Source organism: Lactuca sativa, chromosome 5 (assembly GCF_002870075.4).
Source record: "Lactuca sativa cultivar Salinas chromosome 5, Lsat_Salinas_v11, whole genome shotgun sequence".
NCBI classification, from domain to species: domain Eukaryota; kingdom Viridiplantae; phylum Streptophyta; class Magnoliopsida; order Asterales; family Asteraceae; genus Lactuca; species Lactuca sativa.
This window is the reverse complement of record NC_056627.2, coordinates 362,737,290-362,881,468: the sequence shown is the minus strand read 5'-3', so window position 1 is coordinate 362,881,468 and position 144,179 is coordinate 362,737,290. Positions and strand designations below refer to the sequence as shown.

Below are 144,179 nucleotides of genomic sequence, written 5' to 3'. Positions count from 1 at the left end.
TAAACTCCTAAATGGAGGGTGTTTGACATGTTTAAGGTCCCCAAACTATTTTTAGATGATTCTAGGATTTATTCCAAGGCTATTGGTGGAGTTCTATGGCTTTTAAGCATGTAAAAATGAGTTTACACCCCATGTTTGAGGGGTTTACGGCCCAAGCACATTCCTTGGCCTTAAACTCCTATTTTCTCCTCAAAATTCATGACTAGGGTGTTCTAAGTCCGGATTTGCAAGCCATAAGGTCGTATCTAAGTCCCAATGTTGGTTTGGAGGGGTTAAATTGCTTAAAAAACCACTTATTAAGTGTTTACGGCCCAAGCATGCTCCTTGGCCGTAAACACATGTTCCAAGTCCAATTATATGATATAAACACGAATCATAATGTTTAGAGTAAGCTAGGGTAAGCGGACTTACAATTTGGAAGCGTTTGGTTGCGGATTTGGGGCGAAAACGGGTCTAGAGAGAGAGTATAGAGAGAGAGGGTGGAAAGAGTTCAAATGGAGTTTACTCCCCCTTATATATGGGTGGGAGTTGGAGCTCAGTGGAATTTTACCCGATACTGCCGTTAAACGGGGCTTTTGGTCGCACCCGATTTAGAGGTCGTAATAATAAAACTTAACACTTTCCAAATAAATGGAAATGTGTAATGTGTGTTTTTATTCCCTTTTATCACGACTTAACGGCCTATTAAATAATAAACAACTGAAATGTTTATTTAATTGACGATCTCTAATTAACGGAACCTTTATAAACTGGAATATTCCGTTAACGGTAATGGGGAAAAGGTAACGGGACAACTTGGGTTGTCACATCATCCCCCCGTTAGAGGGAATTTCGTCCCGAAATTCAGGTCTAGGCAAGGAAGTAGGTATGAATGGCCAAGTAGGGGTAAGGGAGTACTTCCTATACGGTTGTCCTCGCATTCCCAAGTGACCTTTAGTCTGTGTTTGTCATTCCGACAGACCTTCACGTACGGGATGCGGATTCCGTCTAGTGTAGCTAGTGGGTTCCGACTGGTTTATCTATGAAGTCAAGGTTCTCAATGGATTCTATCAAGATGAGTGAAGTACGAAGAGTGATGTCGGGAATTCACATATCAAGTCTAAGAAGTGGATCGATCGGGTGTGAATCTTGTGGTATATCTGAAGGTAGTAGCGGCCTGAATAGGGTTGGACCAAATCTCCATGGGGATTCTCATATGGTCCTAAGCTCTCGGAATGGTAGAGATTTTCAGTACTCAGAACATAGTGTACTTCTATGGCAAGATCATTACTGGCGTGATTGCCATTCCGAAGTTCCTAATGTTCTCACTCGTACTGTGTGTGTAGTCCTTCGGGTTGGTTCTTAGGAATCTCGAGTGGTCTTTGGTTTCGTGTTTTCTGTCAACTGGCTGATAGAGACTTTCTAGGTCATCGGATGGGTTGCGTATCCGTGGATATCTGTCTGCTGTAGAGTGTCTATCTCAAGCTTGTGCAAAATGGACCTGCACTAACGAAGCTTGAGACGCGGAAACCCTGGAGGTCGGGAAGATAGGGTTTCACCAGACGAGTGTCGAACTATCTCTGGTGGTGGTTCTACTATCTCTGTGTAAGATAGTATTCGTGGAACACCTAATAGTCCAATTAACCTCTAAGACTTTGGTTTGATCTAGTGCGGAAAGCGCAGGCTCCTACATAATCCCTCGACTAACACTAAGGCTAGTGTCAAGTCTATAATCTCTTCGGGATTCGGGACTTAAGGCTGCACGCAACTACTTTCGCACTTTGATCGAGTATTCTTGGCTGCGGAGGTTATCCTGTGGTTCTCGGTATCCTAGTGTTCACTTCAGAGAATGAATTCTATCGTCTACGGGGCGACGACGATTTCCTCCATACGAGAGGGTGGAGGGTGATAGGCACTGCTCGTCTATAACTGGGCGGACGAAGTGCCTGAGTAGTGCGAGCATATACTGCAACTACTCTTCCAAAGGTTCTGAGTTTCCTCGGTCTAGGTCAATTCTAGTGAGTATAGGGTCTCATTGCTCGGAGCTTTAATAGCTCAACCTGCAGCGATTTTCTTGACTCCGGTTCCTATGTCATTGAATAGGGTGAAAGTGTTTTGCGAAGAGGTTCGTAGTAGAGCTCATGCTTGGCTTAACCACCAGTACTTGGTGTATGCAAGTAGTATAAAATTGAGGTCGGCAGGATGTTCAGCTGTGCGACTCCACCCCAAACCCACAACCCAACGAGGAACAGGGAGTAGGGAGGAAACACACACCTTAAATCTTTTTTATCTCAATTATATGCCACCTTTATGCATATACCTGGTTATAGTGGTCAGTCTCATGAGTTCTGTTCTCTGGATTCACGAACCTGATGTGTGAGGTGCGAAGGGTCTTTCTAGGGATTCTTCTGAGTATGATGGTTGTCGTCTTCTGGAGTATCTGCAGTGTCGTTCACTTCGGTGTTCATCTGACTACAAGGGGTCGGTCAACAGCGCGGGGTACCCTCTCTTGGGTACTTCGGAAGGTTTGAGATAAGAGGGACGATTGACGGATCGCATTAGGTTTGATTATTTGTGTTAGGTTTAGGTTCGGGAGAACCTTTATTTTGCCGACATGGCTATGGAGAAAGTTCTTTTTACATAGCACTAAGAATGTACACATGGTTGCACGAAGTCAAACCATGATCAATAGAGTCGTCGAAGTTGGCACACTTCGACATGATATATAATGAAGATCGATAGAGTCATGTGCCGAACAGGCACACAAGTTCTAGGCGTCTCGGGTTTCGTCCTATGTATCACTACCGCGAATACTTGGACCGATAGAGTCGACGCGGAACTATAGAGAGTTCTAAGTGTTTCCGAATAGAGTACCTTTTCATGAGTGGATTCTCACGAGGCATTTCTATAATCGCCTCACATATACTAGTCATGTATATTTAAGGTGGGGAGGACTGTTGACTGAGCGACCCCGCCCTAAATCCACAACCAAACGAGGAACAGGAAATGAGGCGGCATTCGCTCACTCTAGGTCTGTCCATCTTAAATATACATGGCCGTAACGTATATGTTTAGCCATTATAGTTTTACCTGATGAATTTTTAAATCTTATAACAGTGCTGCGACTTTCGCCTTACTGGGAAGAATTTACATTTTGAATTAATCTTTTAATGTATTTAGTTTAGTTATCTGAGATCGAGAGACGTACCAAAATCTACCGAGTTCCTTGATGCTTCTCCCTAAGCATTAGAGTTAGACTCCTCCTGTGCCTTTGTCTTTCCCTTCGGTTGGGCAGTCCTTCTTAAAGTGTCCCATTTCACCACATATACGACAAACTGGATTTGTCGTCACATTGGTGATTGATGCAATACGCTCCACTGGAGTTCTGCATACACGAGCCGTATGCCCCTTCATGTTGCACCTAGCACATAAGAGTTCCCGGCAGGCACCATGATGATGGTAGCTGCACTTGCTGCAGTGGGGAAGGTCTCCTAGGTACGGTCTTCTTGGAGTCGGGAGGGAAGGATTGACAGGGGTATAGAATGCCTCAGCTCGTTGCCCTTCGGAAGGTCCTTGAGCTGAGGTACTTCCCTCCTCAATCTTGAGTTTTCTCTTTAGTGGGTTTGAGTGAGGTTCTTGGGTGGCTGAGTATGGAAGTGTTGGTTGTTGTTGTCCATTGCCAGGATTGGAAATCCCGACAGGGCCCTTGCTAACATTGGCGGTGTTAGCATTCAGGTGAGCCATGACAGCTGTTACGGCTGCTGAGACTACAGCTTGGAACGTAGCTTCATCGAATAAGAGAGTAGGTTTCTTGCTTGTGGATTGGCTACGCTTCTTCGGTGGCATGATTTTCCTATACGGAAAGGAATACAAGGTAATGAGAGACGATGGTTAACCCTGGACATTTCTGTCCTGCACGTATTAGGCATAAATTTTCCCGTGCCTCAGGTACTGGTCGTCTGAGTGTCGACCTACATCCCTATGATGTAGTCCTGGTAATCGAAGTGGGTGTATGAGTATCGGAAAAAGGCCATAAAATGCGAGTCGTTCCTACTAAGTTGCCTTTTATACTGGGAAATGTTTCACTCTCCGGCCTGGAGAGATTTAAGAACGGTTCGGAACGAAACTGCGGAAAGAGAGGCTCATGAAAGCTCATGGCTAAGCACTCTCAATAAAGGTGCGGGGATCCGCCCTAATCGTGTATCTGGCAACGGGAATCGACGATTTACCTAACACATAGCGTGAGTAGTGTAACCACTAACTCACTAATTTGCATTATTTTAAGGGTTTATTAGAGTGACGAACACGAGGAAAAGACAATTCCCGGGTTCCATGTACTAGCTCCCTCGGTCTGCCTCGTATCTTTGACTGGAATCGGCGTTGGTTTCCTTCGGGTAGTTACCTAAGGTTCTTTTCTGGTGAAGACATATTGAATTTCTACTCCGCCTTCCTTCTGATTCCAACTCTGGGTGTCACCACTTCATGATGGATGACTGGGAATCTCCGAAGTTTAGGCGAATCTCTCACCGATGTCCCTAAAAGAATATAGGCACCTGGTGAATTCAATAGTCTCGACCCAGTTCATTTATTTCCGAACAGGAAATCTTCTCAATGAACCTTCTCTGGGTCTGTATCAACTCATCTGCCGAGCACTGAAGTGGATAGGGTTGTCTGCAGGGTTCGTGCGAGAATGGAAATGTCTAAAGAATCCTAAGAGATTATTAACATTTCACTGTATGATCCATATCGAGTCCTGCTACGATTACACAGGGTATACAAATCATATATAACTTAGATCCGACAGGCCTTCGAATATGTGATACTACTCTAGAACCACATCCCAACGAGGAAAAGGAAATAGAGCGAAACCACACATTCTTAGCCTATGGGATCCTTATTATATATAACCTTGGGAGTACACCCTCTGTAGTTGTAGGTATATCAATAAGGGTCTTTTTAGTTATGCACGCAAGGTTGTTTATGGATTCTAAAATACCCCTATGGTATTTTAATTCTTGTTTAATTCTTATCTTCTGAGTTTCATTTTGGGATTAGTGTGGATCTTTTAGTGTTCTAAAATACTCCTATAGTATTTTAACTTTATGTTTGGCTCTAGCAATCCTAGTTGGTAAGTTTTAGACCTGTTGCAACACCACTATCACTCCCAAGCACACGTTCATCGCATCTCGAATAAATGTAGTTGATCAGGTTACATTTATTCCAGCTTACGATTACATAACTGCCCAGGTTTGACTGTGGTGCTCACATCCGAAGACTTTTATTATTGTTCTTCTTGTGATACTTGTGTTCGAGTGTTTAGATTCTGGATGTTGTTATACTTTGGTAAAATATGGTTATATTTTAAAGTATAATTCTTGGTCAGAGTGTTTTATCCCTTTGTGTTTATAGGTTGTATATCTTTTATGAATTGATATACTTAGCTCACTATAAACAATGCTCTGATACCAATCTGTCACACCCCAAAACCGGAACGGCGGAAACGTTCTGGGGTGGATGACGTCATGTCAAGTATCACAACACATGCATTATAGTAATCAAAGTACAACAAAACATTGCATTAATAGTAATAGTTTTACATGGTTACATTAATACATCACACTAATACAAGTAATAGAATAAATACAGCGCGGTACTAAGCTATCTTCATCAACAGCTCCGGGGATGTACCTGTCTAATGCTAACCTGAGAATACAAGTTATTTGAAAAGCGAGTATTAGCATTTTTACAAATGCTGGTGAGTTCATAAGTATTTAGTGACATTTATCCAGATAACTTTATAAAGTAGTAGTTTAAGTGTTTACTATGTATTAGAGTTCTTTCTAGAAAATCCTATATTTTCTTTTATCAAAGCAGTCTTCTACCAAGACAGGTCAGTGTTATGTGATAAAAAGTAGTTTTCCCTAAATTGCTATCATTATCAAATACTGAATTTGATTATTAGAGAAAGCAAGAGACGTCAGGGAAACAACATATGCCTCAGCAGTGAGGACTGCTGTCTAAGGCAAGGAATCATAGACTCCAGGAGAGTATCGAACAAACGACACGCCTGGTTCAGTCTAACAAATAGAGACTCAGACCCCAGAAGGTACCAAATGAAAGGTACAGCTGGTAAGGTCTAAAACAGTGAATAACAGACCCCAAACAGTATCAAATGAAAGATACGTCTTGCAAGGTCTAAAACAGTGAATACAGTGAATACAGTGAGTACAGTGAATACAGACCCCAGACAGTATCAAGTGAAAGATACGTCTCGTAAGGTCAAAAACAGAGAAAGCAGACCCCAGACAGTATCAAATGAAAGATACGTCTTGTAAGGTCAAAACAGTGTGACTCCGAAATGAATTTCCAGCATACAGTGTAAATTGCTGGTGAAATACCGTTACCTTAAGGCCATGAATTATAAGGCAGCCTGGGATACTCGTAACCATACTGACTAGAGTTCCAGACGCCCTACAAGCGTCTATAAGATGTGACATTTGTCACCCGTTGGCTTGGTAGGCCGGGACTGTAGCTAGCAGTCTGGGTACGGGGTTGTCAATCCCGTATAGATCTATACACAAGAAGTCCGCTCTCCCTACAGGAGACTCTGGTTACCAACTAGACTACGGAGAAGGTCGTGTCCTGAAGATGCATCCCAAATAGTGGGTAGAGACTTCCAACTAGTGGGTTTCTAATGTAAGTGCTGAACTAGAGGTAGAGACTCTTAACTGAATTGACTGAAGTAAACCCGTATGTCTATGCTTGTGTACATAATATATAAGTAATGAATCAAACGACCTTCGGATGGACATCCGATCCCACCAGACCACATCTCAACGAAGAAAAGGAAATAGGGCGGACAAGCGTTCCTAAGTCCTTTGATCATTATTTATATGCATCTATACAAGCACAGACATACATCTAAGTACGACTGAGTGCGTATCAAGTAGAAGTGGTTCTTGTGAAGTAGGAGTGTCTAATATGTGAAGTAGGAGCGGTCGCAAGTGAAGTAGGAGTGTCGAACAAGTGAAGTAGAAGCGGTCGCAAGTGAAGTAGGAGTGTCGAACAAGTGAAGTAAAAGCGGTCGCAAGTGAAGTAGGAGTGTCGAACAAGTATAAGCGTATCATGAAGTAGAGACGACTATAAGTGAAGTAAGAGAGTCTATCGGTATAAGCGACTACAAGTATAAGTGAAAACGTTACTAAGTAGGAGTATAAAATAAGTATGAAGCAACAGTATCTAATAAGTAAAAGTATACGTCGTGAAAGAGAAACTTTGATGAAAAACCTTTATATTCGGAGAAAATCACAATTTGTATCCTTTTGTAAAAACATGTTTGAAAACCTTTGGAAATCTTTCATAAATCAATTTAGAATGAATTTATACAAAACAGTATAAGTAAGGGTTTTGAAACAAATGAAAACCTTTTAGAAAACCATTATAGTGTCCTACTTAGTAAAACAGTGTACAGTGTCGTAAAATCTTGTGCATGCGGGTTATCAATCACATGTGATTGATATGATAACTGGCATGTTTAACTTGTATTCCCCCCTATAAAACATGTAAAAACATTTAAAAGGTTCATTCAGGGGTATGAACTCACCTGGTGTAAGTAGGTCCGACGAAGGCGCCGGTTGGGTGCTCGGTGTCACGCAAGGACTCGAACACACACAATGACCTATTTAACATATGATAACATATGTTCACATACAATTAGTATATTAAATATCAATTAAACAAATATACGCACTCAAAGGAGCGGAAAACACTTTAGATAAGTGTTTGGGTGTCCCGGGTAGCGTCTAAGGGTGTATATGGTTAGGGAATGGAGTTTACTCTCCAAGAGTAAACCCCTAACACCATGTTTACGGCCCAGGGACTACTCACCATGATTTTACGGCCGTAAACTCATGGTGATGGGTTCTAGGGTGTTTTAAGGCTTCTAGCTTGTTCATGGGATTTTTCTAAGTACTTTTCCAAAAAGGCATGAGTGGGTTTAGGGTCTTTAAGGGCACTATAATGGAGTTTACAGCCTAGGGACAACTCCTAAGGGAGTTTACGGCCGTAAACTCTCATCCCTTGAGTTTTGTGAAGTTTCAAGCCCTTATATCACTTCTAGTAATTTATAATGAAGTGTTATGCCATTTTGGGGGATTAAAACCATCATATTGGCACATTTAGAGGTGTTTACGGCCTTGGTACATACCTGGGCCGTAAAATCCTTTTTCCCCTTCATTTTGATGTGTTTAATTGATCCAAACCCAAAGGACAAGCCCCTAATTTATGTCTTAAGCCTTGGTATGAATTTAGGGCACCCTTTAACATGTTTTTATGAGTTTACGGCCCTGGAACTATTTCTTGGGAAGCTTTGGCCGTAAACTCCTAAATGGAGGGTGTTTGACATGTTTAAGGTCCCCAAACTATTTTTAGATGATTCTAGGATTTATTCCAAGGCTATTGGTGGAGTTCTATGGCTTTTAAGCATGTAAAAATGAGTTTACACCCCATGTTTGAGGGGTTTACGGCCCAAGCACATTCCTTGGCCTTAAACTCCTATTTTCTCCTCAAAATTCATGACTAGGGTGTTCTAAGTCCGGATTTGCAAGCCATAAGGTCGTATCTAAGTCCCAATGTTGGTTTGGAGGGGTTAAATTGCTTAAAAAACCACTTATTAAGTGTTTACGGCCCAAGCATGCTCCTTGGCCGTAAACACATGTTCCAAGTCCAATTATATGATATAAACACGAATCATAATGTTTAGAGTAAGCTAGGGTAAGCGGACTTACAATTTGGAAGCGTTTGGTTGCGGATTTGGGGCGAAAACGGGTCTAGAGAGAGAGTATAGAGAGAGAGGGTGGAAAGAGTTCAAATGGAGTTTACTCCCCCTTATATATGGGTGGGAGTTGGAGCTCAGTGGAATTTTACCTGATACTGCCGTTAAACGGGGCTTTTGGTCGCACCCGATTTAGGGGTCGTAATAATAAAACTTAACACTTTCCAAATAAATGGAAATGTGTAATGTGTGTTTTTATTCCCTTTTATCACGACTTAACGGCCTATTAAATAATAAACAACTGAAATGTTTATTTAATTGACGATCTCTAATTAACGGAACCTTTATAAACTGGAATATTCCGTTAACGGTAATGGGGAAAAGGTAACGGGACAACTTGGGTTGTCACATCATCCCCCCGTTAGAGGGAATTTCGTCCCGAAATTCAGGTCTAGGCAAGGAAGTAGGTATGAATGGCCAAGTAGGGGTAAGGGAGTACTTCCTATACGGTTGTCCTCGCATTCCCAAGTGACCTTTAGTCTGTGTTTGTCATTCCGACAGACCTTCACGTACGGGATGCGGATTCCGTCTAGTGTAGCTAGTGGGTTCCGACTGGTTTATCTATGAAGTCAAGGTTCTCAATGGATTCTATCAAGATGAGTGAAGTACGAAGAGTGATGTCAGGAATTCACATATCAAGTCTAAGAAGTGGATCGATCGGGTGTGAATCTTGTGGTATATCCGAAGGTAGTAGCGGCCTGAATAGGGTTGGACCAAATCTCCATGGGGATTCTCATATGGTCCTAAGCTCTCGGAATGGTAGAGATTTTCAGTACTCAGAACATAGTGTACTTCTATGGCAAGATCATTACTGGCGTGATTGCCATTCCGAAGTTCCTAATGTTCTCACTCGTACTGTGTGTGTAGTCCTTCGGGTTGGTTCTTAGGAATCTCGAGTGGTCTTTGGTTTCGTGTTTTCTGTCAACTGGCTGATAGAGACTTTCTAGGTCATCGGATGGGTTGCGTATCCGTGGATATCTGTCTGCTGTAGAGTGTCTATCTCAAGCTTGTGCAAAATGGACCTGCACTAACGAAGCTTGAGACGCGGAAACCCTGGAGGTCGGGAAGATAGGGTTTCACCAGACGAGTGTCGAACTATCTCTGGTGGTGGTTCTACTATCTCTGTGTAAGATAGTATTCGTGGAACACCTAATAGTCCAATTAACCTCTAAGACTTTGGTTTGATCTAGTGCGGAAAGCGCAGGCTCCTGCATAATCCCTCGACTAACACTAAGGCTAGTGTCAAGTCTATAATCTCTTCGGGATTCGGGACTTAAGGCTGCACGCAACTACTTTCGCACTTTGATCGAGTATTCATGGCTGCGGAGGTTATCCTGTGGTTCTCGGTATCCTAGTGTTCACTTCAGAGAATGAATTCTATCGTCTACGGGGCGACGACAATTTCCTCCATATGAGAGGGTGGAGGGTGATAGGCACTGCTCGTCTATAACTGGGCGGACGAAGTGCCTGAGTAGTGCGAGCATATACTGCAACTACTCTTCCAAAGGTTCTGAGTTTCCTCGGTCTAGGTCAATTCTAGTGAGTATAGGGTCTCATTGCTCGGAGCTTTAATAGCTCAACCTGCAGCGATTTTCGTGGCTCCGGTTCCTATGTCATTGAATAGGGTGAAAGTGTTTTGCGAAGAGGTTCGTAGTAGAGCTCATGCTTGGCTTAACCACCAGTACTTGGTGTATGCAAGTAGTATAAAATTGAGGTCGGCAGGATGTTCAGCTGTGCGACTCCACCCCAAACCCACAACCCAACGAGGAACAGGGAGTAGGGAGGAAACACACACCTTAAATCTTTTTTATCTCAATTATATGCCACCTTTATGCATATACCTGGTTATAGTGGTCAGTCTCATGAGTTCTGTTCTCTGGATTCACGAACCTGATGTGTGAGGTGCGAAGGGTCTTTCTAGGGATTCTTCTGAGTATGATGGTTGTCGTCTTCTGGAGTATCTGCAGTGTCGTTCACTTCGGTGTTCATCTGACTACAAGGGGTCGGTCAAACAGCGCGGGGTACCCTCTCTTGGGTACTTCGGAAGGTTTGAGATAAGAGGGACGATTGACGGATCGCATTAGGTTTGATTATTTGTGTTAGGTTTAGGTTCGGGAGAACCTTTATTTTGCCGACATGGCTATGGAGAAAGTTCTTTTTACACAGCACTAAGAATGTACACATGGTTGCACGAAGTCAAACCATGATCAATAGAGTCGTCGAAGTTGGCACACTTCGACATGATATATAATGAAGATCGATAGAGTCATGTGCCGAACAGGCACACAAGTTCTAGGCGTCTCGGGTTTCGTCCTATGTATCACTACCGCGAATACTTGGACCGATAGAGTCGACGCGGAACTATAGAGAGTTCTAAGTGTTTCCGAATAGAGTACCTTTTCATGAGTGGATTCTCACGAGGCATTTCTATAATCGCCTCACATATACTAGTCATGTATATTTAAGGTGGGGAGGACTGTTGACTGAGCGACCCCGCCCTAAATCCACAACCAAACGAGGAACAGGAAATGAGGCGGCATTCGCTCACTCTAGGTCTGTCCATCTTAAATATACATGGCCGTAACGTATATGTTTAGCCATTATAGTTTTACCTGATGAATTTTTAAATCTTATAACAGTGCTGCGACTTTCGCCTTACTGGGAAGAATTTACATTTTGAATTAATCTTTTAATGTATTTAGTTTAGTTATCTGAGATCGAGAGACGTACCAAAATCTACCGAGTTCCTTGATGCTTCTCCCTAAGCATTAGAGTTAGACTCCTCCTGTGCCTTTGTCTTTCCCTTCGGTTGGGCAGTCCTTCTTAAAGTGTCCCATTTCACCACATATACGACAAACTGGATTTGTCGTCACATTGGTGATTGATGCAATACGCTCCACTGGAGTTCTGCATACACGAGCCGTATGCCCCTTCATGTTGCACCTAGCACATAAGAGTTCCCGGCAGGCACCATGATGATGGTAGCTGCACTTGCTGCAGTGGGGAAGGTCTCCTAGGTACGGTCTTCTTGGAGTCGGGAGGGAAGGATTGACAGGGGTATAGAATGCCTCAACTCGTTGCCCTTCGGAAGGTCCTTGAGCTGAGGTACTTCCCTCCTCAATCTTGAGTTTTCTCTTTAGTGGGTTTGAGTGAGGTTCTTGGGTGGCTGAGTATGGAAGTGTTGGTTGTTGTTGTCCATTGCCAGGATTGGAAATCCCGACAGGGCCCTTGCTAACATTGGCGGTGTTAGCATTCAGGTGAGCCATGACAGCTGTTACGGCTGCTGAGACTGCAGCTTGGAACGTAGCTTCATCGAATAAGAGAGTAGGTTTCTTGCTTGTGGATTGGTTACGCTTCTTCGGTGGCATGATTTTCCTATACGGAAAGGAATACAAGGTAATGAGAGACGATGGTTAACCCTGGACATTTCTGTCCCGCACGTATTAGGCATAAATTTTCCCGTGCCTCAGGTACTGGTCGTCTGAGTGTCGACGTACATCCCTATGATGTAGTCCTGGTAATCGAAGTGGGTGTATGAGTATCGGAAAAAGGCCATAAAATGCGAGTCGTTCCTACTAAGTTGCCTTTTATACTGGGAAATGTTTCACTCTCCGGCCTGGAGAGATTTGAGAACGGTTTGGAACGAAACTGCGGAAAGAGAGGCTCATGAAAGCTCATGGCTAAGCACTCTCAATAAAGGTGCGGGGATCCGCCCTAATCGTGTATCTGGCAACGGGAATCGACGATTAACCTAACACATAGCGTGAGTAGTGTAACCACTAACTCACTAATTTGCATTATTTTAAGGGTTTATTAGAGTGACGAACACGAGGAAAAGACAATTCCCGGGTTCCATGTACTAGCTCCCTCGGTCTGCCTCGTATCTTTGACTGGAATCGGCGTTGGTTTCCTTCGGGTAGTTACCTAAGGTTCTTTTCTGGTGAAGACATATTGAATTTCTACTCCGCCTTCCTTCTGATTCCAACTCTGGGTGTCACCACTTCATGATGGATGACTGGGAATCTCCGAAGTTTAGGCGAATCTCTCACCGATGTCCCTAAAAGAATATAGGCACCTGGTGAATTCAATAGTCTCGACCCAGTTCATTTATTTCCGAACAGGAAATCTTCTCAATGAACCTTCTCTGGGTCTGTATCAACTCATCTGCCGAGCACTGAAGTGGATAGGGTTGTCTGCAGGGTTCGTGCGAGAATGGAAATGTCTAAAGAATCCTAAGAGATTATTAACATTTCACTGTATGATCCATATCGAGTCCTGCTACGATTACACAGGGTATACAAATCATATATAACTTAGATCCGACAGGCCTTCGAATATGTGATACTACTCTAGAACCACATCCCAACGAGGAAAAGGAAATAGAGCGAAACCACACATTCTTAGCCTATGGGATCCTTATTATATATAACCTTGGGAGTACACCCTCTGTAGTTGTAGGTATATCAATAAGGGTCTTTTTAGTTATGCACGCAAGGTTGTTTATGGATTCTAAAATACCCCTATGGTATTTTAATTCTTGTTTAATTCTTATCTTCTGAGTTTCATTTTGGGATTAGTGTGGATCTTTTAGTGTTCTAAAATACTCCTATAGTATTTTAACTTTATGTTTGGCTCTAGCAATCCTAGTTGGTAAGTTTTAGACCTGTTGCAACACCACTATCACTCCCAAGCACACGTTCATCGCATCTCGAATAAATGTAGTTGATCAGGTTACATTTATTCCAGCTTACGATTACATAACTGCCCAGGTTTGACTGTAGTGCTCACATCCGAAGACTTTTATTATTGTTCTTCTTGTGATACTTGTGTTCGAGTGTTTAGATTCTGGATGTTGTTATACTTTGGTAAAATATGGTTATATTTTAAAGTATAATTCTTGGTCAGAGTGTTTTATCCCTTTGTGTTTATAGGTTGTATATCTTTTATGAATTGATATACTTAGCTCACTATAAACAATGCTCTGATACCAATCTGTCACACCCCAAAACCGGAACGGCGGAAACGTTCTGGGGTGGATGACGTCATGTCAAGTATCACAACACATGCATTATAGTAATCAAAGTACAACAAAACATTGCATTAATAGTAATATTTTTACATGGTTACATTAATACATCAAAGTAATACAAGTAATAGAATAAATACAGCGCGGTACTAAGCTATCTTCATCAACAGCTCCGGGGATGTACCTGTCTAATGCTAACCTGAGAATACAAGTTATTTGAAAAGCGAGTATTAGCATTTTTACAAATGCTGGTGAGTTCATAAGTATTTAGTGACATTTATCCAGATAACTTTATAAAGTAGTAGTTTAAGTGTTTACTATGTATTAGAGTTCTTTCTAGAAAATCCTATATTTTCTTTTATCAAAGCAGTCTTCTACCAAGACAGGTCAGTGTTATGTGATAAAAAGTAGTTTTCCCTAAATTGCTATCATTATCAAATACTGAATTTGATTATTAGAGAAAGCAAGAGACGTCAGGGAAACAACATATGCCTCAGCAGTGAGGACTGCTGTCTAAGGCAAGGAATCATAGACTCCAGGAGAGTATCGAACAAACAACACGCCTGGTTCAGTCTAACAAATAGAGACTCAGACCCCAGAAGGTACCAAATGAAAGGTACAGCTGGTAAGGTCTAAAACAGTGAATAACAGACCCCAAATAGTATCAAATGAAAGATACGTCTTGCAAGGTCTAAAACAGTGAATACAGTGAATACAGACCCCAGACAGTATCAAGTGAAAGATACGTCTCGTAAGGTCAAAAACAGAGAAAGCAGACCCCAGACAGTATCAAATGAAAGATACGTCTTGTAAGGTCAAAACAGTGTGACTCCGAAATGAATTTCCAGCATACAGTGTAAATTTCTGGTGAAATACCGTTACCTTAAGGCCATGAATTATAAGGCAGCCTGGGATACTCGTAACCATACTGACTAGAGTTCCAGACGCCCTACAAGCGTCTATAAGATGTGACATTTTCACCCGTTGGCTTGGTAGGCCGGGACTGTAGCTAGCAGTCTGGGTACGGGGTTGTCAATCCCGTATAGATCTATACACAAGAAGTCCGCTCTCCCTACAGGAGACTCTGGTTACCAACTAGACTACGGAGAAGGCCGTGTCCGGAAGATGCATCCCAAATAGTGGGTAGAGACTTCCAACTAGTGGGTTTCTAATGTAAGTGCTGAACTAGAGGTAGAGACTCTTAACTGAATTGACTGAAGTAAACCCGTATGTCTATGCTTGTGTACATAATATATAAGTAATGAATCAAACGACCTTCGGATGGACATCCGATCCCACCAGACCACATCTCAACGAAGAAAAGGAAATAGGGCGGACAAGCGTTCCTAAGTCCTTTGATCATTATTTATATGCATCTATACAAGCACAGACATACATCTAACTACGACTGAGTGCGTATCAAGTAGAAGTGGTTCTTGTGAAGTAGGAGTGTCTAATATGTGAAGTAGGAGCGGTCGCAAGTGAAGTAGGAGTGTCGAACAAGTGAAGTAGAAGCGGTCGCAAGTGAAGTAGGAGTGTCGAACAAGTGAAGTAAAAGCGGTCGCAAGTGAAGTAGGAGTGTCGAACAAGTATAAGCGTATCATGAAGTAGAGACGACTATAAGTGAAGTAAGAGAGTCTATCGGTATAAGCGACTACAAGTATAAGTGAAAACGTTACTAAGTAGGAGTATAAAATAAGTATGAAGCAACAGTATCTAATAAGTAAAAGTATACGTCGTGAAAGAGAAACTTTGATGAAAAACCTTTATATTCGGAGAAAATCACAATTTGTATCCTTTTGTAAAAACATGTTTGAAAACCTTTGGAAATCTTTCATAAATCAATTTAGAATGAATTTATACAAAACAGTATAAGTAAGGGTTTTGAAACAAATGAAAACCTTTTAGAAAACCATTATAGTGTCCTACTTAGTAAAACAGTGTACAGTGTCGTAAAATCTTGTGCATGCGGGTTATCAATCACATGTGATTGATATGATAACTGGCATGTTTAACTTGTATTCCCCCCTATAAAACATGTAAAAACATTTAAAAGGTTCATTCAGGGGTATGAACTCACCTGGTGTAAGTAGGTCCGACGAAGGCGCCGGTTGGGTGCTCGGTGTCACGCAAGGACTCGAACACACACAATGACCTATTTAACATATGATAACATATGTTCACATACAATTAGTATATTAAATACCAATTAAACAAATATACGCACTCAAAGGAGCGGAAAACACTTTAGATAAGTGTTTGGGTGTCCCGGGTAGCGTCTAAGGGTGTATATGGTTAGGGAATGGAGTTTACTCTCCAAGAGTAAACCCCTAACACCATGTTTACGGCCCAGGGACTACTCACCATGAGTTTATGGCCGTAAACTCATCGTGATGGGTTCTAGGGTGTTTTAAGGCTTCTAGCTTGTTCATGGGATTTTTCTAAGTACTTTTCCAAAAAGGCATGAGTGGGTTTAGGGTCTTTAAGGGCACTATAATGGAGTTTACAGCCTAGGGACAACTCCTAAGGGAGTTTACGGCCGTAAACTCTCATCCCTTGAGTTTTGTGAAGTTTCAAGCCCTTATATCACTTCTAGTAATTTATAATGAAGTGTTATGCCATTTTGGGGGATTAAAACCATCATATTGGCACATTTAGAGGTGTTTACGGCGTTGGTACATACCTGGGCCGTAAACTCCTTTTTCCCCTTCATTTTGATGTGTTTAATTGATCCAAACCCAAAGGACAAGCCCCTAATTTATGTCTTAAGCCTTGGTATGAATTTAGGGCACCCTTTAACATGTTTTTATGAGTTTACGGCCCTGGAACTATTTCTTGGGAAGCTTTGGCCGTAAACTCCTAAATGGAGGGTGTTTGACATGTTTAAGGTCCCCAAACTATTTTTAGATGACTCTAGGATTTATTCCAAGGCTATTGGTGGAGTTCTATGGCTTTTAAGCATGTAAAAATGAGTTTACACCCCATGTTTGAGGGGTTTACGGCCCAAGCACATTCCTTGGCCGTAAACTCCTATTTGCTCCTCAAAATTCATGACTAGGGTGTTCTAAGTCCGGATTTGCAAGCCATAAGGTCGTATCTAAGTCCCAATGTTGGTTTGGAGGGGTTAAATTGCTTAAAAAACCACTTATTAAGTGTTTACGGCCCAAGCATGCTCCTTGGCCGTAAACACATGTTCCAAGTCCAATTCTATGCTATAAACACAAATCATAATGTTTAGAGTAAGTTAGGGTAAGCGGACTTACAATTTGGAAGCGTTTGGTTGCGGATTTGGGGCGAAAACGGGTCTAGAGAGAGAGTATAGAGAGAGAGAGGGTGGAAAGAGCTCAAATGGAGTTTACTCCCCCTTATATATGGGTGGGTTGGAGCTCAATGGAATTTTACCCGATACTGCCGTTAAACGGGGCTTTTGGTCGCACCCGATTTAAGGGTCGTAATAATAAAACTTAACACTTTCCAAATAAATGGAAATGTGTAATGTGTGTTTTTATTCCCTTTTATCACGACTTAACGGCCTATTAAATAATAAACAACTAAAATATTTATTTAATTGACGACCTCTAATTAACGGAACCTTTATAAACTGGAATATTTCGTTAACGGTAACGGGGAAAAGGTAACGGGACAACTTTGGTTGTCACATGAGGGGATACGGTTGGTGTTTTTCGCTCTACCCCGCTTGACGTATTTCCATTACTGGAGGGTTAACAATCATAAGGTCATTAGGAACCTCCTAATCACCATGGTCTGGTAGGGGTTAGATGGCCTCCTCGTACGTTCTTCGATGCGTTTCAATTTTATAAGCATCTATAGCCATATGCCCACAGTTAATTATGATGTTTAAATAGGTATATAGATTTTGTGTATTAGAATGGTGTGTAGAAAAAAAAACGTCAAAGGGTTACTGCACTATTTTCCTCAAAACTCTATAAAATTTGGCCTTTAGATATAAATGGTTGTTATATTAAATTTTATACTTTATAGACCATTAAAGTTTGTTGATGAAGGGAAAATTAACATAAAGAACTGGTTAAAAGATAAACCCGTCATTATTACTTATTTCATATGCATAAATTTGACCACCTAAAGAAACACGGATGACTAGATGACCTCCACAAAAGGGCTTCTAGCCTAACAGTATCAGATGTTGCTCTCCCTCATTGAGGTTGAGCGTTCAAGTCTCATCGTGGACATAGGTTAAATAAAGGATTAGTTTAGGAGTATAGTAGATTTGTCTTTAAAAAAACTAGATAACATCCTCTAATATTAGACTTCCCTATCTATTTTTTTGTTCATTTCCACAGACAACTACCATCCACCCCCCCCCCCCCCCCCCCATGAAATATCTAGGTGACATCCCACTACCACTGCAACTATCTCTTTTTAGTCCGACACTCACATCAATCATTTTAGGTACAATCCACAAATGATAGATATGAAATGTGGACAGTGAGATCTTGTTCGTGGTCAGGGTCGGACCAAAGGGGTTCAAAGTGTGGCCAAGAACAGGGCCCACTAAAATATAGGGCCTATTTTTTCCAGATTTTATATTAGGCTATGTTAAATTTTTTGGCCCCGTTAAGTTAAGGATGTATGAGGTATCAGAAGAGAACATATATGACACAATCGGTAGTGGGAATCAGAAATCAAATGAGCGGGAATTAGATTTTTTTGGGAAAAGGAAACGACGCTTTCATTCTTGTTAATAGTGATTTGGAAAACGAGAACCAATCAACAATGGCTAGCAACAACGATCTTAAATCACTCGATAATAAGATCTCAATTCATACTTCTTTCTTCTTAATTCTTTCTTCATATATCTTAAAAGAATCAGAGAATCTGAATGAGAGCGAGGCTTCGAAAATTTGAAGCAAAGTGAAATTGGGAGTGAGGTTTCAAAAATCATAATTCGGGACAGGGTCTAGGGACAAAAATCAAAAGGTATTGATCATTTTTTTATGTTCTTTAGAAGTAAATCAATTTTTTTTCATTATTTAGTATTCCTATTTTCTAGAATTTAGAAGATTGAAATAATAATATGTCTGCTTTCAATCTAGCTTTGGAGGTTTAGATGTTTCTGATTTTAAATTGTCTTAAAGTGTCAAAATCATGACCTATTATGCATTTTTTTTTATCTATTTGTACATTTCTAATATTGTTTAGAATAAAATGAGTTTTTTCATTCTTTGTGATTCCTATTTTCCAGAATTCATAAGCATTGAAGCAACAATCTATTAACTTTCAATCCATGTTTGAAGTATAGAGGTTTCACATTTCAGATTTTTTTTTGAAGTGTCAAAATTTAGTAGGTAACTTCTTGATTTCTGATTCTTTTTATTAGAGTCAAATCAAAGTTTTTCTTTTCTGATAATGTAATATAACTTTTTTATTTGATTTATGCTTTTTACATTTATTTTTACAGGACAAAGGTGTTATACTTTGATACTTGAGTTTCAAGATTGTGACAACCCAAGCTGTTCCGTTACATTTCCCCGTTACCTTTAACGGAATATTCCAGTTTATAAAAGTTTCGTTAATTAGAAGTCGTCAAGTAAATAAATGTGTTATTTATTTATTTTATATGCCGTTAAAGTCGTGATAAAAGAAATAAAAACACTTATTTTATATTCCATTTATTTGGAAAATGTTAGTTTTTATTATTACGACCACTAAATCGGGTGCGACCAAAAGCCCCGTATAACGGCAGTATCGGGTAGAATTCCACTGAGCTCCAACTCCTACCCATATATAAGGGGGAGTAAACTCCATTTGAGCCTTTTCCACCCTCTCTCTCTATACTCTCTCTCTAGACTCGTTTTCGACCCGAATCCGCAACCAAACGCTTCCAAATCGTAAGTCCACTTATCCTAACTTGTTCTAAACATTATGATTCGTGTTTATAGCTTAAAATTCGACCATTTAAGCTGTTGAAAAGGAGTTCACGGCCTAAGATCCTCCTTAGGCCGTAAACACCTTAATTGAGGCCAAAAGGACCCAAACTTGTCCCTAAAAGCTTGGAAATAAATTGAGGATTTAGCCTAGGAGTGTTTGCTCATTTAAAACAATCAATTTAGGGCATAAAAGAGAGTTTACGGCCCAAGCATATGCTTAGGCCGTAAACACCTCTAAACCTTGTCAAAATGCCCCAAACACACTCCCAAACCACCCTTAGGCTTAATACATAATTTAGGGACTTGCTATTTCGGGTTTAGATCATCCAAACACAAGGATTTGAGGGATTAAAAGGAGTTTACAGCCCAGGCATGTACCAAGGCCGTAAACACCCCCAAACATACTAAAATGATAGTTTTAATTCCCCCAAATGGCCTCACACTTCATTATAAATTACTAGGAGGGTATTAAGGGCTTGAAACTTCAATAAACTCAAGGAATAAGAGTTCACGACCGTGAACTCCCTTAGGGGTGGTTCATGGGTCGTAAACTCCATAATGGTGCCCTTAAAGACCCTAAACTCATTCATACCATTTAGATTTGGACCTAGAAACATCCCACGAACAAGATTGAGCCCTTAAAACACACTAGAACCCCTCACCATGAGTTTACGGCCGTAAACTCATGGGGATTTGTCCCTGGGCCGTAAACTAAGTGTAGAGAGTTTACTCTCGGAGAGTAAACTTCGTTCCTAAGCCATACACACCCTTAGATGTTACCTGGGACACCCCAAACGCTTAACCAAAATGTTTTCCGCTCCTTAGAGAGCATATACTTGTTTAATTAGTATTAAATATACTAATTGTATGTGAACATATGTTATCATATGTTAAATAGGTCATTGAGTGTGTTCGAGTCTTTACTTGACAACCGAACACCCAACCGGCACCTTCGTCGGATCTACTTACGCCAGGTGAGTTCATACCCCTGAATGAACCTTTTAAATGTTTTTATACGTTTTATAGGGGGGGGGGAATACAAGTTAAACATGCCAGTTATCATATCAATCACATGTGATTGATAACCCGCATGCACAAGGTTTTACCACATTGTATACTGTTTTACCAAATAGGATACTATAAAGGGTTTTCAAAAAGGTTTTCACTTGTTCAAAGCTCTTACTTATACTGTTTTATCTAAATTCATTTTAAACTGGTTTTATAAAGGTTCCAAAGATTTCTAAAGGTTGTCACACTTATTTTTCCAAAGAATACCAAAATGTGATTTTCCTAAGTATAAAAGTTTTTCCAAGGTTTTCATCAAAGTTCCCTTCACGTCTTACACTTTTACTTGTTAGTTACCACTGCTTCGCTTTCACTTATTTTAAACTCCTACTTGATAACGCTTTCATTTCTTGATACGCTTATACCTGTTATCGCCTCTATTTCGCTTATACTTGTAGTCGCTTATACCTGTTGTTGTCTCTATTTTGCTTATACTGGTAGTCACTTATACCTGATAGACGCTTTCACTTCACCAGTTGTCGCTTCCACTTCGTGATACACTTATACTTGGTACACTTATACTTCACGATTCGGTTATTCCACACTGTACGATTACACACCACGATGATACGTTTCCACTTGTTACACACTCAGTCGTAGTTAGATGTATGTCTGTGCTTGTATGGATATATATAAATAATGATTGAAGGACTTAGGAAGGTTCGTCCGCCCTATTTCCTTTTCTTCGTTGAGATGTGGTCTAGTGGGATCGGATGGTCGTCCGAAGGTCGTTTGGTTCATTAGTTATATATTATGTATACGAGTATAGATGTATAGGTATGCTCTAGTCAGTTCAGTCATGAGTCTCTACCTCTAGTTCAGCACTTACATTAGAAACCCACTACCCACTGTTTGGAAGTCATTACCCACTATTTGGGATGTATCTTCGGAACACGGTCTTCTCCGTCGTCTAGTTGGTAACCAGAGTCTCCTGTAGGGAGAGCGGACATTGTGTGTATAGATCTATACGGGATTGACACCCCCGCACCCTGACTGCTAGCTACAGTCCACGGCCCACCAAGCCAAGGGGTGACAAATGTCATATTTTATAGACGCTTGTAGGGCGTCTGGTACTCTAGTGTCGGTTAGTATGGTTACGAGTATCTCGGGTTACCTTATAATTCATGGCCTTAAGGTAACGGTATTTCACCAGCAATTTACACTGTATGCTGGTAACTCACTCCCAGAGTCACACTGTTTTTGACCTTGCAAGTTGTATCTTTCATTTGGTACTGTCTGCGGTCTATATTCTCTGTTTTTGACCTTGCAAGATGTATCTTTCATTTGATACTATCTGTGGTCTGTATTCACTGTTTTAGACCTTACTAGCTATACCTTTCATTCGGTACCTCCTGGGGTCTGTGTCTCCTTTTGGTAGACTGAGCCAGGCGTGTCGTTCATTCGATACTCTCCTGGAGTCTATGACTCCTTTGCCTTAGTCAGCAGTCCTCACTGCTGAGGCATATGTTATTTCCCTGAATTCTCCTGCTTTCTTAAAAATCAAATTCTGTATTTTGATAACGATAGCGATTAAGGGATAAACTACCTTTTACCACAAAACTCTGACCAGTCTTGGTAGAAGACTGCTTGTTAAATAGAAAATATAGGATTTTCTGGAAAGGAATCTATTTCACTGTATACTTGAAAACTACCACTTTTATTAAAGTTATTTGATTAAAATGTCACTAAATGCTTATGAACTCACCAGCATTTGTAAAAATGCTGATACTCACTTTTCAAATAACTTGTTTCTCAGGTTAGCATTAGACAGGTACATCCTCGGAGCTGTTGATGAAGATAGCTTAGTACCATGCTACACTTACTTATATTTACTTGTATTACTTTGATACCCTGTAATGTAAACCATGTAAAATTATTACTATTAATGCAATGTTTTGTTGTACTTTGATTACTATAATACATGTGTTGTGATACTTGACATGACGTCATCCACCCTAGAACGTTTCCGCCGTTCTGGTTTTGGGGTGTGACAAAGATAATGATGATTATAGAAGCAAATTTATTTTTCCTACATTATATTGAATGGAATTTTAATATATATATATATATATATATATATATATATATATATATATATATATATATATATTGTAACATCTCAAAAATCACAATAAATTTTAACTTTTCAAAAACAACAATTCAATCCATAATGTTTACAAAACCATTGTTTAAAAAGTGTTTTCCAATAATCTGAGTTTCCTAAAAATCCAGATAACATAAAACCGAAGGATGTACACGATCACGACTTCGCCTTGCCACGATCCTCAGAAGTACCTAAAACAAAACTAAAACTGTAAGTCAACGCTTAGTAAGTTCCTCTGAAGTACCACCACATAACATAACAAGCAACAACATGCATACAGAGTCTTCAACATGACTGGACCGCCTCACCAGGCGTTCATCCTATCAGGACCGCTCTCCAGGCCATCGGCCTGACTGGACCGCCTCGCAGGCCTCCAGTCTATCCGCACCGCCCTGGGTATCTTGGCCTTGAGTATCAACTATATTTTTACAACAATAGCCATGATATGAATCATGGTAGACTCTTTTGACTACAAAGTGTAAGGATTCATACATATAGCTTACGAAACCAACTTCCATACTGTCACTTAAACATTCTTTCAACCTCCTCATGAACCATACCCATGACTCGTCACATTTTATGGTTACCAAAGCAAATTCTATGAGTATGGGTTCATCATTTCCATCTAAAGCAACCGCAATGTACATGGATGTTATGTAAGTCCTAATTAGAGGTACGTGATCAATGAATATCATTGGTATCATAGACGTGAGAAACTTATGAATCTGCAATAAAAGATAAGACTAGTAGCCATTTAACAACTTCAAATAACAAAAAATTTAGTATAAAGGATTACATACCATGCATCCCAGTTCCACAAAAAAAAATTGGAAACGATCGTACGAATCTTTCTTAATGCACGTGAAGGTGTTAGGATTGGTTCTTTGCAAATAATGAAAGAAAATCAGTAGGTTGGAGAAACTCTTTTTTAACACCTCATTGAATGAACTCATTTTCACGACTTTCCACAACATCTAAAAATTAAAATGGTTGTCCAATTTAAACGGAATCTGTATTCATTATTCCGCAGAACTATTTATGAATCTGCAGAACTGTTTAGGAATCCATAAAGTTGTTGGTCAGTCTGCATAACTTTTTGGGAATTCGCAGAGCTGTTTGTCATTCCGCAGAGCTGTTTGTCATTCTACTTAGTTGTTTGTCAGCCCGCAGAGTTGTTTCTCAATCTGCAGAGCTTGTTGTCAGTCCGTAGAGTTGTTTCTCATTCCGCAGAGCTGTTTGTGATTCCTCTTAGCTATTTGTCAGTCTGCATAGCTGTTTCTCAATCTGCAGAGTTTGTTGTCAGTCCGCATATTTCTCATTCCGCAAAGCTATTTGTCAGTCCTCAAAGTTGTTTCTCATTCCACAAAGCTATTTCAACCGTCGTTTTTCTTATTTAAGTAATCATTTACTCTTCAATAAACTCACACCTTTATTCTAAAATGGCCACTAATGTACCAACTTCTTCAAATGCAGCGACATTGGCCGATGCTCCATGTCCATGGACGACAACAAAGGTGATGGTCCTAACACGATGTTGGACGAACGTTTACGAGGGTGTAACACCAATAGCTGCCCCGCATTGCCTTGTAGGTGATGAATGGACCCGCATAACAGGTTTGTTCAACCATGAGATGGGATAAGGGCAACACCGTCTTAAAGAAGATATTGTTAGTAAGTGGATGGAATTAAAGTAAAAATTCGCATGGTTCAATTGATGGTATAATTATGTTAAAAATAGGCCATACTTTTACGTAGACGATGAAGAACTTTTACAAGTTGTTAAAAAGCATTACATGATGGAGCGTGATGGAAGTCAATTTGAATATGAGGATGTTTGGAATGTGGTTAAAAAACCAATATTTCATGTAGATGGTAATGTTTTATACGTAATGTTTGCTACTGCTTTATCTTATTAGTTGTAAGGTTTGTGTTTTCTATTTCCATGTATTTGTAGTGTTTGTAGTTTCTGTTCCCTGGAATAAAGTAGAAAACAACTCAACATATTTGTATTTGTATTGTTTGTAGTGTTTTCTGTTTCCATGTATTACACAGACAATGAAAACAACATAACAAAACCAATTATATAAAAATAACTTTATACAAAGCAGTACATAAATAACCTTAAAATAACCAAATACATCTAAATAACCTAAATAAAAACCAAGTACATCAAAATAACCTACTACAAAAACATTAAAAGTACGGGAGATCTTTTATAAGATTCCAAGGGGCTTCATACTCGAATTCCGACCCATCGCTAATGGATTTGTATTCCTCTTTCGCCGCCTCCAAGATCACTTTCCTCATCTTCATTCAGTCGTGCGCCATCAATTTTGTTATAAAGATCGTTGAATAGCAAAATTTTTGTTTTTATTTCATACCATTTTGTTGTGACAACAACGATGTTACGATAGTTTCCTGTAGCGGTTTCAGGATCAGCGTTGTAGGTATAAGTTAAACGGGTACAAAAACTTGGATCATTCACACAGATGCTCTCGTACACAGTAATATATGCACGAATTAGACGTAGGATCTCCTTAACGCTCCATGGTCTGGAACCCATTGTGAGTGAAAATATGAGGGGTAATTTTTCAGAATAATGAATCGAAGAAAGGGTGAAAAGTAGATGAAACCATACGCATTTTAAAGACATTTTATTGTAAAATCCTTACTGATGAAACCGTAATTTTTATATAATAAAATATTACTACTGCAGAACGAACACTATCTGATACAGAGTAGATGAAACAGTATTGCGGAATTAACAGTACTTTGCTGCGGAGTTGATAAAATAGTAATGCAAAAGTTTGTTGGAATACTAGTTTTTTTGTCTTATACAAACTTCATAATAAACACATTTTAAAATAAACATCATTCATTTAAATCGAACCACGGAAAGTATGTTCCGTCTTCGTATTTCGTCCATTGGTTTTGTGAGTTTTGCATCCTTTGGTTTTCTATTGCTTGCATGCCTTCATAATAAACAACAGTATTGTTGTACTTTTTTCTGTTAAAACAACGATATATCATTATATATGACATTTATCATTCAATTTGACAAAATTTTAGTCATACCTGCAGCCAGCCGACGTTGGTAAAACCATTTATGCATAAGCACGCAGACTCAAGAAGTGGTAATATAGGCAACTTCCTAGCGTCTTTTGATACAACATTCATGGACTCTGCACTAGTGCACTGTTTGAGGTCAAATAATTGTACCTCATGGTAGAGAAATGGTATCCAATCCATTTATCACGTGGAATTTGACTAAGGTACGCCGCTACATCTGGTCTAAGAGTAAAAAGTCTCCCCCAATACTGTTCAAACTCAGTGGTCTTGTAAGCTCTTATAAGCTTCCAAAACAAAATTGTTGTTTGTTTGTTTTTTCCAACATTCATTTGATTTTTCATCAAATACTTGATCATCAAAATCAGGTACTTATCCAAGCTCAAATAAATTTTGATGTTCTAATTCTGTAATGCGCAAATTTGGTTTGTTATCATCATCTAATAAAACGTTATCGTTATCTGATACAAACTTATCAGCAACTGAAGTTTTCTTTTCATAGCCTACTCCCACGTCATTTCCTCGTCCCCTGGACCGGTTTCGACCAGATTGTCTATCTCCATGACCTCTACTACTTTTTGCTCCAATAAATTGGCTTTCCACCACTGGTTGTTCTTCAACTTCTTCACCTACCACCGATAAATACAAATGCACTTTTAGCTTTGTTTCAGACATTACATACAGGTGATCTACATCTGATTCATCTGCAAGCTCCATGACATACCCGCTCTCCAGGTGTTTAAAAGACAAAGACATATGACTACTGAACACACCGACCTTATTTCTAACCATTTGTAATAACATCTGACGATCAAAGTTAGGAGGAAGATTTAAACAATAGTTTGTCACATTATTTCTAACGTAATCCTCATTTCCATTAACTAACTGCCACAACCCTCCCGTACACAGAATAATAAAACTTATTTTTACAAAACTCTCTCCACAAAGATTATGAAAAAACGACGTCTACTTATTAAAGCATTCATAAAGTTGAAAAAAAGTCGGTTCTGGTCACTAAAAGGCATATAAAACGAGAATAAATTTAAAAAATCATATATAATCGTCACTTATTGCTTAAACACAACTAAAACAACCATTTCCACAGAGAATTAATGAAATCTGCAGAGCTGTTCACAAATCAGTAGAGCCGTCTTTGCGGATCAGTCAACAACCTATTCCTCATAGCATTAAGAGATCCGCAGAGCAGATGAGGCGATCCACAGAGACTCCTTTGCATATCTTGTGAAACCTCGTAAATTTTTTGTTGTTTACTGCCGCCATCTCATTTCCGCAGAGGTGTTCATTGATCCTCAGAAGTGTTATAGGATCCACAGAGCACCCTCTGCGGATCTTGTGGTCATTCTACAAAATCTTGATTTTCATAGTTATTTTCTTAACCCCCCCCCCCCCCCCCCTAATTTATGGTTATTTGACGAAATTTCTCTTTCTTAATTTGTATTTTACTACGCAATAACGTCATCAAGTACATCAAACATTTCAATCGTTGTTGCAATACTTCTTATTAGATCCAAAAATGTCGTTGAAATTGAACAAATTTTGTTAAGCAGTAAATACATGTCTTATATGATTCTAGAAACCTACAATCATGTATGTGGACGTAAACCATATACAACAACTTGTTTATGGACAACACATTTTGCTTTCATTGTCAACATGTTTCTTGACAATATCCTTAAATTTGCCACGACGATTCAAGAAATATGAAGACCTTCGATTTTTGTATTTAATCCAACTTGTATCAATCATCATAACTATTTCACTAACATAATCATTTCACTAATAAAAGTTAGATTATGTGTATAGTAAATACATGACTAATTACCATGTATTTATCTAAGAAAAGTTAGATTATGTTTTATACATAAAAGTTAGATTAAAGAAACAGTATAGTAATTATGAGAATATGTTATTGTGATGTATGCATGATATATGAACCCTATTATTTGTTAAAGGTGGCCATCTATCCCGTTTTTTGAATACTCGATCTCATATCATATAGTGAATATGTACCAACACACTAAATATTTAAGAAAATCGACAAAATTTTATCTTAACCCCTGAGTACGTGCTTGAAAGGCACGTGCTTGAAAGGCAAACTGGTAGGAGGAAAGAGAGAATGTCTACAGATTATATTTATTAAGTAGAGTAAATTACACAATGATTTTAGAGTATTTTATATGTTTATTCCTAACTTATTTTTCAACTCGAAAAGTCTTTATTGTTTGTTTTTGTTGCATGCTTGGTCTATTTGATCTAAAAAGACTATTATGTTCTTATTAATTTATTTTTTAATTAAGTGTATTACTTATGTATTTCATTTTCAATTTATTATTATGAATTTATGATTAATCTAGAAAATCACACATTACCCCCTTCTACTTTTTCACCCAAGTTTCTTTCTTGCCTTTCTTGCTTGAATGCCATGCGAGTAAACTACCGACATCTGTGCCACTGTCGCCTATACCACATAAGCAAATAATCACCATCTCTAACACCGTAAAATAAAAACCACCTTCAAACCAAAAATCAAATCTTAAAATCAAAACCGAATCAAATCCAAAACATAAATCAAATCTACAAATCAAGACTAGAATCAATTCATTTTTTAAGCCAAACATTCAATCTAATTAAACCATAAATCTAACTAGAATAAAAAACGTACATTTCATTTGAATGAATTTCTGATCTGATTTGTGGAAAAACCAGGCAAAGAAATATGGATTTGACAGATTCATCCCTGAAGCTCGAGTAGTAGAGACGTTTCATTGTCGGTGAATAAAGATGTAGAGGTTAGGGAAGGTGTAGGAGGTCAATTTTGAAGATTAAAACCAAAAGCCCTGGTGGGGTTACGATAGCTTGGTACAGAGGTTGAAGCTCCCATCATCTCTGGCCGAAGAGCGATAGTATGTTGTTAGAGAAAGGAGAAGACGGAAAGAGATTTGTCGGAGTCATCACCATCTCCGTCACTGTCCTCAACACCCGACTCCTTTCCCTTCCTATTGTCATTAGTTTTCTTACATCATACCTAGGTTATAAAGGGGCAACATAGATGAACTCTTGTTTCGGAATCGCCCAATGTCATCTTGGGAGATTGTAGATTAAGGTTAGGTCCATGTGTTTCCACCACCACCGGTAATCTTACCAATGGAGACGACGATGATCTCGTGGAATCATCCAACGCATTGGAGTCATATGAATCAGGCATGAACATCGCTGAAATACATCTTCGATACCTGCAACCTCACTGATGGTAGCGGATTCCGATTCTTGCAACAAGGTCGCCAACGACTCTTGGTCGATTTAGGGCTAGGTTTAGAGAATAGAGATGTCGTTGAGTTTAGAGAAGGAAACGTATAGAGGATAAAGTGAGGCTTAGGAGTGGTTAAACATTTTTTAATATAAAATAAGTAATAAACAATAAAAAAAAATAAGAAAGGGTAATATAGTCTTTTTATGTTTAATAGGACCAAACACGCAACAAAAACATATTATAGATATTATAGGGACGGTCCAAATTAAAAAAATAAGTTATGAACCAAATACACAAACTGCCCCAAACCACAAGAAGTCAAGAACCATTCGTGTAATTTACTCTATTAAGTATCCAAAGTCATGATACACATTCACATCTTAGACAGTATTCAAAAAGTTGTCCCAACATGGTGACTCTCCAAAACGAATTTCCAAGTTGAATTTAAACCAACGAAATCAAGAATACAACGACAGATTCTTAGTTACAGAAAACGAGAAAACTAATCTTACAATGGTGAAATCACTACAGATGGAGGGCTTTGGATTTGAAGGAATCGAATGTTTTATAAAACATGGTATCTTGTTTATGTTTTATTCTTAATTCTTAATAATAAAATGTGGCAACTTTGTCCATACAGGCTGTGATGTGGAGTCCATGTGTGCATTTCTGCGAGTGTTGCAACTTACAATTCATGGGCAAAAGACTAGATTCTCTTTTCAGTTTTCATAAAACAAATGCTTGATAATCTCAACTCTAGAAAGTTTACAGATTGCAGTTCAAACAAAACAACATTGCACACAAACTAAAAACAGTCTCTTATATTGGTTGACCTTTTGGCACAATCTGGTCCTTGATCCACATGTAAACAGGAACCAAAACATAGTACACTCCAGCTGATGCCCCAAGAAGGAAACGTAAAAGGAACACAAATGGATTTACAGGCGTCTCTATGTCCTCTACCTTTGGACCAAGCTGCAACAAAAATTACAAAAAAAAACCCTTTTTAAATTATTATTCACTTTTTAACCATATCAATATATATCATCATTATTGGTAATGAGGAAGAAGAGGTTACCTGCAAAGGAGAGTCCCCTGACGTGGGTTTGACACCTGTCACAGAGCATCCCATGATGAGACCATGTCGGCGGACCCCGCGATACCATTTTGGGCCAATCCTTTTAATCTCAACATCTTTGAATCCTGCCTTTTCAAACCACTCCATGTACTCTTCCTCTTTAGGAAAGAGCATCCACATGTCTGCAAAGAAACGAGACAACCAAAATGTCGGATAAACAGGACCGATTAAACAAGCCTTCCCTCCCATCTTCAAAACCCTGTATGCTTCTTTGATGCCTCGTTGTGGGTCCGGCCAGTACTCAATGCTGAAAAGAAATATGGTCAGAATACATGACATGACATAACAGGTTGTACTGTATTTTGTATTTCAATTGGACTGGGATGACATGACATATGTATTTCAATTGGACTGGGATGACATGACATAACAAATTGCACAGTGTTTGGATTGGACAGGGGTGTTACTTACATCTACCCACTTTCAACTCATATGTTTCCAAAGGATATATAATTGGACACTAAACATACATCTTTCTGGACATATGGCAATTCTTTCACCATTTGAGGAATAAGATAATCAGTTGCTTAAAGCTATGGATAATTGGGCATTTAGATGTATCCCAATAATCATCTTTCTTTTGCCAATTCTTTCATTGACTATTCATAACTTATTGTTTTCACCATTTCAGAAATCATATAATCAGTTTACAGAGACACGCGATTGTCACGATCATAGGTTTAATCATACATCTAAACACCCCCTCAAGCAATTAATTATATGATTATCTAATGATTACACAAATAGCAGTAATCACATAGAAATGAACATTTATTAGAGGCTATACCTTCCGGCTGACACATATCTATCGGCATAATCAGTTTTGAAAGGAAGATCTTCAGCATCTCCTTCAATGATCTTGCATTCCTTCAAAGGCTCCTTCTCTTTAGCTTTTGCAAGCTGATGAGGCGATTGATCCAAAATGGTAACATTTTTAGCATCGACATGTTTTACAATACCTAAAGTAGTGAACCCAGTGCCTCCACCAACATCCACCACTATTGAATCGCGGCTATTAAGATCAGCTGGTTCGAGTGCATCGTCTCGCATATCTTCAGTCCAATGACCAGGGTTTATCACATGATCGTAAACGATTGACAGAAACCTATAAAACCAAAATGCCTCTTTTTTATGCTGTATGAACCTAGGCTGTGAAGCTGGCCTTGGTACAGACACGCTGCATTTGGGTACAACTAGCGTTTTAGATCGAAAATTACAATTTCTACCAACCAAATTCATCTTCAGCAAATTCTTACCATGCAAATCTGACCCATTAAACCCTAACCCTTTTGGGGTTAATGTAAGATGCTGACCTCCATAGAGCATCGACGAAGCCATGCTTGTTGAAATAATCAAATATCCTAATCGGAATACTATCAAACCCCTTTTTATAAAATAAAGATTCTTACATGCAAATGGGGTTTTGGGGATTGGAGATAAGAAAGAAGTACAAACGCTTATCAGTTCCCTGGAACTGCTGCAAACGAACCAATTTAAGTGAAATACAGTCGCCGGGACGTCGACTATCGGTGGATTGATATTAATTTGGGACAAACATTAGCATCGACATCGAGCAGCCCAAACGAGCCTAAACTATCTGGGCTTAAAGTAGAGGCCTAAAGTCCTAAACAGGCTTGCACAAAAAAACCGGTTTAAGATCCGAACCGGTCACTGAACCGGTAAACCGGTTCACCTTGAACCGGTCCACTATGAACCGAACTAATTCAAGAACCGAACCGCCAGTTTGAACCCGTTCGAGATTTTAGACATTGAAATCGGTTTAGAACCGGTTTAATAACCGTGAACCGGTAGTCAAACCGATCAAACCGGTTTAGAACCGATTGAACCGGTGTAACCGGTTTAGATAAGTTCAAGTTTAATAATGACGGAACCGGTTTAAGGTTGAACCAGTTTTACTATTTACGAATCGGAACTGAACCAGTTTTCTGAACCGGTTCGGTTTGAAAAAAAAAACGGTTTGCTCACCCCTAGTCCTAAACCATGTCCAATATGAATATGTTTAAAAGGGTTATTGACATTATTGTCGGCAAAACCCTATAAAGTTTGGCTTTTGATTTAAATGGTTATTATATTAAATTTTATACTTTATAACCATTAAAGTGAAAAATGAATCGTTGATCAAGGAAAAATCAACATAAAGAAAAACGGATGACTATATGACGTACTCTATTTTTTTTATCTAACATCATATATTTTATCTCTCCGTCCATTTCTCTATAAAATCTCAGATGACATCCCATCACCATTGCAACCATCTCTATTTAGTCTTACAAACATTTTAGGTACAATCCATAAACGATAGATATGAAAATTAGGCGGTGAAGTCATGGTTGTGGTGCGATGGTTGGTTGGTGACGACACATAAGTGGCGGTGGCAGGATATTAACACCATCCATGAGACACAATCACGTTAACACATTAAACAGGTGGTGTGCTTAATCATCAGGGTCGAACCTAAGGGTGTTCAATATGTTTGACTGCACATGCCCTAGAAAAAATAGAGCCTGAAAATCATCATATTAACCTTTAAACGTTATAATATAGACTAAACTGCACAAATGGTCCCTGTGGTATGTCGAAAATTGTCACTTTGGTCCAAAAAAGTTTGGACTTGCACCAGAAGTCCAAAGTTTTCATTTTGTTGCTTGTTTGGTCCAACCTGTTCTGATTTTTTTCAAAATGACATATTTACCCCTGTTAATATGATTTCTCTTTTTTCTTATTTGTTTTTTTTTAATTTCAAATTTAAAAAAACAAGAAAATAAAAATAAAAATAAATTTCTCTCTCTCTTTCTCTCTCTCACACACACACACACACACACAATTTCTCTTTCCCTCTTCGTTTGTTCTTCATGGTCGCCAAGTACTCTTGATCATCGACTCCACCGCCGCCGTCGCTGTTAGCCACCACTGCCATCAGCCCCTATCGTCTCCGCCACTACCAACCTCCGATAGATCTGAAAGCCAACATTACCTACAACAAACCATAATCGATTCCCACCACTTCGTCTTCTCCATCGAAAACCATCTCCTTAACCCCTATTTTTGACAGAAACCATCACCAACTTCCGAAACCCTAGCACCGCCACCTTATCTCAGATGGATTAGGGTTATCGGTGAAGAAGGACGACGGTGATAGAGGGTTTTCTTCGAAGAAGAAGGATCTGAGATAGATGATACTCGCCGAAGAAGAAAAGAGAAATGCAGGCGGCGTTTGTGGCTTGAGTTTCCAGACAAAGCCTTCGTCGAGGTGTGAAGATGACGACGTTTATCTAGGTTTTCAAATCGGGCCTACTGAAGGTTGAAGCCACCTTCGACATTGATATGGGTTTTCACATCTTCGCTGCCCTTCGTCTTTTTTAGTACATCGTCTCCTCCTTCTGTATCTCTATTCTTTCACCGACCGCGCCATCTATTCTTTGGATTACCATCTTCATTGAGTTACGATTCTGCTGAGAAAGATAAAGAAATAGATAGGTGGTGTTGTTCCGACCGACAATAAATTTGTGGTGATCGGAACCTCGAATCGCTGAAAGTCAGTGATGGAGGTGGCGTTAGTTTCTTTTTGTGAAAGTTCAGAAGGGAGAGAGAGAGAGAGAGAGAGAGAGAGAGGTATGAGAAGGGGAAGTGCAGGTGGGGTTGATTTCCTTTTTTCTTTTCTTTTTTAGTTATTGTAATATAAATAAATAGGAGAGAGAGAGAGAAAGAAAGAAAGAGAGAGAGAGAGAGAGAGAGAGAGAGAGAGAAAGAAAGAGAGATAGAGAGATTTAGTTTTATTTTTATTTTCTTGTTTTTTTAAATTTGAAATTAAAAAAAAAATAAGAAAAAAGAGAAATCATATTAACAGGGGTAAATATGTCATTTTGAAAAAAATCAGAACAGGTTGGACCAAACAAGCAACAAAATGAAAACTTTGGACTTCTGGTGCAAGTCCAAACTTTTTTGGACCAAAGTGGCAATTTTCGACATACCACAGGGACCATTTGTGCAGTTTAGTCTATAATATATATAACTTTTTTGGTGTGTTTTCTCAAAATTGTTATGGTACAGTTGGTTAAGGCGCAGATATACTTCTGTGTTCGATTCTTCCTGCCTGCACCCATTTACATTTATTTATTTTTGTGGGTCACATATGTTATATAAATTAATAGTAATCGTATATTATAGAGTAAATTACATGAATGATCCCTATGGTTTGGGGTAATTTATACGTTTGGTCCATAACTTATTTTTTTTAACTCGAAAGGTCCCTAGAGTTTATTTTTGTTGCGTGCTTGGTACCTATCATATTTAAAAAGACTATTTTGCCCTTGGTTTTTTAATTTACTTAAATATGGTGGGGGTAGATAATGTAAGATAAAGTGACGTGGAAGTAAGTTTGGGGTTGTATTTATCTAATAAATTAAAAAAATCAAGGGCAAAATAGTCTTTTTAGGTAAGACAGGGACCAAGCGCGCAACAAAAGCAAACAATATGGACCTTTCGAGTTAAAAAAATAAGTTAGGGACCAAAAATACAAATTACCCCAAACCATAGGGACCATTCATGCAATTTACTCTATATTATAGGTATAATTTTTTGTAGGTCCCACATGTTATATAAATTATGAAACAACCCAAAAATACAACCCAAAAATTTCGTTTTTCAACATAACCAAAAACCATAATCTGAGTGTCATATCATAAAACCATACATGATGTATCTCAAAATAATAATAAAACACTGTGCGGAAAAACTGTATCATATCCATGTCATATAAAAATCAAGAACTAAATCAACTCCCAGGATAAAAGCTGAAGCTGTGGTGTGTGCGATGCCATCATCCCGAGCTCTTCCCTCTGCTAGCGGAAGTACCTGAAACCAAAACTAAAACTGTAAGCACGAAGCTTAGTGAGCTCCCCCAAACTACCACATACCATACAATACATATAAAGCACATACTGGGCCTTGCCCACTGCATCAGACCGAAGTCTGGAACTAGCTGCATCGGACCGAAGTCCGGAACTGACTGGGACCTTGTCCCCTGCATCGGACCAGAGTCCGGAACTAACTGCATCGGACCGAAGTCCGGAACTAACTGCATCGGACCGAATCCAGAACTGACTGCATCGGACCGAAGTCCGGAACTAACTGCATCGGACCGAAGTCCGGAACTGACTGATCATGACATAGCATATCACATAACAACTATTATATTCACACATACTGCATACTGCATCGGATCGAAGTCCGGAACACATAACACAAATATGCTTGAATCACAAAGACGTCAAGCAATCTAGCTACTACATCAAACTAAAGACCGGAACTACTGATAATTACACGGGCTGGCATTGTGGCCGTAGACCCGTTCCTACTGAAGAGAAACTCACCTCGTGAACTGGCTGCTGAGTGTATAGCTCTGAGGGCTAACCGTTGCTGCTCCGGTATCTCCCCGGCTACAAGTCCATAAATACACTCAATCAAATACTAAACACTGCACTGGGTAAAATGACTCTTTTACCCTTGGTCAAAGTCAACCCTCGGACAAAGTCAACCCACAGTTGACCTGACTCGCCGAGTTGGCCCGCCAACTCGCCGAGTCCCTGTTCTCACTCCTCGACCCTACTCGCTGCTACTCGTCGAGTATGGCATCGACTCGACGAGTACTCATTCGATCCAAGAACTCAGACAATCTTCATCCGACTCACCGAGTCATATGAACAACTCGACGAGTTGTTCTTGAGCTTAAGAAGATTGCCTTGGACTCGCCGAGTTGTATGAACAACTCGCCGAGTCCCTCCATTACTGAGTCTACCCTCGAACTCACTGAGTCCACTCCACAACTCACTGGGCCCACTCGACATCGCTCAAAAGGAAGAAATCGGGGACTCGCGACTCGACTCGCCGAGTCACCGCCATGCAACTATTCTACACTCGATTCTGCTTGAATCCAATACATACAAATGATAGATCTGGGTCCAATAAGCTGATTTACCACGTAAAGTTTCCAACTTTACGTGTACAAACACATGAACAAGGGAATAAAGGCTAAAAAGGCACTTAAAAGGGTAGATCTAGGGTTATGATGCAAAAATGGCTCCATAAAGATAATAGTTCTGGGCTCTACAACCCCTAAATGAACAGATCTAAGGATATCTCGACATAAAATGGCTTCCATATCAACATAAGGCTTGAGAAAAGCATCAACTAGATCTAAAGGAGATTTTAAAGCATAAAAGGGAAGGAAATCCAAAGAATACCTCAAAGAACTCTTGCTTTCCCTTGAATCTTCGCTCTACAATTCTTCTCCTTGCTCCTTTCTTCTTCTCCTTCTTCAATCCTTCATAAAATGCACACAAGATCACTTAAAACACTCAAGAACGAATTAGGGTTTTCACACAGCTTTAGAGGGTGAAGGTGGCGAGATTGGGGGCTATAAGGTGGCTTAAATAGTGGGCAACCCGGGGATTTAGGGTTTCTCCCAGACGGACAGACTCGCCGAGTCCAGAATATGGACTCGCCGAGTCGCCAACTAACACGTGCTCGAAATCCCGTCCCTAATCGGCGAGTCAGGCTATGAACTCGCCGAGTCCCTTTACAAAACTTCAAAATAAATACCAAGGAATCATCATACCGGGAACGGGTCGTTACAATTCTCCCCCACTTATCTCAGACTTCGTCCTCGAAGTCTGCTACGGCTGAATCTGCAAATATCTCTGGGTAGTGCTCTCTCATCTCCTCCTCAGCCTCCCACGTCCACTCAGACCCCTTCCGGTGCTGCCACTGCACCTTTACTAACTGAATTACCTTGTTCCTCAAGGTCTTGGTCTTCCGGTCCAGAATCGCGACCGGCCTCTCAATATAATTCAGGCTACTATCAACCTGAACATCCTCTAGGGGAACGACTGCTGACTCATCCACCAAACACTTCCTCAGCTGAGACACATGGAAAGTGTTGTGGATCTGACTAAGCTCCTCAGGAAGATCTAACCGATAAGCAACCCGACCCACCCGGGCCAAAACCCTGAAAGGACCAATAAATCTGGGGCCCAACTTGCCCCTCTTCCGGAACCTGATGACACCCTTCCAAGGTGAGACTTTCAGAAGGACCATATCCCCCACCTGGAACTCCAAGTCCGAACGCCTCCTATCGGCGTAGCTCTTCTGCCGACTCTGAGCAGTCTGCAGTCTACTACGGACCTGCTGGATCAACTCAGTCGTCTTGAGCACCACCTTCGTGCTCCCGATGACCCGCTGACCGACCTCGCCCCAACAAATCGGGGTCCTACACTTCCTCCCATACAGCATCTCAAAGGGAGGTCGGTCAATGCTCGCATGATAACTGTTGTTATACGAGAATTCCGCTAACGGAAGATACGTATCCCAACTGCCACCAAAATCTAGGACACATGCCCTAAGCATATCCTCGAGAGTCTGAATCGTCCTCTCGCTCTGCCCGTCTATCTGAGGGTGGAAAGCGGTGCTGAAATGGAGACGAGTACCCATCTCGTCGTGGAACCGCTTCCAGAATCTGGATGTGAAACGGACATCTCGGTCTGACACCACCGATACCGGCACTCCATGACGTGCCGCAATCTCTCGCACATAGATATCGGCTAACTTCTCCGCCGATATACTCTCCTGGATTGGGATAAAATGGGCACTCTTCGTCAACCGATCCACTACTACCCATATCGAATCCACTCCTCGTGCGGTCCTGGGAAGCTTGGTGACAAAATCCATGGCGATGTCCTCCCATTTCCACACGGGAATGTCTAACGGTTGCATCCTACCGTGAGGTCTCTGGTGCTCCGCCTTGACCTTCCGACAGGTCAGGCATCTCTCGACGTACCAGGCGACGTCCCGCTTCATGCAGGGCCACCAATAATCAGGTCGAAGATCTCGATACATCTTCGTCGGCCCTGGGTGGATAGAAAACCGAGACTTATGAGCCTCATCCATCAACACTTGCCGTACTCCTCCCCAGTACGGTACCCACACTCTCCCGTGAAGCGTCAACAAACCACGATTATCATAATCAAACGAGGCTACTCGGCCCACGATCCTCTCACACTTCTGTCTCTCCTCCTTGAGGCCTCCACCTGAGCCTCCTTGATCCGCTCCAACAACGGAGTGATCACTGTCATCCTCAAACATAGATCTCTGATAGGGGCCGCCGACACTTTGCGGCTCAGGGCATCAGCCACCACGTTGGCCTTCCCTGGATGGTAAAGGATCTCACAGTCGTACTCCTTTAGCACATCCAACCACCTTCTCTGCCTCATGTTCAGACTCGGCTGATCCATAAGGTACCTCAAACTCTTGTGATCCGTGTAAATAGTACAACGGACCCCATAAAGGTAATGCCTCCAAATCTTGAGGGCAAACACAACTGCCCCCAGCTCCAAATCATGGGTAGGATAATTAGCCTCATGAGGCTTCAACTGTCTCGAGGCATAAGCTATCACATGGCCTCGCTGCATCAAAACTGCTCCCAAACCTGTGATCGAGGCATCAAAATAGACTACAAAGTTCTCTACTCCCTCTGGCAAGGTAAGGATCGGAGCCTCGCACAATCTCTGCCTGAGGGTCTCGAATGCTGTCTGCTGCTCCGGACCCCAACGAAATACCACTGACTTCTTGGTCAGTCGGGTGAGCGGCACTACTATCTTGGAGAAATCCTGAATAAATCTCCGATAATACCCTACCAACCCTAGGAAGCTCCGAATCTCAGATGGAGACTTCGGGACCTCCCACTGCATCACGGCCTCTATCTTGGCCGGATCTACCAAAATACCCTTCTGGTTGACGAGGTGACCCAGGAACTGCACCTCGCGCAACTAGAACTCACATTTGGAGAACTTTGCGAAAAGTCTCTCCCTCCTCAAAACCTCCAGCACCTCCCGCAGGTGCTCCTCGTGCTGCTCCTGCGTCTTGGAATATACCAAGATATCATCTATGAACACTATCACTGACCGATCCAGCATCGGCCTACACACGCGGTTCATGAGATCCATGAACGCGGCTGGAGCATTGGTGAGCCCAAATGGCATCACCACAAACTCGTAATGACCATACCTGGTCCTAAAAGCAGTCTTCTGTACATCCTCATCTCTAAGCCGCATCTGATGATAACCGGAGCGTAGATCGATCTTGGAGAACCAAGACGCTCCCTGAAGCTGATCAAACAAATCATCTATCCTCGGAAGTGGGTAACGGTTCTTCACCGTTACCTTATTCAACTCCCGGTAGTCTATACACATACGATGCGACCCATCCTTCTTCCTCACAAACAGGATCAGCGCTCCCCAAGGCGAACTGCTCGGCCGAATGAAACCCTTGTCTAACAGCTCCTGCAGCTGTGTAGACAACTCCTGCATCTCAGGGGGAGCTAGTCGATACGGTGTCTTGGCTATCGGAGCCGCACCAGGAATGAGGTCGATAATGAACTCAACCTGTCTCTCAGGAGGTATCCCCGACAAATCCTCGGGAAACACGTCCGGGTAGTCTCGAACAATAGGAACATCATCAACTGTCGTCTTGCCCTTCTCCCGGGCATCCAAAACGTAAGCTACAAAACCGGCGCATCCCTACTGAACATAGCGCCTCGCCCTTGCGGCGGAACAAAAGGTCGGTCCTCGCTGTGGCCTCTCGCCCTGAATCACCAACTCTCCCCCACTGGGAGTGCGAACCCTCACTAGCTGAAGCTCACAATCAATCACCGCCCCATTGGGGCTTAGCCAATCCATACCCACAATAACCTTATTCCCTCGCAGGGGAATAGGTACCAGATCCACTGAAAACTGCTCATCAAATAACTGAAGAGAACACCCTCTATGCACTCTGCCGACCCTCACGGTCCTATCATCCGCTATCTCAACCTCTAATGGACAATCCAGCTCCCCTGGAGCTCTACTAAATCTCTTGCTAAGCGCAAGCGATACGAATGATCGGGTAGCCCCCGAATCGAATAATACCATAGCAGAAATGTCGTTCACAGAGAACGACCCTGAATAAAACATACAATCATAAGCAATATACAATCAATAATAATAAAGAGATGAATGGAAGATACATACCCGTCACCACATCAGGAGTCGCTCGCGCCTCCTCTGCTGTCATCTGAAACGCCCTACTCTTCGCCACTGGCGCATCAGCTCGGACCTGCCGGCCATCTGTAATCCTCAAAGTAGCAGGGGCAGGTGCAACCACCTTCCCTGCTGCGGCTAAGCTCGGACACTGGGACTTTTTATGTCCCCTCTGATTGCACTGAAAGCAAATCAGATCTGATGCTGCGACGGCAGTAGCAGGGGCCGTGCAATCCCTACTCAAATGCCCAATCCGACCGCACTTGTAGCAGCCAGAACTCCCTGCCTTGCACGCTCCCTCATGCAATCTCCCACACTTGCCACATCGACCGTGGCTCTGCTGACTCCTAGATCTGTGGTCTGAAACCTTGGGCTTTTTTCCCGAACCGCCTGAACCCGAAACCGCCTCCGGTTTCCTCTTCTTCTCCATCTCGAGATCAATCTCCCTCTCCCGAGCCCTAGCAATCATATCTTCCAGCGTTTTACAGCTGGACCGGCTCACAAATTGGCGGATATCGCTCCGCAACATCTCATGATAACGGGCCTTCTTCATTTCCTCATCAGCTACGTACTGAGGAACGAGAAGAGCCCTCTCCCTGAACTTGGCGGTGATCTCCGCCACTGACTCTGTAGTCTGGGTGAGGTCCTGAAACTCCCTAGCTAGCTGTTGCACCTCGATGACCGGTGCAAACTCCGCCCTGAACCTGGTAGAGAAATCAGCCCAGGTCATGGCGTCCAATGCTGCATCATCCCCAATGACATGTCCGACCTCCTCCCACCAATCCCGTGCCCTGTCCTTCAGAAGACAGGACACCAATCTGACCTTGTCCCCCTCGGGACATCTGCTAGTACGGAAAGCGTTGGCCACATCCGCCAACCATCTGGTGCTCGCTATGGGGTCTCGCGCCCCATGATAGTCCGGAGCTCCACATGCCCTGAACTCCCTGAAGGTAAGGGTGCGCGACCCCATCATGGCCGCCACCTCGGCACGGAAGGTGCCCAATCTCTCATCCATCAGCTCTATAATCCCCTCCTTGATCGAACCGAAGATCACAGGAGTCTGCTCTACAATGATGCGCATAATCTCCGAAGAAAGAAACTCTCGGGTCTGCTCATCGATGCGCTCATCCCCCGAGCCTGAACCTGATCCCTCCCCGGCACCTCCACTGCCGACTGCTGGTCTCGAATGCAAAACCACCATTCTGAAACACATCACAACTACATCAGAAAACAGAAATATCTCGAGGGATCATTGATACTACAACTAGCTTCCCGGTCTTGTCTCAGCCTTTCTTGATTCGAGTACGGATCCTCTACTTCCAGTAGTACGGGCCCATACTACCTTCCACATCTATCTGTACTTTCTTCAAGAACTGCCTTGACTCCACCAAGTCACTTCTACTACTACTGATCTCTGCTACTCTCATCCTAGGCTTGCCCTAGGGAAACCTCAGACTCAACTCAACTAGTCCTCAGCTGCTGCAGGTCTCCTTATAATGCTAATTAACCACCACCTGAACACCATCACATGTGACGAAGATCAGATAAACCTTTAAGTAAAAGACCCGTCCCTATAACGGTTGGACTCAAACAAGAGCTGCGCAACAGGGCCAGTTCCAGCACTCTGGGATTATTCAACCCTGATCACATGTGGTGTAACGTGTTCACCTAATGGCTAACTTCCATCACTCAGAACTCCCACAAAGCACAAAGCAAGCAGCATTTGGATAAAAGAAACATACTCAGGCAAAGCTATTCTCAAAACGAGAAACTGATCTAGCATACAGTGCTAAGCTCATACTATCAGGCATAACCTAAACAGGCTATCCTACTGCTGTCTACTCAATACTAGCATGCAATATTCATAAAGCTGTAACACATAAAGCAGGCACATAAGACATCCTCCTAGATCCTTAGTCCTATACTAGCATGCTGTTCTACTGAAACTGAAACTGAACAAATAACTTGTATGGGTAATTTGGGAGTACTTACTTGAGCTCGGCTGATCGCATGCACCACACCCTTATCTTGTTTAAAAATTTCTTTCTTTCTAAGTGCTTTCAAAATTCTTTTAGAAAACATTTTCCTTTTAAAATCTTTTTATTTCCCCTTAGTTTGAGTTCAGATACACCCGGAAGTGTATCCGAATCCCTCAAACCAGGGCTCTGATACCAACTTGAAACAACCCAAAAATTTCGTTTTTCAACATAACCAAAAACCATAATCTGAGTGTCATATCATAAAACCATACATGATGTATCTCAAAATAATAATAAAACATTGTGCGGAAAAACTGTATCATATCCATGTCATATAAAAATCAAGAACTAAATCAACTCCCAGGATAAAAGCTGAAGCTGTGGTGTGTGCGATGCCATCATCCCGAGCTCTTCCCTCTGCTAGCGGAAGTACCTGAAACCAAAACTAAAACTGTAAGCACGAAGCTTAGTGAGCTCCCCCAAACTACCACATACCATACAATACATATAAAGCACATACTGGGCCTTGCCCACTGCATCAGACCGAAGTCTGGAACTAGCTGCATCGGACCGAAGTCCGGAACTGACTGGGACCTTGTCCCCTGCATCGGACCAGAGTCCGGAACTAACTGCATCGAACCGAAGTCCGGAACTAACTGCATCGGACCGAATCCGGAACTGACTGCATCGGACCGAAGTCCGGAACTAACTGCATCGGACCGAAGTCCGGAACTGACTGATCATGACATAGCATATCACATAACAACTATTATATTCACACATACTGCATACTGCATCGGACCGAAGTCCGGAACACATAACACAAATATGCTTGAATCACAAAGACGTCAAGCAATCTAGCTACTACATCAAACTAAAGACCGGAACTACTGATAATTACACGGGCCGGCATTGTGGCCGTAGACTCGTTCCTACTGAAGAGAAACTCACCTCGTGAACTGGCTGCTGAGTGTATAGCTCTAAGGGCTAACCGCTGCTGCTCCGGTATCTCCCCGGCTACAAGTCCATAAACACACTCAATCAAATACTAAACACTGCACTGGGTAAAATGACTCTTTTACCCTTGGTCAAAGTCAACCCTCGGACAAAGTCAACCCACAGTTGACCTGACTCGCCGAGTTGGCCCGCCAACTCGCCGAGTCCCTGTTCTCACTCCTCGACCCTACTCGCTGCTACTCGTCGAGTATGGCATCGACTCGACGAGTACTCATTCGATCCAAGAACTCAGACAATCTTCATCCGACTCGCCGAGTCATATGAACAACTCGACGAGTTGTTCTTGAGCTTAAGAAGATTGCCTTGGACTCGCCGAGTTGTATGAACAACTCGCCGAGTCCCTCCATTACTGAGTCTACCCTCGAACTCACTGAGTCCACTCCACAACTCACTGGGCCCACTCGACATCGCTCAAAAGGAAGAAATCGGGGACTCGCGACTCGACTCGCCGAGTCACCGCCATGCAACTATTCTACACTCGATTCTGCTCGAATCCAATACATACAAATGATAGATCTGGGTCCAATAAGCTGATTTACCACGTAAAGTTTCCAACTTTACGTGTACAAACACATGAACAAGGGAATAAAGGCTAAAAAGGCACTTAAAAGGGTAGATCTAGGGTTATGATGCAAAAATGGCTCCATAAAGACAATAGATCTGGGCTCTACAACCCCTAAATGAACAGATCTAAGGATATCTCGACATAAAATGGCTTCCATATCAACATAAGGCTTGAGAAAAGCATCAACTAGATCTAAAGGGGATTTTAAAGCATAAAAGGGAAGGAAATCCGAAGAATACCTCAAAGAACTCTTGCTTTCCCTTGAATCTTCGCTCTACAATACTTCTCCTTGCTCCTTTCATCTTCTCCTTCTTCAATCCTTCACAAAATGCACACAAGATCACTTAAAACACTCAAGAACGAATTAGGGTTTTCACACAGCTTTAGAGGGTGAAGGAGGCGAGATTGGGGGCTATAAGGTGGCTTAAATAGTGGGCAACCCTGGGATTTAGGGTTTCTCCCAGACGGACAGACTCGCCGAGTCCAGAATATGGACTCGCCGAGTCGCCAACTAACACGTGCTCGAAATCCCGTCCTTACTCGGCGAGTCAGGCTATGAACTCGCCGAGTCCCTTTACAAAACTTCAAAATAAATACCAAGGAATCATCATACCGGGAACGGGTCGTTACAAATTAATAGGAGCGTATATTATATAATTTCTACTGTAGATGAGTTGATGCCTAAATGCAACAACGTAAATTTTCAAACAAATTTTTTCATTTCAAAATAAAGTATTTTCATTCAGAACAAGGCATAAACATTCCAAGTGTCATGTCAGAATACAAATCATATGAATCCCAAGATCACAAAACCTCTATCAGTGTGTACAGATCATGCCGGCGCCTTCCCACGGTCCTCGCTAGCACCTGAAACACATACACAACAACTGTAAGCATAAATGCTTAGTGAGTTCCCCAAAATACAACTTACGCACATACGCCTTTCCAGGCCCTGACCTTCCGGTCCATGTGTCTCAGGGGACTTCCGTCCCTGCTGGGTAAACCTTCCGGTCCTACCCACGCCAACCTTACGGTCCACAACACAACGCCTTCCGGCCCATAACATAATCGCCTTCCGGCCCTTAACATAATGCCTTCCGGACCACATAACATACATAGCACGTATAACAATTAACTTATCACATATAGCACATATATCTCATATCATATCCGACCTTCCGGTCACACAGTCAAACCCTTCCGGGTACAGTATAATGAGAAGACTCACCTCATGAATATCGAAAGCTAGCAAATCCCAAAGTCACTCGTGCTCGATCCGCCGAGCTACAATCTCCCTATAACATCATACATCTCTTATTAACATTTTTATCTTCTAATTTTGACTATCCCTAAGAAGTCAAACATAGGTCAACTCTGGTCAACGGTCAACGGTCAACTTGACCGGACTCGGCGAGTGCACAGGGGCAACTCGGCGAGTCTAGACGTATTCGTCAACTCCCTAAGATTCCCTCCTTACTCGTCGAGTGCTTCCCCTGACTCGACGAGTTCCACCTGGAAGAGTCGTGGGGCCACCCCGACTCAACTCGCCGAGTCTCAAGAACAACTCGGCGAGTCCCAGCTCGACTCAGTCCACCTGTCGACCCTCTCTAACTCGTCCTGACTCACTGAGTCAACCATAACTCGGTCAGGACTACACACTGGGTGTCCTCAAGGACAATCTTCAAGCGACTCGTCGAGTCTGTTAATCAGACTCGGCGAGTCCATGCCATGCACCAGCTAAAACTGGCTTTTGCGGTCAGATCCGTTCCATCCATTCATAGATCTGGCCTTCCCAAGCTTATTTGTCACGTAAAGTCTCAGACTTGGTTGCCATGCAATGCGTACAAGGCTTATTTTGGGGAAACAACCTCTAATATGACCACCTTAGCTTCTAACTCAAAAGGATGGACATAAAGCTAGCCAAATGGGGTCTCCTGGACCTGCTAAGGCCCAGATCTAGGTTCCATATCTCCATGGAACCTTTCATACTTCCAATTTAAGCCAAGAAATGCAAGAAGAAACCCTAGATTTGACACATCAACACAAAACACGAAGTTTGGCTCTGAAAGTTACCTCAAGAAGACTCCCTTGAAGAATTAGCAACAGATCCAAGCTCCCAAACTCCTCAAGTTTGATCCTCTCCCTCCTTTCTTGCAATATCACACAAAATGGTGAACAAATGGCCTCCAAATACACTCACAAGGGCTCACAGTCGTATGGGGGGCTCTTAGGGTTCAAGGTGGCCGCAAATGAGGGCCATAAGGTCCTTTAAATAGGGCTTAGGACCGGGAAATTAGGGTTTCATTGAACAGCGCAGACTCGCCGAGTCCATATCCTAGACTCGCCGAGTCCAGACGAATCCCGCGTCCAGAATCGCGACCCTACTCGGCGAGTCTGAGCTCCAACTCGCCGAGTCCCCTCTCAAAACACAAAATAATCAAATCAATAAAGATACCTGGAATTCTGGGCTGTTACAATTCTCCCCCACTAGAACTAGACTTCGCCCTCGAAGTCTCGCTCTGAAAATAGCTCCGGATGCTGCTCCCGCATCTCGCGCTCCGGCTCCCAGGTCATCTCCGATCCCTTCCGGTGTTGCCACTGAACCAACACCAGAGGTACCTCCTTGTTCCTCAGAACCTTGATCTTTCGATCCCTGATGGCTACAGGCCTCTCAGCATAATTCAGACCCGCATCCACATGAATATCCTCTAATGGAACCACTGCCGACTCATCGGCTATACACTTCCTCAACTGCGACACGTGAAAAGTGTCGTGGATCTGCCCCAACTCGGCTAGCAACTCCAACCGATAGGCTACCCGGCCTACCCTTGCAATCACACGAAATGGCCCAATATACCGGGGCCCCAACTTGCCCCTCTTCCTGAATCGAATCACTCCTTTCCAAGGAGAGACCTTCAGGAGGACGAAGTCGCCGACCTGAAACTCAAGCTCGGACCGGCGTCTGTCTGCATAACTCTTCTGTCGGCTCTGGGTGGTCAATAACCTCTGTCTGACCTGCTGAATCTGCTCTGTCGTCTGAAGCATGATCTCTGTACTGCCCATCACTCTCTGCCCAACCTCTCCCCAGCAAATGGGGGTCCGACACCTCCTACCATACAACAGCTCAAAGGGTGGCATACCAATGCTCGAATGATGGCTGTTGTTGTAGGAAAACTCTGCCAAGGGTAAATACGCATCCCAGCTACCCCCGAAATCTAACACACACGCTCGAAGCATGTCCTCAAGCGTCTGAATCGTCCGCTCGCTTTGACCGTCTGTCTGGGGATGATATGCGGTACTAAAATGCAATCTAGTACCCAACTCCTCATGAAATTTCTTCCAGAATCTGGAAGTGAAGCGCACATCACGGTCTGAAACAATCGAGATCGGCACCCCATGCCGAGATACCACTTCCCTCACATATATCTCCGCCAACTTCTCCGCTGAAGAACTCTCACTGATGGCAAGGAAGTGAGCGCTCTTCGTCAACCTATCCACAATCACCCAAATTGCATCAACTCCTCTGGCAGTCCTCGGCAATTTGGTGATGAAATCCATAGTGATCTGTTCCCACTTCCATTCGAGAACCTCCAATGGCTGCAACTTGCCATGCGGTCTCTGGTGCTCGGCCTTAACCCTGCGGCAGGTCAAGCACCTCTCAACGAACCAGGCGACGTCCCTCTTCATACAGGGCCACCAATACTCATTCCTCAAATCCAAATACATTTTCGTAGCCCCCGGATGGATCGAAAACTTCGACCGATGAGCCTCTTCCATCAAAGTAATACGCGTACCACCCACGAACGGTACCCAAATCCGACTCTGAAACGTCATAAGCCCTCGTCCATCCGTAACGAACTCTGAAACCAAACCGACGACCCGCTCTCTCTTCTGCATCTCCGGTCGCACAGCCTCGGCCTGTGCCCCACGAATGGAATCCAACACTGGAGCTATCATGGTCAATCTCAAACATACATCTCGCAGTGGAGTACTCTCCGCCCTGCGGCTCAACGCATCGGCTACCACATTAGCCTTGCCTGGGTGGTACAGGATCTCACAATCATAATCCTTGACCACATCCAACCACCTCCTCTGACGCATATTTAGGTTGGGCTGATCCATCAAGTACTTCAAACTCTTATGGTCCGTGTATATCGTACATCGAACCCCATACAAGTAGTGACGCCAAATCTTGAGAGCGAACACTACTGCCCCCAACTCTAAATCATGCGTGGGATATCTCGTCTCATGAGGCTTCAGCTGCCTCGACGCATAAGCTATCACATGACCCCTCTACATCAACACTGCACCCAGCCCCAAAATCGATGCATCGCAATATACTACAAAATCCTCCATCCCTTCTGGGAGAGCTAATACCGGGGCTTCGCACAACCTTTGGCGAAGTGTCTCAAAGGAGGTCTGCTGCTCGGGACCCCATGAGAATGCAACACCCTTCCGGGTCAATCTGGTGAGCGGCACTGCGATCTTGGAGAAATCCTTAATAAATCTCCGATAATAACCTGCCAACCCAAGGAAGCTCCTGATCTCCGATGGTGACTTCGGCACCTCCCAGCTCATCACCGCCTCGACTTTGGCCGGATCGACCAGAATCCCTTCCTGGTTAACGAGATGTCCTAGGAACTAGACCTCCCGCAACCAGAAATCACATTTGGAGAACTTTGCATAAAGCTTCTCCGATCTCAATACCTCAAGGACCTCCCTCAAATGCTCCTCATGCTGCTCTCTAGATCTCGAATACACCAGAATATCATCGATAAATACAATCACTGACCGATCTAACATCGGCCTGCATACCCTGTTCATGAGATCCATGAACACAGCCGAGGCATTGGTGAGCCCGAAAGGCATCACCACAAACTCGTAATGCCCATATCGCGTCCTAAACGCTGTCTTCTGGACGTCCTCATCCCGTACCCTCACCTGATGATACCCCGACCTCAGATCGATCTTGGAAAACCAAGATGCTCCCTGCAACTGATCGAATAAATCGTCGATCCTCGGTAACGGGTAACGGTTCTTGACCGTCAACTTGTTCAACTCCCGATAATCAATGCACATCCGGTGTGAACCATCCTTCTTCTTGACGAACAGAATAGGTGCTCCCCACGGCGAGCTGCTCGGCCGAATGAATCCCTTCCCCAGCAACACTTGAAGCTGCGAGGACAACTCTTGCATCTCTGGAGGTGCAAGGCGATAAGGCACCTTAGCGATAGGCGCGGCCCCCGGAACCAGATCAATACCAAACTCCACTTGCCTCACAGGAGGTACTCCCGGAAGCTCCTCGGGAAAAACATCTGGAAACTCACGCACCACTGGAACTTCCTCAACTGATCTCGGTCTCTCGGAAGCCTCCCGCGTATCCATCACATACGCCACAAAACCCTTACAGCCCTGCTGTAAACACTGCCTCGCCCTAGCGGCCGAACAAAAGGCTGATCCTGAACGGGTACCCTCGCCGTACACCGAAAGAACTCTCCCACTAGGGTCTCGTATAGTCACCAGCTGACGCTCACAGTCGATGACAGCACCGAACCGGCTCAACCAGTCCATGCCCACAATGACACAGACATCACCCATCGCAATAGGAATCAGATCAATCGGAAACTCGACCCCGAAAATCTCTAACACACATCCCCGGAGAACCTCCGTGGCACAAATCACCCTCTCGTCAGCTATAGAAACTCTCAGAGGCCGACTCAACGGCTCACGACCAACGCTGATATGCTGACTAAAGGCCAAAGATACAAAAGACCGACTCGCACCCGAGTCAAATAACACTAGAGCAGACACAGAGTTTACAAGAAAAGTACCTACGCTTATCATAATATAAGCATAACATCTCAACATCGAAATAAATACATGAAATAAAGCATACCTGCCACAACATCGGGCGCAGCGCGGACCTCCTTCGCAGTCAGCTGAAAGGCTCTCCCACGAGCCCTCGTGGCCTCGACCTTCACCGGTCGAGTCTCAGAAACCCTGGCAGCAGGTGCAGATCCCTGAAGAAGCTGAGGGCATTCGGCCTTCCGATGGCCGGTCTGGTTGCAATGAAAGCAAACCGTAAACCCCTTGGGGCAATCCCTAGCGATGTGCCCCTCCTTGCCACACTTGTAGCAAGCACCAGATCGACATGCCCCCTCGTGACCCTTGCCGCACTTTCCGCAAGTGCGGCCCTTCGGACCTCCCGTCCTCGAATCAGCGGACTTAGTCCGCTTGGCTGCCGGCTGAGACTGAGCCGGCCGCCGGTCCACCCGCTGAGACTCGGCCTCCTCCCTGGCCTGGGTCTCCAACTCGATCTCGCGCTTCCTGGCATTCGCCTGAAGCTCAGCAAAGGTATGATAGGTGGAGTTTGACACAAACTCCCGGATATCCCTCCTCAAAACACCCAAGTACCGGCTCATCCGAGCCTGCTCTGTGGACACCAGCTCGGGGCAGAACATCGCCCTCTCATGAAACTTCCGCGTGATCACCGCAACCGAATCAGTACCCTGCTTGAGGGTCAAGAACTCCTGAACTAATCGTTCACTCTCCACCGGGGGAACGTACTCGTCTCTGAACATAGAGGTAAACCTCTCCCATGTCACTGCTGAAATCTCTGCCAAAGTGAAGTTCGCCGTCACGAACTTCCACCAATCCTTCGCTCCCAGACGGAGCTGGTTCAAAGCGAACCGTACCCTCAGATGCTCCGGACATGAACAAGTGTAGAAGCACCCCTCAATATCAGCGATCCACCTCATCGCAGCAATCGGATCTTGCGTCCCATCAAACTCAGGTGGCTTCGTGTTGCTGAACTCCCGAAACAGCAACGAGTCACCCCCCTATGGCCTGGCAGCGGCCACAGCTGCGGTAGCTGCAGCGGCTGCAGCCTCAGTCAATGCGGCGTACCGCTCATCAAAAGTCTCCATCAAGGTGGTCTTAATAGACCCAAACATCTCCGGAATCTCAGCCCCGGATCACTGCAGCCACCTCCTCATGAATCATCTGACGAATCTCCTCGTCACTCACACCGCTCGTACTCGGTCTGTGGCGTGGTCCAACCATGATGTCTCTGAAATACAACATAAAACTATCAGAGACTCCATCGAGTATAATCGCACTCGATAACGCAACCCTACTCAGTCTCCGTTATCTAGGGATTCTTACTTGGGTTTCCCCCTGACCCGGTGTCTTCGGTAGTACGGGCCCAATACTACCAACCACACCGCACCAGCATTCATCCCAAGTCTTCCTCGCCAAACCCCGGATAGTGAGCACTCTACTTTTGTTATGCACTATCTACCCGCACACTATCAAAGCATCTCATATCGGAAAACCTCACTAGACTAAGGCATCACAAATCAGGCCACTCTAGTCCTATCATGAATACCTAGTCTTCTAGCATGCATAACAATTCATATCATATCTTATCTCTTAACATAACATGGTAAGGTATTTTGGGGATCTTTACCGTTCGGGCGCTGACTGATCGTACACACTGCTTCTTTCTTGTTTACCACAAAATTATTTATAAAATTTTACGCCTTTATTTTAAAAGTTTTCCTCAAATCCTCGGTTTGAGTTCAGTTACGCCCGAAGGTGCACCCGAATCCCTCAAACCTGGGCTCTGATACCAATTTGTAACAACGTAAATTTTCAAACAAATTTTTTCATTTCAAAATAAAGTATTTTCATTCAGAACAAGGCATAAACATTCCAAGTGTCATGTCAGAATACAAATCATATGAATCCCAAGATCACAAAACCTCTATCAGTGTGTACAGATCACGCCGGCGCCTTCCCACGGTCCTCGCTAGCACCTGAAACACATACACAACAACTGTAAGCATAAATGCTTAGTGAGTTCCCCAAAATACAACTTACGCACATACGCCTTTCCAGGCCCTGACCTTCCGGTCCATGTGTCTCAGGGGACTTCCGTCCCTGCTGGGTAAACCTTCCGGTCCTACCCACGCCAACCTTACGGTCCACAACACAACGCCTTCCGGCCCATAACATAATCGCCTTCCGGCCCTTAACATAATGCCTTCCGGACCACATAACATACATAGCACGTATAACAATTAACTTATCACATATAGCACATATATCTCATATCATATCCGACCTTCCGGTCACACAGTCAAACCCTTCCGGGTACAGTATAATGAGAAGACTCACCTCATGAATATCGAAAGCTAGCAAATCCCAAAGTCACTCGTGCTCGATCCGCCGAGCTACAATCTCCCTATAACATCATACATCTCTTATTAACATTTTTATCTTCTAATTTTGACTATCCCTAAGAAGTCAAGCATAGGTCAACTCTGGTCAACGGTCAACGGTCAACTTGACCGGACTCGGCGAGTGCACAGGGGCAACTCGGCGAGTCTAGACGTATTCGTCAACTCCCTAAGATTCCCTCCTTACTCGTCGAGTGCTTCCCCTGACTCGACGAGTTCCACCTGGAAGAGTCGTGGGGCCACCCCGACTCAACTCGCCGAGTCTCAAGAACAACTCGGCGAGTCCCAGCTCGACTCAGTCCACCTGTCGACCCTCTCTAACTCGTCCTGACTCACTGAGTCAACCATAACTCGGTCAGGACTACACACTGGGTGTCCTCAAGGACAATCTTCAAGCGACTCGTCGAGTCTGTTAATCAGACTCGGCGAGTCCATGCCATGCACCAGCTAAAACTGGCTTTTGCGGTCAGATCCGTTCCATCCATTCATAGATCTGGCCTTCCCAAGCTTATTTGTCACGTAAAGTCTCAGACTTGGTTGCCATGCAATGCGTACAAGGCTTATTTTGGGGAAACAACCTCTAATATGACCACCTTAGCTTCTAACTCAAAAGGATGGACATAAAGCTAGCCAAATGGGGTCTCCTGGACCTGCTAAGGCCCAGATCTAGGTTCCATATCTCCATGGAACCTTTCATACTTCCAATTTAAGCCAAGAAATGCAAGAAGAAACCCTAGATTTGACACATCAACACAAAACACGAAGTTTGGCTCTGAAAGTTACCTCAAGAAGACTCCCTTGAAGAATTAGCAACAGATCCAAGCTCCCAAACTCCTCAAGTTTGATCCTCTCCCTCCTTTCTTGCAATATCACACAAAATGGTGAACAAATGGCCTCCAAATACACTCACAAGGGCTCACAGTCGTATGGGGGGGCTCTTAGGGTTCAAGGTGGCCGCAAATGAGGGCCATAAGGTCCTTTAAATAGGGCTTAGGACCGGGAAATTAGGGTTTCATTGAACAGCGCAGACTCGCCGAGTCCATATCCTGGACTCGCCGAGTCCAGACGAATCCCGCGTCCAGAATCGCGACCCTACTCGGCGAGTCTGAGCTCCAACTCGTCGAGTCCCCTCTGAAAACACAAAATAATCAAATCAATAAAGATACCTGGAATTCTGGGGTGTTACACTAAATGCCTAGGCTTTTAAGTTAATTGTAGTGTATATTCTATAATTTCTACCGTAGATGAGTTGACGCTTATAGGACTGTTTACTATTTGGATAAAACCGAATTATCCAATTGGACAATTTTGATTGAACAATTTGGTTCGGATATTCAGATTTTTGGATTAGATTTCACCAAAACCTAATTATTATTTTGGATTTCAGATTGGTTTTGATTTATAAAATAAGAACCAGATAGTCCAAAATAACCGAATAACAACTTATTATTTATTTATTTTTAATATATCTATAATTATTTATTAATTTTATAAAAAAAAATTCAAAAAAGTTCAAAAGGTTTCACCTAATAAAAAAAATAATATGCATTTTCTTTCAAAAGTGTTTTATCTATTAAATATTAATTATAATATATCATCTTTCTTAGTAGTTGTTTATAAATTATAAATTACAATTAAATAATTTGTTTTTGCTTCTTCTATAAAAATTGAATAATATTATAATTATATATCGTTTTAAAATGTTATGTCTTTTGAAAACCGAATTATAAAAATCGATCAAACCAAATTGTAATTGGATTGGATCGGATCGGATTTGAATTTAGTTTGGACAATTCAGATCCATATTTTGAAGACCAAAATAAATTTGGATTTACTTAATTAGATCGGATCGAACCGATCCATCCATACGAACACCCTTAGATGCCTAGATGTCACCTTAGTTAGAATGTTACTTCCTTAAGGTGTTGCCACTTTAATGTATATATCCATTTTAATATTTAAACATAATTTATATAGTTATTTTTGTTCCACTTTTTTATGTTTTCTTTTAATCCAAATGATACAGGTTAAATTTTTATTCTTACCATTAGTTTTTTTTCTTAATCACCACAAACGGGTGTATATAAGAAGCCTTTTTAAAAATATATAAACCTAATTTTAAGAAGCATTTTTTATGTGTTTGCACCAGGCCTAAGATAAGTCGGAACCGACACCGTTAATCAACCCTTCCTTGTTTGGCATAATCGGAGATAATCGTGTGCTATGTAAATGCGCTTTTTAGAGGCATTTCATTGAACAACCGACTAACATCTATAAGAAACCATGTTTTCTGTACAAAGCCATCAAATGGTTCATGAACAAGCTATCAATAGATAGGTGAATTCTAACTGATAGTAATTTATTCTAATTACTTTGAGCATGGAGGATATGAGATATAAACCTTTTAATTTCAATATTAGATCGATTGTCGATTAGTGGTCAATGATATTTTGATTGGTGTTTAAGTCACCAACGAGTGTTCGTGCACCAGAAGCATCCATTCATATCAATGAAACTTTCTTCAATGGCAAAGGAGTTTGTATATATAGTTTTAGCAACATAAATTTTAATAATAATTCATCTGCAAAACTTTCTTCAATGAGAGTCATCATCACACTACCAACATCACCATCGTCAACCACCATTTACTGCCAACTTCATTCGAGTAGAAACGCATCTCCTTTTTAGTTACTTCACTCTAGATATGACGTAAAAGCAAACACATATAACCAAATCGCTTCATAATAGGAGATCATGGAGGTGCTTTTCTTTCAGGCATTTCATCGAGCACCTTCAGTGCACTGTTCTTCCCCCCATTTTTCTAACCCGTTTCATCTTCACAAAAGGCACAATTAAAGACCCTTTGACTACTTGAAAACATATGCGAATTCAAGACCATTTCAAACCAAACAAAGTGCAATCAAAAAACACTTTAAGGACATTAGAGTTGTACAGGGGCAACTCCAAAAAGTTGGGTTTGATTTTGCGATTTCAATAGGTAACGAACTGATAATCGGTTGATAATATTGTCACTGAAGTCGGTTATAAATAGAAACAGGGGAGACAAGAGTTATACATTCATAAACTTATTCGTGATTGTGATGAAATCAATCTGTGTAGCCGAATGGGAGGTTCGGAACCGAGCAATTATCATTTTCGTTTGGAGACTTGTTTGGATGGGTTTAATCTGTGATAATGTCTAATGACGATTTGTGCCTTTGAACAGGTGTAGAAACATTTGGGAATAATGAGCCTGTGATCTCTCTTAAACTTGAGATATGCTCAAAACGCTAGTCAAGGGGGTTGCTAGCGCACCAGGAGCTTGAGGATGAACAAAAATCACACCCCTTCTTCAATCGAGCACAAAAGCACCACCCCTTATTTCCCCTTGTTTAATCGATTTCAGGTAGGTTCTTCAAAAAGGAATATGAGTTCAGGCATGTATGATAATCGATTTCAGGTAGGGGTTTAGCAAGGGCTGAACATGGTACGGTACTTTCCTTGAAACCGTGTATGGTACAAACTATAGCATTACCGTACCATCTATACTTGGTATCAACTTGTTGGCTACCAACAATTTTGGTTGGTACATATTTGGTATTGGTATATACCAAAAACTCAAACTAATATGAATTTGAAGAATTTAATCATTGATAATTTATATAAGTCTTCAAATTATAATCATCACCGGTGGTTCGGAAGTTTTCCGAACTTGAAAACAAAATAAGCAAAAATTAGGTTGGGTGTTTGGTATTATATTTACACATTATCTACAAAATAAAGTGCCATCATCCACCAATAAAGTAACAAAATATGTAGCATCCATGCGTTCTGTAGCGTCCTAAAATTCAAGACTAAAAATTTCTTTTAATAAAATATTATTTAAAGTAAAATCATCATTTCAAAACATAAACAGAGTATTAGTTTTCAAAACACATGTTCATTATCAGAGTAAAACATTCATAGGCTGACTAATCTATGGTGTGTGCCATGCGATCATCCCGAGCTCCATTATCCGCTACCGGAAGTACCTGAAACCAAAACTGAAAACCGTAAGCACGAAGCTTAGTGAGTTCCCCAGATACCACATAACATACAAACCATTCATAGCCAAGAATCGACTTATCCATAATCAAGTAAGGTGTTATGTGCCAAACATAGTCTTGCCATTATGCCACGGGCCGCGCGTGGTCTTCCTGGTCAAGCCTGGGCCGCTCCCTGGGTCTTACAGACAAGTGCCAAAGGCCACCCCTTGGTCTTTTATGCAAGTATCACAAAGACAACCGTACATACTACTCTACTTAGCTAAACAACATACAGTGTGCTAGAAGCCACCTCCTCGTCTTTCATATATAATAGCATACAATGCGCCAGGAGCCACCTCCTAGTCTTTCATACATAATAGCATACAATGCGCCAGGAGCCACCTCGCGGTCTTTCATATATTTTGCCTAGGGCTAACCCCCGGGTCTTCCTACCATACATAATAACATACTGTGTGCTAGGAGCCGCCCCCTGGTCTTTCATGCATATTGCCTAGGGCTAACCCCCGGGTCTTCCTACCATACATAATAACATACTGTGTGCCAGGAGCCGCCCCCTGGTCTTTCATGCATATTCTAAATGGGCCGGCATTGGTGCCTTAGACCCATACAAACAGTGAGGAGACTCACCTCGCACTGCTGAACTCTGCTGATAATCCTCTGGCTGCTGACCGACAATTCTCTGAACTCCTGCTCCACTCGCTCCCCGAGCTACCAATGTCAAGGCAACACTGAGTCTAACTGACCCCCGAAAGACAACCAAGTCAACTCAGGTCAAAGTCAAAGTCCTGGTCAAAGTCAACCTTCCAGGTCAACCCTACTCGTCGAGTCACCCTACTGACTCACCGAGTTCATAGGTCCAGAGTCCTTCCACTCGCGACTCTACTCGCCGAGTCAGTCCATGACTCGCCGAGTCTACCGATTTCCGAGTCCTGACCTGTTCAACTCACCGAGTCTCTAATCGACTCACTAATTCGAGTCTAAACTCGAAGGGTTTGGGGTTTTGCGACCTGACTTGCCGAGTCCAAGAACAGACTCGCCGAGTCCAAGACAATCTTCATCCAACTCGCCGAGTTCATGCCCAACTTCATCCGACTCGACGAGTTGTTCATCCTACTCGTCGAGTTCCTCCTCATCTTCAAGCTACTCGCCGAGTCCACTCAAAGGACTCGCCGAGTCCATTCGGTCCTTCATACATGCAGAGGACTTTTGAGTCATGCAGGGACTCAAATCTGTAGATCTACCCTTCCCAAGCCTATTCCTCACGTAAAGTTGCAAACTTTACATGTAGAGAAGGAGATCTAAGCAAAATACACCATAAACTAGGGTTTAAGGCAAGAAGGCTCCATAATCAGCTCAAGGGCAGATACTTTATGGGACACTAGACCAAAACAAGCATGGATCTGAGGTAGCAACCTCAGATCTGGACTTCTAGCTCGAAATGGTTACTATCATGCCAAGAATGCCTAACACACACATAGATCTAGGTGCAAGGGAGTCCAAGGACTAGCTTATTACCTCTAAAAGCTTAGAAATGTCTTCCCAATCCCGGATCTACAGCCCCCTTTTTGCACTCTCAAGATTCTTCTTCTTTCTCCAAGCTTAATGCACTCTTCAAGGCAATAATTGGCTCAATCAATGGATGTGACGGCTAGGGTTTGGTATCCAGGGCTAAAGAGGCAGTAAGGAACCCTAGGAAGAAGATTAAGACATTTATATAGGCTCCAAGTCCCGAATTTAGGGTTTTCCATGCACAGACCAGACTCGCCGAGTCACCTTGGCCGACTCGCCGAGTCGGTCACTTACTCCTCGACCCGGATCCCGCTCGGACTCGCCGAGTTCCTCCTTGGACTCGCCGAGTCGCCCCTAAAATTAGGGTTTTCTTTCCTTTCTTGGCCTTCAAAACTTTGGGTGTTACAACTCTCCCCCACTTAAACTAAACTTCGTCCTCGAAGTTTGCTATGGCCCACCGCCTGCGATCTGCCTCCAATAACTCACCAATTAATCCAACACCAGCTGCCTACCTTCGCTGGCCTCCCGCTCGGTCATTCTGACTAACACAAATCCTTGCGGATAATCATTTCGGGTCAACTCTGACCCTGATCATTCTGGAACACAACTTACTCAGCCGACAACCTTCTGGTACTCTCCGAGTACCGCAACTGAACCCATAGGGATTCACCCCTTCTTTCCTCACGCGATTCCCTTGCCTTCCCAAGGCGATGCCCCAAAACAACTATCTCCCCTGCCACTGTGAAGATCCTATCTTCACCAAATCCATTACTCCCGCTACTTCCAGTACGGGTCATTATCGCCAGTATCCACTGGGCATTCTTTCTAATATAATTGGTGTCGAGCACTCCACGACCAACTATCTGAATTTCACCATAGAATGCTTACCAACACTGCTACTGGCTGGAAATTTCTGGTATTCCTTATCTGCCTTCCGGATGAACTGAGACCACCCTGGTCCCTACCAATTTACCAATATCTGGATTACCTGCTCCCACCGGTCGCTAGCCCAACTCAACTCCTAGTCGCTCCCGGCAACTTTCGAAGAAACTTCACCAATAACCGCTCAATCCACTCTGCCACTAATTCATACACCTGATACATTCGCTCTAACGAATAGGGACCGATGAATGCTACGGGCCACCCCGTAGTCTTACAACACTTCTACGCTGCCAGCCAACCCAAGCTACGGGCCACCCCACAGTCTTGCTAAACCAGTGCTACGGGCCACACCGTAGCCTAACCATACTCACATACGATTGCTACGGACCACACCGCAGTCTTAATATACTTCTCTTACTATCTAGCCACTGGTGAATGCTACGGCCATCCGGTAGTCTGACAACACCTTCCCGCACCGACTAGCTGCTAGCGGATGCTACGACTAACCCGTAGTCGATCATACAGCACAATCGAGTACTCCCAAGTGGTACTCATGGCCCAAATGGAACTCCCAACCGATTCCTTTGTAATCTACGACCAGAAATTTTGAGAATGAGGTCTCACAATTGGCAAGTTTTTCCCAACTTCCAATTTACACTATCCTCCAATCATACAATCACCTGAGCCGTCTTTCTTCCTAACAGGAGAGCGAAACTTAACCTAGTTTCAAAACCCCTTCTACTCCCATAACCTGATTGTTTCTCCCCCACTTAGCCTCAGCTAAGTCTTTACTGCCTGCGAAAACCCGAAGATTTCCATTCCTTCCTTCCTTACACGATAGGCATGATCACCACCATCGCCCTATCCCTACTAGCGATCATTCTCTAGCCCACTCCAACTACCGTATGATTACCGATTACTAGATGAACACCTCCCGCATCCCTGATGCTAAAAAAATCCTCTAAGCTCTGACTACTGTCCTTATAGCCCGAGTAACTTGGCACAGACTCCTTGGTGATAAGCCACTTTCCTTGATGCTTCCGAAAGACATCCCGAACGCCCAGATCAGAACCATCAAACCCTGATGATGGTGACTGACCACTCCCGAACCATTTTCAGCCGTAACCGAGATGATACCGGATACTTCGAACCCGAAGTGAAAGATGACCTACACTAGCTACTAATAGCTCCTAGTATGTAATTGGCATATGACAATTCCAAAATACAATCCAAATACAAGCAGAGAGACAAATCATACATAAAATCGCCTGAGTCTAGGGTAAAAACTTCCCTAATTCACATAGGAATGAAAATAGCCATATATACGTACCTGCAATATTCCTTTCTGTAATCCAGATCTTCCGCATTTGTCACTGCATGACACTACCCTCTCGCCCATCCGTAATCCTCATAGTTGTTGGGGCAGGCGCACTCCCTGCTCCTCCCCTCATCGTCGAGCAGTCAGTCCTCTTGTGGCCCACCTGATTGCAGTGAAAACATTATGGGCTCCCCCCCCCCCCCCCCCCCCCCCCCCCGTGGGCAGTCCCTGCTGACGTGACCATCACTGCCATACTTGTAGCGCCGGAACCCCTGGAAAGACACACTCCCTCGTGCGGTTTCCCGCACGTGCTGCACTGACTTCGGCCTTGCCGACCCACTAATCGCTGATCTGAAGTCTTGGGTCTCTTCCCGGGACCCTCCAAAGTGAATGTCTGATCTGACTTCCTCTTCGCAATGTGCTCCAGATCGATCTCCCTCTCCCTAGCTCTAGCAATCATAGAGTCCAGGGTCGGGCATGCCGAGAAGCTGACATGCTCCCGAATCTCCGCTCTCAACATGTCATGATAGCGGGTCCTCTGCATCTCATCATCCCCTGCATACTGAGGAACTAATAGGGCCCTCTCCCGAAACTTGGCGGTAATCTCCGCCACCGACTCTGTCGTCTGTCTCATGTCTAGGAATTCTCTAGCCAGCTGCTGAAGCTCCACTGCCGGTGTAAACTCCGCCCTAAACCTAGTCACGAAGTCTGACCAGGTCATAGCCTCGACAACCGAGGCTCCCAATGAGTCTCCAACTAACTCCCACCAATCTCTAGCTCTGTCTCTCAAACATGCCGCCGCAAAGCGGACCTTCGACCCATCCGGGAAGAAGCTCGTCAACTGTGTAGACTCAATGTCTGCGATCCATCTCCTGGCAGCAATGGGGTTCTTCACCCCGTGAAAATCCGGCGCACCACACCCTCGGAAGTCCTTGAAGGACAGCGTGCGTGTACTTGCCTGGCCAGACGCCAAATCACTCCTGAAAGCTCGGAGGCGATCCTCCATCAGCTCAATGATCCCCTCCTTGATCGACCCGAAAATGACCGGGGTCGACTCAAGGATGCCTCTCGTAATCTCAGATGCGATGAACTCGCGCAACTCATCATCAACTGGTTCGGATCCCGCGCCCGAACCTGATCCTGAACCGGATCCTGACCCGCCCACTGGTCTCTCTCGCAACGTCACCATGCTGAAAATATAACACAACCACTATCAGAATACTGATCACTGCTGCGAGGCCAAACACACGCACTACCAGGTTCCCGGTCTTGTCTCGGCCCTTCCCAAATCGAGTACGAATCCTCTGCTTTCAGTAGTACGGGCCCATACTACCTTCCACATTTATCCGTACTTTCCTCAAGAACTGCCTTGACTCCACCAGGTCCCTTTCTACTACTTCTGCTTCCAGCACTACCTCATCCTAGGCTGACCCTAGGGAAACCTCTGACTCAACTCAAACCAGTCCTCAGCTGCTGAAGGCTTCCTTGCGATGCCAATTAGCCATCACCTGGATACCATCACATGTGACGAGGCTCAGATAATCCTTCGAGTAAAAGACTCGTCTCTACAACGATTAGACTCAAACGAGAGCTGCGCAATAGGGCCAAATCCAGCACTCTGAGATTATTCAACCCTGATCACATGTGACGTGGCGTATCCACTTAATGTCTAACTCCCATCACTCAAAATCCCACCATGCACAAAGCAAGCAACATTCAGACAAGGGGAAAATCTAACCACAACATACTCAAGCAATCATACACACATAGCAAAAATCTGAACTAGCATGCAACACAAACTCATAACTCAGGCATAACCTAAACAGGCTATCCTACTACTGTCTAATCAGCACTACTATGCAGCTCAAAAGCACAAATAACAGGCACATAAGGCATCATCCCTAGATCCTTAGTCCTATTCTAGCATGCTGTTCTATTAACTGATAATCAAATCATAGACTAATATGGGTATTTTGGGGTACTTACTTGAGCTCGGTTGATTGCATGCATCACACCCTTTTTCTCTTTTCAAAGTTCTTTTCTTTCTGAATTATTTTTGCCTTTCTAAAACTGTTTTCTTTCCCAAAACTCTTTTTTACAAAACTGTCTTTTCATTTTGAAAACTTCTATACCAATTCCTCAGTTTGAGTTCAGACACACCCGAGAGCATGTACGAATCCCTCAAACCAAGGCTCTGATACCAACTTGTAACGTCCCAAAATTCAAGACTAAAAATTTCTTTTAATAAAATATTACTTAAAGTAAAATCATCATTTCAAAACATAAACAGAGTATTAGTTTTCAAAACACATGTTCATTATCAGAGTAAAACATTCCTAGGCTGATTAATCTATGGTGTGTGCCATGCGATCATCCCGAGCTCCATTATCCGCTACCGGAAGTACCTGAAACCAAAACTGAAAACCGTAAGCACGAAGCTTAGTGAGTTCCCCAGATACCACATACCATACAAACCATTCATAGCCAAGAACCGACTTATCCATAATCAAGTAAGGTGTTATGTGCCAAACATAGTCTTGCCATTATGCCACGGGCCGCGCGTGGTCTTCCTGGTCAAGCCTGGGCCGCTCCCTGGGTCTTACAGACAAGTGCCAAGGGCCACCCCTGGTCTTACAGACATGTGCCAAGGGCCACCCCCTGGTCTTTTATGCAAGTATCACAAAGACAACCGTACATACTACTCTACTTAGCTAAACAACATACAGTGTGCCAGAAGCCACCTCCTCGTCTTTCATATATAATAGCATACAATGCGCCAGGAGCCACCTCCTGGTCTTTCATACATAATAGCATACAATGCGCCAGGAGCCACCTCCCGGTCTTTCATACATATTGCCTAGGGCTAACCCCCGGGTCTTCCTATCATCCATAATAACATACTGTGTGCTAGGAGCCGCCCCCTGTTCTTTCATGCATATTGCCTAGGGCTAACCCCCGGGTCTTCCTACCATACATAATAACATACTGTGTGCCAGGAGCCGCCCCCTGGTCCTTCATGCATATTGCCTAGGGCTCAAGGTTGTAGAACTCGCTACTCGGTACCTGCTCGGCCGACTGGGGAGTAGCAAGTACTCGGGGAGTACTCGGATTCGTTAATTCATGTAGAAATATTTTTTGGAAAATTATATATGTCAAAATCATAAGTTAAAATCATAATTTGATTGAAATATATAACCAAAATCAGATACATGTGAATACATAAAAACTGAAATACGCATAATTGTCTCACTACGTGGAAAATTACTGAAAATTTACGATATATGTAGTAATAATCACATGTTTGTGTCAACTAATAAATCATTAAGTGCATTATACATATTAATCTTGAAATTCTTGATTTTTTTCTCTTTTTATGACAATTTTGACCCTTTGACTGAGTTTGACCGATTTTGACCGAGGCCCGAGTAAGACCGAGTAGGCCCGAGTTTGACCGAGTTTGTCCGATTTTTGACCGAGTTTGACCGATTTTTGGCCGATTTTGACTAAATCCGAGTTTTTTGGCCGAGTTGACATTACTCGCCTCGGTGGAGGGCCGATTCCGAGTACTCGGCCAAGTAGGCCGAGTTTTGCAACACTGCTAGGACTAACCCCCGGGTCTTCCTACCATACATAATAACATACTGTGTGCCAGGAGCCGCCCCCTGGTCTTTCATGCATATTCTAAATGGGCCGGCATTGGTGCCTTAGACCCATACAAATAGTGAGGAGACTCACCTCGCACTGCTGAACTCTGCTGATAATCCTCTGGCTGCTGACCGACAATTCTCTGAACTCCTGCTCCACTCGCTCCCCGAGCTACCAATGTCAAGGCAACACTGAATCTAACTGACCCCCGAAAGACAACCAAGTCAACTCAGGTCAAAGTCAAAGTCCTTGTCAAAGTCAACCTTCCAGGTCAACCCTACTCGTCGAGTCACCCTACTGACTCGCCGAGTTCATAGGTCCAGAGTCCTTCCACTCGCGACTCTACTCGCCGAGTCAGTCCATGACTCGCCGAGTCTACCGATTTCCGAGTCCTGACCTGTCCAACTCACCGAGTCTCTAATCGACTCACTGATTCGAGTCTAAACTCGAAGGGTTTGGGGTTTCGCGACCTGACTCGCCGAGTCCAAAAACAGACTCGCCGAGTCCAAGACAATCTTCATCCAACTCGCCGAGTTCATGCCCAACTTCATCCGACTCGACGAGTTGTTCATCCTACTCGTCGAGTTCCTCCTCATCTTCAAGCTACTCGCCGAGTCCACTCAAAGGACTCGCCGAGTCCATTCGGTCCTTCATACATGCAGAGGACTTTTGAGTCATGCAGGGACTCAAATCTGTAGATCTACCCTTCCCAAGCCTATTCCTCACGTAAAGTTGCAAACTTTACGTGTAGAGAAGGAGATCTAAGCAAAATACACCATAAACTAGGGTTTAAGGCAAGAAGGCTCCACAAGGTTGTAGAACTCGCTACTCGGTACCTGCTCGGCCGACTGGGGAGTAGCAAGTATTCGGGAGTACTCGGGGAGTACTCGGATTCGTTAATTCATGTAGAAATATTTTTTGGAAAATTATATATGTCAAAATCATAAGTTAAAATCATAATTTGATTGAAATATATAACCAAAATTAGATACATGTGAATACATAAAAACTGAAATACACATAATTGTCTCACTACGTGGAAAATTACTGAAAATTTACGATATATGTAGTAAGAATCACATGTTTGTGTCAAATAATAAATCATTAAGTGCATTATACATATTAATCTTGAAATTCTTGATTTTTTTTCTCTTTTTATGACAATTTTGACCCTTTGACTGAGTTTGGCCGATTTTGACCGAGTTGGCCGAGTTTGACCGAGGCCCGAGTAAGACCGAGTAGGCCCGATTTTGACCGAGCTTGTCCTATTTTTGACCGAGTTTGACCGATTTTGACTAAATCCGAGTTTTTTGGCCGAGTTGACATTACTCGCCTCGGTGGAAGGCCGATTCCGAGTAATTGGCTGAGTACTCGGCCGAGTAGGCCGAGTTTTGCAACACCGTGTAATAGTCTAGGTCAACCTTTGTAACTCATTTTGAAGTAATAAAGAGGAATTATGTGAATATTATATGAATTATGTGCTTATTTGCTTAATTATTATGATTTAATTAATTAATAATAAAAATAAGCGTTGAAAATAAATATTAGATAAATCCGATATCTTTTAATAAAGTTGTAGTGGCCGAAACAAGGATTCCGGAGATATAAGAACACCGAAATACGAGTTATAACGAATAAATTATGACCTGTCGAAGTTTCGCGACGGAACCGACATGGCACGGGGAAGCGTAAAAAGTGAATTTACGATAAAGTGCTTTTTAGCCTTATCAATCTAAACGAAAGTCGTAGTGTTCGTTAAACCGAGAGCGTACATAAAAAGAACGCCCAAATCTGACTTCGTATGAGGAAGTTATGATTTTTCTAAGTTTTAGCTTAGCAGTAGACAGCTAAAAACTCGAATTTAAGATCGAGCGATATTTAGCCGACACAACCTAACGAGAATCGAAGATCTCGTCAATATTGGTACAACGGTAAAAAGACAGACGAAAACGGATGTCGGATGAAGAAGTTATGAATTTTTAACGGATTTTCCTGTCCAAGTCTGTTAAAAATAATGATATTAAAAATAAATTCAAAATTAGCGGACGAAGTCTATATGTAAGTTGTAGAATATATTCCCGCCTACGCGTGCATATAAAGAACGTCAAAAATGGAGCCCGTATGAGAAAGTTATGGATTTTAGAAGGTTTGGGTGCAATTTTCGAGAAATTCGCATGGATTGGAGCCAGCCACATCACCCTCGCGAGATCATGCCTCGTGTCCGACATGCGTCGTAGTCCGATTCGCCTAAAGCTTCGGTGCAATGCGCGTCTGACGCGCCTCGCCCCGTGTCAGACTTCCGAGCCTCGCACACGGCCGCTCGCATGTGTGTCACCTGCCTTTCGCGTGTCCAAAGCTCGCACAAGCCACATCTCCCCTCCGATCTGAGCCTCGCAGCTGCTACGTGGAGTCTTCTCAACCATTTGAACTTCGGTCTCGCACCCTATAAATATGGGGGGTTGCGAGACTTGCCGGCTATAATTTGAAATTTGCCACTTTTCACCCCTAAACTTATATTTTGACTATTTTGACTTCCGCAGAAGCCCCGGTATCATTTCCATCACTCGAAACACATCCCGAAGTGCCCGAAGACCTTGAAAATTTCATATTTTTGGTTTTGAAGCTCCAACTTCGCAGAGCCCGGTTTTTCATTAAAGCCCCCGGTTTTATCAGAAATGATCATTTTAAGAAACGAAGTGCTGCCCGATTATCATAAAATCAAGTGAGTGTATAGTCACTTTCATCTTACACATAGATATGAAGTATTTTGTATCAATACGTGTTGTGTGTGTATATATATATATATATTGATTGTTTATTTGAGATGGTTGTTGAATGAATGTTTATACGAGTTTTAAAATGATTGAAACTGTATATATATATATATATATATATATATATATATATATATATATATATATTAAGTATAACATGGGTAGATGAAATAGTTGGCGTGTGATAAATTGATGAGAGGCCTCGATGTTGTTGTTGTCCCAATCATCTAGCGGAGTATGGATGACGACCACAGACTCTTCTAGAAAGTCTAGTGGAACGCTAGCAGGCTCGCAACCTGTAGGTGTTTGTGGGCTTGATGTTCACCGGTGTACTCCATCCCCCAGATGGTTGCCTTACGGGCATATGTGGTTGAGGAATCCCCTTTGCAGTAAAGTCCATCCCGATGATAAAATCCTTAGACTAGGTCCCTTATATAGGTGTTTAGTGACGTAAAGTGAGGATAACGGGAATGGGTAATAAGGGTTATTATTGGTTTGGTGAAATTAATAAATTTATTGTTGGTCGATGTAATTAATAAATTTATTATTATTTGTGGGTTGAAAACCCTATATGCTCACCAGGCTCCCAAGCCTGACCCACACAGATTTCTGTTTTACATGTAGTGGACCCAGAACATAATTTGGATGATGATGAGGGATTTTTGGATTATAGGCCAGTAGTTGTAAATAACTGTTGTAAGGCTTATAATGTAGTGTTTATGCTTTTGATCTGTATTGAACATGACATCCCGAGTCTTTTTAAAGAAATACATTTCTACGGAATTGCTTTGATAAATCTTTATCATATTTTTATTTTGGGAACAAATTCCACAACACCTTTATGTAAAATGTTACTCTGATTTTCAAACAATCATAAAAAAAATCGGTCTTTTTTGCCGTGAAAATGGGGATGTCACAGTTGGTTTCAGAGCATTAGTTTAAGCGAACTAGGAATTTGTAGGATTTCTAGACTTAAACTTAGAATGCTAAGTGATGATTGTGAGATGAGTGTCTACCATATTTAAGACACGAGCACTAGTATATTTTAGGAAAGTTTCCTAAAATGCTTTTATGTGCTAAATGCTATATGTTTACCATATATGCCATTAATTGTTCGGATCTATGGTTTGTTGCCAACCGAATCTGGAAACCTTATGTGTGTAGGATTCTAAACGTATGACTACGATATTATAACTAGCATGTTAACATTTAGGAGTCTATATTGAATAAAGATCTAAATTCACCCTATTCGGTGTATAGATCAAGATGGCAAGAACCCGCAATGGAGCTGGGAATGCAAATGGGAATAGCAATCAACCCCCAGTACTTGAGCAAGTACCTGTTGCAGGAGTTGCACCTGAGCCAATGACGATGGATGGAGTACAAGCGATGATGCAGATGATGTTGGATCGCCAAATGGAGCAGACAAGGCGATTACTGCAACAGATTAGGGAAGAAACTACGATACCTGTTGGACAGCCCGAATTGAATGAAGGGCAGTCAAATGGAGGGAACTACAGTGGGACTGTTGGTCAAGCCAACCCACCGATAGTTAGACGAAACAACCAGGATGGAGGAGGTGATGGATGTGGATGCAAATACAAAGATTTCATGGCATCCAAACCATCGTGTCTATCTAGAAGTCTGACACCGGTGGAAGTTATAAATTGGATCTCCGAAATGGACACAATGTTTGAAAGTTATGAGTGCAACAACAAACAGAAGATCGCACTTGCAATTCCTCCGTTAAAATCTGGTGTATTGAGCTGGAGGAAGTTACTAGCTGATTCGATGCCCAAGGGAGAAACTAGTAAGATGTCTTGGGAAGACTTTGTGGTACTACTGAAATTGCAATACTGCTCTGAGCAGGATCTTCTGGAAATCAATAATGAGTTTTAGAATTTGAAGAAAGGAAAAATGTGTGTTACTGAATACACTGCTAGTTTCATAGAAAAGATGAAGCTTATTCCATATGTAGTTCTAACTGAACTCTCTAAGGTCAATAAGTTTGCACATGGTTTACCAGCAGATTTTGGTCCAATGGTTAAGCAAGCAAACACATTGAAAGCTGCCATCTGGGTTGCTAAGAATGTTGAGACCCAGATCATCGAGAAGGGTCTGGAAAGGACATATGTTGGTGAAAAAGGAAGTTCGAGGGACCTTCGAGGCCCAACAAGAAAAGTAAATTCTCGAAGTCTGGTTCAAGAGGAGGAGGAGGAGAAGCCAAATGGTTCGAAAAATGTAAGAAGAAGCACCATGGGAAATGTGGCGAAGAGGTCACATGTTTTAAATGTGGAAAGCCTGGGCACTATGCCAATGAATGCACCCTCATCAAGAAATTTTGCTATGGGTGTGGTGAGGAAGGGCACATCTCGAGAGAATGCCCAAAGAAGAAAAGGGAAGCAAGGCCCAATCTCCCACCAAAGCCAAAAGCTAGAGCCTTCCAAATGACACTTGAAGCTGCAAAGGAGGAAGTGGATGTCGCTTCAGGTACTTTTCTCGTAAACGAATTGCTTGCCCAAATTTTGTTTGATTCTGGAGCCAACTACTCCTTTATTTCGCATGAATTTGGTATAAAACTAGCTTTGCCTGTTGATAGACTAGATAATGCTTTAATAGTCGAGGTTGCTAGTGGCAAGTTTATACCTATTAGCTATCGCATGAAAAACATCTTCATAGACTTGAATGGAAATAAGTTCCACGAGGAATTATTGCTTATTGAGTTAAATGGTTTTGACATCGTGCTGGGAATGGATTGGCTTAGCGCCAATGATGCCGAAATATTGTGTAGGAAGAAGATAGCAAAAGTAAACCCGCAAGGGAAAGAGTCATTTATGGTGTATGGGGACAAACGCAGAGTGAGTTCTGGAATCATTTCCACAATGAAAGCCATAAAGTGTTTGGCGAAGGGATGTACATTATATCTAGCGTTTGTGATTGATGCTAAGAAGGAAAAGAAGGAGGTGCAGGAGATACCAGTGGTGTGTGACTTTCCGGAAGTCTTTCCCGAAGATCATCCTGGATTGCCCCCTGATAGACAAGTGGAGTTTAGAATAAACTTGTTACCAGGAACAACACCAATAGCAAAAGCACCATACCGATTAGCACCAACGGAGATGAAGGAGCTTATGACACAACTTCAGGAGTTATTGGACAAAGGTTTCATTAGACCTAGTTCATCACCCTGGGGAGCTCCGGTGTTATTCGTAAAGAAGAAGGATGGGAGCTTGAGAATGTGCATTGATTATAGAGAGCTGAACAAGGCAACAATAAAGAACAAGTACCCGTTGCCAAGGATTGATGACCTGTTTGATCAGTTGCAAGGTTCGAGTTATTTCTCGAAGATCGATCTAAGGTCAGGATATCATCAGCTAAAGGTGAGAGAGTAGGATATTGAGAATATGGCTTTCAGAACAAGATATGGACACTACGAGTTCTTGGTTATGTCGTTTGGACTAACCAATGCTCCAACAGCCTTCATGGATTTGATGAATAGGGTTTGTAAACCATTCCTCGATAAATCCGTGATAGTGTTCATAGAGGACATTCTGATTTACTCGAAAAGCCAGGAGGAGCATGGTAAACATTTGCAAGAAGTGTTAGAAGTATTGAAAAAGGAGAAGCTGTATGCTAAGTTCTCCAAATGTGATTTTTGGATTCAGGAAGTCCAATTCTTGGGTCATGTGGTCAACCAAGATGGAATAATGGTTGATCCAGCAAAGATTGAAGCTGTAATGAAGTGGGAACAACCGAAAAGTCCCACGAAGATTCGAAGCTTTTTGGGATTAGCTGGATATTACCAAAGGTTTATCTAAGGCTTTTCTTCGATAGCTGCTCAATTGACAGCTTTGACACACAAAGGAGCTACTTATATTTGGAGTGAAAAGCATAAGGAAGCCTTTGAGAAGTTAAAGAAGAAATTATGTGAAGCACCAATTATTTCTTTTCCAGAAGGAGTTGAAGACTTCGGAGTTTATAGTGATGCATCTGGAGTTGGGTTAGGTTGTGTTTTGACCCAGCAGGATAAGGTAATTGCATATGCATCAAGACAACTAAAAGAGCACGAAAAGAACTACCCCACTCATGATTTGGAGTTGGCAGCGATAGTATTCGCCCTAAAGATATGGAGGCATTATCTTTATGGCACAAAGTGAAAAATTTTCACTGATCATAAGAGTCTCCAATATCTCTTTAATCAGAAGGAATTGAATATGAGGCAACGATGCTAGCTGGAACTACTTAAGGACTACGACTGTAAGATACTTTACCACCCCGGTAAAGCCAATGTTGTCGCTGATGCTCTCATTCGGAAGGTAAACCTTGAAAAGAAAAGGCCAAGAGCGTTGAGAATTGAAGTTGTCTAAAAATTTGTGGAGAGTATAAAGAAAGCTCAGGAAGAAGCTTCAGAGAAGAATAACTGAAAGGGAGAACGTTTAGGCAAAACGTTAGTATTCACTATAAATAGTCAAGGACTGAAGGTATTCCAAGATCGAATTTGGGTACCGAAAACCGGAGGAATAATAGATCTTCTGATGGAAGAAGCTCACAAGACCATGTACTCGATTCATCCCGGTAGCACTAAAATGTATAGGGATCTGAAACCCTACTATTGGTGGCCAACAATGAAGCTCGATGTTTCAAAGTATGTGGCCGAGTGTGTGACATGTGTGAGAGTTAAGGCACAACATCAGAAACCATATGGGAGCTTAGAACCTTTACCCGTACCTATGGGTAAATGGGAAGACATCACCATGGATTTTGTGACTAAACTGCCCAGAACAAAGAACGGTCACGACATGATTTGGGTGGTCGTTGATCGGTTTACAAAAAGTGCACACTTCACAGCCAATGAGAAATGGTCTATGGATAGACTTGCTAATGCTTACGTGAAGGAGATAGTAATACTTCACGGTCTGCCTTTAACTATTATATCGGATCGTGATAGTCGTTTCACGTTGAGGTTTTGGAAAAGTCTACAAGAGGAATTGGGTACGAAATTGTGTCTGAGTACAGCTTACCATCCACAAACCGATGGTCAGAGCGAACGAACGATTCAAACACTGGAGGATATGCTGAGAGCATGTACCCTAGAATTCCAAGGTAACTGGGATGAACATTTACCTTTGGTAGGATTTTCCTACAATAATAGTTTCCACTCGAGCATCAAGATGGCACCTTATCACGCTTTGTATGGACAGAAGTGTCGAATGCCGTTATGTTCGCTTGAAGCTGGAGAAAAGCAGTTTATGGGACCTGAGATAGTCCATCAGACTGTTGAAAAGTTGAAAGTGATTAGGGAAAGGAAGTTAGCAGCTCAGGATCGTCAAAGTACTATGCTGAAAAGAAAAGAAAACCGATAACATTCGAAGTTGGTGATTCGGTTTTTGTTAAAGTCTCGCCGTGGAAGGGACTTATAAGATTAGGTAAAAGGGGAAAGTTGAGTCCAAGGTTTATTGGGTCGTTTAAAGTTCTTCATAGGATTGGGAATCAAGCCTACAAACTAGAACTACCAGAAGAATTAGATGGTATTCATAACACTTTCCATGTGTGTTATTTGAGGAAGTTCACGGGAGATGTTCCCGACATAATTCCAATTTCTGAGTTAAGGCTGGATGAAAGCAAGAGGCTTATCGAAGAACCAGAGGCAATCGTTGACGGTAAGACTAAAAAGTTGGAATGGAAGATGGTCGATTTAGTGCTTGTGCAATGGAAACATACGAATGGGCCAAATCTCACCTGGGAAACAGAGAGTGACATGATGAGTCGCTACACGCATTTCTTTGTTGATGTGTGATTCCGGGGATGGAATCATCCTAAGGGGGAGAGAATTGTAACACCCGTGTTTCTGGGCTAAAGCATTAATAATGGTGTAATAGTTTAGGTCAACCTTTGTAACTCATTTTGAAGTAATAAAGAGGAATTATGTAAATATTATGTGAATTATGTGCTTATTTGCTTAATTATTATGATTTAATTAATTAATAATAAAAATAAGCATTGAAAATAAATATTAGATAAAGCCGATATCTTTTAATAAAGTTGTAGTGGCCGAAACAATGATTCCGGAGATATAAGAACGCCGAAATCCGAGTTATAACGAAGAAGTTATGACCTGTCAAAGTTTGGCACCAGGAAGCGTAAAAAGTGAACTTACGATAAAGTGCTTTTAAGCCTTAGCAATCTAAACAAAAGTCGTAGTGTTCATTAAACCGAGAGCGTACATAAAAAGAACGCCCAAATCTGACTTCGTATGAGGAAGTTATGATTTTTCTAAGTTTTAGCTTAGCACAAGACAGCTAAAAACTCGAATTTCAGATCGAGCGATATTTAGCCCACACAACCTAAACGAGAATCGAAGGTCTCGTCAATAGTGGTACAACGGTAAAAAGACAGACGAAAACGGATGTCGGATGAAGAAGTTATGAATTTTTAACGGATTTTCCTGTCCCAGTCTGTTAAAAATAATAATATTAAAAATAAATTCAAAATTAGCGGACGAAGTCTATATGTAAGATGTAGAATATATTCCCGCCTACGCGTGCATATAAAGAACGTTAAAAATGGAGCCCGTATGAGAAAGTTATGGATTTTAGAAGGTTTGGGTGCAATTTTCGAGAAATTCGCATGAATTGGAGCCGGCCACGTCACCCTCGCGAGATCATGCCTCGTGTCCGACATGCGTCGTAGTCCGATTCGCCTAAAGCTTCGGTGCAATGCGCGTCTGACGCGCCTCGCCCCGTGTCAGACTTCCGAGCCTCGCACACGGCCCCTCGCATGTGCGTCACCTCCCTTTCGCGTGTCCAAAGCTCACACGAGCCACATCTCCCCTCCGATCTGAGCCTCGCAGCTGCTACGTGGAGTCTTCTCAACCATTTGAACTTCGGTCTCGCACCCTATAAATATGGGGGGTTGCGAGACTTGCTGGCTAGAATTAGAAATTTGCCACTTTTCACCCCTAAACTTATATTTTGACTATTTTGACTTCCGCAGAAGCCCCGGTATCATTTCCATCACTCGAAACACATCCCGAAGTGCCCGAAGACCTTGAAAATTTCATATTTTTGGTTTTGAAGCTCCAACTTCGCAGAGCCCAGTTTTTCATTAAAGCCCCCGGTTTTATCAGAAATGATCATTTTAAGAAACGAAGTGCTGCCCGATCATCATAAAATCAAGTGAGTGTATAGTCACTTTCATCTTACACATAGATATGAAGTATTTTGTATCAATACGTGCTGTGTGTATATATATTGATTGTTTATTTGAGATGGTTGTTGAATGAATGTTTATACGAGTTTTAAAATGATTTAAACTGTATATATATATATATATATATATATATATATATATATATATATATATAAAATCTACAAATATGTTGGGTATAACATGGGTAGATGAAATAGTTGGCGTGTGATAAATTGATGAGAGGCCTCGGTGTTATTGTTGTTCCAGTCATCTAACGAAGTATGGATGACGACCACAGACTCTTCTAGACCGTCCGGTGGAACACTAGCAGGCTCGCGACCTGTAGGTGTTTGTGGGCTTGATGTTCACCGGTGTACTCCATCCCCCACATGGTTGCCTTACGAACATATATGGCTAAGGAATCCCCTTGGCAGTAAAGTCCATCCCGATGATAAAATCCTTAGACTAGGTCCCTTATATAGGTGTTTAGGGATGTAAAGTGAGGATAAGGGGAATGGGTAATAAGGGTTATTATTGGTTTGGTGAAATTAATAAATTTATTGTTGGTCGATGTAATTAATAAATTTATTATTATTTGTGGGTTGAAAATCCTATATGCTCACCAGGTTCCCAAGCCTGACCCACACAGATTTCTGTTTTACATGTAGTGGACCCAGAACATAATTTGGATGATGATGAGGGATTTTTGGATTATAGGTCAGTAGTTGTAAATAACTGTTGTAAGGCTTATAATGTATCGAACATGACATCCTGATCTGTATCGAACATGACATCCCGAATCTTTTTAATGAAATACATTTCTACGGAAATGCTTTGATAAATCTTTATCATATTTTTATTTTGGGAACAAATTCCACAACACTTTTATGTAAAATGTTACTCTAGTTTTCAAACAAGCATAAAAAAAATCGGTCTTTTCTGGCCGTGAAAATGGGGATGTCACATTTTTGGACTTATGTAAAAGTTTTAAAATTTTCAAAATTTTATGGTTGTTACTGTTGGATTAGTGTCTAAGTCCATAACTATTTTGGTATGTACTTGACCCGATTATGAGCATGGTCCTTTTGGGTTGCCTTCACCATAGCAATATGTAGGATGAATTAAGGAGAGAGAGGTTTAAATATGATTTATTAATATATTATGAGAATAATATATTAAAGGAGAAATCATATTGTTTAATTAATATTAGTCAAGAATTAATTGATAATTAATTTTGTGGCTAAAAGAGATTAATTAAACTTAGGGGACTGAAGTTGTAATTATAAGATAATTATAATTGGGCTATGGATCACCTAATAATATATAGGTTGGACGAATTCTATGGGAAGCCCATTAGAAATCGTCCAAGGGATATGTTTAAGGAGTCCATGGGCTGCTTAGGGCCTAAGCAGTCAGATTAGGGTTTCCTAGTTGTAAACCCTAATAGCCTACACGTATATAAAGGACCCTTAAGCCCCAAAAACGTGGACAACACCTCCATTAGGGTTTCCAGCCATTTTTGGTGCCTCTCATCTCTTCCCTCTTCATCCAAGTTGCTTAGTGGTGTTTGTGACTCCATTAGAGGTGCAGCACTTGAGGTACTAAGCTTTCTAAGGCCAATCCAAGCCAGGAATGGATTGTTATTGCTATATAACAATCAAAGGTAATTCTATAAACCCTAAATTCAGTTTATAATATGTTAGATCTAAGTTTATTAGTCTTGGATTCAAAGCATGTACAATAGAGAAACCTAGATCCAAGCATTAGGGTTTGTATGAGCACATATGACTGTTTCTTATGCATAAAATCCATCAGTGGTATCAGAGCTTTGATTGGTTTCAGTTGTATGTGATGCTTAACTGCTTTAATTGCTGAAAATATGATTTTTGGTCCCTGCCCGACTCAACTCGGCGAGTCAGTACCTGGACTCGGCGAGTTGGCCCCTACTCGGCGAGTCAGTTCGTAAGAATTAGGGTTTTTCGGGTTTTGGCTGCTGTTTTGACTTGGACTTGATGCTTAATTTGTTTTATGAAGTTAAAATCCGAATTTTATCTAAATTAAGTGTTTATCCTTGCCAAAACAATAGATAATTTCAAATCTTTTAAATATTGGTTGTTTATATGATAAATATGGATTATTTCAAATTTTTGGTAATTATCTAGTGACTAAAATAAGATTAGGTCAAATATAGAAAATTATGAAATTAATTTTTTAATTTGAATTATTTTTTATTTGATCCCTAATGTTTTGAAATGTTTCAAAACTTGCCCTCAAGTTTTGGAATTTAAAATTTGACTAAAAGTTTAATTTTGAAATGTTAAATTCTAAAACCCTAGTAATTTGAAAAGTTCAAATCACACCCTTATGGTTTTGTTAATTAATTAAAGTGTATAATTAAAGGTGATTTAATAAACCCATAAAGTTTCTGGTTTACATTTAATTAAATTAAAAGTATAATTTACTAAGTTAAACCACCTAGTGTTTTAAAAGTGTAAAATACACCCTATACTATATATAACATTAAAAGTCTAATATTATATATGTATGAGTAACCAGTCAGTCTTACCGTTAGTAGGCCTCATTCATGAAGCTGGTCTATAAGGGGTGTTTAAGAAAATTGCCTATAAAATGGCGATTGAATGGGTATCCACTCTTACCCACCGCACTCTTGACTAGTGGAGGGTCGTTAGCCGAACGGGTAGGATAGGTCAAAAACCTTCCATTATAAGTATAATGAAGTACAAAGTAACTAAATGCTTTTTCAAATTCCCAAATCATAGTTACTTTAGGCAAAATGTGAAATTGTATGCTAGAATTACACTTCGTACCCTTGTCAAACGTTAGTGGAGCGTGTGTGGTTAACCGGCACACTAATTTGGGGATGACATTGGTAGCGAAGGGTGACTCGATGTTTGTCATAGATCAATGGAGCGTGTGTGGCTAACCGGCACATTGATTAGGTGATTGTAGCATTGGGTGCACCACGTGATTCGTATGGTTATTCACACCTTGTTTGTGATCCTCGGCATCCCAGTCACAGATAGTAGGGCATAATCGAGATTAAACATGCCATTGAAAAGTTCAATGAATCTTAAAAGATCTAGGAGTTTCAATTCATTTAAAACTTAATCTTCCTTTTCGTTTTTCATGGTGGAAATTGGTAAATCGTCATTTACCTACCTTCAAATATTTTGCAACTAGATTACGACATCCCTTTTCTAGGTTGTAGAATATTGTGTTGGATCCTAGCTTGATGTTTCATTTGGGTGTTACATCAAGAATTCTAATAAACATAACTTGAATTTTCTCCTGTTTTGTAGATGTTTGAATCTTACAATGGTCTTCCCAAATCCTTTGGAACAAGCTTTCCAAATGAAGATGACGTTCCGAGATACGATCAAGGAAATGAGAGTCATGCTTCACTTCCTCCACCTCCTCCAATTGTTCTCCCTGACCCACAAGTTCAAAGGCTTGAAAAGTTCAAGCTCACTCAAGCCCTTTTGGCAAGTAAACACGAAAATGGGAAACCTGTGTGTGCTCACGTCTTAGAGATGAAGTCACACATTGATAGGTTAAGCATGTTGGGTGTCGAAATTTCAAGTGAGTTGGCTGTTGACTGGGTTCTTCAGTCACTTCCTGAATCATATAGTGAGTTCGTTAGAGAGTACTATATGATGGACCACGACGTGACCCTAATTGATCTCACCTTTTTGCTAATAGCTGCTGAATCAGCAATGATTTGGCGTGCTGGTCAAGCAAATTTGTCTGGTGAATCAAACTCCCAAACTTCAATGGACACTGGCAACATTGGAAGTCCAGAAAGAACTAAGTCTGTGATTGTCCGATGTGTTGTGCCAAAGGAGTCCATTTGCTTTTATTGCCAAGAGAAGGGGCGTTGGAGACGAAGCTGCCCTAACTACCTGAGAGATCTAAGAGATGGGAGAGTCAAGACGTATGGCTATACTTCAGGTTAAGTCCATTATTTAACTCTATAAAGTTCCTATTCTAGATTCTTAATACATGATGTGATAAGATTGCATTTTGATGTTTTGTAGGATCGAAGAAAAGAGAGGAAGCTTAAGGGAAGAAGTGAGCTGAATCTAATAATGAAGAAATGGATTTCGATCGCATTACTTGAAGAATGGATTCTTGAGCTAATACTTGGAGTTAGAATAGATTGTTAAGAAATATGTAATAACATATTTTTTCAATTGAATTGCATTGTAAGGACAAATTTTTTCCGCAATAAAATGAATTTTGATTTTATCTTATTTATTTATCCTTGCAATGGCATGTATGAAAGAATTGATGTTTGATGTTTCTATTATTAGCAAAATGGATTTGATTCTTAATTATGTTATTTGTGGAAATGTCAAAAGTTTACCAAATAGGGAGAGTTTCTCATCGCCCAAGTTTCAATTGGACAGAAACTTGGAATCATGCAATGTGTATTGTATGATGAATGAAAAACTTTCACATTTGGGAAACTTAGACTAATTCTTTGAGAAAGCGTCAACTGAAGGACTAGGAGATCAAGTACACTAGGTTGTGCGTTGATCAAGTCCACCACAAGAGTGACAAAGATATTCGTCATGATTTACTAAAGGTTAGTAAATATTATTATGCTTATAAGAATAAGTGTAATTCTGAGTTGATTGAAAAGGTTTCAATGAATAGTAGAACGAATAAAGAAGAATCAAGAAGGCAGAAAGATAAAAGTTTCTCTTTTCTAAGAAGAAGGGAGAGTACCTTTTACTGTGTTTTATGATAAGTCTTAAAAGATTAAGAACCATGTCTCAATAGATCCTCTAAGTGAGTCTTAGTGCAATTGCATGTCTAAGAAGAGGAATCGAGTATTGTAGAAATGGTTAAAATCAATAAGTCAATCATACTTCGTTCCAATATCAAGTCTCAGAGTCAAGATTGTGACATTGAGTGAAAAAGTCTTTAGTAGGTTTATAACACTTAACAAATGTGGAATTTGAAAAAGTTTTCTTATTCTTGCACATTAGAAATTGGTAAGTTGTGATGTCTTGGATAAGACAAAGACCAACTAGGACCAATTATGTGAAGTGTTTTGTCTTAATAAGAACTACACTAACTCTTGAGTATTTGCTTTGTCAAGAAATGTTTCTTGACAAGAGAATCTTATATGTCAAGGAGTCAGTGGGAGTCTTAATGGTCTTGAAAGGTTTCAAGAACAAATCAAGAATATACCTTATCGATCATCACTAGCACACGACTTGAGGTTTACAACCTGTCGTGCTGACATTATTTTGTTTCTATGCCATTCCAATTGAGTTAGTTGTGTATGTGAGTTCTATGAGTTCTCATTTGAATGCATACTAGAGCCTTAGTCGATGGAAAGTACATTGATATGTAAGCACAAGTTACTAAACTACTTGGAAGACATGGTGGGCACTCGTGTTACCATAAGGCAAGAAATCAAGATTAAGAAAGTTCAGTCCATATGAGTTTGGATTTGTCGCAAACCTTGGTTTTGGCAAATTCACATGGATAGGAACTCATCCACCATAAAATCTAAGTGTCATAAGATTCCCTCTTTCATGAAAATGACTGTGAGGAAATGCTTTCACTAAGAGAGATCTTAAGAAGATAGCAATTGTGAAAATTGTATTCTCAAATTCGATTATGGTTACGGCATCCCTTTCCATAGTTCGAATTATGAGATTTGGCAATTAGTTTGAACATTTGGAACTTAGTAACATAAGTTCTAAATTGTTTAAGCACACATATGAGCTATCTAAGCAAAAGGTGTATAAGTTTAAGAAGCTTAGATAAAGGCTTATCGAAGCATCTGGTATTAGAAATATGAATTTCAGAAATTCAATAGGCATTGTTTTCTGGAAGTTCATTTGTTTTCTAAATACATGTCGAAGCTAGTGGGAGCATAAGTGTTATGCTTATATGATAATAATCATCATGATAGTGGGAGCATAAGTGTTATGATTGTATGATTATTATGGCGAGTATTGCAGTTAGCAATATTAATTACAGAAAAACAAAGATTCAATTTGCAAAGTTGCATGGGTTGAAAAGTTGTTTTGCTATAATTAAGGGAGAGAATATTATACTCCGTTTTCAAAATCTAAAGCTTAGATTAAGAAATTTTAATATTTTTCAGTCAAAGGATACATTGTGTGTTCTTAAAATTCGATTATGATTACGGCATCCCTCTTCATAGTTCGAATTGTGAGAACATGACACATAAAATATTATGGCAAAAGATTGGTAAAGTATCATATCTTTATGTAAGACATTATGCATCATGTCCCATACGCTTCGGGTATAGGATCAATTGCAAATGCTATAGTATTTTACCATTCTAAAATTTTCCAAATGTCTAGCGCATTAAGAGGGAAAAAGGACTAGAATTGGTTTTGATTAAAATAATTAAACAACTATCAAAGGATGATCCAAAGTTCGCTGAGGATTGGTCGCTTGTGAGTAGTTGGAAGTATGGTATTGGATGGACCATATCGACATTATTATGAATAGATAAGATTCTATTAAGAATGAGTTGTCATATGGCAAATGTGGAAATGTTTCCATATTGGGAGTTGGATGTTGAGAGTCTATGTCTAGATTAGAAACTTTTATGCAAGAAGGATGTTCAAAGGAATGTACTTTGAATGTGAGACTTCGCGTCTATGGAATTGTCTTGCAACAATTTCTGAGAGAGTACTTTGTAATTTCATTAGCCAAGTCTTGGTGACTTTTGTGCTATGACTTTATGAAAGGATCGTTGCATAAGATGTTAGAATCTAGCATATTCTAATAGTAGCAAAGAACCTTGTGTTCTTACACTAACTATGGGGATTAAGGAATTGTGAAATGAGAATCATTGGAAAAGTTTTTCAATTGATCTATTTCATAAAGCATGGCCCATAGGAAACAAAGTGTGCATGCTTAGAGCATGGGACAATTGTTGTTGTAATTCAAGTAATGAGTTGATTATCCGAAACATTAAATGATAAATAATGAGTGATCAATATGGTGGGAAAATAGAAGTGTTTTATTTACTCTCACAAGTTTGGGGCCATATAGGATTAAGTATTATTGTCATGCTTCAGTTTGCATGTTTTGACTTCCAGAATAACTAGGTTATTCGAACATCCACAGTCGGTCATACGTTGGGAGTAGGTATGAATAAAGACTGTCATGAATCTGTCTGTAGATTGTCTGAAGTGTTTAGTCATGGCACAAGTTTGCTGCAGAGTTCGTGAGTGCTTTGATAAGATTAGAGTATTGGATTAAACCCACGCTCACTTGGATCACTTCATGGATTTATAACGAGTGATTAGTGAGATGATAATATTGTATATTCTTGAAACCGAGACATGTGAGTTGTTACTTGTTGGTCGGTTGCACATTGATAATAAGTAAACGCACCAGTAACTTGGTGTTATAAAACTTATTGTTGTGTGTGATTCGATCAGTAAATGCAAGCAAGCATATGAGTCAAAGTTTATCCATTCCTTTTACTCAAAGTGAGATAAAAGCGATATCTGTGGGCCTCTCGATGATTTAGTGATGACACCTAAGCACTTGGCCAAGCCGGGACTAAGTTGATGTGTTCAATTGTAGTCTGTTATCAGTCGTCATGAATCGGAAGTCGGGAAACAGTATAGAGAGAATGATTGAAATTCATGTCTTTTGTCTATACAATATCTTGAGAATGGAGGAATATATAATCCCTTATCTAGAGGACACGCTATCTGATAAGATCAGAGTTGACAGCGGCTTTTGAAAGCTACGATTGCTAATCAGGTTCTGAAGTCATACGGAAAATAGTTATTAGACTTATCCAAGTGGGAGACTGTTGGATTAGTGTCTAAGTCCATAACTATTTTGGTATGTACTTGACCCGATTATGAGCATGGTCCTTTTGGGTTGCCTTCACCATAGCAATATGTAGGATGAATTAAGGAGAGAGAGGTTTAAATATGATTTATTAATATATTATGAGAATAATATATTAAAGGAGAAATCATATTGTTTAATTAATATTAGTCAAGAATTAATTGATAATTAATTTTGTGGCTAAAAGAGATTAATTAAACTTAGGGGACTGAAGTTGTAATTATAAGATAATTATAATTGGGCTATGGATCACCTAATAATATATAGGTTGGACGAATTCTATGGGAAGCCCATTAGAAATCGTCCAAGGGATATGTTTAAGGAGTCCATGGGCTGCTTAGGGCCTAAGCAGTCAGATTAGGGTTTCCTAGTTGTAAACCCTAATAGCCTACATGTATATAAAGGACCCTTAAGCCCCAAAAACGTGGACAACACTTCCATTAGGGTTTCCAGCCATTTTTGGTGCCTCTCATCTCTTCCCTCTTCATCCAAGTTGCTTAGTGGTGTTTGTGACTCCATTAGAGGTGCAGCACTTGAGGCACTAAGCTTTCTAAGGCCAATCCAAGCCAGGAATTGATTGTTATTGCTATATAACAATCAAAGGTAATTCTATAAACCCTAAATTCAGTTTATAATATGTTAGATCTAAGTTTATTAGTCTTGGATTCAAAGCATGTACAATAGAGAAACCTAGATCCAAGCATTAGGGTTTGTATGAGCACATAGGACTGTTTCTTATGCATAAAATCCATCAGTTACAATACTCCTTTCTTCTCGAGAGTATGATCAAGTTGATGTAACACAAGGTAGTTGTTTATGGTAATGTTATGTAGATCATGGTTGCTGATGATGTTATATAGAGCTAGGCTGCTATGTGACAATGGTGTCGATAAGATGCTTGGCAAAGGTAGCTAACGAGCGCGACCTCGCCATTTCGCCTCTGGGACTGTTATTCGGCATGGCTGTTGTGCCAAAATCTGAAGTTTCTTAAGCAAATGAAACATACTCGATCCATGACTTCTTCCTCCTAGTCGCATCCGAAAGGTGTCTATTGAAACATTGTTGAGGAAAACGTGCATGCCCCGACGAGGGGGATGAGATCCGTAACCAGCATTGGGTAGCGCGTTCTGACTGTCGCGACACTGAAGCAATTATCTGAAAAGACAACACAATCAAATCATAATTCGATTCAATTTTTTTCGCGGTCGTTTTGAAGCGCTTCGCAGAGTAACAGCTGTAGCGTACTGCTCTTCTCCCTCCCATTTTTTAAAATCTAGTCCTCCAGACCACAATGCTTATTCTGAAAGCGTATTTTGTTTAGCGGAGTTTTCGGTACGCCAATGTTAAATTGTTGATTTCTTTCTAAAGATTTTTTCTAGCCATAGGAATTGACTGGGAGTGATTCCTACTTGCTCTGTAGGATGTTAAGATTCGAGGGATTCTATCTGTTTTGCTAGGTGAGAGTTTATTTGTACTTAGCTAAAGTTCGTTGGCTTCATCCCAGGAGTTCGCACTCATGATCTCGGGGCTCGTCTTTCCTTCAATTCCTTAGCATGCGTTCTTAAGATGAGACCTTGTTCGGTCCCTTCTTATGAACATTGATTGGTTCATTTTGCTAGGGTACTCTTTTAATTAGCTAGACTTTTCTAGTTACCCTTGAAGACTTTGTTCTAAGTCTTGGGCCAAGGAGTGTTGCACTCTAGGCCTAGTCATCTAAGTTAAGTCGAGATCATCACCTTGAGGCGTTTGGAACATAGGTGGTTTTATATCAAGGAAAAGGTCATGAGCCTTTAAAGCCTTTGTTCATGTCATGGGTTAAGGTAGCAGTCCTTTGAGTTAGATTAACATGTTTCTGGAAAGGTTATGATCCTTTAAAGCCTATGGTTGCATCCTCGCATCGATTTCGCTCTCAAGTGACACGGTTGATCAGTCCTTGTTATCACTTGGTAAATGTGTACAATCTCTTATTGAAATGATATCAAGCTTGAATAATAACTAAACTTTGACACAAAAATGGGTCTATAACAAGAGCTAACTGTTGGGGTGTGATTATCCACTTGGAATTAGATCACATTGCCCTTGCCCTTGGTGTGTCTTTCTCTATCTTTTCTTTTTACCCTTGGAGTAAAAGTGGCGCGAGTTGTGCATGTTCCAAGTCTGGGGTATGGGACTCCTGTCTTGTGCTTCTAAGATGCAAGCTTTATTCTGGTGCGTTTCCACTATCCAACTTGTATGCCAGAGTTGTCCAGGCCATGCTAATGGACCCGACATCAACAAGTCCTACCGATGATAACATATAGAGCGAGGCTGCTATATGAATATGTAGCATGGATGTCGTGGCATTTCTATCATGTATTGGTGGGATGTCACCGACCAATCATCTACATAGTCTGTTTTTTATGTGCATTGATAGCCATCTTCAAGGTGTTTCTTGCATGAGTTATACCTAATTAATTTTCCCCCAGTTTGATGTGGGTAGCATAGGTAGTCATATTAGACTATGATGTGTGTGGTGCTAAGCATGACATAGGCTTGTGACGTGCAACTTATATTGCACGGCTTAGCGGAACGGACTGGAATTAGTAGCCAACATCATGGAGATGTCACGTGGGAGAGCGTTACATGGAAGAGATTAGGTTTTGTAGCCAATGATCATAAATGCTTCATGCAGAATAGCATCGCGTGGAAATGGATCTGGCTTAGCAGCCATCGATCACAAATACATCATGAGGAATGGCATCGTGTGGAGATTGATCATGCTTAGTAGCCAACGATCATGAATACATCACACGGAATAGCATCGCGCGGAAAAGGATCGAAAAAGGTTGTGAGCCTTTAAGCCATATTCGCGGAGCATACCATGATAATAGATTTAGGCTGAGAAGCTAAGCGATTCAAGGTGAAGGTTATGAACCTTATGATCCCTATAGGTGGAGCAGGCAGCAATGATGGAGTTAGGATAGAAAGCCAAGTGACTTAAGGCTAAGGTATTGAACCTTGGAGGCGGAGCTTGCCACTATAATGGAGTCGTGATGAGAAAACAAGCGACTCAAGGTAAAGGTTATGTCTGAAACTTTAGCAAGATTTGGATTAGAAACCTTCGATCTATGTGGCCAGCCCGGGTGATCGGTCCGACCATGAATGTAAAGTCACTTGATGCTTAGCTGCATTATTAGCTTTAGTGACAATTGGTGCCTCGCTGTCTTGGCTATTTGTCGAGAGCTGAGGATACTGAGAGCTGAATGGCAGGGTCGCTAAGAGTTGGGCAACAAGCTGTTAGTGAGAGCTAGGAAGCGAGACTACTTGGAGCTAGCGAACACAACTGTTAGGAGTCGGGCATCGCGGCTGCTGAGCTGGGCAAAGAGACTACCCAAGGCTAGTCAACACGACTGCTAGGATCCAGGCAACACGGCCGCTGATGATTGGGTTGTGAAGCTACTTCTTCATTCATAACACTAATGTCTTCCTGGGGATGCACAATCATATACAATATCCACTTCTTATGTAGTTCGGCTCTTTGCTCAGAATAACACTTATGCATAGTGTTGCCGACCTTTCTACTCCCCTCCCCCCTTTTTTTTGAAAAAATAGAGTAAGTCCGAATTGCAATACACATTCTAAAAATGAATTTTGTTGAGCGGAGCTTCGGAATTCGAGCGTCGATTAGCTGAATCTTAACTTTGTAATATGGCTTTTTTTGTTGTTGAGCTATCCCATTAAAAATATGATTTAATGGAAGCCCAAAAAAACTGTTGGAGCCCAAAAAAGAATTGTTTAACCCACTTGGAGCCCAAGATAAAATATAAGGAGCCCAAAATGAGTTGTTGGATCTCATTTAAAATATTTGGCCCAATTATTTTATTTTTTGGTTGTGGGCTGATCTAGTTACTAGGACACACATGTGGCCCACTTGTTTTCTAATCAATTTTTAGGCAAAAGGAATCCCTCCATTCGTATCTCGTTCTTGTTCTCATCTCTATCACATGGGTACCAAAAAAGAAACACAAACGATTAGTGATTAGATTCATCATGATGGTTTTTTATGTTTCTCGTCGAAGTCCACCATCTGCAGAAGGATGTTGAAGATACGACTTCACCGACATCGTTGGGTCAACAAGGGGTGGCGCAGTTGGTGGATTGAAGACAAAGTTGGCCTGATAATGATGATGCTAGTCGGGAACGACGATTGCCATGAGACTGCTTTGATCGTGGCTAGTGGTGGTCTCGCTTCATTGACATTTGCTCATAAGTTGATTGGGCTAGCAGGGTACGACTGGATGTGCTTTGAATTAGGTCATTGTCGGCGATGTGTGAAGTGAGTCCAGCAGGAGGGGACCGGTGGTGCTATGGCTTTGTTGGCTCTACAAATCGGGTTCCTAACACCTTAGAGTCTAAAGCACAAGCACACCCTACATATGATATCACAAACAAAACTAATACGACTCGAAGGGGAAATCCAACAGGTGACAAAGATCTTGACATGAAAATAGAAAATTCTAGAGTTGCGCGGAAGTCTTAAACTTGGAGAAATCTGACTGAGACCCAAACGTTGGCACAATGTCTTCCTGCTGCAAGGTTCCACTCTTCCCTACTTGAAATATGCTATGAAAACTTCACAATCCTTTGATACCTAGACTAACTTGAACTTTACCACTTGATCCCAATAACTGATATCCAGATTTACATGAGAATCTGAACGCACACAACATTCGCAAATCCCAATACACATACAACCAAAGACAAAGATAACTAATCCATTCATAACAAGCAATCAATTTAAATAGAGCTAAATATGATAATTCCCTTCAACTGATCATCCAAGATTACAACTGAACTTCGAAACATAAACAAAAAAATATAGATGAATACCAACACTGTAGAATTCAACTAAATAGAGGAACACACAACTCAAACCTCGACCCCTGAATGTCCCGCTACCCCATGACGACCGTTGGGTAACTGCCAAGTTGGTGGTGTAGGTTCCAACACCTCACAGAAAATGAGAAATAGACTACGAGCTCTGGTGTGGCCCACCTGGCTGCAATGGAAACTAACCCGTGAACTTTGCCTGCAATTTCTACCGAAATTTCCTTCCTCGCCACACCCGTGACATACAAAAGATCTACACCTCCCCTCAATCGATACCGAACTCGGGCCGGTGGACTTGAACCGCTTGGTTGTCGACTGATACTGTCCTAAAGTTGTCCCTTCCTCCTTCTACCGAATCTCCAACGCAAACTCCCTCCTCCTGGCGCATGATGAATCTCGTTCAAGGTATGATACTGTTGAGTCGATACAAACTCTCGAATATTCATCTTGAGCATACCCAAGTATCACAACATCCATGATTGATCTGAAGCGGCATACTCAGGGTAGAAAAGAGCTCTCTCTATAAAAATCTTTGTGATCTCCGTAACCAACACCAACTTTTGCTTGATCGACATGTACTCTCATGTTAGTCCCTCCTGCTCCACAAGAGGAACATACTCTGCTCGGAACATATAAAAAAATTAGTCCTAAGTCACTACAGTTAGCTCTGCATACGAAAATCCTTGGGTTACAAACTCCCACTAATCCTTTGCACCCCAGCAAAGAAGATTCAACGCAAATTTCACCTTCTAGTCCTCGGGGCATGAACACGTGAAGAAACATCCCTCCACGTTATAAATCCATCTCGAAGTGATGATTGGGTCCCCGTCGCCTCTGAATTCCGGAGGCTTCGTATAACTGAAATCTTGGTAATGCATTGCCCCACCTCACCGAGATCCTGCAAAGGTGACAACTATTGCGTTTGCGGTAGTAGATACCAGCATGAAGGTGGCATAGCACCGGTCAAACTCCTCGATCAACACGGTCTTGAACAACCCAAAAAACTCCGGAGTCACCTCCTTTATTGCCTCGACAACTCCGGCAACAATGATCTTGTGGATCTCTTCCTCACTCAGTCATGTTCTCCCAATGCTGCCAACTTCTGATCATGAACCTTTAATAGCCGCCATACTGAAAATATACCAAGTAAAGATCAAACATCAAAATACAGTGCTCAATATGATGGGTTTTGGTCCTAAGAACATCCTATGTGCTCATACAAACCCTAATGCTTGGATCTAGGTTTCTCTATTGTAGATGCAAGTTATCCAAGACTATAAACCCTAATTCTAGCATACAAGTAATCATATTAACATATTAATGGGTTTAAGATATTAACTTGATTGTTATGTAGCAATAACAATCCAATTCCTCCTTGTATTGACTTTAGAAAGCTTAGAGTCACAAATGTCACTCCTCTAATGGTTTACAAACACCAAGAGCAAAAGGATGAAGAGGAGAGATGAAGGAGACTGCCCAAAAACGTCTACAAACCCTAGAGAAGTCTTAGCCACGTTTTTGGGTCATAAAGGTCATATATATATAGGAGGCTATTAGGGTTATCTAACAAGGAAACCCTAAATTGGATTCTTAAGCCCTAAGCAACCCATAGATTCCTTTCCTTAAGGCCTTGGACGATTTCCTCATGGGTTTCCCCATGGAATTCGTCCACTCCTTAATATAAGGCAATCCATGGCCCAAATTGCAATTATCTTATAATTACAATTCTAGTCCCTTAAGTTTAATTAATCTCTTTTAGTCACAAAACTAATTACCAATTAATTATTGACTAATATTAATTAAACAATATGATTTCTCCATTAATATATTATTCTCATAATATATTAATAAATCATATTTAATCCTTTCTCTCCATAATTCATCCTATCAAGTTGCTTTGGTGAAGGCAACCCAAAAGGACCATGCACCATCGGGTCAAGTACATACCAAAATAGTTATGGACTTAGACACTAATCCAACACAATACACCAAGCCACACTCATGTTAGTTCCTTAGTAACCATAAGATTCCTCCTTAATCTCATACGAATCATGTGCTTTCAGTAATACGGGCCTATACCACCTTCCACACCTATCCATAGTTGATTCAAAATTCATCCCTAGATTCTAAGACACTGCACTAGACCACTCCTAGGTGTGCTAACACATACTTCTCCTACCATCTACAACTAACTTCCTAGGTACTCCTCCTAGGACCATCCTCGCCCCCACACTACTGGTTGCTTTTTTTTCTTGGTTGTTGTACAATATACAGGGTCAGATAGACTGTCGAATAATCGAGTCTACCCTAAACCCACAACCAAAAAAGGAACATGAAATAAGGCTAGGTTGATCGTTCTGAGGCTATTTAATCCCGACCATATACAACTAATCAACATACACACAAAAATCACAAAATCAATTAACATAAAGCAAGCAATTCCCTATACCATAAGGCATTACTGAATCAGTAACTTCTATCCATCAGTCACTAAAATAACCTTAGCTTATTCATTAACATGTTTTTCTAATTGCTCCCATATCAGAAAAATCAAAAACTCAGCACATATAACAAGTATGGGTATTTTGGGGACTGTTAACGTATCCCTCAGGGAGAACGTCAAAAATATTGGATTAAGTGTCTAAGTCCATAACTATAATTGGTATGTACTTGATCTCATAGTAGCATGGTCCTTTTGGGTTGCCTTCACCATAGCAATTTGATAGGATGAGTTTTGGAGAAAGAGGTTAATTAATGATTTATTAATATATTATAAGAATAATATATTAATTGAGAAATCATATTATTCAATTATTATTGATCAGAAATTAATTTGGAATTAATTTAGTGATCAAAAGAAACTAATTAAAAGAACGAGGACTGATTATGTAAATTAGTAATAGTTGTAGTTTGGGCTAATGGATCCTATTGATAAGGGGTAGATGAAAATCTATGGGTAGCCCATAGAGTTTTCGTCCAAGGCATATCATATGGGGTGTCTGTGGATTACTTAGGGCCTAAGCAAGGGAATTAGGGTTTCCAATTGAAAATCCTAGTAGCCTCAACTATAAAAGGAACTCCAAGGCTCATGAAATCGACCACTCGATTCCTTAGAAGAAACCCTGGCCAAAATTATGTAGCCTCCACCTCTCTCTCTTGTTCATCCGTTGTTAAGTGGTGTTGGTGACTCCATTAGTAGTGCAATAATTGAGGCATTAAGCTCTTGAAGGTCAAGACCAAGCAATCAACAATAAAGGTATTCTTCTAACCCTAATATGATTAGATTTCGATATATATCTTAGAATTAGGGTTCTTGCTTTGGAAAATTAATTTGCATGTATAACTTGAGAAAACCTAGATCTAAAGCAATTAGGGTTACATGTGCACCATAGGAATGGTGTAATGCTCAAAACCCATCAAAAAAAGGAGAAGTCTAACTAACGCCAGGCTTGGCCAGGTCAGAGCCCGGTTAGACCCAGTCCGAGGCCAAGGCCGGGCCTTCACCAACACGAAGATCACTGGAATGGCGGTTAAGGTGCAGAACCATGCCTTAACCTTTTCACCAAGGAATAACACCCCGGGCAAACGTGGGACCAATCAGAGAGTTCCACTTGCCCATCTGACGATAGCCACACTCATCATAATATCAATAGATTCCTCTCTACCCAATAAGGAGATGAGGCAAAAAGACGTGACGGAGGATCCTCCAATATGGGTCCGCCACGTCGCACCTTACGAGGGAATGCTCAACAGAATCAGTTGAGAGGCACACGCCTCTCAAACAGGTATAAAAGGATCCTTCTTCCTCATGAAGACGGGGACAAAACTCTTTTTCCTGTGATTTACTCTTACTTCTCTCATAACTCATTCTAACTTGATCCTCGAAGCTTCGTCCTGGGAATTACCCCCGGATGTCGGCTAACGGTCCTCTTTCTTTCTTGTACTGTGATATCAGGAGTAGGAACCTGCACGAAACTCAGCAAGAATCTCAATCCAACCATCTTCGACATATCACAACATTTAGCACCATCCGAGTGTATCTCTAGAATGATACTGTTGGATTAATGTCTAAGCCCATAACTATAATTGGTATGTACTTGACCCGACCCGACATGGTCCATTTGGGTTGCACTTCACCGACACAATTTATATGGATAGTCTTTTGAGATTAGTATATTTATGATTTATATTAATATATTATAAGATCTAATATATTAATATGGAATCATATTATTTAATTAGTGTTGATCAATAATTAATTTAGAATTAATTAAGTGATCAAAAGGAACTAATTAAATATGGACTCTTATATATGTATATGGAATGTGCCACATTCATTTAGGTTGGGCTAAAGCTTTCATGGATAGTCCATGGAGTTTTTAACCCATGGATTCTATGAAATGAAAGGTCATGGGTATTAGGGTTTACATGGATGTAACCCTAATCCTCCATACTATATAAAGAGGCCTTTGGCACAAGAAATGGAACTAGTGTGTAAGGACATAAGAGTAGGCCGATTTTAGTGTGCATACATATTCCCTCAAGGTCTTTCAAGGTGTTTTGGTGATTTGTGATTCCACTTGAGGCTTCCACACTATTGGGGCTAAGCTCTTAAAGCTTGAAGACATCAAGCTACATCAAAAGGTATGTTATCTAACTGAACTTTGTAGTATAGGTGCTTCATAATATGCTAGTTAGGATGAAACCTTTTGATGTAGCTTGACCGGATAGTAACATGGTATGTACTTGACCGGATAGTAACATGGTCCTTTTCGGTTGCCTTCACCATAACAATTTGATAGGATGAATTATGGACAAAGAGGTTGATTATGATTTATTAAGATGTTAAAAGAATTATATATTAATTAAGAAATCATATTATTTAATTAGTATTGATCAAGAATTAACTTGGAATTAATTTAATGATCGAAAGAGGCTGATTAAAATAACGGGGACTAGTTATCTAAATCAGTGATAGTTGTAGTTTGGGCTAATGGACCATATTGATAAGTGGTGGACGAAAACTCTATGAGAGTCCATAAAGATTTCGTCCAAAGCCTTTCATGTGGAGGTCCATATGTTTCTTAGGGCCTAAGCAAGGGAATTAGGGTTTCCAAGTTGAAAACCCTATGAGCCTCAACTATAAAAGGAACCCCATAGCACCAAAATCGACACGTATGCATTTATAGAGAACCCTACCCGATTTTAGAGCCTCTCATCTCTCTCTCATATTTTGTTTGGGTTTTAGTATACTACAACATCCTATGGTGCACATACAACCCTAAATGCTTTGGATTTATGATTTCTTTAATTATACATGCAATATTGTTTCCAAAGCATTATGGCTACAACTAGCACACAATTGAAATAAATAATATAAAAGTGAGTTATAGAATTACCTCTTTATTGTAGCTTGTAGTTTTGGACTTTAAGAACTTAGCACGTCAAATGTGATGCCTCAAATGGTTCACAAACACCATGAAGAAAGGAGAACTTGAGAGAGAGGCTACTTAGCACACAAAATCGTTTATCACTCTTCGTAGAATGCATGGGTGTTGATTTTGGTGACTATGGGTTCCTTTTATAGTGTGGCAAAGTCTAGGGTTACATCCATGCAAAACCTAATTCACATGACCCTTCATATTACTTAGGCTCCATGGGTTAAACCTCCATGGACTATCCATGGACTATCATATTGGTTTAGCCCATCCTAAATAACCATGGATCATTGGACCACACTATAAGAATCATTGATTTACTTAATCAGTCCTCGTATATTTAATTAGTCTCTTTTGATCACTAAATTAATTCCAAATTAATTCTTGATCAATACTAATCAAATAATATGATTCCATATTAATATATTATAACTTATAATATATTAAGAAATCATAAATAACCTCTTCTCAAATGTCCATCCTATCAAATTGCTCTGGTGAAGGCAACCTAAATAGAAAATAAAGTGGAAGCTAAGAAAAATGAGTATGGTCAAACTCCGCACAGGATAACCATACTCCAGGTGCCAACACAAAGATCGGGCATGCGCCCTGTTACTTACACATTAAGGCTATGTTTGGCGGATTAGCTGAAAAGCTAGCTGATGGCTGAAAAGCTAGCTGTTAAATAAAAAGCTAGCTGATAGCTGAAAAGCTAGCTGATAAAAAATAACGTTTGGTAAAACTAGCTGAAAAGCTAGCTGAAATATATAAAATTACATAAAAGGACATGTAAGAATATGTGTTTCTATAATTAATTAAGGGGTATATTTGGAAAATTTTGAAAAAGCTCCTAAAAAGCTAGTCTAAGTAGATTTTCAAAAAGCTAGCTTATCAGCTACATTTTGGCTTACCAAACACGACAACATAAAAAAGCTCGAAAAATAAGCTAGCTTATCAGCTAGCTGTGGCGCGCCAAATACAGCCTAAGGGTCTATTTTTTCACGTTTTCTTCTTTTTTCTTTAGAGTTAATATAACTTGTATTTCGAAAGAGCTTTCCAGAATTCAGTTTAACCAATTGTAAAAACACAAAGTAAAGAGGTTGTGCATATTTTCCAAGTAGCACCAATGGCCGATCACCTATGTTACTTGAGCATAATCTATGCAAGGATGCAACTATAGGTCTTAAAATAGTCACAATCTTTACCTATAATGTGATAATAACATCTCAGAGCTGAGAATGTATAAATCCTAATTAATGGCACAGAAAGAGGGGTTCTAAAATATTCAGAACCTTTCCCCTGACAATTGAACGTCTTGAGGTGATGATCTCGGCTGGTATACAGGTAGCTAAACCTCAAAGTATAGTCAAGAAAATTAACCAACATTTCCTGACTTGACATAAAAAAAGCCTGATTACAACATACAAATCAGTGCAATATAAGTCAATAATAACGGATATACGACGTCTGAAGCACACATTAACCGATTAATGTGAACCCTAGAACAATGGAGTGTGTGGAAAAGAATCACAGTAGAAACGTCGAATAACCTTAGCTTAAAGATAACATAGGTCAATTCTATATATATATATATATATATATATATATATATATATATATATATATATATATATATATAAGAGGAAGAGAACACCTCCATGTCAAATACAAAACAAAATGCATAATTCATGGTTACTAACAACCAGTATTCTTCCCAATGCATATAGTACATGGGAATGCAAATACATTACAGAATGAACAAAAGGGACAAACAAAAATTAGTCCTTAGAGTCCAAGGAAGAGCTTCCCGGACCCGAGCTACGACAAAACCGGTGGAAGCTGTCATAATCTAGCTCCCCCAAACGAAAGAGGCCCGCAAAATCTGTCTCAGCAAGGGACGTAAGAGCAATATCCACCTCTACGGCCCTTCTCTCAGCACGGCCAGGATCTGAGGCTTCAGATTCACCGGAAATGGTGGAACAACCACCTAGTTGCTTCCCCTTCTCAAACCCAAGGGCCTCACACGCCTTACGAAGACGCTGGATCCCGATGGAAAATTTTGCGTTCTCAATAACTTTATCAATTATGCGAACTACGCCCTTCTCCAGCATACATTGCAAACCGCCTCGGGCAACAACACTATCAACACGGGTACGGGCCAGTTGACATTGGAACCTAGCCAACTCGCTGGCTAGCACACCCTTCTCCCGCGTAAGAGAACTCACTTGACTTTCATGTTGCTCTGTTTGAACCTCCAAAGTAGCCACATGATCTTCCAAAACGGCCTTCTCACAGGCCACAATACAATTCTGCTCAGAAAATACTCGACACTCAGCCTCCGAATCACAAAGTTCCTCCCTTATACTTGCCATGGCACCTTGAAAAGTTTTTAACTGTGTTTCGTTCACACCGGCGCGGAAAACCCAGTCAACGGCATTAACCATGAGGGTAGAAGCCTGAGCCGCGACATAAAGGTCACTAGCCATACGAGCGCTCAATTGGCCTGAAAGCAAATTCATTGTAGTCGAGGGGTGAGCACAGCTGCTCCACTCCTGAGCGGTGATGTCTTCCGACAGTAAGGAATCCCTAGTTATCGTCCATGCCGGAGCATAGGCCTCAAAAGAAAAAGAGTGAGACGAAGTTCCCATTTCATCAACTGTGGAAGGCTTCTCCGGCAGGAAGGAACCTCCAGGTGAGCCCAGTGCACCACCAAACACGAAGCCGTAACCAAGATCAATTGAGAGTGAACTAGTAAACGGCGAAGGTGGTGTCATTAAAGAACTAAGAACCACTACCCTCTCATTCTACCCATGCACATAAAACTTATCACCAAGAACATCCCCGACACCACCAAGAAGCTTGGTCACGAACACAGTCTTACGCACTTTACGAGGACGGAGGCCGACATCATCAGATTCAGTATCCTCGTCCAACGATGGCACCACGCGTAAACTTCATCTTTTCCGAATAGGGGTAGTACCTTTTTCTGCTTGTACCCCTACAGGCAAACTGGAAGAAGTCGGAATGGGTAAATGAACTCAATAGTTGGTTGGGAAGGCGAAGCATGTCCGCTAGAACCGGTATTTCTCCCTTCTGCTGAGAGGAATCCAACGAACTCTCGTATGCATTTTTCAGACACGGGAAGGGGAAGAGCCTCTACAAGATCGATCTCCCAGTAGCAAAGCTTGCTCCGATAGTGACCACGCAGGGCCATCTCCAAGGAAATCTTGGCTTCAGCACCTGTGAAATTAAACGCCAAGTATAAGAACTCATAAGCCAATAAGATACCTTATTCCTATTCTTTTTTTCTCTTTTAAAAGGGGGGGGGGGGGGAGAAGGAGATGAGTGAATACTGCATCTCACGATGAATAACTATGCCATCTTCCCACGAGCTCTCCAGGTGGAACTCATATCGACTGTGGCAAGAATAAAATGTTCCCAGTTCTCCCCAATGACAGTGATATTTTCTAGTCATTTTCCAGAGTTAGGTTACTCCCAAACAACTTGGGAAGACGGTCAGGAAAGTCTCTTGTTTTACGAAACCCACGCCCCACAAGGAAAGCAACGAAAGCAAAGAAAGGAGGCGAGGAAAGGTTTTGGGAAAAGGGGGATTTTAAAGGCAAAACTGGCGTCACAAACCGTCTCGTAATGGATCTGACACACATTGACGGCGCTGTCTAAAGCCTGTCAAATGCTAGAAATAATCTCAGGCAAACACATGATGTGATATAGGCTCGAACGACGACGCTATCAAGCTGACGCATACATCTACAAGCCTAAGGGACTTGTTAACGTATCCCTGAGGGAGAACATCAAAAAAGGAGAAGTCTAACTAACGCCAGGCTTGGCCGGGTCAGATCCCGGTTAGACCCAGTTCAAGGCCAAGGTCGGGCCTTCGCTAACACGAAGATCACTGGCATGGCGGTTAAGGTTCATAACCGTGACTTAACCTCTTCTCCAAGAAATAACACCCTGGAAAACGTGGGACCAATCAGAGAGTTCATCTTGCCCATTGGACGGTAGCGACGATCATCATAATATCAGAAGATTCCCCTCTAGCCAATGAGGAGATTAGGCAAAAAGATGTGATGTAGTATCCTCCAATATGGACCCGCCACGTCGCACCTCATGAGGGAACGCTCAACAGAATTAGTTGATAGGCACACGCCTCTCAAACATGTATAAAAGAATCCTTCTTCCTCACGAAGAAAGGGATAAAACTCTTTTTCCTGTGATTTACTCTTACTTCTCACAGAACTCATTCTAACCTGATCGTCGGAGCTTCGTCCCAGGAATTCCTCCTGGACATCGGCTAACGATCCACTTTCTTTCTTGTACTATGATATCAGGAGAAGGAGCCTGCACGAAACTAACCAAGAATCTCAATCCAACCATCTCCGACTCACAACAGGGACCACTTTCCTGTTTGGGCTCTGGTTGACGGTACACACCGAATCTTCCTGTAAAACCACAGTTAATTTAAGGTTCACGTTCCCGATCCCAAGCCAACAATCAAATAAGAACATGACAAGAGACCGAGCCCATGTCCCTAACCCAACCATTTTATTATAAATTCTTTTTTAAAAAAACTTTTTGTGAAAATTCTCGGATCCTTGTTTTAGTCTGGATTCACACAAGTGTTCCTCCTATTTGCTCAAAAAAATTCTTTTTATTAAGGTAATACTTCCCAATTATAAATCCATTATTAATAAAAACTGTTTATTCCAAAATAAATTTATTGAAAATGAGTGTAATATAAGAAACACATAATCCTCAATGATGTTGATGAGTGTCTATAGTCCTGCCTTTGCCTTCCCATGATCGCCGATAAAACCTAAAAATATAAACAACTGGGTAAGCATAAAGATTAGTGACTTTCCCCCAAAATACCCCATATAATAAACATACAAGCATGCATAACCGCCCACAATCATCATATTGTAATTCACAGGCCCAATCAGTCCTTGGACTGGAATGCGACATGAAACGGGTCCAATCAACCAACAATTTGGAATAGCCAGGGTTTGTTGGCCTATTACCTCAACCCAACCACTCTTCCCAAGCCTAGGTTCCTATGCCTTACAGTCGGTCCATACCGGGTATCTTGGCCTACAGCTCAAAGCAGAACCGCCTCAACCTACTACCACCATATGTCGACATATAAACAATCAAGGATCAACTTGACACATAATACAAGAAAACAACAATCATACAACTCACTACCGCCTACTAAGCCTCTTATAGCACACTGTCCCGCTACCATCTAACCTCCATGAAATGCGTAAGCATAAGCAACTAGAGGTGAGATAGCCACCCGATCAAATGATCCCACTCTAGAACCACAACCAAATAAGGAACAGGCAAGAAAGCCTAGATCAAGAGTTCACATGTTATCCTACATGACTACATACAACCCCTATGACTTCCACTGGATGATAACCAGTCTTCTAGAACTCTAACCACCATACCACTACTACAACATCCTATCATATATATATATATATATATATATATATATATATATATATATATATATATATATATATATATATATATATATATATATATATAGACACACACATGCGCAGATCTACCAGATTACTACAACACAACAAACTATACATAAGAATACATAACCAACTATCCAAGGAAGGCGTAACCGTATATACTTAGTGATGGGATAGACACCCGGACAGGTGATGTAACGACCCAAAAATCCTTCCGTTAATGATGTTATCTTTTTTGTTACTCGAAAAATCCACACACATGCGCAGATCTACCAGATTACTACAACACAACAAACTATACATAAGAATACATAACCAACTATCCAAGGAAGGCGTAACCGTATATACTTAGTGATGGGATAGACACCCGGACAGGTGATGTAACGACCCAAAAATCCTTCCGTTAATGATGTTATCTTTTTTGTTACTCGAAAAATTATTAATGTGAGTGACTTCGGTTTTATGATATTAAAATGAAGTTAGTTAAATGATACAAGTAATTATCAACAAATAAATTTAAACTATTTAACTAGTTTTGAGATTTAATTAAAATATAAATGATTTAATTAAATTAGAGAATAAAAATAGAATGATGAGGGGCTTAATTGTGCACAAAAGAAACTTAATAGGGTAATTGATTTAAGATTAGGGTAGAAAGGGTTCAAGACTGAGAATGGAGAGTCTGGATTGCAAATTCACTTATTATATATAACATTAATTGTGGGAGCCTTAGGTACAATATATTTTCTCCATTTCTGATTTTGGCCACCAAACTTTTCCGTTTTTAGACTTTTGCCACTTTAGCCTCTTATCACCTCCTCTCCACCGCCATTGACTCCACCGCCTTTGGCTACCTCCTCATTTTTCTCTCTTCGTATCTCGATCATTCTCTCTGATTTCAAATCACATATTTCCTTTTCTTACTGGTTCCAAATCCCTTTTCTTCATTCAACCTCGCAGACACTCTTTTCTTGCTGGTGATTTCCCTAAACCAAGAAAAATAGCGACCCAAGAGTGGTGATTCATGCTCTGTGTGTAAGTTACAACTCCGACATAAGAAAGTGGGAATCATTGTAAGTGAGATTGGAAAAACCGGCCAAGGGGAGAATTCGAATCAAATGAACAAATATGAATGAAAACAACGATTCGATTCACCGTCTTCATAAAAACAACCACAAAATCGATCCCAAACTTCCAATCCCAGGTATTTTTGTATACTTTTGTTGATTAAAAATTGCTTCATCTCATCGGTACATTTTTGGTTGTGCCTAGCTTTATTAATTAATTAACTATTTTGTGTTTTCTTTTCATCTTCATAGTGAGTCGCTTCACCGATGTTTTAAGCCGAGTAGTATCCGTTTCCCTCGATTCTCCACAACCTTTTGCACCAAGGTCTCAGATGTTTACCAAGTGATTGTGTCTTCTTGCTCTCCACCACTTTCTCCATCCGTAGGGTTATTCTACTTCTGATGTTGCAATGGCTTTGCTTTAAAGAAAGGGTGAAGGTGATTCACAATGATTGCAAGGCTGCGTCATGCAGACTTCGCAATTGTTGGCCGCCAAGATTATCAAATAAGGGTTAGTTTATGGAGTCTCTTTCTGCTTCTCTCTAGTCTTGTATTTGCTTCCCATCTTGACGGCGACGCATTGTTATCACATCAAAACTATCGTTTGCTCTCTGCCACCAACGGAAGGATAGAAGATTCATAGATTTGAAGGAGACGTCTCCCCTGCATCTCAAATCTCACTTACATATGTGCTTCATGATTTTTCATCCTCCAAACAACTTGATTCAGAATAGAAAGTTAGGGATTTAGGCAAAAGTGACACGCATATTTAGTAATTGCACAATCCATCTATGTTTACTCCTTCTGGATTGATGAGCTATGAATTAACTCTTTAATCGATTAGATCTTTGTAACAGGTAGGTGATGAACGTAAAACAGTAAACAAAACACAAGTATGAATCAAAATGTGTCGAATGATTAGATTACTCGATCCTCAGCAGAGCTCGACTAAGAACTTCCATTGTAGAGGATTCTAGGGTTACAAAATAAGAACGACGATATTGCTGAACAATACTTTTCTAATCAATACTTATCATCTCCTTCTAGAATGCATGCAAGCATCTATTTATATTAAACCCTACAAAACTCACAGATGGACAGGCCCATACCGGAGATAAACATGGACTAGCTAACGAGCCCAATAGACGCAACACTATACTGACCCTAACAATCTCCCCCTTTGCGTCAATTTTGAGCGAGACTATCATTTCTTCTTGCTTGGGCCAGCAGCGGGAGCCTTCTTTACTGTATCAAACAGACGTATGATAAGTGCAAGGATTTTCTGTCTGAAGCGAATATACCATTGAATCATATCATCAAAGTACTTGATATCATCCGCTGTGTTCTGCTTGCATCGATGGATGATCCCTAAAACGTGTTCCAAACAGGCAGTGGTGTAGAGATGTTTGTCTGCCAAGGCGAAAAGACATTTTTGTCCTTCGTTCCTAGTGAACATGATGGTCAATGTTCCCCATCTGCATCATGTTGAGATCACTGGCAAAGCCAACAGGAGATATGGTGGGCTTCTTCTTGAATACGCTCGCTATCTCCTGATCCATCAGAGCAACTTCCATGACATAGCATACAAGCATCCTCTTAAAGTGGTCGATGATCGGACCATATTTAGCTTCGTTTGTAAGAAGGATGTTGTGCAAGATAACCCAGTCATGGGGATTAAGGTTGGGCAGATCTGCAAGTGAGATGACATGTTCGGCCTTGGTAGATCCCTGTAGTACCTTGAACCGAACGTTGGTGAAGTTGCCTTCCCTGAACGGCTTTAGGACCCGAACATTGATGATTTTCTGAGCGCTCCAAGTTTGGTATTGAGGTTGAGCTGCCCTCAGATAAAATTCAACTAAGTCCCGATCAACCCGTCGATGAGGATGGGGGAACTCAGCAATGTTGTCAAAGGCGTGAAAAACAAACGCCTTTCGGGTCAGTGGCATATCGAACTGAGAGTCGATAGTGTTAGAACAATCTAAAGAGATCACAGGTTCTAGCCACAAGATACTTGGTGTTTCGATGGCTTCTTTAATCAGCTTCTCAAGAGTCCAAGGAGGAAAAAGGGTTTTCCTGCTCTCGAGAAGGTCGTGGGCTTCTTTCTGTCTTCTTTCGGCTTCTTCAGCCTCTCTAGCCACACGAGCACTGATGTCAACCTCTTTATCTCGACCCTGTCGCTTCAAAAGGTCGGCAATTATCTCGTTATCATCTTCATCGCTCTCCTTAGCAATATTCTTGCCCTTGTCTTTTACACCGGAACCGGAGGCTTGGCCTACTGGAGGAGGTTCGGTTGCAGTTGAAGTAGGAGGCGGTTGAGACATATTCACTTTTTCTCCCCCTTGTTTCGGAATGGACACGAAATCAAGGAGCCCTTCAAGTTTGCTCAGTAGAGAGAGGGCGGGAGCAAGCTTCTCTGCAAGGTCACGCCTCACAGAATAATTGAGGATCAGGTCATGTGCTTCAAGGATGTTTGAGATAGCTGAGTGGAAATCCGAAACACACGATTTAACCACCTCTCTTTCAGATCGAAGAGAGTCAATCTCCTGTTGAGAGTTGGAGAGTTGAGTACTCTTGACCTTCAGAGCGGTAGTCTTCCTTGCGAGAGCATCCATGAGAGAGTTCTCAGCAGCTAAGTCTTTTTGAAGCTTAGAGAGACGCTCCTCAATGGTTGTTCTGAAAGCTGAGTTGTCGTCAGAAATGGTTTGTCGAAGTGAAGCGAACGACTTCAGCTCTGATGCGACTGAGTTAGCCAGCTGGTTTATAATGGGTTCCAGCTTTGTTGAGGTGGCTTCAGCGGTTTCCTGTAAAGATTTTAACAAGAAAGAAGCATCAGTGAATAGTTTATCGACTTTTTTGGTCGCTGCCTCACATGCTTTGGTTGAGGCGTCTATGGCTGCAGTGGCGGAATCGATAGAAACTTGATGAGCTTTGGAGAAAGCCTCAACAATTTTCTGAATGCTAGCTTCAGAAATGGAGGACTGAGATGTGGAAGATGAGGCGATGAGCGAATCGATTTTGTCATGTAGCTCCTTGAGATGCCTCTTTGTGACAAGAGCATCGTCATCATCGTCACTCTGAACTTGAAATGGACTATAATAGACCGAGTCAAAGGTCATGTCCTCCCCGCCAAGGAGTGGTTCTTCATCCTTTGATGCATGAGCAGGAGAATATGGTGGTGGTGAAGCTGGAGGCTCGGTAGTAGTAGTAGTTTCGGGTTGGGTGGTGTGTTCGGTTGTTGGTGTGGGTTCGGGTGCTGAAGTGGATTTTGGTGCGTCAGTATGAACCCCCATATCAGATACGTTGGTTCTAACATCTGCAGTGGTGGTGGTGGTTGCTTCGGTAAATATAGGTGGTGGTACTAGGATGGAGGTAGGTGGTATTTGAGTGGTGGTGGTAATGGGGGGAATAGAAATAGGAATGGTAACTGGTGGAGTGAACATAGGAGAAGTAGAGAAGTGAACTTCAGGGGTTGGAGATCTTGGTGGAGTATTACCACGAGGAGAGCCTTCAGAAGCAGAACTCTCTTCCTCAGATTCGCTTGAGGATGAAGCGATAATCAGTTTTCGTCTCGTTTGGGTTTTTTCTCTTATTCTGTGGTGGAGATTGAGCAGCCTTAGTGGTTTTCTTTTTCTTGGGAGATGGACCTTTTGCTCCCTTTGCCACTTGTTTTCCCTTATCAGCCTTCTTTCCTCTAGGAGCAGGCTTGTCAGCGTCATGAATTGACTTTAGCATCTCTGGAGTAAGGTCTCTCGGACCAGAATGTTTGAACTCCTTGTACGTTCTAATAATCCGGCTGTCAGCAGGAATATCAGCATACATCGTTTCAGGGATAGACCCGTTGAAGGGAAATTTTGATGCATCCGACACAATGATCTTCGTGGTATGGAAAGTACCAATCGAAGACATTGGAGCACCAGCAACAATGGGGACGTGGTACTTGTCCATCACCCATTTCGTGACAATAGTCCAGAACCTGGCATAAGAGATCTCTAAGTGTCGAGAGGTGGAAGATAGACTCTGAATGAGTTGTTGCCATAGGACCGACCCGTAGTCCATGTTGATGCCATTGTAGATCCCGTACATGATTGATAGGAACAAACGACTTGCCCCATCGGATCCAGAACTTCTTTCAGATAAGCCCTTGAAAAGGACAGTGAACATCCCATTCCACTGAGGGGGCATACACGATTTCTTGAATTTCGTGACCGTGGTGAGCACCTCAGTGTACCCCATGTTGTAGAACATGTTGAACAGATGACCCATCGGAATGTTTTCAGGATTAACCCTCGAAGAATCAGGTTCAAACCCTAACAGTGTACAAAACCTTTGCTTGGAAATCGACGCCTTGTGCTCGAAGACATCGAAGAAAATCCTGTCGACGACATTGTCGTAGTGAGCCGTGGCAAAAATCTGTGACAGGAACTCCATTGGAACAGCTTCAGCCCTGGTAAGAGCAGGAGCGATTGGCGAGATCTTCAGGCATTCAATGATGGGATACATGAAAGCGTCATATGCCTGAGTAGTAAGATCAATGATCAAACTCTGCTGAGGACGAATAGGCAAGATGTGAGAGGTCGCGTGAACTGATGAAGAATCCGCCATTGTTGAGATGAAGGTGGGAGAGATGATGAACATAAGAGTTTGGAGGAATTTCTTGCTCTTTGGAAAAATAGGTGCAGTAAAGAGGTAAACGATGGTTTACATTGCCTTTTATACTGTGGGTAGAAGAGAGAGAAGAATCTTTCCCAAATCTTCGATTGAAAAACGAAGGGTTTTTCGGAGGCGACTGACGCGTGACAGTTGGGGTTGCCGATGATCACGCAGGAGAGAGAGTGTCAGTCCCTAATCACACGCCTTCCTATCAGGCGCCGTTTGGAGATGAAACGGTTCCTATTCACACGGTTTTCCTTCATGCGCCATTTGAAATCAAATTGATTGGACTCCCGCCTGAGTCACCATGTCGTCATCTTGTTCCTTTAGAGTTTAACGACATCTTTAAAGTGAAATCCCCACGTGGATCAATATTAAACACAACCTTTTTATAACAACCAATCCAATTAAAATGCCTTGGAATTAATGAAACCAGAATTTTGAAAAATCTAAAAGATTTTCGTACTAAGTGTGTAAAAGAAAAAGAAATAAAGCAACACGTTTGAGGGATTATGTGATGTCAATAAAGACACGAAATAATTGATCACGGGCACGAATCTCTTCCTTCAAAGTCAAGAGAGACTTTAAAGTGTTTGTGTGGTTTCCCGTTGAATAACGATCAGACACTTATTAAGAAGTGTTGAAAGGCTTCTTTTAATTAGACTTATGTGGGTGGCTTTCGCTTCGATTCATAATTCATGATCTTGATATAAGATAGAAATCGAATGAAGTACCTGTGAGACCAGTGTAGTCTGTTGAACAAGTAGGTTGGAGATAATTTAAGTAGCAAGGTAAACTAAGATATGTGAAATCTAAAAAAAAATTAAAACTGGATCCCAAGGGAAGAAATGTTATTGGATTTAACAATTTCATAGGAATCATTCAAAAGAAAAATAGAGATTTCATGTGGTACCCCCATGGATAAGTCCGTCAATTCATTAGTGAAAGCTAGAGCAAGTTAATTGTTCACCGTCAATGCATAGTAGGTATTGAATTGTGGGTTTCACTTAGCACGTAGTGACACGAAGCTAAGATCATGAACACAGAAATTGTGTAACCATAAACCTCAGTGGTAATGTCTGAGAGTCTCAAGGGTTACGTTTGTGAAGCGAATGAGATGGAGAATAGTAATGTAGATGGTGTAAAGAAACCCAAAGCACCTCTGCTATGAAAAATAGGGACTAAGTAGAAAACTCTTATCTCATGTGAGAAGAGAGTTAGGTAGCTCATAATTAGAATAAATGTGAGAGCCTAATTAGGAAGACAAGGTTTGTTTGTACCAAGTCAGTAAGGCTTTTATTCAGAATTAGATGAGGCTTTGGACACATACAGCAGCATGCTTCTAGGGACACTTAGCTAGTGAAATAATTTACCCACAAAAAGACATACAAAAAGATAAAAGCCAAAATTAAAAAAAATAAAAAATATTTTTGGAGTTTCTGAATTTACAAAAGAAAAAAATATTTTTGGAATTTTTTTGATCGAAATAAATAAAAAAAATGAATCCAAAAAAAGGTTGGAACCGAACCCGAGCGTTCGGTCTATTTTGATTGAGAAAATTTTGGAACTGAACCCGAGCGTTCGGTCTATTTCGGGTGAGAAATTTTTTGAAACCGAACCCGAAAGTTCGGTCCATTTCGGTTGCCAATAAAAATAAGATTGAAAAAGAAAAGAACTTTGACAATAAGATAAATGAATTTGGAAAAATAATACAAAAGATTTACAACCAAGGAAACTACCTTTGAGTGATAAGCGAAGATCAGATGATACAACCGAAGCCGAGCGTTCGGTCTATTTCAGTACACCAGAGCAAGACCCGAACCTGAGTGTTCGGTCCATTTTGGCATACAAGAGACCCGAACCTGAACGTTCGGTCTATTTCGCTTCTTACTTGTGATCTTGAGAGGTAATTTTTGGTACTGACTCCGATTCCATCATTCCTAGCCCTTGTAGAATTTTGTTGAAAGAAGCTTCAGGAAGAGCTTTGGTGAAGATGTTAGCCAACTGATCAGTGGTTCGAACAAAATGAATTTCGACGTTCCCATCTTCCACATGATCCTTAATGAAGTGATACCTCAGTGCTATGTGCTTGGTCTTGGAGTGTTGCACTGGGTTATGACAGATCCTAATTGCACTCTCAGAGTCGCAATATAGTGGGATCTTTTTCATATTGAGTCCATAGTCCCTGAGTTGGATTCGGATCCAAATCACTTGAGATGTACATGAGGCAGCTGCGATGTATTCTGCTTCAGCTGTAGATAGAGATACACAAGTCTGTTTCTTTGATTGCCAGCTAACCAACTTCCCAATAAGGAATTGGCAGCCTCCAGTGGTGCTTTTCCTGTCTAGTCCACAACCTCCAAGGTCTGCATCTGAGTAGACTTGAACGAAGAAACCTTTGTTTGATGGATACCATAAGCCGAGAGAGGTAGTTCATTTTAGATAACGGAGTATGTTCTTCACTGCAAGCATATGAGGTTCACGAGGATTCGCCTGAAATCTAGCACAGTAACAAACAGAAAACATTATATCAGGCCTGCTAGCAGTAAGGTACATTAAAGAACCAATCATCTGGCGATATAGCGTAATATCGACTGCTGGTTTATCCAAGGATGGAGTGAGCTTGGTGCCAAACGCCATTGGAACTTTAACTTTTGAGTCTCCCATCATGCCGAATTTGGCAAGGAGAGTCTTGGTGTAGGCTTCCTGGTTAATAAAGATGCCTTCGGGTCCCTGTCTAATATTTAAACCAAGGAAAAATTTAATTGGACCCATTGAGCTCATTTCGAATTTAGTCTCCATCAGCTTTCTGAATTCGGCTGTTAAGCTAGGATTCGTTGAGCCAAAGATGATATCATCGACATAGATTTGAACAATCATAAGGTGGTTACCTTCCTTCTTACGAAAGAAGGTTGGGTCAACCGAACCTTGTTTGAATTTGGACATCTTTAAAAACTTGGTTAGCGTTTCATACCAGGCCCGAGGTGCTTGTTTCAGCCCATAAACAGCTTTGTCCAGAATATAGCAGTGATTGGGGTACTTTTCATTGACGAATCCCGGAGGTTGCTCCACATACACCGTTTCTTCAAGTTCTCCATTTAGAAATGCGCACTTTACGTCCATTTGGTAGACCTCAAAGTTCTTGTGTGCAGCATAGGAAAGGAATATTCGAACAGATTCCAGCCTAGCTACAGGAGCACAAGTTTCCTCATAATCGATTCCTTCCTCCTGGCAGTATCCTTTCACCACTAGACGAGCTTTGTTTCTTATTACATTGACTTCCTTGTCCATTTTATTTCTGAAGACCCATTTGAGACCAACAATCAAGGCATCTTTAGGAGTTGGAATGAGGCGCCAAACCTTATTTCTTTCGAACTCATTAAGTTCGTCTTGCATAGATTGAACCCAATCAGAATGATCAAGAGCAGTGTTTACTGTCTTAGGTTCAACTTTTGAGACGAAAGAGTTAAACATGAGGAACTCTACTTTTGAGAATAAAGAAGTTTGTTTTGCCTTCAGTTGAGATCGGGTCAAGACCTTTTCAGAGACATTACCCACAACCTGTGAAACAGGATGATCTCTAGTCCATTTGACAAGAGGAGGGTAATTTGGATCATAGGATGGATCCAATTCAGCATTTACCATCTCTTCTAATTCAGATTGACTGTCATCATCATAAAAAATATCGACATTCTCCCCCTCGACCGATGAGCTTTCAGGTGTGTCTTGACCTTCCGGTGCTATAGGAGTTTCGGGTGCATTTGAGCTTTCGGGAGCTACAGTACCTTCGGGTGCAGTAGAGCTTTCGGGTGCGGCTGGAGAAGAGTTCTCCCCCTCAACTTGTGAACTCGGCAGTTTTGAAGAAGATGGATTCTTCCCCTCAACTGAAGCACCGTGCTGAGAAGGTCCATTTGGAACAGATTCTCCTTCACCCAGTCGTTTGGCAGCGTCATCGACGATTTGCTTCAGATGGTCAACTTTGTTGTCTGCTGCATTGGCTTCTGAGAGAGTAGTCTTCTCTGGTTCATCGAATAACTCCACAAACTGCTCAAACAAGTTTGCAATCGAGGCTGTGACTTGGCCTGTTTGAGAGAAAATTTCTCCAACTGTTTCTTCCATGGCCTTCAACTTCTTGACGTAGCAGTCGTTGAAAGTCACATAATACGTTTCTTCAATCTTCCTCGAACGCTTGTTTAAAACCCGGTATGCTTTTGAAGTAAGAGAGTATCCCAGAAAAATCCCTTTATCGGCTTTAACATCGAACTTGTTACGATGTTCTTTAGAATTGAAGATAAAGCATTGTGAGCCGAATACATGGAAGAATTTGATGTTTGGCTTCCTGTTGTTGATGATCTCATAAGGAGTAATAGTGAAACGCTTATTGACATAGGACCTGTTCTGCGTAAAACAAGCTGCAGCAATAGCATCAGCCCAAAAATATAGAGGTAGAGAAGCGAAACTTAGCATGGTTCGGGCCGCCTCACACAAAGATCGGTTTCGTCTTTCGACAATCCCGTTTTGTTGAGGGGTGTAGGGGGCTGAGAAGTTGTGACTGGTTCCTTTTTCTGCTAAAAAGTCTTCAAATTCTTTATTCTTGAACTCCAGCCCATTGTCGCTTCTGATGTTGCGAACGACTTTCCTCAGTTGTACTTCAACCTGCTTAATAAACATCTTTAGCTTGTGAGTAGCCTCAGATTTGTGCTTTAGAAAGAACACCCATGTAAAACGTGAGAAGTCATCAACAATAACAAGAATATACTTGCTACCGCCAATGCTTTCGTTAGAAGATTGACCACACAAGTCAATGTGAATTAACTCAAGTGTTCTCGATCAAACTTGAGCAATGGAAGACCACACAAGTCAATGTGAATTTCTGCTTCCCCATTTCGCACGCGGCACACAAATGTTCTCGATCAAACTTGAGCAATGGAAACCCCGAACATGACCTCCGGTGACAAGTTTGTTGATATCCTTGAAGTTGAGATGAGAGAGCCTTCGGTGCCACAGCCAGCTTTCGTCAGAATGTGCTTTGGATAATAGACAGATAGCTGGATTTCCGTTGATGGGTTTGAGATTGAGAGGAAACATTTCGCCTTTGCGCTCCGATTTGAGAATTACTCTTTTTGTTTTCTTCTCTATTATTTCCGAACCCTCATCATCAAACGAAACTTTAAGACCGGTACCTCCAACAAGCTGAGATACACTGATGAGGTTATGCTGTAGTCCTTCAACGTATGCAACCTTTCTAATCGTGAAGTCTCCATTTATTATCATCCCATAACCTTTAATCGTGCCAAATGAGTTGTTCCCGAACTTGACATTCCCGCCGTTTGGAAGAGATCGAAATTCCCTCAGCTCTTCCTTCCTTCCTGTCATGTGACGTGAGCAGCCACTGTCAATATACCATTCTTCATCGAACTGCTCGCCACTGATAACCTACAAAAATCAAGCAGATTTAGGAACCCAAAGTTTCTTGGGTCCACGTGAGCCTTTCACAGGAACAGGAATAGCAAGAGAAATGTCAACAGGATATGTTCTTTTTATTAAAGTTGTTTCATCTTTCTTCTTAATAGTGAAAACTTTAATTTTGTTGGGATTTGTTACAGTCGGTTTGGATTCAGGTTCAGGCGTTTAGGCCTTGGAATGCTTTTGATCATTCTTGTCTGAGGAAACCTTCGATTTTCCTTTCAAATCTGTTGAAGGTTTTGGATTTTGAGTTTGAACAGAATTGGATTTAGAATGGGGTTGAGAAGAATTAGAATTAGAGAATTTAGACTGAGAAGTTTTCTTGGCTAGAGGTTCTAAGTGACCCTTTTGTTTTTGGTCATTAGTGGGACCGAACCTAGAACCTTGGTAGCTTTTGCTCTCGGAACCGAACCTATGCTTTCGGTAGCTGATGTTCTCTGAACCGAACCTTTCCCTTCGGTTGTTATTCCGTTCAGAACCGAACCTGTCCTTTCGGTTGTTATTACTTTCTTGCGGCCTGACAGTACTTTTCTCTGATCTTGAGTTTTTGTCATGATAAGAGAAATGGGCGTTTTGAGATCGCCAAAACTGTTTTCGCTCTGAGAGATTCTTCTTGTATCTCAGATTCCTTTGCTGCTTCTGATCCTTCACTTTCTTCGGCTGTCAGTGAATGTTGGCTTTTTGCTTTTGCTTCCTGTCAGCCGGTTCACTTTTAACAGATGATGTTTCGATTGTAGGAGTAACTTCTTCTACAGGAACTTCTTTTGCACCACTAGTACTTGGCACATCGAAGTTGTCAGGCTTGTTTAGAGGCTCTGGCACATATCTGCCTTTGGTTTTCCATGACGTCCGCTCTGACAGACCAACGGTTTCGTCAGCATTATCTATAGGAGCAGACCAGAAAAATTTATCACAGCCATCTGCATTATCTTCATTTACAATGGCGGTGAGTTTGGCTGTCTGATGTTCGGTTACTCCTGTGACCTTATACACCTGATTTGGTGTTGTTCTTACCTTTTTATACACAACAGCTTTTTCTTCAAGAATCGGGGACTTATTTTGGGACAAACGAGCAAACTCCACAGAATTTTCAGAAATAAGATTTTTGTGGTTTTCGGGTTCACTCTTGACAAACTCAGAACAGTCGACTTCATCCTCTACAGAAATTTCACTCATATCATCATCCTCATTGAGCTCAGACGCGTTTTCAACATCAATTTTATTTTCTGAGCTCAAGTTGGCATTCAATGAGTCAAACTTTTGTATGGTTTCGGTTCTTAGTTTCATTTTATCGTTTTCATCCAAAAGGTTTTTCAGCATGTCCTTATGGTCCTTGGACTTTATAAAAGATTCAATTTTGTCCAGACCATACATATAAGTCAGATTCACATCATCAGACGAAACTACACTTTCGCAATTATATGCTTCAGCATCGATTTCATCCTCCTTAAACTCAAGGAAGGGCAAAATCATGCGATGAATTTTCTGCCCTATTTCACAGTTAAGATGAAGTTGAGTGATGTTAGCATAAAGATGTTTAGCAATTAAACAAAAAACATTTCTCTTTTTCAGAAGTTTTAAATTGTCTCTTTGTAAATAAATGTTTTCGTCTTTGGATTTAATCAGCTCCGACTCCTTCTGCTCTATCCACATCCTCCGTTCCTCACTCTTGGATGACACCCTGCTTATTTGGTCAGTTAGGTTAGAATTGGTGACCCGTGTTTGAGTTAAACTACTATCTAGATTTGAGATTCTTGAATTTAAGCTTTTTAATTCTTTTTCATACGAATTTTGTGGGACTTTGAATGAAACAAAAACGGATTGTACCTTCTTGATCAATTCATCAAGCTCATTGATCTGCACAGTGAGAGGTTTTGCTGTGAAGCATAGGTCCTCTCGCTCCTTGGTGTCTTCATTCCCACCATCCGTATTGTATCCCCTCATTTGAGATACATCTACCACCATCAAACACTTCCCACCGCTTTCTTCACCTCTTGCAACGTATGCCTTTCCATGAGATCGCTTCCTGACCTCATCATCCACTGAGTCGGTTGATCAGACCTGCACACCACCGAACTCATCATCCGCTGCCGAACCCTGCACAATTAAGGCATTCATCGAAGGGTTAGTAGCAACTTTCTTTTTCTTGATCTCTTCCAGCTTTTTCATCAACACGGCCTCTTCATCCTTTTCCTCATCCTTCTCTGCCATTTTCTTTAGGACACAGTCTTTGACATAGTGGTTCTTTCCTTCACAGTAGTAGCAGTTCACACCACAATCACCTTCAACTTTCGCCTCTTTCTTTGGTTCCTCTGTCTTCGGTTCCTCCCTAACCTTTTCGGAACTATAGCTTCCCTGCCAATTTCGGTTCTTATTGGTGGGGAACCTTTTCTTAATGAACCTCTTTGGATTCGACACCATCATTGCATAGTCTTCAGAAGTAAGATCATAGTCTTCTAAGTTGAGATCTTCATCTTCTACCACACTTTTGCTTTTGGACAGGAGGGCCAAGGACCCCAAACTAGAGACCACATTTTTCTCTTGCAAAACAATCTTTTCTTGGGATTTTAAAATCCCCACCAGCTTTGCCAACGAATAAGATTTAAATTGCTCATGAGCTTTAATAGTGGACACAACCGCTCTCCACTCGGATCTAAGGCCATTCAAAAAGGTTACTTTTTGTTCAATCAGCTTCCTTTCTATATCGTGTTTGATCATCTTGCTAAGAAGTTGATTGAAGCGATCGAACGTCTGAGTAACAGTTTCATCTGAATTCTGCTTAAATTCACCAAACTCAAACAAAAGCAAGGTCTGAATAGAATGCTCCAAATCCTCATCAGTGGAGTATAGCTCTCGCAGCCTATCCCAGATTTCTTTAGCGGTGCTGCATGAACTCACTAGCCTGAATGTATCTGATTGCAGAGCGAATCGAATCAGTCTCAATGCTTTAATGTTGCATTGAAACTTTTCCTTTTCGTCTTGAGCAACATCCTTTACGTCCTTTAACAGATCATTATACTCTTTCTGGGTTTTAATGATTTTTGATGTTCCTGAATGAGCAAATGGTCCAGAAACGATTGCTTCCCAAATAAGGTATCCATTGTCTTCCGATCCGATGACATAATCTTCAAAGTGATGTGCCCAGACTTCGTATTCCTGGGTGTAAAGAATAGGAATCTTCGTCGTCGATCCAATGCTGTTAGAGATGTTGATGGGATTAGATTGTGACTCGTCCATGCTTGATCGTTTTAACCTGTTTGAAAGATCAGACTTGTAATATTTGATATTAGGGAAAAACAAATAAATGCTGAGTTACGTCAATAATGGAATGACGGCTCAATAAATATTAGTTAATGCGGAATAACCCTAATCGCAAACTCTTTCACAGAAAAGATGTGTATGAATTACACAGCCTCCTGCTCTGATACCAATTGATGAGCTGTGAATTAACTCTTTGATCGATTAGATCTTTGTAACAGGTAGGTGATGTAAAACAGTAAACAAAACACAAGTATGAATCAAAATGTGTCGAATGATTAGATTACTCGATCCTCAGCAGAGCTCGACTAAGAACTTCCACTGTAGAGGATTCTAGGGTTACAAAATAAGAACGATGATATTGCTGAACAATACTTTTCTAATCAATACTTATCATCTCCTTCTAGAATGCATGCAAGCATCTATTTATATTAAACCCTACAAAACTCACGGATGGACAGGCCCATACCGAAGATAAACATGTACTAGCTAACGAGCCCAATAGATGCAACACTATACTGACCCTAACATGGATTTCTTAATTCTCTAGGGTTTCTCTCTCCGCTTCAGGTATATGAATAATTTATTATTAATTAAAACAATTTATGTTCATTCCTTCTTGTAATTTGAATAGAAAACCCGATGATTATACCCCTAATCATATGATATATCTATCGGATTGTAACCCTTCAGAAGCACAATCAAAGAAAACAAACTTTCTTATGTCTCTAAAGCAAAATTATGTGGAAATTTATCATGAAGCAAATAGCTTAGCTTTAAAACGTTCACAGACATAAAAAAACAAATATTCTATGAATATAGGCTTATATATCTTCACAGGTTATAATTTGGATCCTAATATTTTGATAGTTTCTAGGTTTAATTTTTTTTTTCTTTCAATTGTAATATACAATATAGTTGCCAGTTGTTTACAATTTTACTTCCTAGGACAATCAGATCAAAATTTGAACTAGAAAAGCTTCAATTCCCGATCCATTCCTTGAATTCCTTGTTCTTAGACACTCAAGGGAATGTGGTTCATGATCTGATTGATCACTTAAATCATACAGGATTAATTATAATTTTAATGATCGTATAAACCAACATATTTATTATCTTAAGAAAACTAACACTTTCGTAAAAATCATGATACTTATATTTTTAAGAATAATAACATGTATACAAAAATAATTAAGTAGATTTTTCATTGATCTGATAACGATTGTGGGGAACATTGTTGGTTTTTAATAAAATGGTTTTCACTTATACTTTGTAATACAAAACCAAAAATAAGATTATGTGTGTGTACAATTTGTTTTCTGCAAAATCACAAAGAAAGCACTATTAACAATTTGTTTGCTTTGGGATTTGGAAGCTTTAGACAACATAAGAAGATGGTCAAATGGTGTCATATTCAAGGAAAGGAAAGCAACAATGATTTTATTACTTTCCAAATATTTGAGAAAACAGAAGCATACATGGTAGTTAAGTCATTACTTTTTCAATATTTTTTGTTATATTTTTTTACTTTGAATCATAAAAATTAAATGCGCAAGGTGCCACTTCTCCTTATACGTTTCTGCATCTATGCTGTCAAAAGACCGAAATATATTTATTTGTGTATATGTGTATATATTTATTTGTGTATATTTAGGTTTATCAGTTGATCGTTTAAGCCATCATCTCTTTATATGTTTCTGCATCTATTTGTATATTTATGATCATTTATTAACCCTCATCTCCTCCCATACTATCATCTTCGTAATAGCTTAATTAATTTGCTCCTCCTGCACCTTGACATGTCTCGATTTGTCAAGACATGTAAACATACTCTACCTTTCAAAATGTTTTTTGTAGCATCGTTTCTTTATTTAAAAATGTTATATGGAAATTTTGATAGTAGATATGTTAAACTTTTATTAATAGAATGACCCTATGAATCGGAAAAACCGAATATCTGCATGTGGGAATTTGTAGGTGAATTGAATTTTGTACGAAAGCTTCCAGACTTCCTATTATCACCATTGTACCTATCCTTTTCTCGAGTTCTCATTCGGCGGTGACCAAGAATCACAATAATAGAATCACGTCCGCCTATTTGAAGTCTACACACATACCATCACGTAATAATCAACGATTCACAAAGAGAAAGTTTCAGAACATTAAAACACATAACTAACAACAGTTAACCCCCGCAACGCAGGGGTGACACTTTTCTAGTTAAACATTAAACCTCATCGAATGCAATTGACACTACAGGAGGCTACGTCCGTTTTTTCTTCAACTTTTATGTACACATCAAATGCAAATTAGAAATATACTCAACTAATTAGAGTTTTTGTCAGTGCGTCGTCCACCAAAGAAGGAAAGAAGAAGATGAGCGAGAGGAAACAAACATGGGTGGCGGCTGTGGTAATTTTTTTTGGGGCAATTACTAATCTAGCCTAATTGAAGAAGTAATTAACCATTTTTAGCCAAAATTAAGAATTATTCCAAAATAGCCCACGAAACCGTAGGTAATTAGAGTGGACTACTGTTTTGCCAAATGGTCTACTGTTTCCTGATAAGTATATATATATATATATATATATATATATATATATATATATATATATATATATATATATATATATATATATATATATATATATATATATATATATATATATATATATTCATTTTGAACTATTAAAACCGTAGGTTTTTTTGGAAACCTACGGTTTCTCTCGACAACCTACGGTTTCGTTATTATTATTATTATTATTTAGTTTTTTGAAAAAAATCATGAAATCATAACATATATATATATATATATATATATATATATATATATATATATATATATATATATATATATATATATATATATATATATATATATATATATATATATATATATATATATATATATATATGATGGCTTACGAGGTTACAACAAATAAAAAAAACGAAAAATAAAATAAAACTGTAGGCTTCATACGAAATATACGGTGTACAAGTCCACACTGCATAATCTGTGCATTGTGCACTTGTATACCGTAGGTTTCGTATGAAATCTACAGTTTTAATATTTTTTTTGGTTTTTTTTAAAGTTATCCCCGTATACAAAAATTACTCCTAATCAACAATACAGTAAAATTTTGATAAAAAATGAATGTACCTCGTTATTCTTCAGGTGCTCTATTGAAAGAAAAAATAGGTAAAAACAAGAAAATAATAGTCAAAATAACATAATCTAAAAAATTATACATTATATACTATGAGTCAATGGGCCGCGAAAAAGTAGACAAGCCGGGAAACAGTAGCCCATTGCCACGAGAGAGTAGTTTTCTACTGTTGTTGACCGTAGTCAACCCTAGCCAATCTACTATTCTGTGGGTTACTTTAGGCTAGATTAGTAGTAATTTCCTCATTTTTTTTTTCTGTGTGGGTTATAGTCGGGCGAGGTCTCTGTTATGCACTTGTACATTGAAGCATAATACGTCTCACATAAGTGACTACTGGTAAGAGGCTCCGTCATCTCCAATTCTTGCTATAACGTTAAATCTTTTTATTGCTAGCCACATGATTCTTTTCTTTCCTGTTCGTGATGCCCTTGCTACCAAAGCCTTGAAGGATTAGGGTGGGTACGTTCATACACTCTTGTTAATACCAGGTCAATTAATGGACATATCGATTGATAGGGATGTCAAATATTATCATGTGTATATTCTTTTTTTAAACATCCATGTGTTGCTTCTTTTGTCCTTTGATGATCAATTTTAATTCACATAATCAACAGCAGTGCTTCATTTTGATTGGAAGATATGTAAACCTTCTCTTTCTCTTTTTGGTTCGAAAGTTTGGCTGCCCAAATTACAAATAGATGCATATGACTTTTGTTTGGAATGGAATTGGTTATTATGGAATCATTACAATGATGCATATATACTATAAGCAAATATGAAATATAGTATGTTTTATATTAAAAATAATGTTTAACTAAAAAACTTAATCGATAATTAACTCACATACGTCTTGGTTTCTAGTAGGCTTAAAATATTAATTAATTGATCATGGATTTGGTACAAGTGGTATATGGTTTTAAATATACTAGATTAATATCTAGGTAAATTAATGGTTTTCCATGTCTTAATACCTATATTCTAGACAAATTGTGTGCAAGATTGTTTGGTTCTAAGCCTTTGTTTTAATCCTTGAAGTATAAGGTGATGTTTGTCATAGTTAGAAAACTGGACAGATTCGCTAACCTGTCTTGCAAGGGCTGTTGAGGCCATTTTGGTCCTATTTAGAGAAAATATTTTTAAAAACAAAGTTTTGATAAATCGAGTTTAGTTTCTAGAAAGTCTGATATCATCTCATTTGGACTTGTAGATTCTGTTTTACGCGCAAAACACTGACATGGATCAGGCTGGGAAATTCTAAAACTTGAATAAAAATAAACGTTTACGTAATTGTAATGCTAACTCTATATGTGTACAATTAGTAAGCTTGAAAACACATAATAATATGTTGTTTGTGTTATATTAGGGATGCTTGTGATAATCTCAAGTGCGTATGATATTCGAAGGGGGAAAAGACGTTCTTTACAAATGTGAGTTAGTCTTTGTGGTTTTAAGTACTTTGTTACGGAATTCCATATCTTAGATGGATTGGAATGAATCAAAGTTATTTAGGTTGCATGTGCCCCATTATGTGTGATATGCTAGTTGTTGTTATGCTTCCTCATGTGCAGGGCCGGTCCTGAAAAATGAAATATTTTTAAAGACTCAAGACGAATAAGAAAAAAAAGGGTCATTATCTTTATTATAATTTTGTATTTTTAAATAAAAATATATAATGAAAAAAATTGGGCCCTATGCAGCTGCCCACTTTGTCTCCCTCTAATCCCCCCATGCTCATGTGTATGAGAATTTATGTTGCTTATATGCTACATTTTTATTCTTTTTGACGTGAGATGTGTGTTATGGCCATGATAGAAATAGTTCCTTGTGTTTTTTTTTGTGATGTATGCATGCCATGCTTTATTGGAAACCCTTGTCTATGATGTTTAGGACATAGCGTGCTAGTGATGTCGTCGAGCCGTAATGATGATATGAGTATGAACTTGTATGTGATGTAAAATGTTTCAACTTGTGTTACTTGTTTGCACTTTTTACATGAGAAGTAATATGCTAGAAAAATATGTTAATAAATATGCATGATTACTTAGGGAGGTTAAAGGTATAATTCCTTAAAAGATGAATTAATCACAAATTAATTACAAGGGGAATACACTAGCGGGGCGAAGGGTGGTGTTGGCTCCATGAGGAAAGCTAATTAGGGTTGGCTCCTCGGGGAAGCCAACTAGGGTTGGCTCTACGAGGAAAGACGATAGGTTTTGGCTCTACGAGGATAGTCGGTTAGGGCTGATTCTACGAGGAAATTCAGTTAATGTTGGCTCTATGATGAAAGCCAGTTGGATGGTTATTCTAGACGACCAGTTCGACACATTCGACACATGGTTCACTTAAGGAAAGGTGAATTGGAGTGATGTTGGCTCTATGAGGAAAGCTGGCGCAAACATCACGTGGGATTCAGGATGTGTAACACGGTCGAATTGGCACCTCTTGAACCGAACCCTAACGTCTACGTGTGTACTAGTATATATAATGTCAGAGTAGCGAACACAGCAAACTGGGAGCAATGTTTCGGGTGAAAGTCGCGCCTCATTTAGTGCATTGGGTCGTGTCGGTCATGTTAGTTGCGAATGAGATACTTACCTTGGGGTTACCGATTAGAAAATTGACTTATAAATATAAAGTATTACAACAACTACAAAGATGATTAAGAGGAAAGTAATTGTAAATGATGAACATGAAGATTGATATTATTTTAAAAATATTATAGTGAGTGAAGTAATAAAAACTAGTTACAAAGTTGATTAATGAAAAGTAACTAAATGAACAAGCTCTAAAGATGAATAATAATAATAATAATTGAGCTCAATTATGTTGGTTATGTGATGTTTGCGATGCCATGCTATGTGAGTGTATGAATGCAATTTTATATGATGTTTTGATTGACCTGTTTGAGATATGTGCATTCCATAACATTGTACTTATGATTAGCTCACTTAGCATTTGTTGAAACTTGTTTTTTTGCTTATTGTTTGCCTTGCATTGATACAGGTAGCATAGTGTGATGACCTGGTGAGGATGGGGTCACTTTGGTAGTTACTTCTAGTATTATTTTAGTGATCATATCATTTGGACATTTTGTTGAGTTTTCATAACACTTGTTTTAAGAACTTGGTTTGTTTTGGTTTATGCGATTAAATGCCGATGAATGATGTTTTTGGTAATAAAAGTAACCTTGGTGATGTTTTCATAAAATTTAAAATAAAACTTCCGCCAACGTATTCTGCTAAATAAATGTTTTTAAAAAAAATTGGTGAAAAATCACTGTGTGTTATAGGTGATCCTTTTCTAGAGCAACAACCAAACAAGGAACAGACAAGAAAGCCTAGATTAAGAGTCCTCAGTCTATCCTACATGACTACATATAGTCTCTGAGGCATCCCTTTACTAAAAGATAACTAGAACTAGTGGGCTGACATTGGTGCTTTCAACTCACAATTTAATAAGGCGAAACTCACCTGAATCGTAAAACACTGCAATAGGATCCCTTTTCTGCACTGCTTGCACCCGTGAATCCACTAACACCAGAACCAGATAGAATCTTAATCAATAACCAAAAATCCTCAAGTTTGACCAAAATTCACACTCAATGAAAAGTTCAATGGTTAACGAAAGTCAAAGTCCAAGGCTACTGAGTATGCCTAGCGTACTCAACATACGCCCAACGTACACGACTTGATCCCACTTCTTCACTAAGCACTTTATCCCTTAAGGTCTTTTGTCCAGAGCTCGATCTAGATTCAAAACATCGACTTAAATCATAAATTTTCCACCTTTATGACTTTCAATGGTTAGGAAAGGCCCAAAAGCTAAAACCCTAACTTATTAATCCATTAAGACATCATAACTCTTGCATGGAAAGGATAGAAGGACCCATATCACATTTTAATGGTTCCTAATAGCTCCATAATGGATAAAGTTTCCAACTTTATCCATTACGATGGTCCAAACAACCAAGATCTAGTCTTGAAATCTCAAAGGGACCAAAAGTGCATACTTCTCAACTTAATCCATTAAGTCCAAGTCTCCAACCTCCAAATATGAATCAATATGATGTTTAGATGGATAAAGTTTCAAACTTTATCCATAACAAGGTCATGAACTTTGAAGATCTAAACTTTCTGCACTAAGATGACTAAAAGCTCATAAAACCCAAAACTAGCTAAATCTAACAAATGCATCATCAAGATTCAAGCTTTATACCTCTAGAAAAAGATCAAGGTGAACAAGGTTTTGATCTACAAGCTCCAATGCAACCAACACTTCTCCAATGAGCTCCTTGTTCTCCGAGGTGCACCAAGAACACTCTAAAGCACTCAAAAACTCAAGGATATCACAAATGGGGCTATGGTTTCAAAATTAGGGTTAGAGAGGATGGAGGCTGAAGGTAATAAGGGTTTGGAATGAGTTAAGGTCCTTAAATAGGGTCCAAGACCTAAATATTAAGGTTTGCATTAGGCTTGCGTACGCCCAGCGTACTAGGTTGATCATCAGCGATCAGCCTTGCCTAGTACGCCCAATGTACTCGCCTTAGCCCATCACCTTCCTAACTTCTAACGATTATAACTTCTTCGTTCCAACTTCGTTTTCGATGATCTTTATATCCACAGAAAGGTATTGAAGAGCCCCACAATACCATTTGGATATATTGGACTAAAAACTCCTCGAACAAAAATCCATATTTCATGCAAGAACCTGACCTATGACTTTCTCCTTTCTACCCTTCGGTCCAATACACATATCAAGGGTTAAATCTCTTAACCATCATTACCTCCTTCCACAAGGACTAAGCTTTACCACCTTAAGGACCAAAGCCTTTACACAATCAAATTTCGGCACACGACCCATAAATGATGGGAAACAGGATGTTACAAACATAATCTATCCATTTGATCATAAATTAGTCCTAGGTACACTACGAAGCAAAAATTTATTTTTACGTCACAATTATTATCAATTTTGTGATTTTTGACTCAGTCCTTAATGTCATAATTATATTTAGTATATATTACAAACATAAAATTAAACAATTGTGGTCTTTTACAAATATCAGTTCGCGGTAGTTTGATCGCCAAATACTAACCTATTTTTATAAATTGTTAGAGAGAGAGGTCCTTATTTTTATTTAATATATATAAATATTTTTAGAAAATAATGGAAAATAAATATAATAATGGTAATTTTGTTATTTGAATTTTAAGAGGGACAAAATCCACGCAAACTAGGCCAAATGAACCGTAAAAACAAAAAAGTCGAGTATGAACTAACCTAAAAAAATGTATAAGCATGACCGTTAGAAATCGAAAGGTTTAAGTTGGTGTTGGTCGCATAGTATAAATAAAAGATGTGATCTTTGTAACTCCGCTCCCCGCAGAGCCAAACACCCCCATCATTCGCAAGTGACGCACTACCATGTCTTTAATCCAAGAATCATTAAGATCGTTGTAAGTTTATGGGGTTTTCTATAACAAAGATGTTGTAATTTCTGCTTTAAGTTTAAAATTGATTGTGGAGGAGAAAATATTGAAGGTTAATTCGTGTTTTCTTAGTTATCTCTCTTCTTATTAATTATTTCTTTACTTAAAATCTGATTTTATGGGTTTAAGTTACTCCGCCAATTTCATTGCAACTTAAAAAGGAAGGAAACCACAGACTATTTTTATAGTTTCTTTGATCTTTTTGTTGGGTGTTTTCTTCTTTATCTTTTCATTGGGGTTTTTTCTTTAAAATCCAATATGGCGTGTCTGTTTTGTTTAGATGATTTGTTTGATCGTTTGACAATATCTTGTGTGTTTGGATGGTTTTTAGAATGTTTTTCAGACTCTCTTAGCAATCTTATGAATAACTAATTTTATTAGATCAGAATATGTTCTTGTCAAATTTCTTTTTGCATGTATCTGATAGTGAAAAGTGGAAGAATCCATCAGCTAATGTTTTTTTATGTGTTTTCCATTGGTTTGTAGTTTCTAATTAAATGATTTTGGTCAAAGTCTTCGAGACATCCAGTCATGGTGTGAATTTGTGTTAGGTTTAACATCTATATTATAGCTTATTGGTTTGTTTTTTAGGTTAAAACAAATATCGATTGATTTGTAACCATTTTTACTTAATTTCGATCTTAATTATAAATCATCTTTCTGTGACTATTTGATAGAATAAGTGGACTTGACTTATCGAGGGCTGCAAGAGTTTGTTAAAGAAATTGAACAAGAAATTAAAATTTAATTTTTTGTTTCTTTTTTGGGGGTTTTGTAACTTTCTTTTTCCATTTCAGTTCCCACTCTCACTCTGAGTGCATTGTTACAGAGGGCCACAAAGCTATTAAACATTTTATAAGTCAAATTGACAGGTGTGCATTCATACAAATATAATTTGATTACTATTTCATTTTTTTAATTTTGAAATATTTTTATTGTTAACAGGTTGGAATCAATACAAACATAACCAGTGCACGAGCTCCGGTTGGAGTAGCAAGACTCCTAACAATTAACAACTCGATGGTAAACATGAATCTTCTAATGTCACATGAGGGGCATACTTGTAATTTCATAGACACTCTAATTAAAGGATTTTCGTATAGGTTACAAAGAGGTATCCTTTTCACTATCTTTGGCCCTCATGAATCCAATTTGGCTTCTGGTATTATATATATTTTTTATTAACTTTTTAACATTTGCTTTTAAAATTGTATTTATATACAACTTTAGAGTGGTTGGAGAAAGAGCCAAATATGACTGTTAGCTACAAGGATTGTTATGAAAAATCGGGCAAAATGGGTACCAAAAAATTAGGTAAAATGATATAAAACTTCACGAGTTTTGATAATTTCTATAGATTATAAACATAATTATGGTTACAATTTTTCTGCAACAAAGAAAGAAAGAAAAGGTATTTTGCTTTCAACTATTTTTTGAAAAATAAGATGAAGAAACTTTTTTACATTGTACTTTTGATGGTGTTGTTGTGATTTTACTATTTTGAGCAATTGAGAGCACGTAGAAATCTGGAAAAAAGCTAAAATAGTGACCATTATACAATGCCAATTTAAGAACCCAAACTATACTTTGCTGATTACTTACTAATATACATGCAAAATGTCTAATAGGCTAAGCTTTCTTCACTATTGTTACTAACTAAGGTATTATACTCTCAATACTTTCTTCTTACTAAAATATTCTACTTTAGTTTAGCATTATAGCATATTACATTTTCAAAAATTAACCTAAAAAGAAATTATACTTTTTTTTTTTTTTATCATTTTCCTTACAAAGGGCATATGAAAAGTACAACCTTTTTTTAAGACATTGTACTTTGAAATTTGAAACTTGTTTGATTTTGGGTAATACTTTCCATTATTTTTTCTAACTAAGACATTGTAATTTTGATTTCTTATACGACATTGTAGTTTGAAAATCTAACCAAGTGCAACATTATACTTTCAAAATCTAACATCTCAAAACATTATACTTTTATTATTTTCCCTATTAAGACAGCAAACTTGTTTGGTCTTGGGTTACTAGTTATAACAGATGCATAATTTGTATACAAGAAACTAATTATAGACTTCAACCCTACAGGCTACTCAAGTTCAAATTACAACATTCATCACACGTTTCAAATATTGAGTTATAAATATTGGTGTATAAAATTATATGTTTAGTTTTAGTTGTTTGATTTAAAACCATGGAGTAATTTAGTTTTTATGAAAAACATTCATGTAGGTGACAAAGGAGTGGTTAATACTCATGCATGGAGCGATTATATCATTTGAAAGTTATACACAGTTGTAAGAAGTAAAATTTTATCATTTGTATAAACCATTTAATATGTTGTATTTTTTGCAGAGTTCTAAAGATAATTATGTGTTTCTATGGTTTGTTGATCATCTGATAATGTGTGGTGTGTTTAGATTGTTTTGTTCTAATGAAATCTATTTTTTCTTTCTATAAATTATGGCCTAATGTTTATTGTGTTTCTTGTTTCTCTTACATTGCTTTGCAGTTACTAATAAAACACCTTTGGTCAAAACCTTGGATCTACTTTCGGTTTGAATGTTTCAGGTTAGGTTTACCATGTTTGTTTACTCGATTTTAATCTTGTTGGAGTATTGGCTAACAACACAAAATCCGCCACATTTATGTATTTCCACACTATTCAATTATTATCATGATATCTTCGAACAAATCCTTTTTGTGGTAATTTGATAAAATAACTAATTGGAGCAGTTAAGAGCACCTAGAAATTTGGAAAAAAAGCTAAATAACTCACCATTATATGATGCAAATGTCAAGGTAAGAAGCCAAACTATACTTTGATGATTACTTGCTTAATATACATGCAAAATGTCTAATACATTCTTCCTATTAAGATATTCTACTTAAATAGTTTAATTTTAGCTTTATAGTATAGTGTTAAACTTTCAAGAATTAACCTATTATGAAATTGTACATTTTATCTTTTTTCCTTATAAAAAGAGAACATAAAATTTTTAACATGTTATTAAGACATTGTACTTTGGAATTCAAAACTTGTTTGATTTTAGTTACCGAATATAGCATAACACTTTCCATTATTTTTTTCCTATAAAGACATTATAATTTTGATTTTCTATTATACATTGTAGTTTTGAAAATCTAACCAAGTATAGCATTATACCTGTTACAACATTACACTTTTGGAAACTTGACATATTAAAACACTGTATTTTTTTTTCAAATAAGACAGAGCAGTTTTGTTTGGTTTTGGTTACTATTTATAACATATACTTCCCACGATTATTAAGGTTTTATAATTTTTTTTATAAAGACATTGTAGTTTGAATATCAAACTAGTGATATCATTTTACCTTTAATTATAACCTTATATTTTCATAATCAAGCCTATTAAGACATTATACTTTTATTATTTTTTCGTATTAAGTCATTATAATTTGAAAAATGAATCATATTTGTTTTTAATTGCCATTTATATCTTTATAGCTTCTATTTTTTATTATTAAGGAAATGTACTTGCTCCTTTTCTTTTTAATATGTACTTTCAAAATCTTACCAACTATAACATTGTACTTTAAATTGTAACATTATATTTTAAAAATCTAACCCAGTAAGAGATTGTAGTTTGAAGTACATTGTACCTGTAAAATCTAAGTTTGTCTAACTATGGTTATGATTTTTATCATTACAGTTTCATTTTTTCATATTACCACATTATATTTTAAAATATGTTCAATTATAATATTATACTATATGAACTCCTATGTGAACCAAAGTATGGGACGGTTTGGGAAGACTTATCAAAGGTGTAAGAGATAATTACTTGGGCAACAAGGAGATAATTTATTTTAGGAAGGTATAGATTGACATTAGGAAAGTATTTTGTTTAGGATTATGTTTTCAATGTTTTCAGCAAGACACTATACGTAGTGGTCCATAAATTGTTTTTCTTTTCACGCAATTAGTAAAAGTTGTAACGCCCATATTTCTGGCTTAGCATTAATATTATGATGTAATAGTTAGGGTCAACAATTATAACCTATTTTGAAGTAATGAAGAAGAATTATTTGAGTATTATGTGATTTATGTGATTTATGTGCAATATACGTGCTTATAACAATATAATAAATAATAATAAAAATATGCGTCAAAAATAGAATGAAGATTTGGCCCGATATCTTTAAAGGAAGTTGAAGTAGCCATAACAAGGACTTCGAGGATATAAGGAACGCTGAAATCCGATTTATAACGAAGAAGTTATGACCCATCGAAGTTTTGCGACAAAATCGGTACGACCCTGTGTGTCGTGAAATACTTTTTAGCCTTAGTGATCTAAACGTAAGTCGTAGTATACGTTAAACCGAGAGCATGCATATAGAGAACGTCCAAATCTGACTTCGTCAGAGGAAGTTATGATTTTTCTAAGATTTGGCATAATAATATGCACCCCGGAAATCGAATTTTAGATCAATTGATATTTAGCCGACACAATATAAACGAGAATTAAAGATCTCGTTAATAGGAGATCAATGATATAAAGACAGATGAAAACAGACGTCGGATGGAAATTTTATGATTTTTTAACGGACTTTATCTGTCTAAGCCTGTTAAAATATAGCTTTAAAAATAAAATCAAAATTAACCGACAGAGTCTAAACGACAGTTGTAGATCACATCGCTACCTTGGTGTTGATATAAAGAACGTCAAAAACGAAGCTCATATGCGAAAGTTACGGAATTTAGAAGTTAATTAAATTATGAGTTATGATGCGAGGCTAACACGTGGCGCAATTCCAACCCTTCCTTTCTCTCCACGACTTTGCACTGGATTGCGACACCTGTCCTGCATACGCTAAACATAGGGATTCATACGCCCATCATACTCCGAATTCACGCCCAGTGTACTCCAACTTGCCTATAAATAGAGGCGCAAATCTTCCATTCTTTTCTCACACCTTTCCCATTCTTTCTCTCTCAAATACCCTCTTTAGACCCGTCCATCCCTAACATTCCCAAGTGCTAGTGGCGAAGCTCGGAGCGCCAGAAGGCACCGAGAAGAAGAGCTTTTGGCTCAGAAGTTATGTCCCATCGAGCCCGGCTCCTAGCTAAAACCCCCTAGTAAGTGAGTTATGCTTACCCTACTTTAAGTATAACTTATGTTTAAGTTCATTATCGTTATTATAGACCTATGAACTATACATTTGCTAGGTATTATAAATTATACAAAATGTTATTATAATACCTTTTAACTGCTCATGGTACGGAGAATCTGGTTTGAAGGGCCGCATAGGGTTGGAATTCAAAACAGCTTAAATGCCAAAATGGTCCTGCCCTCCGGTGTTTCATGTCTGACCCCTGTCTGTACATAGTAGTTGAAAAATATTGTTTAACACTTATATAATACAAGAAAAACAATATTGCTCGTAGACCTTGAGTTAATGATAAATCTAGACTAATAATTAGTCGCAATAATTATTAAACTATAATCTAGTGATAATGATACTAGGTTTCGTTAATGGAAAATAAAATTGTTAGAAGCGAACCACTGCCCGAGTTGGAGTCATCTCTTTAACAAGTGAGTGCAGAGTTACTTTCTTCTTACACATATATATGAAGTATTTAATATAAATTACGTGCTATGTGTGCATATTATCTAGGTTCTTCATATCTATGATGGATGAACAAAATATACATGTTTTATTCGATTTAAATTATATATGTATTTTATACCTATAATTATGATGGGTAAAGATGGTTAGAAGATATAGATGATGAAATAAATGATGAGAGGCCTTGATGTTTAAGTTGATTCGGTCATTTAGCGGAGTATACATGACGAACACGAGCTATTCTAGACAGTCCAATGGAACGCTGGGAGGCTCGCAACCTGTAGGTGTTTTTTTTGAACTACGTGTTCACAGGTGTACTCTATCCCCCTCATGGTTGCCTTTTTGACATATATTGCTAAGGAATATCGTAAGCAGTGTTGTCCATCCCGATGATAATCCTTAGGCTAGGTCCCTTAAATTAGATGCTTTAGGGACAGAAAGTGAGGATAACGGGAATGAGTAATCGGGTTGAATGATTTGATGAAATTAATGAACCTAATTATTGTGGGTTGAAAACCCTATGTGCTTACCAGGCTCCCAAGCCTGCCCCACTCAGTTTCTTGTATTACAGGTAGTGGCAATAGAGCACGGGAGTGATGATCTGATGAGAGATCAATGGATTATGGGCCATTAGAATAACAGATGTTGTAAGGCATGTGCTATTTCTGTTTATGTTTATTACTGTATTTTCAGTGACATCCCAACGTTTTTACTATAATGAAAACACATTTCTTCGGAAATGCTTTGATAATTACTTATCATATTTTTGGGAACAAATTCTGCAACATTATTCTTAAAAACGATACTTTGATTTTTATATAAAGAATAAACAAATCGGTCTTTTCTGGCCGTGAAATTGGGTTACCGAGTACAAATAAACTAAACAATGACGAAACCTGACGCCTTTCCATGATTACCAGATGCTATAATAGCCATGTTGAACGAGGTTAGTGATATATTCGAGATACCCACTAGACTACCGCCAAAACATAACCACTGACTCCCTGTTGTACTCTAGGATAACGCGCACCCAATTGGTGTGCAATCCTACCGTTACCCCCACATACATAAGGATGATATAGAAAAGTTGGTTCGTGAAATGTTACAAGCTGGTGTAATACAACAAAGTACCAACCCTTTTTTCCAACCTTGTGTTACTCTATACTAGTGATTAATAAAAAAAGGTGGCAGCTGGTGGGTTTTGGGTAGATTATCACGCCATACACAAAGCTATGGTTTTAGATAAATTTCCTATTCTCGTAATTGATGAACTGATCAATGAACTTCACGGGGCTGCATTTTTTTCAAAATTAGAACTTAAATCTGGTTATCATCAGATTAAGATGAAAACAGAGGATTTCCAAAACACCGCATTTCGCACCCACAAAGGCCATTACAAATTCCTAGTCATGCCCTTCGGCTTGACAATGCACCCGCTAATTTTTAGTCATTGATGAATAAAATTTTTCATTCATACTTACAAAAATTGTCGTAGTATTTTTTGATGACATTTTATTGTACAATAAAAACATGGTTGCTCATGGAAACATTTAAAGACGGTTCTAAAGGTCCTTCGAGAACAACAACTTTATGCTAAGCGAAAGAAGTGTGCGTTCGCTCAATAGCAAATCGAGTACTTGGGCCACATGTTGTCAAATGACAGAGTTTTCAGCGGACACGACCAAAATCTCAGCCACGATCGAGTGGCCTTTGCCTAAATCACCATGGGAGTTATAGGGGTTCCTTGGCTTGATAGGATATTACCGAAAATTTGTTGAGGGCTATGGTAAAATCGCATTGCCATTAATGGATTAGCTTAAAAAGGACAACTTCAAATAGAACGAAGAAACAACTAAGGCTTTCCGACAATTACAATTTGTCATGACAAGGATGCTGGTTCTAGTTTTGCCAGATATTGAAAAGAAATTTGTCATCGACACTGACGTATCGGGGTTTGGTACATGGGTTGTCCTCACTCAAGAGGGTCGACCATTGGCATTCTTTAGTCATACTCTAGGAACTCTGGCCCGACTCAAATCTGTATACAAAAGGGAGTTAATGGCAATAGTTTTGGCGACGCAAAAATGGAGGTCGTATTTATTGGGGATAAAGTTTGGGGTTAGAACCGATTAAAGTAGCCTAAAATATTTATTGGAGAAAATGTCTGTCTTTGAAGATCATCAAAAAAGGTTATCTAAACTGCTTGGTTATAATATTGATGTAGTCTACCGCTGAGAAGGGACTACATCGTTGTTGATGCTTTGTCGCGAAAAGAAAATAGTATGTAAGTTAACACTTTAGCTACCAGTTGGGGTTTTAAGTGGGACGAATTATGGAAGGAGTTGGAAATCTATCCGTAAATTCAAAGTTTAAAGCACAAAGTGGAATGTAGGCAAGGGGTGCCACCTGGATATTCTGTTCAACATAACCGTCTATTTTTTAAAAAGTTGGGTTCAGAAACTATTTCAAGAATTTCATAAGAGAGTGATCGGCGGTCATTCGGGAGGACAAGACTTACCAACGTAATGCTAGAAAGGTTTCTTGGGTAGTATTAGGCGTATCAAACCCAACAAATAATAGACTTCAAATACACTGCTTTAATGCACTAAAAAGTAGTACAAGGCAAGCATGGTTGAACCACATAGACACAAGATAAAATTGTTGGATTAGTGTCTAAGTCCATAACTATTTTGGTATGTACTTGACGCGATGGTGCATGGTCATTTTGGGTTGCCTTCAGCAAAGCAACTTGATAGGATAAATTATGGAGAGAAATGATTAAATATGATTTATTAATATATTATGAGAATAATATATTAAAAGAGAAATCATATTGTTTAATTAATATTAGTCAATAATTAATTGGTAACTAGTTTTGTGACTAAAAGAGATTAATTAAACTTAAGGGACTGGAATTGTAATTATAAGATAATTGCAATTTGGGCCATGGATTGCCTTGAATCAAGGGGTGGACGAATTCTATGGGGAAACCCATAAGGAAATCGTCCATGGGCTTGATTAAAGGAGTCTATGGGTTGCTTAGGGCTTAAGCAACCAAATTAGGGTTTCCTTGTTAGATAACCCTAATAGCCTCACTATATGTAGATCCCTTAAGGATCAAAAACGTGCCTAAGCTTCTTGTTAGGGTTTTCACACGATTTTGGTAGCCTCCATCCTCTCTCCTCTTCATCCTCTTGCTTATGGTGTTTGTGAACCATTAGAGGAGTGACACTTGTGACTCTAAGCCTTCCAAATTCAATTCAAGGAGGAATTGGGATTGTTATTGCTACATAACAATCAAGGTAATATCATAAACCTAATTATATGTTAATATCGATTTCCATATGCTAGAATTAGGGTTTATAGTCTTGGATTCAAAGCATGTACAATAGAGAAACCTAGATCCAAGCATTAGGGTTTGTATGAGCACATAGGATGTCTTATGACCAAAACCCATCAGTGGTATCAGAGACTAGACTGGTTTCAATTGTATTGATGCATTACATGTTCAAAAAATTCGATTTTTGATGTTCTGGAGGCTGGACTCGCCGAGTCCATAGCTGAACTCGCTAAGTCTAAGCTTTACTCGACGAGTCAACTCGTCAGATGGAGTATATCTCGGAATTTCTTGCTGTTTTTGCTTTGGGATAGTTACCTTATCATATTAGATCAATATAAATCCGATTTTATGATATATTTGACTATATTCTTGATCTAATTGAAGATATTTATCAATTAATAAGATAATTGTTTCCTTATGTGATCATTGATTAATTATTTTGACTAAATTGATAAATTGTTTTGTAAGAAATCATTTAATAAATCAAATATGGATAATTATGTGATTAAATGTTAATTAAGATTATTTGTTATTTGATCCTTGTTGTTATGAAAAGTTTCATGTTTTCCCCTTTAGGTTTTATAGTTTAAATTTGAACCCAAATATTTTGTTGTTTTGAAATTTAAATAGTTAAAACCCTAATGTTTTGAAAAAGGTTTCAAAACTTGCCCTCAAGTTTTGGAATTTAAATTTTGATTAAATGGTTTAATTTTGATGTATATTTAAATTCAAAACCCTAATGTGTTGAAATGTTTCAAAACTTGCCCTTAAGTTTTGGAATTTAAAAGTTGATTAAAAGTTTAATTAGGAATGTTAAATTCTAAAACTCTAGTATAGTTTTGGAAAAGTTCAAATCACACCCTTATGGTTTTATTAATTAATTAAAGTGTATAATTAAAAGAAGTTTAATAAATCCATAAAAGTTTTGGTTTACAATTTAATTGAATTAAAAGTATAATTGTTAAATTTGACCACCTAGTATTTTGAAAGTATAAAATACACCCTATACTATATATAACATTAAAAGTCTGACATTATATATATGTATGAGTAAAAGTCAGTCTTACCGTTATTAGGCCTCATTCACGAAGCTGGTCTATAAGGGGTGTTTAAGGAAATTGCCTATAAAATGGCGATTGAATGGGTATCCACTCTTACCCACCGCACTCTTGACTAGTGGAGGGTCGTTAGCCGAACGGGTAGGATAGGACGAAACCTTCCATTATAAGTATAATGAATTATTAAAGTAACTAAATGTTTTCATAAAATTCCCAATCTTAGTTACTTAGGCAAAAGTGAATTGATGCAATTCCATGAAATTACACTTTGTGCCCTTGCGAAGACGTTAGTGGAGCGTGTGTGGTTTAACGGCACACTAAATGGTTCTAAGCAAAGGTAGCAAAGGGTGACTCAATGTTTTTCATAGTTCGGTGGAGCGTGTGTGGTTTACCGGCACATCGAATAGGTGACTGTAACATGTGAGGGCACCATGTAAGTTTGCATGGTTATTCACACCCGCTTTGTGATCCTCGACATCCCAGTCACAAACGAGAGGGGCATATCGAGATTTAAACATGCCATTGAAAGTTCAATGAATCTCAAAGGATCTAGGAGTTTTCATAGATTTAAAACTTAAATTCCTTTTCGTTTTTCATGGTGGAAATTAGTGAATCGTCATTCACTTACCTTCAAATATTCTGCAATTAGGGTTACGACATCCCTCTCCCGAGTTGTAGAATATTGTGTTGGGTCCTAGCCTTAGTATCTCATTTGGGTGATTTACTAAGGACTTAATCTATCAACTAACCTGAATTCGTTTTCTCCCGTATTGTAGATGTCAAAGTTCGACAACTATGGTTTTCCCAAATCCCGTGGAACAAGCATTCCACATGAAGATGATATTCCATGATTCAATCGAGGAACAAGAGATCATGCTTCACTTCCTCCTCCTCCTCCAATTATTCTCCATAACCCACAAGTTCGAAGGCTTGAAAAGTTCAAGATCACTCAAGCCCTTTTGGCAAGTAAACATAAAGAAGGAAAGTCGGTGTGTGCACACGTCCTAGGGATGAAGTCACATATTGATAGGTTAAGAATGTTGCGATCCGTTGTGTGTGAGGAAATGGCTGTTGATTGGGTTCTTCAGTCACTTCCTAACTCATATAGTGAGTTCGTAAGAGAGTACTATATGATGAACCGCGACGTGACCCTTATAGATCTCACCTATATGCTTATTGCTACTGAATCAGCAATGGTTTGGCGCAATAGAAAAGCGAAGTTGATTGGTGAATCTGCCTTCAAGACCTCTATGGATATAGATAATGACAACGAAAGACATGCTATGATCGAAAAGTTTGATCATAAGAGAAAGGCAATGTCTGAAGTAGTTCCATGTCATGTTCCAAAAAGAGTCAATTTGCATTGGAGACGAAGCTGCCCCATTTACCTAAGAGATCTAAGAGATGGGACAGTCGAAACGTATGGCTCTAATATAGGTAAAATCCATTAACTAACTATTTTAAGCTTCTATTCTAGATTCTTAATACATAATGTGATAAGATTACAATTGATGTTTTGTAGGATCGAAGAAAAGAAAGGAAGCTTAAGGGAAGAAGTGAGCAAAATCTAACCGTGAAAGAACGGATTTCGATCGCATTTCTAGAAGATTAGATTCTTGAGCTACTACTTAGAGTTAGAATTAGATTGCTAAGAAAGATGTATTAGCATAGTTTTTCAATGAATTGCATTGTAAGGACAAAATTTCCCGCAATAAAATAAATTTTGATTTTTATATTATTTATTTATCCTTGCAATGGCGTATATGAAAAATTGATGTTTGAATGTTTCTATTAGCAATAATGGAGTTGATTCTTATTATGTTATTTATGGAATGTCGAGAATTTACCAAATAGGGAGAGTTTCTCATCGCCCAAAGTTTCAATTGGACAGAAACTTGGAATCATGCAACTTGGTTGCACGATGAATGAGAAATTTCATATTTGGAAAATAGACTAATTCATTGACAAAGTGTCAAGTGAAGGAGATCGAGCACACAAAGTTGCATGTTGATCAAGTCCACCATAAGAGTAACAATGATATTCGTCATGATTTCCTAAAGGTTAGTAAATATGATTATACTCACAAGATTAAGTGTAATTATGAATTGATTGAAAAAGTTTAAATCAATAGCAAAACGAATAAGAAGAATCAAGTAGGCAGAAAGATAAAAGTTTCTCCATTCTAAGAAGAAGGGAGAGTAGCTTTTATGCTTTATAATGGGTCTTAATGATTAAGAACCATATCTCAATTGATCCTCTAAGTGAGTCTTAGCACAATTGTATAGGAATCAAAAATTGAAGAAATGGTTAAATCAATAAGTCAATCATACTTCGTTCCAATAACAAGTCTTAAAGTTAAGATTGTGACATCGAGTGAAAAAGTAAGGTTTATAACATTCATCAAATGTGGAAAGTTGTGATGTCTTGGATAAGACAAAGACCAACTAGGACCAATTTATGAAGAGTTTTGATAAAAGCTACACTAACTCTTGAATATTTGTTTGTGAAGAAATGTTTTGACAAGAGAATCGTGTATGTCAAGGAGTCAGTGGGAGTCTTAATAGTCTTGAAAGGTTTCAAGAACAAATCAAATAAACCTTATCGATCATCACTAGCACACGAGTTGAGGTTTACAACCTATCGTGTTGACATTATTTTGTTTCTGTGCCAATCCAATCGAGTTAATTATGCACGTGAGTTCTATGAGTTCTCATTTTGAACGCATAAAAGGCAAAGCACCTTAATCAATGAAAGGTACATTGATAGGAAAGAGTGAGCTGCTTAACTACTTGGAAGACATGGTGGGAAGCTGTGCTACCATAAGGCAAGAAATCAAGATTAAGAAAGTTCGGTCCATATGAGTTTGAATTTGTCGTAAACTTTAGTTTTGAAAAATTCACATGGATAGGAACACATACACCGTTTAAATCTAAGTGTCATAAGATTTCCTCCTTCATGAAAATGATTGTGAGGAAATGCTTTCACTAAGAAAGATTTTAAGAAGATAGTGATTGTAAAATTGCATTCTCAAATTCGATTATGGTTACGGTATCCCTTTCCATAATTTGAAATGTGAGGTTTGGCAATTGTTTACACACACATATGAACTATCGAAGGCAAAGGTGTATAAGTTCAAGAAGCCTTGATAAAAGATTATCAAAGCACTAAGTATTAGAAACGTGGACTTAAGAAAGTCAATAGGTATTGTCCTTCTGAAAGTTAAGATGTTTATGAATACATGTCGAAGCTAGTGGGAGCATAAGTGTTATGTTTTATAATAATCATCATGATAGTGGGAGCATAAATGTTATGATTGTATGATTATTAAGGAAAGTATTGCAAGGTTAGCAATATTAATTATAGAAAACAAAAGTCATACTTTGCAAAGTTGTAAGAGTTGAAAGGTTGTTTTGCTATAATTAAGGGAGAGAATATTATGCTTCATTTCAAATCTAAAGGCTTAGGTTGAGAAATGTTAATAAATTTAGTCAAAGGTACATAGTGTGTTCTTAAAATTTCGATTATGATAACGACATTCCTCTTCACAATTCGAATTTTGAGAACATAGCAAATAAAATATTATGCGTCGTGTCCCATATGCTTCAGGTATAGGATCGATTGAAAATGTTTTAATATTTGACCATTCTAAAATTTTCCAAATGTCTAGCGCATTTAGAGGGAAAAAGGACTAGAATTGGTTTTGACTAAAATAATTAAACAACTATCAAAGGACAATCCAAAGTTTGACGAGGATTGGTCGCTTGTGAGTAGTTGGAAGCATGGTATTGAATGGACCATATGGACATTATTATGAATAGAAAAGATTCTATTAAGAATGAGTTGTCATATGGAAATTATGGAAATGTTTCCATATTGGATGGACCATATCGACATCATTACGAATAGATAAGATTCTATTAAGAATGAGTTGTCATATGGAAAATATGGAAGCGTGTCCATATTGGGAATTGAATATTGAAAATCTATGACTAGATTTGGAACTTTTATGCAAAAGGATGTTCAAAGGAATGTACTTTGAGTGAGAGACATCATATCTAAGGAATTGTCTTGTAACAATCTCCAATAGAGAACTTTGTAATATCATTGGCAATAGTCTTTGTGACTTTGGTGCAGTGACATTACAAAAGGATCATTGCATAGAATGTTAGAATCTAGCATATTCTATAAGTAGCAAGAATTTGATATTCTCACACTTATGAAAAAGGATTTGGAATTGTGGAATGAGAATGATTGGAAATGTGTTCAATGTGATCTATTTCACAAAGTAAGAACCATAGGTAAACATTGTGTGCATGCTTGGAGCATAGGACAAGTGTAATAATTCAAGTAAGAAGTTGATTACCCGAAACGACAAATAATGAGTAATCGGTATGGTGATAAATAAAAGGAGTTTTATTTATACTCAAAGGATGAGGCCATATTGGATTAGTATTATTCTTGTGTTTCACTTTGCATGTTTTGACTTCCAGAATAATTGAGTTTATTAAGAATAATCGAATTATTCGAACGGGCCACAGTCGTTCATATGTTGGAAGTAGATATGAATGAAGACTTTCGTGAATTGGTGTGTGGATTGTCTAAAAGAGTATTAGACATAAGCAAATGTTTGCTGCAACGTTCATGAGTGCTTATGAATATGAATTTGAGCATTGGATTAAACCCACGCTCACTTGGATCACTCCATGGATTGTATCACGAGTGATTGGTGAGAAGATAACATCTTATATTCTTGAAACCGAGATGTGTGAGTTGTATCTTGCAAATCGGTTGCACATTGATAATATGTAAACACACTAGTAACTTGGTGTTCTAAAACATATTGTTGTGTGTGATTCGGTGAGTGAGTGCAAGCAAGCATTGTATCAAAGTTTATCCGTTCCTTTTATCCAAAGTAGGATAAAAGCGATATCTTTGGGCCCCTCGATGATTTAGTGATGACAAACATAAATGCTCGGCCAGGCTAGGGCTAATTTGATTTGTTCAATTAGTCAGTCGTCATAAATCGGAAGTCGAGAAGTAGTACAAAGAGAATGATTTGAAATCATATCTCATATGATATCTAGAATGGAGGAATATATGATCCCTTATCTAAGGACACGCGTATCTGATAGGATCAGAGTTGACAGCGGCTTTGGAAAGCTACGATTGCAGATCAGGATCTGAAGTCATACGCATAATAGTTATTAGACTTATCCAAGTGGGAGACTGTTGGATTAGTGTCTAAGTCCATAACTATTTTGGTATGTACTTGACCCGATGGTGCATGGTCCTTTTGGGTTGCCTTCACCAAAGCAACTTGATAGGATGAATTATGGAGAGAAATGATTAAATATGATTTATTAATATATTATGAGAATAATATATTAAAAGAGAAGTTATATTGTTTAATTAATATTAGTCAATAATTAATTGGTAATTAGTTTTGTGACTAAAAGAGATTAATTAAACTTAAGGGAATGGAATTTTAATTATAAGATAATTGCAATTTGGGCCATGGATTGCCTTGAATCAAGGGGTGGACGAATTCTATGGGGAAACCCATAAGGAAATCGTCCATGGGCTTGATTAAAGGAGTCTATGGGTTGCTTAGGGCTTAAGCAACCAAATTAGGGTTTCCTTGTTAGATAACCCTAATAGCCTCACTATATGTAGATCCCTTAAGGACCAAAAACGTGCCTAAGCTTCTTGTTAGGGTTTTCACACGGTTTCGGTAGCCTCCATCCTCTCTCCTCTTCATCCTCTTGCTTATGGTGTTTGTGAACCATTAGAGGAGTGACACTTGTGACTCTAAGCCTTCCAAAGTCAATTCAAGGAGGAATTGGGATTGTTATTGCTACATAACAATCAAGGTAATATCATAAACCTAATTATATGTTAATATTGTGACAACCCAATTTATTGCCGTTACAAATCCTGTCTGCACTAACGGAATTCGTCGTTATATTAATTGTTTTCCGTGATGTTTGGAGTCGTCAATAAACAATTATCTAGTTATTTATATGTCCTGACATTATCATAAGTAATTATAACTTGTAAGTGTTAACCCCGTTTAACTAAATAGAGTTATATTACTTTTCAACCACTTCACCCGGGTAAAAAGTTTTAACCCCGTTAAACTTTAGCATCGGGTAGCCGTGTATCGGGTGCAATACCCGAGGCATATGAAATGAGAGTAAACACCATTTGAACACTCTTTTACCACCCATTCACTTTCTCTCACTACTTTCTCTCTCTAGACCCGAACCCGACTCCAAAACTGCGAATTCTGGCTTCCAAAGTAAGGATTTATTCCCTATCTTATTCTAAACATACTTCATTGTATTTAGAGGCCAAAAATCATAGAATTTAGGGGATTAAAGGGAGTTTACGGCCTAGGAAGCCCCTTAGGCCGTAAACACCTAAACCTTGCCAAAAACCCCATTTTTCCTTCCTTTAAGCTTGTGTACTAATTAAGGGATTTACCTAGGTGAGTTTGGACATGAAAACTTAAGATTTTGAAGCCTAAAAAGGAGTTTACGGCCCAAGCTTATGCTTAGGCCGTAAACACCCAAAAACCCTTGTTAAATGTCCCAAAAACTCATCTAGGGCATGTAGGAATTTAGCTATGACCCTAGGAAATGTTTAAGGCCATTAAGCATCTCATTTTGAAGCCAAAAGAAGATTTTACCGCCAAGGCTATACTTGGGCCGTAAACTCCCCAATTTTTATGTCAAAATGTCCCAAAAACCCACCTAAGGCCTTCTAGAATTTAACTAAGACTTAAGGAAGTGATTTGGACCATTTAAACATCCATTTTGAGGGATTAAATGGAGTTTACGGCCCAAGCACAATTTTGGAACGTAAACTCCCCAAAATGTCACAAAATGAGGGTTTTAACCCTCCAAATTAGTCCAAGACACTTGCTAGTAAATTAGGGAAGTGAAATAAGGCCTTAAATTGCAATTTTGGAGGAACACATGAGTTTACGGCCAAGCCTAGGGGGCTTACGGCCGTAAACTCCCAAGGAGTGGCCTTTGGGCCGTAAACTCCAAGGGAGTGAACTCATGGACTCCCCCGCAAACCCCTCTTGGCCTTGTACCACTCCCGGGAACCCCTTCTAGGCCCTAAAACCCCGAATCGATGCTAGAATGCCTAAATACTTTAATGAAAAGCATAAAATGACTAATTTCTTGAAAAATACATATTTCATATGACATTAGGATCCTAAAAGGTGCACAAGTCGTTAATTGGTACAAAACACTCAACCGACACTTTCGCCCGATTTACCCGATTTACGCGATTTCAGGTGAGTTCATACCCCTTTAATGAACCTTTAAAATGTTTTATATGTTTTAGGGGGGATACAAGTCAATTATACATGTTTATGGAAATTCATACAAGTCATTTATTCATGTTACGGAAATTAATCACATGTGATTTACTATCCGTAGTTCAAATCACATGTGATTTACCACTATCCTTTATAAAAATGATTTTCGTTTTCAAAACCATTTCGGATAAAAGATCAATTTTCTAAATATTCCCTTTTGACAAGATTTTTATTAAATAAATTCCTTATAAAATGTAACCACACCAATATATTTATATAATTAAGGCTTGAAGGACTTAGGACCGATAGCTCGCCTTATTTCCTGTTCTTGTTTGATTGTGGGCTTAGGGTAGTTGTTATCCGTCCGACTGTCGTTGATTTCTTAGTTATATATCATATATATTAGTGTTGGATACGAGTATTTTCATTTCATTAAATGTTTAAACCACTAAATTGACAAGAATCATACGCACTAAGTTAACTATAATAGGTATAGTTAAGGCCACTATTACTCGCTATAGCTACTAATCTACGCACTATAATACACTCTATAATGATACTATACACTAATATGAAAACATACTACGAGTATACAAAAGACTACTACGCTATAATACAAGAGAAAGCACTAATCAAGGGATAACACACTAACCCACTACGAGATACTCTATTCGCTACGCACTACGCCCAAAGTCTTCTGGCAGGAAGACGACGCTATATGTATAGATCTATACGGGGCAGACGCTATTACATCCTGACTGTTAACTTCAGTCCGAGCCGTACAGGCCCAGGGATGCCATTACTACACTACACTGTGCATTAACGGGAAGGTCATGGGGTCCTCTATTACTCACACTATCGGTAACATACAAGAAATACACTATAACCACACTAAAATACTAAACAAAAAGTTAAAGTTAATATCCCGAAGTAAACAAGTATTTAATACTAAAGAAAGTTTGCACCACTATTATGGACTTCAGGCATAATCTATCGTATTGCATTACTATTTGGAAACTCACTATTTTACTTTTACAATAAATGGTTTTCAAAGATGAAAATGATATGTTTCTTAAAGGTTTTCACTTACAACGTATTTCCGGAAAATATAGGATTTTCTAGGATTTTCTACCACTTATGATTGTAAAATTGCAGCTTTTCATACTATCGGTTCTAATGCTTTTATACAAAAACTCACACTAAATTCTTATGAACTCACCAGCTTTATGTTGATATTCGTTTTCAAAACAACTTGTATCCTCAGGTCAAAGATAGACAGGTACAGGCGCGGCATTTTGGAGAAGGTGGAGCATACAAGATCCATCTTTTATTTTTGTAATACTTTTGGTACTTGTTAAACATTACAAAACACGCTTGTAATTAAACTCACTATGTAATGCAATGGTTGTATGTTTCTTGTTTTTACTATTATGCAATTGTGATGATATTGTACATGACGTCCTCCACCCCGAAACGTATTCCGCCGTTATCGGTTTTGGGGTGTGACAAATATCGATTTCCATATGCTAGAATTAGGGTTTATAGTCTTGGATTCAAAGCATGTACAATAGAGAAACCTAGATCCAAGCATTAGGGTTTGTATGATCACATAGGATGTCTTATGACCAAAACCCATCAAAAAGTCTATAACTCTTTGCGCAAGGTAATTTGGTCAAAAAGGGGTTTCGTTTGCAACAGTTAAATAGTAAAAATAACAATCTACTTTGAAAACATGCATAAAATTAAATAGATTTGAAAACATGTTGTTGAAATGGTTCCAGTTCCAGTTCTTAATGTTGATATTTAACTTGATTATGACTTGATGTAATTCATGATTGCTATTCTATGTTGGTACTAAAAGATATTAACACATTCTAATACCTCCGCTTGCCAAATTATCTAACCAAAACACGCTCTTTGACTAGACCTAGCTTTACCAATTCAACCTAAACACTTTTTAGATTGTATGAAAAATCTATGTTAAGTTTTGAACAAGCTTCCCAAAAATGTTCATTTCTTTTCATACGTTCAGAAGTGTAAAAAATTTGATATATGTTTTACAATAAGAAAACTTATTGTTTGTTACCACTTATTAACTTAATAGAACAATTAGGTGCCCTAAAAGTTAATTAACTACACAAAAATTAAATTCATGAAAGTGGCCAAACAAACACAAATCAAATTCCAAGGTTCTAGTTTAAACAAAAACATAATCACTATAATACAATTACAAATCAAACATTAAATCACATGCTTCAAGTCAAATAATCAACATGTTTTGAATTCCCTAGATACCAGGTTTCGTAGCCACACATGGCTAAGAACCAATCAAACAAGAATAAAAATGGAACTGAAATGTTTAATGCTTACAAAAAAGAAATCAAAAGTGTTTGCAATGATTAGAAATCTTCAAAAGATCCCAAAATCGCCCTAGGTTTGCCAAAACTTGCTCCAGAAACCGTCCCCCATGAAAAATGGCGACTTCCTCCCTGTTAGTAACTGCTCACGTGCCTAACTCAAGGTCATGCATTTTTAGAGTGTCCATGCCTTTTGCCCATGTGTTTTTAGCATGGCCCATGATTTTTGCTAAAAATCCAATAAGTCTTCACTATTGACTCCTTCTTCAGTCTAGCTTCACCCCGAGTTGTGCTGCTCAAATATAAGATGAAAAATGACAAACACGACGCGTGTCGGTGTGACACAAACCATCTTCCAAACATAGTCTTTGGCTATCATGTTATGCAACGACTCGGGTTATGGCTTCATGTTTTCTTCCATGACATGACCGATCCATCTTTTCTCCATGCTCCAATGCTCCAAGCTGCAATCTCCATGATCCATAATGCATACAATATAAATCAAAAATAGTGAAGTACGAGACATTCTAAAAAAAATATGCAATTGCCTAAATAATTAACTAAATGCAATAATTATGAAGTACAATGCTATGTAAGGACGGGAAACAACATGCAAAATAGGTGCATAAAATGCACCTATCAGGTAGGATGAAAAGTGATATTGCTTCTACTGTGGCGAAATTTGATAGGTACCAGCGACATATGTAACAACGTAAATTTTCAAACAAATTTTTCATTTCAAAATAAAGTATTTTCATTCAGAACAAGGCATAAACATTCCAAGTGTCATGTCAGAATACAAATCATATGAATCCCAAGATCACAAAACCTCTATCAGTGTGTACAGATCACGCCGGCGCCTTCCCACGGTCCTCGCTAGTACCTGAAACACATACACAACAACTGTAAGCATAAATGCTTAGTGAGTTCCCCAAAATACAACTTACGCACATACGCCTTTCCAGGCCCTAACCTTCCGGTCCATGTGTCTCAGGGGACTTCCGTCCCTGCTGGGTAAACCTTCCGGTCCTACCCACGCCAACCTTACGGTCCACAACACAACGCCTTCCGGCCCATAACATAATCGCCTTCCGGCCCACATAACATACATAGCACGTATAACAATTAACTTATCACATATAGCACATATATCTCATATCATATCCGACCTTCCGGTCACACAGTCAAACCCTTCCGGGTACAGTATAATGAGAAGACTCACCTCGTGAATATCGAAAGCTAGCAAATCCCGAAGTCACTCGTGCTCGATCCGCCGAGCTACAATCTCCCTATAACATCATACATCTCTTATTAACATTTTTATCTTCTAAGTTTGACTATCCCTAAGAAGTCAAACATAGGTCAACTCTGGTCAACGGTCAACGGTCAACTTGACCGGACTCGGCGAGTGCACAGGGGCAACTCAGCGAGTCTAGACGTATTCGTCAACTCCCTAAGATTCCCTCCTTACTCATCGAGTGCTTCCCCTGACTCGACGAGTTCCACCTGGAAGAGTCGTGGGGCCACCCCGACTCAACTCGCCGAGTCTCAAGAACAACTCGGCGAGTCCCAGCTCGACTCAGTCCACCTGTCGACCCTCTCTAACTCGTCCTGACTCACTGATTCAACCATAACTCGGTCAGGACTACACATTGGGTGTCCTCAAGGACAATCTTCAAGCAACTCGTCGAGTCTGTTCATCAGACTCGGCGAGTCCATGCCATGCACCAGCTAAAACTGGCTTTTGCGGTCAGATCTGTTCCATCCATTCATAGATCTGGCCTTCCCAAGCTTATTTGTCACGTAAAGTCTCAGACTTGGTTGCCATGCAATGCGTACAAGGCTTATTTTGGGGAAACAACCTCTAATATGACCACCTTAGCTTCTAACTCAAAAGGATGGACATAAAGCTAGCCAAATGGGGTCTCCTAGACCTGCTAAGGCCCAGATCTAGGTTCCATATCTCCATGGAACCTTTCATACTTCCAATTTAAGCCAAGAAATGCAAGAAGAAACCCTAGATTTGACACATCAACACAAAACACGAAGTTTGGCTCTGAAAGTTACCTCAAGAAGACTCCCTTGAAGAATTAGCAACAGATCCAAGCTCCCAAACTCCTCAAGTTTGATCCTCTCCCTCCTTTCTTGCAATATCACACAAAATGGTGAACAAATGGCCTCCAAATACACTCACAAGGGCTCACAGTCGTATGGGGGGCTCTTAGGGTTTAAGGCGGCCGCAAATGAGGGCCATAAGGTCCTTTAAATAGGGCTTAGGACCGGGAAATTAGGGTTTCATTGAACAGCGCAGACTCGCTGAGTCCATATCCTGGACTTGCCGAGTCCAGACGAATCCCGCGTCCAGAATCGTGACCCTACTCGGCGAGTCTGAGCTCCAACTCGCCGAGTCCCCTCTCAAAAAACAAAATAATCAAATCAATAAAGATACCTGGAATTCTGGGTTGTTACAACATAAGTATTATACGATGGTACCGGGGGGGGGGGGGGGGTATTACTAATGGGTTATAAGCATAACATCAATCCTATGGTGTACATGCAACCCTAATTGCTTTTTTGTAAGTAAACATACAACATTGAATACCAAAGCAATAAACCCTAATTGACTAACATCAAACCTCCTTGATCTTGACTTTTGAAAGCCTAGTGCCCCAAGTGTTGCACCTCTAATGGAGTCACAAACACCACAAGCAACAAGATGACTTCGGAGGGAGGAGGAGGCACAAAATTCGTCCAAGGCACTTATGAGAAGCACAAGGCTGAATTTTTGGAGCCTTAGGGTTCCTTTTATAGGTGAGTTGCTAGGGTTTTAATCAAAACCCTAATTAGATTGTTTAGCCACCAAGCAACCCTTTAGAACCTTCTAGAATTAAGGCCTGGACGATTTCTAAGTGGGCTTCCACCTTGAATTCGTCCACCTTATTCCTAAGGGATCTACAACCCAAAACCAATTATCTTATAATTGCAATTTCGGTCCCCTAAGTTTAATTAATCTCTTTTGACCACAAAATTAATTCTTGATCAAATTAATTAAACAATACGATTTCTCTTTTAATATATTATTCATATAATATTAATAAATCATAATTAATCCTCTTTCTCCTTAATCCATCTTATCAGTTGCTATGGTGAAGGCAACCCAAAAGGATCATGCTCATAATCGGGTCAAGTACATACCAAAATAGTTATGGGCTTAGACACCTAATCCAACAGTCTCCCACTTGGATAAGTCTAATAACTATTTTGTAAGTACGACTTCAGAACCTGATCAGCAATCGTAGCTTTCAAAAGCCGCTGTCAACTCTGATCTTATTAGTAACGCGCCCTTTAGATAAGGGATCGTATATTCCTCCATTCTAGATACCGTATAGACATGAGACATGGATTATAATCATTCTCTCAGTCTATGTGTTGTTTCATGATTTCCGATTTATGACGACTGACAATAGACTACAATTAAACACATCAACTTAGTCCAGGCTTGGCCAAGTGCTTAGGTGTCATCACTAAATCATCGAGGGGCCCATAGATATCGCTTTTATCCCTCTTAAGGTAAAGGAACGGATAAAGTTTGACTCAAATGTTCGCTTGTAATTACTCATCAAATCACACAAAACAATATGTTTTTATAACACCAAGTTACCGGTGCATTTACATATTATCAATGTGCAACCAACTTGCAAATTACAACTCACACATCTCGCTTTTAAGAATATAATATATTATCTCTCACTAATCACTCGTTATAAAATCCATGAAGCGATTCAAGTGAGCGTGGTTTAATTTAATGCTCAAATCTTATTTCAGGAGCACTCATGAACACCGCAACAAACTTTTGCTATGTCTACAATGCTTTAGACAATATACAGTCAGATTCATGACAGTCTAGCTTCAATACCTACTTCAAAAGTATTTATCGACTGCGGATGGTTTGAATAATCTTATTATTCGGGAAGTCAAAACATGCAAAGTGAAACACAAGAATAATACTAATCTTATATGGCCCCAAACTTTT

At 39.9% G+C, this 144,179-nt stretch overlaps 1 protein-coding gene across 1 annotated transcript; it reads right to left on the bottom strand.

Moving 5' to 3' along the window:
* Nucleotides 1-29,944: 29,944 nt before the first annotated feature.
* On the bottom strand, nucleotides 29,945-31,913 carry LOC111897498 (2-methyl-6-phytyl-1,4-hydroquinone methyltransferase, chloroplastic). The gene is made up of 3 exons (XM_023893452.3): nucleotides 31,179-31,913; nucleotides 30,332-30,638; nucleotides 29,945-30,228 (listed from the first exon to the last, which is right to left on the bottom strand). Exons 1-3 carry the CDS (start codon nucleotides 31,727-31,729, stop codon nucleotides 30,073-30,075), a joined length of 1,014 nt encoding a protein of 337 aa, XP_023749220.1. The 5' UTR covers nucleotides 31,730-31,913; the 3' UTR covers nucleotides 29,945-30,072.
* Between the last annotated feature and the right edge of the window lie 112,266 nt (nucleotides 31,914-144,179).

Bases quoted from the DNA above. Each gene is read 5' to 3' on its own strand.
- LOC111897498 (XM_023893452.3), bottom strand. From the start codon at position 31,729: ATGGCTTCGTCGATGCTCTATGGAGGTCAGCATCTTACATTAACCCCA. The intron at 30,639-31,178 runs GTATAGCCTCTA...ATTTCTTTTCAG, and splicing joins AGATATGTGTCAGCCGGAAG to CATTGAGTACTGGCCGGACC. The intron at 30,229-30,331 runs GTAACCTCTTCT...TTTTTGTTGCAG, and splicing joins CAGGGGACTCTCCTTTGCAG to CTTGGTCCAAAGGTAGAGGA.